This window comes from Vulpes lagopus, chromosome 5, assembly GCF_018345385.1.
Source record: "Vulpes lagopus strain Blue_001 chromosome 5, ASM1834538v1, whole genome shotgun sequence".
NCBI classification, from domain to species: Eukaryota; Metazoa; Chordata; class Mammalia; order Carnivora; family Canidae; genus Vulpes; species Vulpes lagopus.
This window is the reverse complement of record NC_054828.1, coordinates 35,256,562-35,400,740: the sequence shown is the minus strand read 5'-3', so window position 1 is coordinate 35,400,740 and position 144,179 is coordinate 35,256,562. Positions and strand designations below refer to the sequence as shown.

The 144,179-nt window shown below is 36.4% G+C and overlaps 1 pseudogene; it reads left to right on the top strand.

Moving 5' to 3' along the window:
* The first annotated feature begins 125,258 nt into the window (after positions 1 to 125,258).
* Positions 125,259 to 125,791, top strand: LOC121491756 (annotated as a pseudogene).
* Positions 125,792 to 144,179: the final 18,388 nt, after the last annotated feature.

The following is a 144,179-nucleotide window of genomic DNA, read 5'->3' as shown; positions in this document are numbered from 1 at the left end:
TGGGGAATATAAAAATTAGTGAAAGGGAATAAAGGGAAAGGGAGAAAATGAGTGAAAATATCAGTGAGGGTGACAAAACATGAGAGACACCTAACTCTGGGAAATGAACAAGGGGTAGTGGAAAGGGAGGTGGGCGGGGAGTTGGGGTGACTGGGTGATGGGCACTGAGGGGGGCACTTGGCGGGATGAGCACTGGGTGTTTTGCTAAATGTTGGCAAATTGAACTCCAATAAAAATTTTTTAAAGGAAATATTAAGTTATTAAAAAAATTAAATGCCTACTGAATCAATCTTGTATTTAATATACTATTTTTATGTACTCCATACAAGGTGATTGACAGATTAACTCAGTTGTTACTGTTATTTTCGGATAAAAAAACCTGATATTCCTTGTCAAATTTATTTCAAGGAAGAGTCTGAGCATTAAGTTATTGCTATCAATGGCAAAATCAAAGTAAAAAAATATTTTTGAGGTGAAAGACGGATACTTAATCCCAGAAAATGAGTGATTCAACAAAAGCAATTACTTTCTTATGAGGGCCCAGAACCTCAAAAGAAAAGAATGCCTCTTTTCAGAAAATAAAGAATAACCTTGAAATTTGTCAATAAACACCTCATGTTTCCAGTTTGCCTCCAGAAAACTATCATTTCATCTTTTACTTTTTTTGCTTTTTAAATACATAATGGATGTGTTAAATAATTGTTAGTAATGCACCAAATTTCCCTGAGGGCAGATTTCTGTAACGTCTTTTCATTTATTCAATATTATTGCTTGTTATGTTGCTACTTCTGGTCATTGGTGAGTTAGACTTTCTTCATGAAATGCTAACTCGTAGATCTTCTTGTTCTTATTTAAGTTATTCCAAGTCATCATGCTTCTGTGAAGACCTCAATGTTCTAGTCACAAAGATGCTGACCACCTTTCTTTTTTTTTTTATTTTTTTTATTTTTTTTTTATTTTTTTATTTTTTATTTATTTATGATAGGAACACAGTGAGAGAGAGAGAGAGGCAGAGACACAGGCAGAGGGAGAAGCAGGCTCCATGCACCGGGAGCCCGACGTGGGATTCGATCCCGGATCTCCAGGATCGCGCCCTGGGCCAAAGGCAGGCGCCAAACCGCTGCGCCACCCAGGGATCCCTGCTGACCACCTTTCTTGAGTAGAGATTTACAAGATGTTGACTCTTCACTAAACTTTATTTATGTAGTTCCCTAGATTCACTTGGCCCTGTCAATTTTTCTGGCCTTGGCCACTTCCTCTGCTTCTCAAACCTGAGTGGCCCACTGACTACACAGGCTATTCCCATCCTTACAAAACCTGGCCACCTCTGATCTTACCACAGCTTCTAATACCTCTACTTGCCTTCTAGTGACAAGGGCCAGGTTTTAGCAAAGGCTCAAGGCACTCTCCACGGTGAGAGACAAAGCAGTACTCTGGTCCAGTTGATCAAGCTTCAAAATGCTCTGGCTTTCTCAGGAGCCATCTGGAGAAGCAGAATAAGACAACATGGAAATATATGAGTTCAGGAGAGGTAATGGCCTATAACTAAGATTTGACCAAAGACAGTATTAGGAAGGCAGCTGGCAGATAAATTCAGGGACTGAGTTACCAGTTTCATTTCCTTGTGAAACTGTGCCAACACACTTGCTTGTGTTTGCTTTCCTTTCTTTCCTGCCCCATTCTTTTCATCCTCTACTCACCAGGCATATTCTCCTTTCCTGGGATTGTGCTTCCCTCGTAAAACATTCACACGAGAGCTTCGTTTCAGGCCCTGTTTTCTAGAGACCCAGGCAATGCATTTGATACTTATCTGGAAAATGGACCTTTGGGATAGAAATTTACAGTTGGATTGCACACCTGACTGAAGGTAAGGTCCACTGCTGGTGAAAAGTGAATATCTATAATTATTAACAATTTTACCTATTAACGGTCTGAGGTGCTGATGGAAGAAAGAACATTGAGAGATCAAGTGTTTAAAGTACCTGATCAATATGGGAGCAATGATAACTACAGGACTCCGGCAGGTTGGCTGATTTTAACAGCATTGGAAGCCAAACTAAAGCATGTTTTGGAAGGCAGAGGTCGCAAAGACAACTCTAAAAAAGATTCTTATTCCTTGATAAACAAAGCATTTTAAACTAAAAATGAGTTTTAGATGGCATAGTGATGGCAGGGCTGCAAAATGAAGTTGATTGCATAGCCTTTGATTTGGGGAAAAAAATAAAACTGTGAAATATGAGATGGGATAATCAGTTTGTAAACCTGAGAATCATGAGCCATCAGATTCCACCGAAACATTCTGGCTGGTAGAAACATCCAGCTTCTATGTCAAAGGAGAATAGTTTCCTTCTATCTGAATATCACACAATGTTTTCACCTGAGGAAAGATGATTCTTGTTTTATTTATGACTCTGATTATACTTTCTTGTTCCCAGGATAGGAAGAAGCACTATTCTGAGAATAAAGAACATACCAACCAAAGAAATTACAGGATCTGACATATGTGTATGGTCATGCATTGAGGAAATATGTATGGGAATGTATTTTATAAGTGTTATTCAGAGAGATGGAATCTAATGCTGACTAGAGGAAAACTCAGTGACCCTGGAACATTCACACTAATGGTTCAACATTCTGGTTTATCTACGGGAAACTAGTAATAATAGTTTGCTTTGAGGGATCCTTGATGATTGGATATAATAATGACCTAGGGTAAATAAGGTAGAGATTTCAGAATACTTGGCATAGTATTGAAAGAGGTGTTAGAGGCCACAGGGATTTGGCAATGTTAGAATGGATTTAGATTAGAGAGGCAACTGAGACTACCATCTGCCTGTTTCCAGGAAGGGTGCAAAAGATACTGTCTTCATTATGGCAGTAAAGAATGCATTTTGGGGAGCACATTAGTAGCTCTCTCTGCTACTTGGATGGAACTTGGATTCTTGATATCAAATAGCATTTGAAATGGCTTGGGCCACCTGGCAGCATGCAACTATCAGAGACAAAGTAAATGCAGCCGCTGAAATGGATAGCAAAACTAGATTAGCAAAAAGGATGCCGCAGTCCATAGAGATCTAGAGCAATGGCTATCAGCTAACTGGGGTGTGCTTAATTTGTATACTAATAAAATGAAAGAAATCTGGCTAGCAGAACAGCTGACATCAACTGTCAGCTGATGAAAATCATAGCTCCTCACCCTGGTTTCAGGTCTCTCGGATTAATGAGATAACTCATTGATTGAAGGGGAAGCCAAGTGTTCTTGAGGAGGATCCTTAAGAACTGTAAGTATATACAGTAAATATTCCTACAATCCTTTTCCTATCAGACTTGCAGACAATTTCTAGGGTAACTATTTTTTTTTTTTGAGAGCTGACATGATACTGACACCAGGGAACTAAAAAGGCCATTATGATCTTCTGAATAGAGTAGTAATTTATGGAAGCTAAATAATAAATGGAATTTTGACCAAATGTTTTTATAGTTGGTCCAATGGGTGTTTGGGTCCATTACAAGATAATTTTCCTGAGCCTCAAATATTTAATTGTGAACATAGCAGCTGGAAAATACTCCACATTGACTCTCTGGCCTGTAGGGTAAGTGCCATTTGGTTGGAAGGGAAAATAGAAATTTCTGAAACTGTCCTTTTATTTCAGCTGACACAGAAAATTAGAAGAAATGCTTCTATGTAGAGAAGAATTATAGTGATCAGTGTCAATATCAAATACTCGAAAAAGACAAGGTTGCTTTAATTACAGCTGCCTTTAATTCACCTGTTTGATTTCTACCAAAACATGGTTGGTTGTGGTGGATATTGATAAACTATTATAAACTTATCCAGGTGGTAGATCTAATTACAGTTGCTACGAGATGTGGTATCTTCACTCGGATAGCTCAGTTAAAATTCTGGCATTTGGTATGAGGAATTTATTCTTAAGTGGTAAAATCAACAATACCCTTTTACTGTCTTTCCTCAGGATTTAGTTGAATATCCTGCTCTTTCATAACAGACTGCAGATGGTTTTATTATGTTGCTATGCCATAGAAAATCATCAGATTTACTACATTGATGAAGTCATGGTTATTATGCTCGAGGAGAAGAAAATGGCAACTACCCTAGAAACCCTAGTAAGATATGTTCCAGAAGGTAAGAGACACATCCTACAATGATTTGGGGAATTTTACGGAAGTCTTTAGGGGTCCAGTGGTCTAGAGTAGGCTGGTGCATGCCCTATAAAGTAGCAATTTGTTGCATCTCGAATCTGCTACAACTAAGGAAGATGTAATACAGACCTTTAGGACACTAAAGTAAGATCTTTGTAGAAGAAGACTACCCACTGGAATATGTCTCTCTGCATGTTAATGAGCCCTAATGGAGAGTGAACACCAGATCTCAAGACACTAAAAACTATGGAACTTGAACTACTCGTCATAAACTGGAGTTATTAGATCTATAAAATCAGGCAAGCAGCTGTCTCTCTTTTTCATTTTACATAATTTTCAAAATTCAATTAGCCAACATATAGTACATCATTAGTTTCAGATGTAAAGTTTAGTTGTTCATCAATTGCATATAACACCCAGTGCTCATTATATCATGTGCCCTCTGTAATGACCATCCGCCATTACTCCATCCCCCTACCCACCTCCCCTCCAGCAACCCTCAGTTTGCTTCCTAGAGTTAAGAGTCTCTCATGGTTTGTCTCTCTCTCTCTCTCTCTCTCTCTCTGATGACTTCCCATTCAGTTTTCCCTCCCATTCCCTGTGATCCTCTGCACTGTTTCTTATATTCCACATATGAGTGAAACCATATGATAATTGTCTTTCTCTGATTGCGTTATTTCATGCAGCATAATACCCTCTAGTTCCCTCCAGATCAATGTAAATGGTAAGATTTCATCCCTTTTTATGGCTGAGTAATATTCCATTGTGATATATATATTTTCTTTATCCATTCATCTGCTGGTGGACATCTGGGCTCTTTCCACAGTTTGGCTATTGTGGACATTGCTACTATAAGCATTGGGGTATAGGTGTGCCTTCAGATCACTACATTTGTATCTTTGGGGTAAATACCTAGTGGTGCAATTGCTGGATCAGAGAGTAGCTCTATTTTTAACTTTTTGAAGAGCTTGCATACTATTTTCCAGAGTGGCTGTACCAGCTTGCATTCCCACTAACAGTGTAAGAGGGTGCCCCTCCACATCCTCATCAACAAATTATTGTTTCCTGACTTGTTAATTTTAGCCATTATGACTGTGCAAAGGGGTATCTCATTGTAGCTTTGATTTGTATTTCCTTGATGCCAAGTGATGTTGAACATTTTTTCATGTGTCTGATGGCCATTTGTATGTCTTCTTTGGAGAAATGTCTGTTCATGTCTTCTGCCTATTTCTTTTTTTTTCCCCTCCCCCACCCCTCTTCTGCCTATTTCTTGACTGGGTTATTTGTTTTTGGGCTGTTGAATTTGATAAGTTCTTTATAGATCTTGGATACTTAGCCCTTTATCTGATGTTTTATTTGCAAATATCTTCTCCCATTTTGTAAGTTGCCTTTTAGTTTTGTTGACTGTTTTCTTTGCTGCACAAAAGCTTTTTATCTTGATGAAGTCCCAATAGTTCATTTTTGCTTTTGTTCCCCTTACCTTTGGTGATGTGTCTAGTTAAGAAGTTGCTGTGGCCAAGGTTGAAGAGGTTCTACCTATGTTCCCTTCTAGGATTCTGATGGATTCCTCTCTCACATTTAGGTCTTTCATCTACTTTGAGTTTATCTTTGTGCATGGTATAAGAAAATGGTCCAGTTTTATTCTTCTGCATGTGGCTGTCCAATTTTCCCAGCACCATTTGTTGAAGATACTGCCAAGGATCCAACAGTACATTAAAAGGATTATTCACCCTGACCAGGTGGGATTTATACCTGGGTACAAAGGTGGTTCAATATCCACAAGTCAATCAGTATGATATATCACATTAATAAAAGAAAGGACAAGGATCATAGGATCATATGGTCCTCTCAACTGATGCAGAAAAACATTTGACAAAATACAGCATCCTTTCTTGATTAAAACTCTCCATGGTATAGGGATAGAGGAACACACCTAAATATCATAAAAGTCATATATGAAAATCCCATAGCAAATATCATTCTCAATAGGGAAAAACTGAGAGCTTTTACTCAAAGATCAGGAATATCACAGGGATGCTCACTATCACTAATGTGGTTTAACATAGTACTGGAAGTCCTAGCTTCAGCAATCAGACAACAAAAGGAAATAAAAGGAATCCAAATTGGCAAAGAAGAACTCAAACTCTTGGTCTTTGCAGGTAACATGATACTTTATCTGGAAAACCCAAAATATTCTATACTAAAATTGCTGGAATTCATATAGGAATTCAGCAACGTGGCAGGATATAACATTAATACACAGAAATCAGTTGCACTTCTAAACACTGAGACAGAAGAAAGGAAATTAATAAATCAGTTCTATTTACAATTGTACCGAAAACCATAAGATACCTAGGAATAAGCCTAACCAAAGAAGTAAAGGATCTGTACTTGAAAAACTGCAGAGTGGCTGTACCAGTTGTGTGGAACCAAAAATGTCCCCAAAAAGCCAGAGGAATGTTGAAAAAGAAAACCAACATTACAATGCCAGACTTCAAGCTCTATTACAAAGCTGTAATCATTAAGTACTGGTACTGGCACAAAAACAGATACATAGATCAATGGAACAGAATAGAGAATCCAGAATTGAACCGTCAACTCTATAGTCAACTCATCTTCAACAAAGCAGAAAGGTTTCCAATTCCTGAAAAAAAGAACCTCATTTCTACAAATTAATACACCCGATAAAGAGGTCTCTAAACAAAGAACATTTTAACCCTAAGAGGAATTCTGTAGTTATCTCACAAAGTATTTTTTTCATCTTATGATATGATTTTACCAAGAATCCCATAGCAACAGGGCTCATATTTATAAAATCCTTTAGTAGTGAGGCTATCTTATCATACACAGACACACACACACACACACACACACACATACACACACTCACAAACTGGGAAAGGGTAAACTATTTGGTACCAAGGGCTAAACCGAGATGAATGTTCCCCCAGAATAGGACCAATTCCCCATTAAACAGCCAACAGATATGCTATATCAAGAAGGAAAAGACTGACTCTGTCCAAAAGCTTAAATGCAAGAACCTACATATCACAACAGAGGTGATTTTTAAATATAAGGAAAACACACTTCACAGATATTGGGTAATTGTTAGTTTTTATTTAAATGTCAAGGTAGTCTACTTTTATCAGTATCCCATTACTTTTTTTTAATTTTCTTTCCTTCTTTCTTTCTTTCTTTCACTTTTTTTTCTCTTTGGTCCTACTTCCTTGTAGGACACTAAATTTGTCTGTATCACTTAGAGATGGAGGTGTTCTTTCACAATTTCTCTTAATGAGGCTATTAATAAATGCCTTAAGATTTTTATATTCACTTTGCCCACAAAATTTCATCATTTTCTGCATTAAGCAGAGAGACAATTTGGTCACTAAGAAGATTTTACTAATTGGGGGTGTTGAAAATATTCAACCAATGGGCCAATCTGATTGTGATTTAACACCAGCTTAAAAGTTAGATTTTATTTGTGAAGCCATGTTGTCTTTTATCTTAGACTGTTCTCCATTCAGGTCATTTCACTGTCAGCTATTCAATGTTTCTAAAATTGGAAAATTCTTAAGTCTTTCAGCAGCAGAAACATCAGTCTAACTATCCGTGAATGCACATTTAAACTTTTTTTATAACTTTTCTTTTTTATCTCTAGAGATTAAAACACAGGCTCAAAAAAAACCAAAGGCTCAACATATAGCAATTCATTCACAAAATATTTTTTAAGTTCATAACATGAGCCAGGAATTATGTGTGTGTGTGTATAAACATACATATAGTATGTATTATACACGTGTGTGTGTGTAGATAGTACATCAGTTAATAAAGCAATTTTGAATTTTACTCTAAGAGACACAATGAAACCGTTGTAAAGTTTTTTTTTTTTTTAAGATTTTATTTATTTATTCATGAGAGACACACAGAGAGAGGCAGAGACATAGGCAGAGGGAGAAGCAGGTTCCATGCAGGGAGCCTGATACGGGACTTGATCCCAGATCACAACCGGAGCCAAAGGCAAATGCTCAACCACTGAGCCACCCAGGTGCCCCTGTTGTAAAGTTTTGAACCAAGTGATATAATTGCTCTTCCATTTTAATTATCCATAAAATAAGATAAAGTTTATAGAATTCATCAATAGCTTGAGTATAGGCTCTGAGACACGTAAAAGTGTCAAGCAGAATATCAAGGTCTTGTCTTAAGCACAAGGAAGAATAAGTTAACATTTGCTGAGCTTGGTAAGACTCACGGAGTAGCTGATTTAGGGAGAAAATTCAGGAAAATCTTGTGAAATGCACAAAGCTTCAGCTCTCAATATTTCTTTTAATTTCTACAGTCTAGACTGGAAAATATAAAACCTCAAACTCCCCTTTACATCTCTTCCTTAATGATGAGATCATAAAGTGAATATTTTGCAAGCTTCCCCTTCTTATTCTCTGTCCATTTTCAGCTATTTAACCAAGAACTGAGCAAATCTTACTAGCACCCAAATGTAACTTTCTGAACCTTAGCACTTGATCATGTCTCAGAGAAAGGCAGAAAGAGAAAATGATTACTTACTTTTTTTTTTTCTTTTTCGCTTCTTCCACAATATTACTCTACCTCTACTCCATTAAAATCTTCACACATCCCAAATCACTTGAATTAGAGGGCTATTTTTTTCCTATTCCAAATGTATTTATTATAGTGATCTTGATGCCATTCCTATTTAAGAACTTGCCTTAGCCCTGATTTCCTAGAAAATAGCACCTGGAACAGGGATCATATACTAATAGTTTATCAGGAGGTAGAACCCCAAGACAAGAATAAGGGCGAAAGGACACGACCCAGCAAAGAGGACAAGCAAACACATGTTGCATTAAAGATTTGGCCACCGTTTTATCAGAAAACTCGTAATAGTGACAAGGAGAGGCCATATAGAGCCACCCCTTCTTGGGAGAGAAGGGGAAGTACTATTTTAAAGTGACATGTTATAATCATAGTGACAGAAAGTAGAATGGTGGTTTGAAGATGCTGGGGATAGTGGGAATAAGGGCCTATTGTTTAACGGGTATAGAGTTTCTGTCTTACAAGATGAAAAGAATTGTAGAGATAGATGGTGGGGATGGTTGTACAATAATATGAATGCTATTAACATTACCGAACTGCCAACTTAAAAATGGTTAAGATGGCAAGTTTTATGTTATGGGCATTTTACCCCAAAAACAAATAAAAAAAGTATTAGAGGCTTTACTATCTGATTTCCCATTTAGGGAAGAGCCTACACCTGAATATCTGATGAGTTTCTGTAATGTGCATCTCAGGCATCTTTGATAAACTGTGAGATCTAGCTTGTCATTCTGAGATCTCATTTTCCCCACATCCACAGTGTAGCTGTTCTTAATCACATTGAGGTCTACTAAAATCCTGTGTAGAGGACCTATGGGCAGAGTCAGTCTTTTCCTTCTTGATATAACATATCTGTTGGCTGTTTAATGGGGAATTGGTCCTATCCTGGGGGAATATTCATCAAAGTTTAGCCCTTAGTACCAAATAGTTTACCCTTTCCCAGTTTGTGCTTGTGCATGTGTGTGTATGTGTGATAAGATAGCCTCACTACTAAAGGATTTTATAAATATGAGTCCTAGTGCTATGGGATTCTTGGTAAAATCATATCGTAGGATGAAAAAGAATTACTTTGTGAGATAACTACAGAATTCCTCTTAGGGTTAAAATTCTCTTTGTTTAGAGACCTCTTTATTGGGTGTATTGATTTGTAGAAATGAGTTTTTTTTTTCAGGAATTGGAAACATTTCTCAGACCCTGTCCCAACACCCCCATGGCTCCAACAGGGTAGCTCAATCCCTGCAGCATCACTTTCCACCTTTGGTGATTCAAGCCATTCCTGCTAGTCTCTTCTTTCTGCTTCCTCCTTCTAACTCCTCATAACTATCATAACTATTGTTTAAGGATCATGTATATCTCCTCACTCCTGAATCTCCTTGGAAAGAGATCTAATAAGTTTGTTTCTGTTCCTCAGAGAGTGACCCTGTTGAGTAAAACTGTCCCTTCATGCCACATCCTAGTATGCTGACCAGGCTACAAACAGCCACGTATGTACCCATCACCTATTCCTAGTCCAACTACTTGTGGCAAAGGTGTTTTGTCACTTGGGAGAAATGGCCACAAAAGGTGCATTTCAGAGGATCTGAAACTTCTCAGAGAGTCACTCTAACAGGCAGGCATTTGTCCTTGTCTGATGAATACGTATTGCTGAAACCCAGCATGGTCCAGGTTAACTTGGTTTTAAGTAGGTTACAGTGAGCTACTAACACTGAAGACTCATTCTTTATAATTTCAAACACTCAAAAATACTTGTCTTCTAGGACCATATTCAACTATACTTACACAAAAAATTTCCCTCTGCCCCAAAAAAAGTTTGTATGAAAAGTATCTCCATCCCTGCAAACATGTTGAGAGTTATTCAGTCATTAAGAATTTCTAGGGAATTCAAACTGGAATTCCATCCATTTATTCATAAATAATACGTTGGTATTTGATAGAATATTTATGGTGATAATACCCTGAGACAATCAAAACATTGGTCAGGGAAATTATTATGGGTTTGGAGTCTATGTAAAGAGACTACATCACCAGGAAGCTTTAAATAGGCAAACAGCAAATAGTGCAATACATATTGCTCATGACTGAGCAAATACTTCCAGTAAAGCAAAGGGTCAAATGGAGTTGACTTAAAATAGAGCAGGGACAATTTCGGCAGTCACTTACACCAGTGAAGAGAGGGTGGGGAAGCAAGACAGATAAGGAATTCTATTTAAAGAAACACTGATGTCCTCTACCCAATACAGGGAATCATCTGTGAGACCAGAATAAATGTAAAAGGCTGATACCCTTGCAGAGGTCTGGCAGGGCCAGCAGAGCCATTGTTACCTCAATATCAGGCCTCAGTCACTCAGAAAGAAAATCCCTACAGCACATAAGAAGGTCAAGATTGGAGTCACATCCGGGAGAATCTCTGCTCTTCAGTTCTGAAAGTTTATATTCACTGCAGGGGGGAAAGAAACCCCAATTAACTGAAGGTACAAAAGTCTCCAACAGAAAAGTCACTGTACAATAGCTATAGAAAGGCTTTCACCATGAGAAGAGTCAAAACGTTGGTGTGCTCTCTCAATGTATGTCCCTTTAAAAAAATTTTAAATTTCTTTTTAAAGATTTTACTTATTTATTCATCAGAGAGGCAGAGAGAGAGAAGCAGGCTCCCTGTGAGAAGCCTGAAATGGGAATCGATCCCAGGATCCCGGGATCGCAACCTGAGCCACAAAATGAACATGCTCCTGAAATGAACATATATGTGCCCATATTCAAAGAGGAAATCAGCTAAAAAACAATCTTGTGTTCCTATGTTCCCCACCCTCCCTTACCATCTATACAAAATTTCCATTGTTTGCCTTTCAAGCCTACTGATTCCAATTTCTTTATACACCTACCACAATGCCTCATTCTTGACAGAAGAAATAAATGGAAGTTTTGGGGAGACTGAATTTTATTCCTTTACATTCGGAGGCAGACATCTCAGATTCAAGACAATTGAGTGCTACCATAGGCTCACAGGAGGTTATTTTCAGTAGCAATTTTTAAGGGTCCAAAAAGGCAGTTTGATAATTATACATATATCCATAACATGATCAAATATAGCACTGAGCATGTCACTCTCAGGTTAAAAGAATGAACATTCAGAGTCACATGGAAATTCCAGTCCATGTATTTATTATGATGACCCCATATATTATAATTTGGCTCAATACATGACTCATTTTTACACAAGTGAATAGTACAGATTTCCTTGTTGGTATAGAGCAAGAAAATGTAAGAAAACATAGCTAATAGCTATATATAGCTAATATTTTAATTTTTTAAATTCTTACTTGGGATCAGTGGAGTGAACTGCTGTTCATTCTCTAAGTCATTTTATAGTTTTAATCTGTGCTGATGGGCTGCTCCAAGAAAGGTAATTATTTAATTCAATCTGATAGTTTCATATATAAATGTATTACATATATAGATTTAAGGGCTGGTTAGATTATGTCAGCTGTATGTGAGAATATTTGTAATAACTTATCCCAGTGCCCTATTAGTCACCTGAAACATCTTCAGGCTTCCTGCACTATGTTCTCGTAATTAGTCATAGTCCGCTCAATGACAAATATAGTCACATTATTTGTAGACAAATGCTATCTGTGTGATTGACTAAATTAACCCCAAAATTGACTGCACAAAATTCATCATTTAGAAAAAAATGTCAAATCCATTCCAATTCTGACTTTTCTAAAAGGGTGAGTATGAAAGTCTCCTTAACAGCCTGTCTTCTCAAGAGTTCTTTCCAAGAGCCTTGCTGGGACATGTATTAGCAAGTCAGTGTAGATCAATGAGATGTGCCCCAAAACTCTGGCTCGATGTATTGCATGCATTTACATTTTTAGCTATTCTTAATTTATAGATTCAAGTCAATAGCCACCTTCACTATTATCTAAATATTCAAGGCACTTTCATGATGAAAAGACAGATGTTATATTTAGTAACAGAGTTGTTGAGGAAGATTGACCAATATTTGGAAGTTTCTGAGAGAAAACCTTAAAAAAAAAAAAACATAACTTCAATGAGGTTATCTTTCAGTGATTAAGACCTATAGGAAACATACACATATGTACACACAAAGAAAAGTTTTCACCTAACCTTGAGTGCCCCATTTTTTTTAAATTTTTATTTACTTATGATAGTCACAGAGAGATAGAGAGAGAGGCAGATACATAGGCAGAGGGAGAAGCAGGCTCCATGCACCGGGAGCCCGATGTGGGATTCGATCCCGGGTCTCCAGGATCACGCCCTGGGCCAAAGGCAGGCGCCAAACCACTGCGCCACCCAGGGATCCCGAGTGCCCCATTTTTACAATCATAAGGTAATTAACAGATTTAGCCTTGCTTTTCACTTCATACCCTAGAAAAAAATGGTGAAGTCAAAACGATATCATTGGAAGGGATTGACTCTAAATGTTTGCTCACTTACATTGAATGAAAAAAAATATAAATATAATTCAATATACTTATATAAATATGTATATGTTTTTATATCATAATATTTCATTCAACATAAGTGGGGCAGACATTTAGTGGGCTTTTTTTTTTCTTTAAGAGGGGAGAGAGAGAAAGAGAGGGAAGGAGAGAGAAAGAGATGAAGGAAGGGCAAAGGGGGAGGGTGAGAGATAATCTTAAGCAGGCTCCATGCCCAGGGCAGACCCCACCACGGGGCTCTATCTCACAACATTGATATCATGACCTGAGCCGAAAACAAGAGTCAGATGCTTAATCAACTGAGCTACCCCGGTGTCCCTAGAGTTATATGTATACATAGAAAGCACTTAAAAAAATTAATGTGTATACATAGAAAGCACTTTATAAAAATATATGGCTATAGTATATATAATTGTGTGGCTTTTTTTTTTAATAAACTCTACCCTCAGCATGGGGCTTGAACTCACAACCCCAAGATCAAGAATCACATGCTCTATTGAGCCAGCCAGGCACCCCTATAGAGTTTTATATATTTCTAACACATATAATATCTCAAAATTTTTTTTCCAGGTATAACCCTTAAGTATCCATTGACTCGATAAGGCCTAAAAAGATCAGGAGAGTAAGAATTGCTTGATTCTGTATTTGGAAGGCTGGGAGCAAGATTATTTTTTCTTTAGGGTTTTAAGAACTAAGAAATTTACAATAATGAAAAAAAAAAAAAAAACCCATGGTTAATTGTGGAGGAGGCCATGGAGAGGATGTGCTTTGGTTGACCCACCAGCCAGACCTGGTTACAGAGTCCCTTGCTCCCTCCCTTATCCTTGGATTGTATATTCTGCCCACTCTTCCCATAGTTGGAGCCATTTTCAGGGACATAGTATTGAGAGAACAATGTGCTGTTGATATTCCTTGGACTGAATCCAGCTACATGAGGTCTCCATACAAACTTTTAAAGATCTGGTGGGCAAATGTGGAGTTGTACTCATCCTGTGGCTGACAAGTCTTGTAAATGTGTTCCCTTGTTTATTAAAACTGCCCCTTACCAGTTTAAAGTGGCCTGCTTCTTTCTTGGCTCTTCCTGCCTCCGTGTATGGGGTCCAGTATGCAAACCAACATTAGTGGATGCTTGTAATCAAAGTGTCCAACTTAATTATGTATTAGACAAATTGCTAAAATATCCTCTATAAGGACTACTATTTTAAAACCCAGTACCTAGGCAGCAACAGATACATAAAATAATAATAATAATAATAAAATAACAGGGATGCCTGGGTGGCTCAGCGGTTAATTGCCTGCCTTCAGCTCAGGGCGTGATCCTGGAGACCCGGGATAGAGTCCCATGACAGGCTCCCTGCATGGAGCTGCTTCTCCCTCTGCCTATGTCTCTGCCTCTCCCTCTCTGTGTCTCTCATGAATAAATAAATAAAATCTTTAATAAAATAATTTTAAAAACCTTTGTCTTTATTAACTATTTAAAAAAATAAGAACTGTTTCCAAGAAAGAACATGAGGTAATGTGCTAGGCCAACTGACATTCAAATGCAGAGTCTGTCATTTTGTGCAAATGTGGAAATGCTACATAAACTTTTCTGATCCCCAGCTTTCTGTTTTATAAAACAAGGTTACTAACAAATACCTTACATGGTTTTTGTGAGGTGCAAATTAGATCACACATAGCTCTAAATACAGCACTCAGCATCTCACAAGTGTTTAATAATTGTTTTTTTAATGAAATGGTTGAATAGAATTGTGAAAAGTATCAGCATGCAGATATCACTTTGGAAGGTCCTCCAAAAGGAAAATTCTCTTGTTTTAAAAAAACAAGGTCTTCTGTTTTGCTATTTCCATTTTTATAGTTGAATAAACGAATATGTTGTAGTCTCCAGAAAACCATACATATAAGTAAGAGTAGCTCTATAGATAAAGGGTTAGTTTATCATATTGTTTTTTTAAAAGATTTTTAGTACTTATTTATTCATGAGAGACACACACAGAGAGGCAGAGACACAGGCAGAAGGAGAAGCAGTCCCAATATGGGACTCGATCCCAGACCCTGGGATCACACCCTGAGCTGAAGGTAGACGCTCAACCACTGAGCCACCAGGTGTCCCAATTTATCACATCGTTAAGTGGCTAACATCTGCTAAAATCAGAAGGCTACATTTTGAAGGTGCCATGCTGAGAAATTGAGGGAAGATGCGGAAAGAAACGGGTACAAAAGAAAACTTTGGCTCTTAAGTTGAGACTAGTATAGCGTATGAGATGTTTATAGATGCATAAAGCTTATTACTCTAGACCTTCTTTGAACATAATTAATGCCCTATTCCTAAATACAGTATCATTGTTTTTTATCTTGTTTAGAAAGACTAGGATTAGGGGCACTAGGGAGAGCATTTGATGGGATGAACACTGGATGTTATACTATATGTTGGCATATTGAATTTAAATAAAACATTTTTAAAAAACTAGTATTGACTACCTTATATTTTCTATTGTTTCATAATATTTAGTCTATATAGATACAGATATGAATATGGATATACAGAGATATATAATTTGACTCATAACACCTTCTGAAGTAAGCATTGTTACAAGTATTACACCATTATACATGTGAAAAAACTAAGACGTTCAGTGATTTATTCTGGTTTATATTGAAGGTCTAATTAGTTCATGTTTATCATTTAAATATCACCGTTTTAATTTATAACCCAAATAGCCTTGTAATTAATGACCCACTTAAAAAATAATATCATGATTACTATTTCGTTTTCCTATTGCACAAGAGAGTAATATTTTGTGTAATGGGAGTATTAGTATCATTTAGAGGAAAACATATTTAAAATTAGATGCTCAATGCATATGAAATATGAACTTTCTCTTAGCAAGACAGGGTGGTATGATTATTCCTTTAATGCAGTTTAAAATATTTTTTACGTACACTCTCAGCTGCAATATAGCTAGAGGGACAATGAGTAAGAAAAATACACACCTATACAAACACACACACTTAAGCATAAAAGAGTGCTTTGTGAGTCTATTTTAAGACAGCCTCTGAGATTCCAGAATCCTTGTGGGTGTGCAGACTTTGAAAAGGGTCGTGGTTCTGCATTGAGAGGCTGGCACAAGAATATGAAAACAAAGGTTTAAATCCTAAGGAAGTAAACCTGAATATGGAAAATACCCAAATCTCAAAGCATAAAGATGTTTATGAAAGAATTATTATTATAAACCATTTGAAAGCAGCCCAAATGTCTAAATATTGAGCAATAGTAAAATATAGCTATACAAATGATGTTTATGAAGATTTTATGGTAACAGGAACATAGTTTTGATTTAGAGTAAAATAAAACACGGGAGACAAAAGCAAAGATAGAATATGATAGGTATGTTTATGAGAAAAGTATACAATTATCTGCAAAAAAAAAACAGTGTAAAGAAGCAAAATGTTAGTATGAATTTTATGTGGATGATGGGATAGACTAATCTTTCTTCTTCCTACATTTTTTTATTTCTCAAAATTTTTATAATGGAAAAAATAGAATTTATTCTTGTTTAAATTACCATTCTACCTTTTTTACATATGAAAACAATCATGGACTTTATATCAACTAAGAAAATAGAAATAACTAGATATTTCAAAGGTGGGAATTTACATAGGAAGTTGGTTGCAGGTTTTGGGTGTTGGAGGCTGGAATTAACAACTTCTCCTGAGTAAAGTATCACTGTGTTGACCCTGACAGGAACAACAAAAATTCACCCTCCTGCCTGTTAGTATCTCCTTGTTGCCCCCTATTGGCAGGATCTAGGAAGCTCCTGGCAGCTGAGAAATGCAGCTTGCAAAATCAAAGCCGAAGTACCATAAAGCAAGTATAAAAGGATGGCTTTGGGAGAAAAAAAAAAAGAAGAAGAAGAAGAAGAAGACAATAACTTAATAACAACTCAGGATTATTCTGAATAAATAATAATAAGAATGCATAAAATGCACTGAAAATCCTAGAAGAACAGTATTGAGACACAGAAGCCTTTATTAATGACTTTTGTTAATTTGATTACCAAAGCCAAAATGCTTCTTAATGGGATGAATTGAGTACAAATTAGTGATGTTAAACTTTTAACATGTATCATTTGTTTTTATTAAAGTGATTCAGCCATCACCATTCTACCCCAATAGGTATTTTATTAAGAGAACGAATTTAAATGTACATGATAAATGAGCTGTATTGAAAATTCTATTTTTCTTCAGTTCTAACCTCTAGATCTTAATTAACTTCTCCACTACTGTTCCCATAGAAACCAGCAATGCAATCAATAAGATGCAAAGGTAGTAATGTACATGCAGAAGCATTCTACAAGTACAGTAACAACATTTATTTTAAATCATGGAACAAATTAGTATTTGCAATTAGATTTGAGGTAATATATTTCAAAAATTCAAAATGGAAAATGCAATCTAATGGTAAACAAAAATGATAAACTTTCCCTGAGCTCCTCTGTTTTCTCTATTCCAATGTAAAATAAGCATAATGCCCAGAAAATTTAAGGTCTTATTTTTGTGTGGCAATTTTTTATGGTTTCTCGGATTTTTTTTTTTTAATCATGCCATGTCCCACCCCCTCACCCCACACAAACACATAAAAACACAACCACAAAACGTAGTAAACAATGTAAAAGCCAAGCTCCTGTGCATAAAGAAGCTGTCCCATTCCGACCCCTTTTTTTCAGTCTTAGATTCACAGGCTATCACAACATTATGTATTTGAGGCAGACACCAAGACAAATTCTCCTAGGATTGCTCTTGCCCTTAAGTGATTAAACAAACAAAGAAGAAAATGCTAATTGAGTATAATTCTACCAGTTTGGCCATGAATGAGCTGCTGAGTACAATAGTTCATAGAACCATGCCTATGTCCCAGTTAGAATGCCCGGGGAACATTCCACCTTAGCCATTCGGAGTCTAGGTGTGATGACAGTAGCATGCCTCCATCACACTAAGGTCTGCTGCAAGTAGCTTATTAATAATAATTGACAACACAAACAAAAGCAAACAATAATTATACATGTTTCACTTAAAAATTAAAAAAAGTAGAGTGTGTCCAAGGTTATTTCTCTATATCTTAGCTCTCCTTACCTTGATTTTGATGAGCTTTTGTGAACTTAGAGGAGCTATTGGTTCATAAACTTTGATTATGATAACTTTATTTCTCGAGTGCATTGTGGAGAAAAACATTGTCACAACGAATGTGATAATCTACACTTAACTACTTGCTTGCATCTTTCCTGTCTTATTCTACTATGACAAACAGAAAGGGAACTTACAAGTTAAATTAGTTTTTAGGAATGCATCAGTAAAATGCTAAAGCACTTTGACAGCAGATTTGTACCATTGATTTCTTATTTTTCAAATGGATTATGATATTATTTAATCGATTTACTGAACAGGTGACTATTTCAAGATATATTCACATTGTCAATATATACCTATAGTTAGATAATTAAAAATAGATAATAATTGGGATGTCTGATATTTTTGGGGTATATTAAGAACAGATTAAAGTGTTTACACTATTAAAATACAATCTCTTTAAAAAAAAACAAAAACAAAAAACCAATGGGACCTCTTTCCTGTCTCCAAGTACTGGGTCAATATATTAAGGGGATTGAAGATCTACACAGATCTGGCACATTATCTAAGTTAATATATTGTATTATCATTTTACAGATATAGAGGACAGTTTTTATTTCAATATGCATACTAATAAATTTTAAAATATACAGATTTCATAATTTCTCAACCCCAGTTGTCTTCAGTGCTATGCCATTTTTCTTCAGCTGTCTTAAAGCATATCACTTTGAATTTCTTCATCATCAAAGACTACCTCATTGACAATTTTAAGTTTGAAATTCCCTTCTTGAACCATGAATCCTCATTATGCATTCCATACTGTTCATTAATTCTTACTTTCCCTCCTCTGTAGGGGATTAATGCTTCCCTAACCTGTTGAACTCCGGAATTACCATGTGGTATGCATGAACTAATGAAATCCATGTGAAAACCCATGTGTGCCACTCCCAGACAAAAGCTTTAAGAACAAGTGAGAATCCTGTAAGTTTATTTTTCTCTTTTCTACAATTAAAAGTAGAGATGCAGGCTGTGGCTCTTTAGTCATGGGTCCTAGAGTATCCATAGTGATGATGTGATGATGTGGAGCAGATCATTCATCTAACTCATAATGAACATGCAATGTGAACATAATATAATTCTTGTTGTTTGGGGTGCTTGGGTAGCTCATTCGGTTATGCATCTGACTCTTGGTTCCAGCTCAGGTCATGGTCTCATGGGTTGTGGGATTGAGCCCCGCTTTGGACTCTGCACTTAGCATGGTGTCTGCTTGAGATTTTCCCTCTCCCTATGCTCCTCCCCTTTACTTGTCCTGTCTCTTTCTTTCTCTCTCTCATATAAATAAATAGATGTTAGATAGATGATAGATAGATAGATGATAGATAGATAAAAATCTTATAAATAAAATCCTTGTTCTCTTGAGTCTTCAGAAAACTAAGACCCAATTTGTTCACTTTTCTAAGTAGAGTTTCGCTGGAACATGGGCAGATTCATTTGTTTATGTACCAACTGTGGTGCCATTTATGTTACCATGCAGAGTTGAGTGGTTGTGGCAGAAAATGTGGGCCATGAGACCTAACTAGTTACCCTCTGGCCCTGACGGAAAAAGTTTCTGAAGTAGCTTTAAGTCATTGAAATTTCAGAGACATTTGTGACTGTACCTTGACCCAGACCATCCTTTCATTTAGTATACTACTCTCTTGGTATTTGGTCATGGACTAACTAATGCGCAAGAATCCCTACATTATTTGTTTTTAGGATTATATGATGTTGGAGATGACCTTGTAGTAGAGATTGCCCTGACCAGAGGAACAACAAAGTGAGCTAGGCACAGGGTTCTGGAGTAAAGGCAGCTCAATCATAGCACTTTCAAAATCAGCATCATCTCTTTCAGACACCTCAAGCTGTCATAACAAAATACCATAGAAGGGGTGGCTTAAACAACAGACATATATCTCTGGTAGTTCTGGCAACAGGAAGTCCAAGACCAGGGTGCCAGGATGATCAAGAGGGTGTTAGCCCTCTTCCTGAATTGCAAAAAGCCTTTTCCCATGTCCTCAACAAGCTAAGAGAGTTCCAATTTCTTCTTCTCATAAGGACACTAATCTCATCATGGGCGCCTTAGCCTTAGAATTTAAGCCTAATTACTTCCCAAAGGCCTCAACTTCAAATATTTATCCATTGGGGACTTAGGGCTTCAAGATATGATTTTTTGAGGAGTGTTGGGACATTCAGTTCATAACACAGCCCAATGCTGGGGCACCCAGGCAATGGCCAAGATTAAAGAGATAGGATGGGGGCACGTGGGTGGTGCAGTCAGTTAAGCATCAAATTCTTGGTTTGGGCCCCAATTTTGATCTCAGGATTGTGAGATTGAGCCCTGTGTCAGGTTCTGCATTCAGCTCGGACTCTGCTTGGGATTGTCTCTCCTTCTCCTCCTCCCCTTCCTACTCATGCTTGCATTCTCTCTCTCTCTCTCTCTCTCTCTCTCTCTCTCTCTCTCAAAATAAATAAATCTTTAAAATAAATAGACAGGATGATGAGCAGTTGTCATGTATGAGATCCATACAGGCTAATTGGGGCAAGGTTCTGATCCTGAGCGTGAAGACAGCACGTACAGGGCAAAATAGCAGGCTCTCACAATATGTGGGCAGAATTCTGAGCACATTTGAGCATTTCAGAGGCAATCTGTTTAGAAATAAAAGACAGGACTTAAAACAGATAACCATTTCTAAAGATTGAACAGATGGGTTTGGCAATGGAAGATAAGTATTTACAGACAAATGTGGAAAGAAAGAGAAGAAAAGGAATGGAAGGCAAACAGACAAATGTATCTAATTCTATGGACTTTGGCTTCTGATTCGCAAAGAGAAAAACACAAGGGGGCTAGGCTGTCTCTAGGGGGTCTGAGTGGACAATTTTTTAAAGATTTTATTTGTTTATTCATGAGAGACACACAGAAAGGCAGAGACATAGGCAGAGAGAGAAGCAGGCCCCTCGCAGGGAGGCTGATATGGGACTCAATCTCAGGACTCCAGGATCACACCCTGAGCCGAAGGCAGATGCTCAACCACTGAGCCACCCAGGTGTCCCCTGAGTGGACAATTTAATGATCAGCACCTCTGGATGGGGGAGAAGGGACACTGAGGATGGTGATCTATAGCTACTTTTGTTAAGATTGGTGCATATAAGTGGACAGAACCGTGGGTGGGAGAAGCAGCAGATTCAATTGTAATAATTTGGGGGAAGGTAGAGTGAACATATTTTCTTCCTTTTTTTCTTCCTATCTTATACAAAATTCTATCTTTGTCATTATCATCATCTTTAGTCATTTTATATTTTTCCACATTCTTGCAGGCTGTGCATCCCCTTTCTGGTTTAGTTTGTTCCTTAAGCAACCTAAATTCTAGGGTCAGTCATTTCATGTATATTTTGTTTGGTTGGAGCCCAAACTCCCTTTCATCTCCTGCGCACTAATCCTCTTCCCAACCACAAACTGGTTTAGATCCCTAAGCTCTCCTTTTCTGGCTTCTTAGCTTTGTTTGAGAAACTCATTGAACGGTGACGATCAGTTCCAAACCAAATGCATTCTCCCTAAACTTGGCAGGACCCAAATACAACTCAGCAATTCCCTTAGCCTTCCCTAATTGATTCCCAATTATATATAAGTCCTGCATTATAATTCCAACAGCTGTTCCAAACTATCTTCAAGCCCCACTTACAACTCATTCATTCATTCAATAAATAATAGTTTTTGTATTTACTATATGCCAGGCTCTCTGCTAGCTGTTAGGTAACAGCAGTGAATGAGATTGGTGTGGCCCCAGCCTTCATGGGTTTAGCGAGTGAGACAAACAAAAGCCAAACAACTAAGATATACTGTGATTAGAGCAGTGATACAGAGAGTACAGGTATGTAGTAGACTTTTATCATAGTTCATCCTAGCTCTTAAGTTTTGCTTTCTTAAATTAAAACCTAGGAGAGTGCTTTCCTGGCCTCCTAGCAGTCTGGGGAATTATACCTGCAATGAGTCCACCAATCAGATCTGTCAACCTATCATTTCAGAAGGCTGATTTGGAAAACAAATAAACAAGCAAACAAACAAAAAACTGAATTGAATTCAATCTGGCAAGTGTGGGAGAGACACAGTAGCATTCAGTTGCTCATTATAAAGGAAGGCACAGTAGCAGCTCTAGGTATCCAGGGCCGATGGTTTTTGCTGTGTCCAGCAAGAACAAGTCTCCTCAGGAGAAATTCAGGCATTTCTTTTCATGTTGGCATCACCTTCAAGCCTGATTCTCTAGTTCTCTGCTCTGATGATATATTGTCTGCTATTTAATAATCTTTAATAAAATTCTTTTCTGCTTAAAACATCCAAAGTGTTCTTTTGCTTATAGCTAAGAACTCTAATAGCTATGAGAGTGTTTGGGAATATACAGGATGAGCTCATAGCTGGGGTAAGACTAGGCTGTCTAATATTGCCTGGAGAAATCATGGTTCAAGCTGAGACCTAAAGGATAACTAGAATTGATTCAAATGAAGCAAGTGCAAAACAAGTTTCCAGGAAGAGGAAATAGTTGAGAAGTGAGGAAATATAGCATACTAATAGAATTCAGTCTGACCAGAGAATGCAGTGAGGGTAATGAGATAGGGCATGGAGGCAGTGCTGAAAAATGAAGCTACAGAAGTCAGCAAGAACCATAACAATATGACCATAAAAGCTAGGTAAGGAGTTTGACTTTTCTTCTAAGAGTAATGCAGAGCCTATGATATACTGTAGGTGGAGTAGGGAAATAATCAGATATCACTTTAGGAAGATCACTTTGGCTTCTGTAGGGAAACTATTTTGGGGTAGGACAAGAACCAAGGCAGGGAGATTGAAGTGCTTTGGGTCAGAACTGGGGGGGGCCTTAGCAGGGTGGAAGCAGGAGGGAGAGGAAGAAATAGAATGTTTTGAGAAAATGCTTTACAACAAAATTTATAAAGATGACTAAGGTCATCTAATGTGTGTTTCCTTAACTGTCCTTCTTTCCATTTCAAGATTTATTAATTATGTATGTATGTATGTATGTATGTATGTATGTATTGCTAGAGACTATTCTAGATGTCAGGAGAATAATCAGTATGAGCCAGATGAGGTACCTCTTCTCTTGGAGAACAGAGGAGACAAATGATAGATAAATACTGAGAGGGATCCTTGGGTGGCTCAGTGGTTTGGTGCCTGCCTTTGGCCCAGGGCTTGATCCTGGAGCCCTGGGATCAAGTCCCACATCAGGCTCCTGGCATGGAGCCAGCTTCTCCCTCTGCCTGTGTCTCCGCCTCTCTCTCTCTCTCTCTCTCTCTCTCTCTCTCCATCTATCATGAATAAATAAATAAAATCTTTTAAAAAATAAATAAAAAAATAGATACTGAGAAAGATGATTTCGGGGGGGGGGGGGGGGGGTATGTGCCCTATTCATTGAAACAGGGAAATGTGATTAAAAAGTGACCTAAGTAGAGGCTCCATCTCATTGGGAAGTCAGAGAAATCCTCTTTAAGAATATCACATCTACACTGAGACTTAAGAAAAATTGTTGACCATTGGGAAGTCCTGGGAGTGAACATTGCAGATAGAGGTAAAAGCTAGAGAAAATGTAAATTTGGGGAATGAGCTTGTATGTTTGAAGAGCTAAAAGAAACCTTGTGTGGCCCAAGCAAGGCTAGGGTGGAATAGAGAAGGGGATGGAGAGGTGAATATTAGACAATTTCTGGAAGAGCTGGGAAGCCATTAAAGATTTTGGATTTTGTTAAGATTTTATTTATTTGAGGAGGGAGGCACATGGGGAGGAGTAGGGGCAGAGGGAGAAGCAGACCCCCTGCTAAGCAGGGAGCCTGATGTGGGGCTAGATTCCAGCACCCTGGAATCATGACCTGAGTTGAAGGTAGACGCTTAACCGACTGAGCCACCCAGGTGTCTCAAGGCTTTGGAATTTATTCCAAGTACAATGTTGCTATCTATCCCCTCATTAGCTTTTGCTTCAGAATTTTAAAAATGTTATTGCCAAAACCCTACTAGATTTTTTTTGACAAATTATACCTCCCTATTAAATGACAAACACATTCAAGTTATTCATTCAACAAATATTTACTGAATGGCTACCTACTATGTGCTTGACACTGTGTTTTCATATTACAAAAAAGCCTTCTTGTCTCTTATTGTGCAATTCCCTTATATAGGATCCCATCTCACTTTCTTCTTTCCACACTACTGGTAGTAATAATCTTCACCTATCATGGTCTTACTATTCAAGCCTGTATTCTTTGCATTGTTGTCTCACCCATTGCACAAACCACTCCATTAAAGTTTATCAGTTAAAATCTATAGGCCAACCTCTAACTCTTCAACATCACTTGAGTCTGTTGATTATCTTATGTTAAAAAATCTCCTCTCTTAGCTTCTAAGTCTAGGAATACTCTATTCATTTCCTCTCTGGTGGTTTATTAGCATTCTCATTTAGTGTCTTCTTTCCTACAATATGCCCTAGAAATGTGAACATTTCAGAATTTTCAGTCCTTGAGCTTGTTTCTCTTATTTCTTCTGTATGTTTTTTTTTCTCTTGAAAATCCATTCCTTATATAATCTTGGGCTACCATTTCAGAAAGGTATTCACTTTATTTTCATTGGGATATCCACTATCAGATTATTGAATTCAGTCTTTTGAGTAAAATATGCCTTTCTTACCCCTAAATCCTTTAATCCTCTTCATTTTGTTCTTACCTCAACTCTCTTTTTTTTTTTTTTTTTGGAAGTTTACTCTTTTTTGTCTAAACCATGACTCTCTATCTCATCCCCATGTCTTCCATTTTTTTTAAAATGCATGCTGTAGGCAAAATTAAATTTCCTAAGAGATGTTATTCAGTCACTTCCCATGCTAAATATACAATTGTTCCAATGTGGTATTTCAAGTTCTTTGTGATCCCATGACACCTTACTGTTCTAACTTTATCACCACTGATCTTATATAAACTTCTTCTATTCCCCTCAATCTTAATTGCTCATTATCAAGAATTACACTTTACTGCCTCTAATACTATATAATACTTAGTTTTCTTATTTCCTCCTTTATTTTTTCTCCCTGTTGAAAATCTTTTCAAGGCTAGGTTCAAGTATCTCTGCCCTTTTGAACACTGTAAACTATTCTAAACTACAAATGATGCTCATTCTCCTACAACCAAAATCAGGAATTTATTCTCTCCACAAATACTTTCTGAGCTCTATCGCCAGGCACTATTCTTGGTGCTGGAGATGCAGCCATGACTAAGACAAAGATTCTGTTCTCAGGATCTTACACTTAGGGGTATGAGTAAAGGGAGACAGACAATATATTAATATGCAAAGAGATGTAGATATAAAAACAGTTAGTGCAAGTGCTAGAAAGAAAAGTAAAGCGGGTATAAAACATATAGGAAGTGACAAAAGTTGCTTTTCTAGATGAAAAGGTCAGGAAGAACTTCCCTGAGGAGTTCATATCTGGGAGGGGAATGCTGAGTGCATGAGCAAGCCTCTGTGCTGGTTGGTTTTAGGCAACCTCCTGGGGCCTAAGGGATGCCCCTTTAGATACCTGGTAAAACATTATTTCTGCATGTGTCTGTGAGGCTCTCTCTGGAAGAGAATAGCATTTGAATCAGTAGACCGAGTTAAGAAGGTTACACTTATCAGTGTGGGTGGGCATCATGTAATCCTTTGAGGACTGGAATAGATCAGAAGGATGAGAGAAGGTGAACCCATTTTCTCTGCTTGAGTTGAGACAACCATCTTGCATTCAACTACCTGGTGGACCAATCTTTGAGGAAGAGAGCACAGGAACTACAAATGTTGAGAGTACATGGTAGACAGGAAGGAAAAGATGGAGACAGGTGAGACTGGACTGCACTGAGGAGAGAAAGGAGGATTTATGTAGGAGAGGTGACAAGGAGCCAAACCACCTAGGACCTTAGTAAGGAAGTGTTCTGGAGGCCATTGTAGGGTTTTGATCCAAGGAGTGACATGATCTGACTTAGATTCTGAGAGGATCATTCTGACTGTATGGGCTAGATGGCAGAGGCCAAGGGTGAAGTGAAACAAATTGAGTTATTATAATAATCCAGGCAAGAGATAATGGGGCACTGACATCATTGTGGAATCAAAGTCCTCCGTTGCATAAAGCACCTATTTTAATACTTAAAACACTGAAACTTGCTTTGTGGGTATTTGCAAAAATGTCATTCCATCCTGAGCAGGAACTATGCTTGTGCACTTCTGTATTTTCTAGAGAGTCTCACACTGGACTTTATACACAGATGGCTAGGATGAGCTGCATTTATCATCCTCTCTCTGTATTTCACTCTCAGAGGCCTTTATTTAGACTCTATCCAGGTTTCTTTTCTTTTATAGGATGCATAATGTCAGTTCCTTCAAACTTTTCTCCTGGGTCTTAATTTACTATCTTTCAGCTATCTTGGTGTCCCTTCTCTGAAATGTAGCATAGTTGCCTTCCTTTTAAATTATTAAGTAAAAATCTCCAGTAATGATGTAAATAGTCTTAGGTATATACATGTGAAATTCTTTTATAAACAAACTCTCTGGGCTTTCATATACTTGGGGGAGGATTTTACTGAAATGAATATTCTATTAAAAATTAAATTTAAATCATAAAGGAAAAAAATCAGGTAGGGGCACCTGGGTGACTCAGTGGTTGAGCATCTGCCTTCGGTTCAGGTCATGAACCTGAGATCCTGGGATCGAGTCCCACATCAGGCTCCTCCCAGGGAGCCTGCTTCTCTCTCTGCCTATGTCTCTGTATTTCTCTCTGTGTATCTCATTAATAAATAAATAAAATCTTAAAGAAAAATTAAATTTGTGGACCTCCGGAACTGAAGACAAAATGCCTTGTAACCCCAATGATAAAGAATTATCTGCTAAAAAGAATGCTTAACCAAAATGAGTAAATTTATTTTAAAAATATAGACAAGATTAGGAGATTGCTTTGTTCTGGTATGGTGGTTTGAAAGTAAAACGAAGTAGCCATAATAGTGGGCCATGAATACTTTATCTTCGTAGCAATCCAATTCTTTGTGTATTTATTTGCAAAGTAAAAACCACAATGGATTTAAGAGTAGGGTTAAAATTCATTGTAAGGAAATTGTCAAGCAGAGTAGTTATGGATTATCTACTTTCTTCTCTACTTGAGACTTACCTTAGAAATTTCTGGTCTAGAAGGGAGGGTTTTTGAGAAAGCAGCAAATGTAGCCCGTATGAAAAAAAATGTAACTTGACTTCTGACAGGAAGCCAGTGTTAGGCCTGATAATATATTAGCAGCTATGGATGAGGTGAGATATTTTATTTTAATTTCTCTAAGTTTTAATCTCCTTTTTTAAGGGGAAAGAGACAATAATTTATCTGAAATATACGGTTGTAGAGAGGATGAAAGGTGATAGATATAATGTATTTAGATGAATATCTGGAAAACACAGAGTACAACAAATATTAACCCCTGTCTCTGCATAGTTTTTCTTAGCTGTCTTGGTGATTATTCCTCATTACCCAAATTAGATCTATTTTTAGCCCAGAAAGCTGAGCCCAGAGACGACATCATCTGGACTCCCTTGACAACTGGCTTTTTAATGGGTTCACCCGGTGGGGGGTAGGGGGGGGCGGGGGGTTCCAGCAGGAGCTGGAAGCACAGGAGAATAGGTGAGGCATGGTATCCACCCCCACCCCCCCCACCCACCCACCCCCCCCACCCACCCACCCACCCGTTCATGCTGAGCTTCAGGCAGTGGCTGGGTCCCTCCTTACCTATTGCTTTGCTGGTAGTATCTCCTCTACATCTCCAGATCTTTCTGGGCTCTAGTAAAACTACTTTCTCCCTCTGCTGCTAGTGGTGCAACACCCCCGATTGGTCCCCTGAACCCTGTCCACGTGACTGAAAATAATCTCTTTGATAAATTCTTTCCCCTTGAACCATCAGACTACAATTTTGTTTCTTCCTGTGGACCTGGACTGACACACCTTTCAAATCCTTCCTTTCAGCAAAAGCTGATTCCATTAAATTTAGGAAAGATCTAAGACCCCTGGGGTAGGATTTACATTAATTAAGCAAACATTTGCCACTGTCCAGGCAATAGGGATAGTAAATCATAAAGATACAGTCCTTGCTCTCAAAGAGTCTGCAGTCCACCAAAGGTAGGAAGATTGGGGAATGACAAAGGCAATGTTTACAAAGGTAAATATTTAAGTGCATAAAAATATCTAAAAACCAAGATAAAAATATAGAAAATTGTGGGAAAATAAAGTTGAGAACAAACAATCCCACAAAGAGATTAGAGTGGCTTTAAGGATGAAGAGAAATCCATCAGGGGCGTCTGGGTGGCTCAGAGGTTGAGCATCTTTTTTCAGCTCAAGTCGTGATCCCAGGGTCCTGGGATCAAGTCCCATATCAGGCTTCCCACAGGGAATCTGCTTCTCCCTCTGCCTATGTCTCTGCCTGTCTCTGTGTGTCTCTCATGAATAAATAAATAAAATCTTAAAAAAAAAAAAAGAAACCTGTCAGATAGGGATGGTGAGGAATATTTTTCCAACGAAGAAGACAAACAGCATGTGCAAAGACAGAGTTATAAAATTATCTGGTACACTTGCAGGTTATTTTGGAATAATGGATCACTTAGAATAATTAAGATATGAGCAAGATACATGGGGGTGGAACACGGTGACGGTAAGCATTTTTTATGAAATAGGAGACGAGGATGGAGAGCATCAGGGACTAGATCACAGAGGTTTTAGATGAGATTCCAGAAAGTTTAGATTTAATACCCATAGGTAGATTTCTAGCCGCTGACTCCTTTTAAACAATTGAGTTCTTCGATTCAACTTGTAGTATTAGAACAGTGGAGGGAATGTGAATGATGTAGGGAACAAGATTGGAAATTCGGAAACATGGTAGATTTGCTCTAGTCTAGAAAGGTAGGCATGAGTAACTGGAGAGTGCCGTGATGATGGGGAAACGAAAAGCAGACTTGTTCTGGAAACGTTGAGAAGACATATGGATAAGACTTACTGACAATTATATGTGAGAGTGGACAAAGACACAGAGGATGGTGCTGAATTTCTGACTCGTGCCACCAGTTGTTGGCACGACTGGCTATTAGTTTAGATGGTGAGGAGAGTTACTATATTCCATTTGAATATGCTCAGATGCAGTATTTGTGGCAGGGACAGATCTAGCTTTGTGGGAACTGAAGCTAAGACAATTTTGGAAACCTCTTTAAGAAAAAGAAATGCAAAAGGTAAATACTTATTCTATTAATGCGTAAGCATCAGTCTTTGGGAAAACAGCTGTACTATGTGTGATGAGTAATAAGAGTATAACAGATGTGGTAGCTGAGAGTAAGGTTTATATGAATCCAACCCAAATTGAAGTGCAATCATAAAAATGCAACAAACAAATAGTGCCCTGGAATCCTCAAAATGTTACTGTGATAAAATACAAAGAGCATCATATCTAAAACTTACTCTCAAATATTTCAGGAGAGGAGAGAGAGAGGAAAAAAAAAGACAAATAAATGTAATAAAATGTTAACATTTGGGTATTCTTGTGAATGACACCTGGGAACTCATTACATTATTTGTGAAACTTTTCCATAAATCTGGAATTATGTCAAAATGAAGACATTGTTTTTAAAAAGAGTACGGTTTTAGAAGCAGAAATTTTTTATTTGAATCCTAGTTTCACCACTTTATAGCTTTATGCTTTGGTGCAAATTAACTTCTTTCTGTCTTATTTGCTTTAGCTATAAATTAGAAGTAATAAATTATTGTGAGGATTAAATAAAATGAAAAGATATAATATTTGCTAATTGCTTAGCCAGGTTTCTAGACAAAGCTTTCAATAAATCACCACTATTATTGTTAATAAATATTATCATTTAAGACAGATGCAGGGAAATAATGTCTTCAGAGTATAACCAAATTTCAGAATATCTGTTAGAGCAAAGAGATGGAAGTGGTCGAGGTTATGGAAGATGAAATGAGTAGTGTGGGTGCAGTGGAGGTATGGAAGTAGGGCTTGTAGTAGTAGATCAGAGTTTAGGTTTGGGAGGGAGGAAGTCAAAAGTTTGGAAGAAAAGAAAAAATGGGTGGTGGGCAAGGGATTGAGTAGAGCCTGATGTTTCTAGACCTACTTACCTGGACTTTAGATATCTACCATTGTTGTAAAGTTGCATGGGGCCAATATAGGCAGAAGATCACAAATAATTTTTTAGTGGGCTTTGGGAAGATGCTGGTTTGCAAGATTAGGATTAAAAAAATACCCGTTCAAAAGAATCTCTATAAATTCTTCCCCAGGTAGCCAATAGTTGTGTCTGTGTAGTTCTATTTCAGGAAGTGAGAGTGGCAGTGTGTTGAGCAAAACTTAGGTCTAGGGACAGAACATAGAAAGGAATTTTGCTACATTGCTTATCAAGAAGCCCAATTTGATGAAGAGAATTTGCGTTGCTCCATTATTATTTTTTACACGTCCACATTTTCTTTCTCTAAAAATAACTTGCTACATATTTTCTTAATCTGTTCAATCTGCTATGACAAAATGCTATAAATTGGGTAGATGATAAAAAACAAAAATTTATTTCTCATAGTTCTAAAGGCTGAAAAATCCAAGATCACAGTGCCAGAGCTGTCTTCATAGATGGCCATGTTTTCACTGTAATCTCACTTAGGGAATGTAAAGGGAGCTTTTTTGGGGTCTCTTTTATAAGGGCACTAATCTCAATCATAAGGGCTCTACCTCAGGATCTAATCACCTACAAAGGTTGTGCCTTTTTATACCATCACCTTAGAGGGTAGGTTTCAACATAGGAATTTTTGGAGGGGACAAAGACGATTAGATTATAGCAAATATTAAGATTACATATTATGATCTACCTTTATATTTCTGTAAGCTTTCATAGTGTCCTCTAAGCATTCAGTAAAGTTATGGTATCGATTATTGAGAAAAACTTGTCAAATGAATGATTCAACAAGTAAGTGAAGACATAGAAGCAGTTCTATTATGAAGAGATTTTATTTTTAGAGTTATTTCTTAGTGCACTTTACCTATAAGTATATATTTATGAACTTAATTATTTCAAGGTTCGGTTTGTAATCTTTGAATATAGAGTTGAAATAACATGTTCATCTTGATTTTATAAGCATGTAACATAAAGCAAATCTGCAGAAAGCTGCTATAGTTTTTTTTTTTTTTTTAAGCATAGGTTCTATGTTAGAAGTACAGGATGATAACATTATTATTGGGTGTAGGACATAAAAAAAGACATTCATATCCATCTTCATAACACTCATTCTTTACCCTCCTCTGACTGACTTTAAAAATTAATTTGATTATAGAACTGTCCTATGGGGTTAATCAAGAATGATTCTATTAAAAATGGCAAAGGTATAAATAAATGGAATTAAAATGGCTCCTACCTAGAAATTGTGCTTACAGATCTGCAGGATATTGACTTAGTAGTATTACACTACCTTGCTCTGTAAGTGCAGTTTTTTAGAATAATGATATGGAGTGTGTACCTAGTGTTCTAATTAAAACCCATGGTCATTCATCTACCTAATTGCAACAATGCCCTCCAGGATACTTCCACTCGAAATGTACCATTCTTCTTTTGCCTGAGCAAGTGACTTTAAAACCACCTGGCTTCTCGCCAACACCTGAAGTGAAAAATTTACTGACTGTGATATCGCACTAGAAACAGCATTACAGAAAGAAAAATTGAAGAGGACAGGCAAAGAAGTGAGATTTTCTATCAGGTTTCTGGAGGTATAGCTTATAAGGTTTCAGAGTTAGCTGTCATAATATCTAATTTTCTCCACAAATTAATAGAAGTCATCTGTTATTAAGTAAAGACTTTCTAAAATACACTAAAGCCCCTAAGCTCCAAAGCTAACAGAAAGATGAAACTTTAAAGAGGCAGACACAGTTATTGGGTATGGTGTGCTATAGATTTCAACCTTGAAGTCTGGGAAACTGTGTCCAGGGGCAGTCTGGGCCAGTAACCAGGCAGCCCAAAGATGAATTTACCCCATACCAGAAATATCCAATGCTCAAGTGAAATTCCCTGAACAACACCCACTGGACATTAAGTACATAAATGCTGTTTTCTGTTAGCATATATTATGTTGGCAATTTGATTGATTTAGATCACCTGTGGGGGTGTGTTGGCATAAACACAGGCAGAAAGTACTTTCTGACATGAACAGTAGGACATCATCATTATTATCAGAATCCTGAAAAACACTGTTTATTTAGTTATTAACTATGTACCAGGCACTACCTCTGTGATTTACACACACTAACTCATTTGATTCTCAAAACCACCATGTAGCATAGGTGCTATTTTTATCCTATTTTGAACATATAAAACTGAGGTATGGAGAGGCAAAGCAACTTGATCAATGCCATGTATTCAGGAAGTGATGGAGCTGCATGTAAACACAAGATTCTGACTCCGTAGTCTAAATTTTTTTAAAAAAACCTACCAGCCATTTAAGTGTTTGAGTTGGTACATTCAACAATGAGCTTTCCAGTCAACACTTCCCTTTTTATCTCTCAGAGTATGTAGGAGACATTTGGAATAAATACGTGATATATTCCATGTTATTAATGGGTTTCAAATTAAGCGGTGATTGTTGAAGACTGGAACAACCATCCCCATGCTTACACAATTGTAATTCCAGGATGTTTTATGACTTGCACAGCACTTACTTGCTCAAAACTGTGCCTCACATCAATCAGTCCAAAGACTTCCCACCATTTCTGTTATCCCTTCCTCATATCACCCTTTTAATGATCTCTGTCTGAGTCTAATGTGGTTTTTTTCCTTGCTGAGAGAAGTCAATAAAACTCACTTTGGTTGTACCATAACAGGCTTTATTATTTAAGGAGGGAATGCTCTACACTTTGGAGATTCAACAAGGTTCAGGTGAGTCCCCTCACCTTGGTCTGCTTAAGCATTTACATTTCAAAGCTATTTGTACCAGTTCGCCTCAAGGTTCCTGGCATTCAGTGGAGAGTGAGTCACATGTTCAGTATAAGCTCTGATTTTCTTGAACACAAAAACTTTATAGAACACCGAGTTTACTTACTCACCCATTACATCTTTGTTATTTTATACAGATGTGTCTTAGTGGTAGGCAGGCCCTGAACTGGTCACAGTGATCTTTACCTCCTGGTATTTGTGGAGTCTTGTTGCGCTGAAAGTGGGCTGGGCATGGTGACAGGTGGCAAAGTGATAGCCTGTTGCTTCAAAAATGTGGTTGCAATAACATAAATTATCGAGAAAGAGAGGGAAGGGGGGGGTCTGCCTCAATTCTGAGGAAAGCCAGCTGTCACGTTTTGAACTGCGTTATGAGAGGCCCAGGTGGCAAGGATTTGGTATCTGAAGCTAACAGCCAGTGAGGACTTAAAACCTGCTAACAAGGCCTTGGGTGAGCTTACCAACGTATTCTTTCCACTTTGAGTTTCATGATGGCTGTGATGTTAGCAGGACTCTCCACAACAGCCTGTGAGAGAACCTGAATCAGAGATACTTAGCTGAGCAAGAACTGGATTTCTGGCCCATGAAACTGTAAGGTAATGTTTGTTGTTTTAAGCTGCTGGTTTGTGGGGTCAGTATATGATAACTTGTTACTTATTCGTAGATGAATAATACAGGCTGCATACCTGAAGGTGGGGTGCTGCCTCGTAAAAACCTACAATGTAGGAGCGGTTTTGCAAGCCGGTAGTGAGATTTGAGGGGAGTATTAGTGAAGGCTTAAATTGCCTTGAATACGCTTATAGCAGAAAAATGGTTTGAAGTTACAGCCTGTGAGGCCTCAGAAGAAAGAGGAAAATATGCTTTTGGAAACTACAGGAAAGGGGAGAAGTAGTCCTTGCTACATTGTAGTGTGGAGCTTGACACCTCCAGTCCTTGTAGTAGCATGGGAGGTAGAAGGTGTGCCTTGTGAACTGAGTAATCTAGTTTACGAGACTTGTAAGTAAAATGTTGAATGTACTACCTGGATTCCTTTTGCTGCTTATAGTAGTAAAATTGGAGCGGAGGGAGACAATTGAGGGAAAGAATGTTAAAGGGAGACAGGCCATGATGTTTTTGGAAATTCTCAGCCTCTTCCAGATGGCAGGTGGTACTAAAAATACAAAATGTATTCTGAGCAAAAATTAAATTCCAGGTACCCCTAGGAAAATATGACTTAGAGATAAAATTCAGGGTGTGATTCTAAAATCATCTGTTAAGAGCTCAGTCAGAAGAAAGGCGATGCCCTGGAGTACTATTAAGTCATGTAAAAGGCCCTATGGAGAGTTGTAGTATGTGCCTCACAGGTTCTTTCAATAAAAAACAAAAATCCCCAAACCAGCTTCTATCTTGAAAAGATTTATGATTGTGACTTTGGTTGAATGGCGTGAACCCCAGTGAAATGCATAGGAGGCTCATAAAGTTGTTGAATGAATTACAGCTACAGAAACACCACCAGTTTTGACTGAGGAATAGACCCAGGACAAATAAAAAAAGCAATTGGGTCTTCAGATTTTACTATAATACTATCCACAGGGTTGGAGACACAACAGGGCTAGGGAAAAATGATCAGGGCTATTAAGGGCACTTACTTTCTTTAAAGATTTTCCTTTTTTTTTATTTTTAAATTTTTTAATTTATTTATGATAGTCATAGAGAGAGAGGCAGAGACACAGGCAGAGGGAGAAGCAGGCTCCATGCACCGGGAGCCTGATGTGGGATTCGATCCTGGGTCTCCAGGATTGCGCCCTGGGCCAAAGGCAGGCGCCAAACCGCTGCGCCACCCAGGGATCCCTCTTTAAAGATTTTCAACTGCATAATAGAATTATTAACCTACACGCAGGGAATTCGCCTTCCTCATTGAAGAGCTAACTGGCATACTCTCGTTAGGGTAAATGACACCTACACCCCAGTAGAGTACTATTGTGCTGTGGAAAACAAACCTTGTTTCCCTCACCCTAATCCAGCTTGAGTCTGCAGTGTACTTATCAAAGACTTCAGGAATTCAAGACCCCTGGGCCCTTTTGGGACAATGTCTCATTGGGGTATGTGCTCAGGAACTTGCAAAATGGAAGTTTTAGACTATTCTGGAGGGTTAGAAGAAGTACTGATTCTTTTTATGCACACATCTAGGTGATGGTTTCAACAATGGGGATTAATTATATCATTGGAAAGGACGATGAGACATTGATCATGAATCTAAGTTTTAAATGATACTTTCTCAGCTTGCAAACCTCAGAAGACAAGTCTTTTTTTTTTTACTTTCAAAAATCTGATTTTATTTTCTGAATCCAAAAGAAGTGTATTCACGTTAAATGTAGAATGTTTACTGTCCATTGATCTCTCAAAATGCTTTCCAGATATTAACAACAGTGCTTAGAACTGTAAAAAGTCAACATCCAATACCACGTTTTAAAGAAAAAAGTTTAAATGTAGGACTTATCTCTAAGAAACCCTTCTCAAAGGTCAAGGCATTGGCAATTCCAATTTAAAAATAATTTTAATCATTATTGGAAATTCAAGTGACAATGGTTTCCAAGAGCTAAACATCAGATCTTTTTTAAAACAGAAAAAAATTTTAATTTCTGAGGGACTCCCGACCTGACAACTTCAATTAAACGTAGTATTTCCACTACCCCCCAGATTACTAAATGCATTATTTTGCCTTGGAGTAGGAAAATTAGAAAATGGAAATTTTAAAATTATACTATTTATATATATAAATACACCATTTTAACTGTCAGAAGACAAGTCTAAATGATTTGGCTTAACTGCTAAAATCTAGTTGTTTCAGACTTTGTGTTAACCAGTCAAGGTGATGTCTGCCAACAATAATTTCTGCTGCATGTGGATAAATATGGTAGGTAGAACACACCTCTAAGTCGAAGGAATTGGCCATTTGATTCTCCAAGGTAGATCCTAGTAGATTCTGGACATACTTTGTTGTCCTGAGTTCAGCAGTTTGCACATATGGGTTCGAAGCTTTCTGCAAAATCCAAATCTTATTTCTTTTCTACTATGTGTACATCTACAGTCGTAAATGCTGCTTTGCAGCTACTGACCTATTAGACCATCTGACAAGTCCTCAGAATGATCAGACCTTGACTTGGTGCTAAAGTTTTTAAACATGATATCAGAGATAATGACAGTTGTGTAAATCCGGAATGAGACTGTGTTGCCAATCTTTTGGCCTGGCCAGAAGATGGCCAAACGGTAGTATGACTGAGAATGGGAAAAACTTGTCCCCATTATCAGTTATGCAGTTAAGAACCGCAAGCGTCCTCTGACTTGCAGAACACTTTACTCAGAATTTCACATGGTTGCATAAATACTTGTGTTGACTGCTTCAATTGTATCCTAAGAATTGCTGTTCAATCCATAAGATCTACAAACTGTGCATTCACTTCCTATGATGAAATGGCAATTCAGAATTAATTAATTTCTTATATTCTTGGTGAAGTAGGCAAATAAAACCCCATTTGCTTAATCATAACAGATGTCAGGACTGGGACTCCTACCCTTGCCACTAGAAATAGCTAGTTAATTTACTTTGTCATTTTCTAAATTATGCTTTTTAAAGGTTTTATGTACCTTTGAATGTCATTAGCTAATTTTGTAATTTTTCTTGGCATTTTATTTTTTTTCTTGGCATTTTAATAAAAAGTTTTAAAGGAATGGTAACATCAAAAATTGTGAATAAAATTATATTTAAAAATGGAAAACTTGAAGGTTACGTTTTTAAGTAATTCTGTCACTGGTGCTAAACAATTATTTGTACTAACTTCCCTCCAAGAAGTCTGAATATCTTAATGGCCTGTAAGACGTATGTTTATAATAGGTTGACTGATCAAATAGTTCAAGGAACCCCCCATACTTAAAGAATGCCACTATGCCACGTATTAATTAGGATTTAACCATTTAAAATGTCTTGAGTGCCTGATGTCCAGCACTATTCTAGAACTAGTGAGTGGTATGAGAGAAATAGAAAGAGCTTCTCCTTCAAAAAGTTTACCCTTTTTCTGAATACAAAACAAAGACCTGGTAAACTATGACCAGTTGTGGATTTTTATAGGGTCAGAGGATATTCTAGGTGGAAGAGCTATTTAAACATGTGATGATGACTCACCAAAACTGAACCATAACAATGCAAGTAGAGTTAATTTTTTCATTACCCTTTTCATAGGTGGTTTAAATTAGAACTGATTTGAAGGCATTTTTTTTTTTAATTACCTGATAGTGACTCTGCTTTTATGGAAGTTTAACTTGATGGTTTTTGAAGCCTTGATCTTCATTTTATAAACTTTATTTTCCCTGAATAGCCTCTTCCTTTATGCGTCTGGCATTACTATCGGATCAGAAATCCTTGCCAACAGGAATTTTTGAAGACTTGCTTCCTCAGGTCTCCACTTCAGATTCATTTTTTCGTCTGTCGCTAATACTAATCTTCTGCTTAACCTCCTGCTAGGGGGCTGTATTGTAACAACTTGTTTTGGGGGGTGGAGAAAAGTGTCTTGTTTAGCTGTAGATGTAGAGTTTAAGAATCACATAAACACTTGGGCAAGGCAATAAAGAGTTGGAAGAAAAATAGTAACTGTGAGAAAGTTAAATATATCGTCAAAGTAGGTCATTTTGTATTCTACTTAAAGTTCAAATAGGCCAGAGAACATTTTTATGCTGAATTAATCCTGTCCTATCAATTGCATACCAAACCCCCAGGGAAGCCTGATTATGTAGCTTGAGGGCATATGCTAAGAGGTCAATTGACTCCTTTCTCAGGTTATGATCATCATTAATGATAATGGACATTCTGTTCTGAGACTGAGGTAAGGGCAAACTTTTTTATTGTCCATTGGTGCTATTGAAAATAATAGAGACATATATATGGGAGAATTTAGGAGCATCTCAGGGAATGTGGCTGGAGAAGGTCAATTCAGCAGGACAACAGAAAAACCACCCCACTGGTCAAAGGTGTTCGGCTAGAATGTAAGAGGAAAGATGTGTTGGATAGATGTGCCACCTTGATACAACTAATTTGTGTGTTTTCAATATATTCTCTATCCATGGAAGTAAATTTTCTTTATGCACCTCTTCATCCTTCCAAACTAGAAATATGAAGGGAATAAAGGTCTTGCGAAGCCTTCTATTGCAGGGAAAATTAAGGGACTAGCTGGAGAACACAAACCTTTTGTCTTGCATTTGCATATTAAGTTCATTTCTGCCTGAGCTGATGTCTTAGGGGCCCAGAAGACACAGGACTGAGTGGGGTCAGATGCTAATTGAAAGAATATTTGTGGAATCACTAAGCTGAGGAGAAAAAACTAAAGCTATAGCTGGACAAAGAATTGAAATCTGAAGCATTGGGAAACTGAGCCGCATTTCAAATGGAAGAGAAGACCAAAATGGAGAGATTCCCAGGATTAATAACAGAAGAGATTGAGAAAATAAAGAGTGAAGAATGGAACAATTAAGACCAGGAAGTTGGGGCTCCAGGCATCTAGCAGGACCTTTCTACGGAGTTTATGCGACCTAGAATTTCGATGGTGTATGATTGGAGAAACCAACCCCAAATACCAAGTGGTTGAGACAGGTTAGAAGTGCATTTTTCTTTCATATAAAAGTCTGGCTTTGCATTCCCAAAGCTTATGTGGTATACTAGGGTGTTGAGGCATAGGATTCCTTTATCTGTTGATCTACCTGGTGTATGGTTGTCATCTGTGTTCCTGGCAGATGAACACATGAGGAAGACAAAGAGCACACACAAGGTTTCTTGAAGAGTCTATGAAAATGAAATGAGTCTGTCCTATACATCTTCTTTTTTTTTTTTTTTTTTTTAAAGCGTGAGCTGAAGACAGATGCTCAACCGCTGAGCCGCCCAGGCGTCCCTGTCCTATACATCTCTTAAATTGTCTTTCATATTTATCATTTTCCTCTTCATGCTATACTCTGGATAATTTCTTAATATATTCTAGCTCATTAATTCTACCTTTAGTAATGTCTAATCTACTTATAAAAACTATCCATTTTTTTTCTTTTTCAACAATTTCTTTTAGAAGCTTCATTTTTAAATTTTCAGTATACTTGTTCGTTCTTTTAAGTTCCGCTGCATGCTCATTATTTTGTTGCCTTGTGTCTTAAAGGGTTCATACTTAACCCGTCTAGACGCTCTATTTGATATTTCCAGTATGCAGTGCTTGGAGGTCAGATACACTTTTTTCTCCCTGCTGTTTTTCTGTTTTTTTGTTTTTTTACTCAGACTGACTTTCTCATGTGCTTGTTAGTCTATAAATATGAGTTTATTGTCTTAATTGAGTCTGACATTCCCATATTAGGAAATGTTGCTCTTAGAATTAATGTCAAACTATAAAGTGTATAACAATGACTCAAATCTTCTTTTTTTTAAGAGGGGACATTAAGAGTTATTCCTGTTGGACCAGTGATACCACAAAATAAGTACGCTATACAATGCATAGTGCTTTGCTGTAGGAAGGTCCCTAGTGCACCCAGTTAGTCATAATACCAAAAGAAAAAAAAATCTGATTTACTTCTTAAAAATCGTGTGAATTTGTAACAGGACACTATCTACTTGTTGCTATTACAATCAAACGAGTTGGAAAAGCATTAATAATAATGAAGAGCTATACAAATATAAGGTGGTATTATTTCTCGTGATTAACTGTCATTCTCTGAAATAGATAAATCATGCTGTGCTGTCATAAGACAAAAAGGTGCTGGGTCTTTTGTCTCCTGATTATAATCTTTGAATGGAAACCTTTCCTTGGACCTTTGTTTCCTGTATCAACTTAATACCGTGACGCCATAATTTTTTTCTATTTTTCTCCATTTCCGAGAACTAGAGAAGGTGCTAGTTCTTAACTAGTAGTAGGATGCAAAGTACCTAGACAGCCTGGATTGTGTTTCTGATGAAATGTGATCATAGCACTGAGTTGGGATACTTTATATTTAGTAGGACCTCTAGTCCCCAAATTTCTACATGTGCCTGCTTTAAACAATTTGTTAACTGATAACACTTTCCCACTAGCCTGGGGCAAAGCAATGTCATTTTCACTTACAGAATGTGTTAAGTTAAGGCTTATGTGATTCAAATGGGTAGTTCACCAAAGCTTCAAAGCAATATTCCATATATAAGAGCTTGTTTTAGCAGCTAACCAACGGACCTTAAATGCATACCAGGTGTGCTACCCTCTGCTCTCCAATATACCCAGTCATTAAAATATTGCTGAGAGCACATTTCTTTCCACTAGTTTTCTTAGGGGCTCCATCCAGGTGCATGAAATAGTTAGGAGGACCACACATGCATTTGCATTAAAATTAGATTCTTATTTGCATATCATTTACATACACCTACACAGACTGTGCCATCTATTCTTAGGCAGCTTTTAGCAAAACATTATTTATTGCTATCATTAGGGCTGACACTTCTTGATTTTTTTTTTTTTTCTCCTTTGCTTTCATCCTCACCCAGTCTTTAACCTCAGAGTTTGACATCAAAGAAATACACAAAGATGATAATGATAGAGAGTGCAGAAGCTTTCTGTTAGATTATGGTATGAAGAACACAAAAAAATATTTAAAGAAACTTTCACATGCAGATCCAAATTATACATTTTTTGAGGGGGGGCAGTGAGAGGTAGAATGAGATTCTTTTTTGAAGGAGAAAGGGATGAAAGAGTGTTAGTATATGAACCATAGGAATTTAAAATACTTGGAGTGCATCATTTAATGAATATTTATTGAATACTATAATGTTTAAAGGCTTTACTAGGTATTGGGCATTCAGCAGTAAATAAAACCTATTAAGACAAAGCTTGTCTCATTGAGTTTACTACATTCTAGTTGTTGCGAAGTGGATTGGGAGAGGCAAATAGGCCAATAACTGGGTAATTCAATATTTAAAATAGTGACCAATTCCAGAGATTTTTTAAAAAAGGAAGAGGAGGAGGATAGGGAATGCAGGATGTTGCCTTAGGGAGGCTACAATTTCACATAGGGTGGTCAGAGCAGATAGGTTTGAGAAGTTTTCAGTAAAGACCTAAAGAATATAAGACACGCTTACACCAAGCCATTCTGACATCTAAGGGAACATAGTGTCCTTGGAAATTAACTGAAAAACATTAAAATGCAAATTCCTGGGCTTTTCACTCAGATCTGATCTAGGTCTCAGGACTCTGGTTATGTAAGTTGTATTAAGTATCCTAAGATTTCAAAGCAAGAGTCTCTCGTGCGACAAGATTAAAAAGGTATAGGTAGATATTTCCCATATACTGCCCGTCCCTACACACCTACAGCTTCCCCCATTGTCAACATCTTCCGCTGAAGTGATAGGTTTGTCACAATTAACCTACACTGACCCACCATTATCACCCAAAGTCCATAGTCTACAGTCCTAGTTCGCAGTTCACTCTTGCTGTTGTAATTTCCAAGTGTTTGGACAAATTTATTCTTCTAGGTTTAAGATAAAATTGGCATATATTTGTATAAGTTTATGCTATATGATGTGATAATTTGATATATCCCTATATTGTGAAATAATTATCACAATAAGGTTAGTTGACACATCATAATCTCACATAATTTTTGAGGGTGTGGTGAGAACATTTAAGATAACTCTTTAGCAACTTTCAAGTATACAATAGAGTTGGTAGCTATAGTTACCATGCTGAATCTTAGATCCCTAAAACTTCTTCATCTTAAAATGGAAGTTGGTCCTCTTTGACCAACAATCTCCCCATTTCCTCTACCCCCTTGTAACCTCCTGTTGTGTCAGTGTTGACCTTTTGATTGTGAGGTTACTAGCCAGGAATGCTTCCCGCACTTGCCTTGGGCCATGTTACCTGTGGAGAGCTCCCATATAGCTTTCCCAGACTGAAACTAATGCTATGACTAAACTGGCCCTTGGGGTTGTTGGGATTGCAGGATTCCCCTTAGCAACAACCATCAGGCATCTTTGGAAAGACCTGATTTATTAGTTACAGATTCAGGAGGTTACACAGCACGCTCAAGGGCCACAGCAAGGCTTTGGATAGACAGGGAGGAAGTCCATATCTGAGGCTCTGTCTTTCTTAGGGTCTGAGAGTCGGGGGTCTAAGGTTTTGTGGGTTAACTTTATTGGTGAATTTAAAACATGAAAGTAGGATATAGGGTAGAGGAAGGAAAAGTGGGGTCATTCAAGAAATATGTTACTTGGGTTACCCGGGGCTTCTAGGAGGGGAGCTTTGCGGCACCTGCCTTCTCAAAATGGCTCTTCTTGGTCTTGGACTGCACCAGGGTTTCACGGTTTCCTACCTTCCCAGAGCTCCCATAAAAGCCTGTTTCTTCATGCATGAATGACAAATTACTGTTGTTAAGCACAGGATTTAAATGAGGGGCATCTTATCTGGCCATCTTTCTGACCTAGACAAATTTATTGGACACATATCCACCACTATAGTATTTTTTACTGCCATAAAAATTCTCTGAGCTCTGTCTATTCGTCTATCTTTACACCCTAAACCCTGGAAACTACTCATTTTTTATTGTCTCCGTGGTTCTACCTTTTCTAGAATGATTACATTCTATGTAAAATCATAAAAGAGGTAATCTTTTCAGAGTGTTTTTTTTTTCCGCTCAGTAATAAGCATTTAAGTTTCCTCCATGTTCGTTTTTTTTTTTTTCACAGCTTGATAACTCATTTGTTTTTAGTGTAAAGAACACCTTTATAGGATGTGCCAGAGCTAAGTTACCCATTAACCTACTCAAGGACATCTTGGTGGCTTCCGAGTTTTGGCAATTATGAATAAAGCTGCTATAAACACCTGTGTATAGGTTTTTGTGTAGACCTAAGTTTTCAACTCTTTTGGGTAAATACCAAGGAGCATAACTGCTGGATCTTCTTGTAAGAGTGTGTTTACTTTCAGAAAAAACAGCCTTATTTTCTTCTAGAGTGGTTATACCGTTTGGCATTCTCACCAGTAATGAGTGAGAGTTCCTGTTTGTCCACATCCTCACCAACATTTGGGGTTGTCAGCATTCTGGACTTTGACCTAATAGATGTGTACTGGTATCCTATTGCTTTAATTTACATTTTTCTGATAAATGATGTGGAGCATCTTTTCATGTTTATTTGCCAGATGCATATTGTATGTTGAGGTGGTTGTGTAGGTCTTTGACCCATTTTTAAATTGGGTTGTTTTCTTACTGTTGTGTTTAAAGTTTTTTTTTTTTTTTTTTAAATTAACAGTTCTTTGTGATTTGTCTTTTGACCTATTTTATTCTACTTTGTGGGTTGTCTTTTGGTACTCTTCACATTGTCTTTCACAGAGTAAATTTTTAACTTGGAGTCCAGCTAATTAGGTATTTCTCTTATGGACTATGACTTTGATGTTGTATTGAAAATGTTACTGCCATTCCTAAGGTCCTCTAGGTTTTCTCCATATCTTCTAGGAATTTTATACTCTTGCATTTTGCACTTAGGTCTTGATTCATATTGAGTTGATTTTCATAACATCTGCAGGATCTATGTTGAGGTTCATTGTTTTGCATGTAAATGTACACTTTTTCCAATACTATTTAATGAAACCACCATCTTCGTTCCACTGTTACTTTTGCTCCTTTGTCAATGATTGGTTGACTGTATTTATGTAGGTGTATTTCTGAGCTCCTTATTTTACATCATTCATCTATTTTTTTTGGGGGGGGGTCAATGTCCTGTTTTGTTTACTATATTTGTATATAGTATCTGAAGTCAGGGAGCATCAGTCTTCTACTTTTTGTTCTTATTCAATATTCAATTGGCTATCTTGTGGTTTGTTTATTTATGCCTCTCCATAAAAACGTGAGAATCAATTTGTCATATCCACAGAATAATTTTCTGGGGTTTTCATTGGGATTGCACCGAATCTATAATTAAGTTGGAAGCAACAAATACTTGACAGTATGGAGTCTTAATATCCATGAACATAGAATATCCATTAATTTCTTCTTTGATACATTTTATATGAATCTTATTAATTTTATTTAAATTCAATTAACATAATATAGGTTTCAGAGGTAGAGGTCACATACATAATTCATTAAACTTATACCTACGTATTTTATTTTGGAGAGAATAATGTGAGTGGTAAGGATTTTAATTTCAAATTCTGTTTGTTGCTGGTTTACAGGAAAGTGACTTTTGTATATTAGCTCTACATAATGAAACCTCACTATAATTATTACATTTTTGATTCTTTCAGATTTTTTACATAGGCAATCATTTAATCTGTAATTACAATTTTAATCCTTCTCCACATATTTAACTTGTATTTCTTTTTCTTATCTTACTGTATTAGCTAGCACTTAGAGTACAGTATTGAAAAGCAGTAGTGAAAGGAAACATCCTTGCCTTGTTCCTGATCACAGTAATTACTCTTTAGTTTCTCACCACTTAGTATGATATTAGCCATAGGGTATTTTTTTTGCTTTGTTTTTTTTATTTTTGTTTTGTTTTTTGTTTTTTTTGAAGATGTTCTTTATCAAGTTGAGGAAGTTTGTTGAGAGTTTTTTTTATCACGAGTAGGTGTTTCGTTTTGTCAAACTCTTTCTGCATCTATTTATAATGCATGATTTTTCTTTAGTCTGTTAATGTGATGGAGGACATTGATTTTTTTTTTTTTCTCTTTGATGTTTCACCAGCCTTGCAGATTTGGGGTAACTCCCATGAGGTAGTAATGTAGAACTGTTTTTATACATTGTTGAGTTCAGTTGGTAATAGTCTTTTGAAGATTTTTGTATCTATATTCATGAGTGATAATGGTCTGTTTTTCTTTTCTTGGAATGTCCTTGACTGGCTTTGGAATTAGGGTAACACTGGCTTTGTAGAACAAGTTAGGAAGGATTCTTTCTGCTTCTATCTTCTGAAAGAAAATTTGTAAAAAAAAAATATTTTTTTCCTAAAAAGTTGGTTAGAATTACAAGTGAACTCATCTGAACATGGAATTTCCTATTTTGGAAGGTTATTAGTGATTGATTTTATTTCTTCAATAGATAAAGGCCATTCAGATTTTCCACTTCTTTTTGTGTGAGTTTTAATAGATTTTTGTCTTTAAGGAATTGTCACATACCATCTAGGTTACCAAATTTTGTGGGCAGAGTCCATAGTATTCCTTTATTATCCTTTTAATGTTCATGGTATTGGTAGTGATAATCCCTTTTTGATTTTTAATAGTAGCTTTTCTTTTTCCTTAATTAGCTTGGCTAGAGGTTTACCAATTTTATTATTTTTAAAGAACCATCTTTTGGTATTAATGGAAATTCTCTATTGATTTGCTTATGAATGTATTGATTTCTGCTGATTTTTATTTCTTCTGCTTACCCTGGATTTTATTTGCTCTTTTTCTAGTTTTCTAAGGTGAAAGCTTAGATGATTTTTTTAAAGATCTTTTTCTTTTTCTTTTTTTTTTTTTTTTTACATCTTCATTTCTAATAAATGGATTCAGGGGCATAAATTTCTTAATATGCCTTTGCATAAATTTTATGGTTTTTATTTTGTACAAAATGTAAAATTTCTCAATTTCTTCTTTAATCCATGTGTTATTTAGAAATGTATTGTTTAATCTCCATATAATTTGGAATTTTCTAGGTATCTTCCTGTTACAGGTTTATAGTCTAACTCCATTGTGATTTGAGAGCAGTCATGAAATTTCTTAAATTTGTTATAGTTTGTAAAATATGGTCTATCTTGGCAAATGTTAGACATGTGAGATTGAGAAGAATGTATATTGTTTAATGAAGTAGTCTGTAGGTGACGATTGAATGCACTGTTGGATTCACCGATGTTCATACTGCTTTTCTGCCTTGTGGATCTGTTTATATTTGATAGAAAGACATTAAGATCTCCAACCATAGTAGTGGATTCATCTATTTGTCCTTGTTCTATGGGTTTTTGTCTCAAATAGTTTGATGTTGTATAAGGTGTACATTTTCTTAGAGAGTTGATCCCTTTATGTAATATCCTTATTTATTCTTGATGACATTTTCTTAGACTGCTCTATCTGAAATTAATAAAGTTACTTGTATTTTCTTGAAATTGATTTTTGACATTGTATATTTTTTCTCCATCCTCTAATTATAATCTAAGTGTGTACTTATATTTAAAGTGAGTGTCTTACAGCATGTAGTTGGATCTTGTTTTTTGATTCATTTTGACAGTCTAATTTAGTTGATATATACAAACTATTGTTTAAATTGTCGATATAATTGAATTAGTATCCACCATACTTGTTACTATTATCTATTTGTTCCCTTTATTCTCTGTTCCTGTTTTTGTCTTCCACACTTATTTTGCCTTTTTTGGTTTTATTTTTAATTTATTAAAAATTTATTGTAATATAATTAATGTATAGTATTAGTTGCAGGTATACATTATAATTGAACAGTTCTCTACATTTCTCAGTGTTTACTGAGATAAGTATACTGTTAACCCCCTTAATCTATTTGTCTCATCCCACCTCCCACCTGGCGTCTCATAATCAACACTGTATTCTTTGTATTTGGGTCTTTTTATATCTTTTTTTGTTTGTTTATTGAAATCCACAAATGGGTGAAATAATATTCTTGTCTGATTGACTTCACTTAGCTTTATACTCTCTAGGTCTATCCGTGTTGTTGCAAATGGCAAGATTTCATTCCTTTATGGCTGAGTAGTAGTCTTTGTGTGTGTGTGTGTGTGTGTGTGTGTGTGTGTGTGTGTGTGTGTGTGCGCGCGCGTGCGCACACATATCTTTTTTTTTTTTTTAAGATTTTATTTATTCATGAGGGACAGAGAGAGGTAAAGAGATAGGTAGAGGAAGGAGGAGGCTCCCTGCAGGGAGCCTGATGAGGGACTAATCCTTGACCCCCAGGGTCATGCCCAGAGCCAAAGGCAGATACTCAGCCACTGAACCATCCAGGTGTCCCACATTGTATCTTCATCCATTCATCTATGGATGGACACTGAGGTTTCTTCCATATATTGAGTATTGTAAATAATGCCATAAAAATAGGGGTGCATATCTCTTTATGAATTTGTTTTTGTTTTCTTTGGATAAATATCCAATAGTGGAATTACTGGATTATATGATATTTCTTAATTTTTGAGGAAACTCCATACTGTTTTCCATAGTGGTTGTGCCATTTGCATTTGCAACAACATGTGCAAATGTTCCTTTTTCTCCATGTCCTCACCAACACCTGTTTTTTCTGCTTTTTACTTTAGTCATTCTGGTACTTGTGAGGTGATATCTCATTGTGGTGTTAATTTGCCTTTCCCTGATTAGTGAAGATGAGCATCTTTTCAGGTGTCTGTTGGCCATCTATATGCCTTTTTTTGAAAAATGTGTATTCATGTCCTTTGTCCTTATTTGTGTTTTCTTGGTGTTGAATTGTATGTTTTTTGTATCTTGGATATTAATTCCTTATCAGAGGGATGCCTGGGTAGCGCAGTGGTTGAGTATCCGCCTTCAGCTCATAGCATGATCCCGGAGTCTGGGATGGAGTCCCACATCAGGCTCCCTGTGAGGAGCTGCTTGTACCTCTCTCTGTATGTCTCTCATGAATAAATAAGGATTTTTTAAATGATTTTATTTATCAGAAATATCATTCCCAAATGTCTTTTTCTATTCAGCAGATGGTGGTTTTATGTTGTCAGTGGTTTACTTCACTGTTGAAAAACTTTTTATTCTAGGATAGTCCCAGTAGTTTTGTTTTGTTTTTGTTATCCTTGCCTGAGAAGACAAGTTTAGAAAAATGCTTCTGCAGCTAATGTCAGAGAAATTACTGTCTATGTTCTCTTCCTAAGATTTTTATGATTTCAGATCTCACATTTAGGTCTTTAATTCATTTGAGTTTATTTTTGTGTGTGGTATAAGAAAGTGATCCATTTTCATGCTTTTGCATGTAGTCATCCAGTCTCTTCATCTTTGCCCCACTATTTTTGTCTCCCTTGTTGAAGATTAATTGCCTGCATCTGTGTGTTTCTGGGGCTTCTATTCCATTGATTTGTTTGTGCCAGTACCATACTGTTATGAATATTATAGCTTTGTGGTATATCTTGAAATCTAGGATTGTGATAAGGCTGGCTTTTTTTTTTTTTCCTTTCAAGATTGGTTTGGTTATTTGGATCTTTTGTGGTTCCATACAAATTTTAGAATTATTTTAATTCTGTGAAAAAGTGCTTCTGGTATTTTTGTAGGGATTGTATTAAATCTATTGATAGCTTTGGGTAGTATGGGCATAATAACTCTTAGCATGGATTATGATTCTGTTTGTTGGTGTTGTCTTCATTTATTTCATCAGTGTTTTTATTTTCAAAGCACAGGTCTTTCACCTCCTTGGTTAAGTTTATTCCTAGATATTTTCATTTATTTTTGGTACATTCGTAAATGGTACTGTTTTCTTAAGTTCTCCCTTGTTAGTGGATAGAAATGCAACAGATCTGTGTATTTTTATCCTGCAACTTTATCGAAATCATTTATCAGTTCTAGCTTTTTGGTGCCTTTAGAGTTTTCTATTTGTAGTCATGTCATCTGCAAAAAGATTTACTTCCTTTTAATTTTATGAGGCTGGTTTAGTGGTGATGAACTCCTTTAACTTTTATCTGTCTGGGAAACACTCTCTTCTTTTCTAAATGGTGATCTTGCTGGGTAGAATATAATTGGTTGGAGGTCTTATTCTTCCAACACTGCAGACCACAAGGTGGTTAATAATCTATTCAAAGTTTTTTTTTTCTTAAGATTTTATTTATTTACTCATGAGGAACATAGAGAGGAGAGACACAGGCAAAGGGAGAAGCCGGCTCCATGCAGGGAGCCTGATGTGGGACTGGAGCCTGGGACTCTGGGATCATGCCCTGAGCCAAAGGCAGATGCCCAACCTCTCAGCCACCCAGGTGTCCCTCTATTCAAAGTTTCAACTGAAAAATCAGTTGATTGTTACTCAAAATGCAATGCCTTGAGGTTATTTTCTTCTTTCTAATTGATTTTAAAATCTCTTTATCAATACTTTTTGCCATTTAATTTTCCTGTGTCTTGGTGGACCTCTGTAGAGTTTTTTTTAATTGGGAGCTTTCTATTTTTAGCTATATACCTAGTTTCTTCCCCAGATTAGGGCAGGTTTCAATGATAATTTCTTCAAATGTATGGTCTTCCCCCTTCTCACACTCCTTGTCTCCTCATTCTGGGATCCCTATAATATAAATGTTACTATGCTTAGTATCATGGACTTCCTTTAACCTATTCCCATTTCTTATTTATTTTTAACAAGCTTTTCAGCTTGTTTGCTTTCTATTACTGTCTTTAAGCTCATGATCTAGTCTATCTCCTCTTTTTCAATTAGAGTTCTACATCTGAATTTTTAAAATGTTTCTTTGTTGAATATCTCACTGAGATTTTATACTTTATTCTCAAATCCTGTGAGTATCTTTATAACTGTTACTTTGGATTTATGTGGCATATTGCTTATTTCCATTTCATTCAGCTCTTTTGCTTTAGTTTTGTCCTTTCATTTGGGACATAATCCTCTGTTTCCTCATTTTGCCCAACTCTGTATCTGGAAAGCCAGCTATATCTTCTTAAAAGTAGTGACCTTTATGAATTAGAGTTCCTGTGGTGTCTTGTAGCACAATATCCTCTGTTGACTAGAACCAGGTACTTCAGGGGGTCTCCCGTATAGGTTATGTATGCCCTGCTATGTTGGCTGAGCCCCATTTACTTTTAGTCCAGTTGGTTGCAGTGGCCTGCTTTGTGAGCACACTAGGCACAGTTTGATTTCTGTGCTGTTAGGGAGCCATTTCTGGGGCCCAGTGTGCTTGTAACTGGGTGGTGTCAGCAGTCAGACCAGATGGCTCTCTTCAGCCCATCTGCTGGGGCTGCAGGGAACTCTCCCTGGGTTGTCCATTGAAAGGTTTTCAATGGTGAGCAGGGCCTGCAGTGAAACCACATGCCTGCCCTCAGTCCATCTTCTTGGACTGCAATTGCAGTGGTATGTGTGTGTGTTTATCTTCCCTTCTCCTCAGGGCAGGAGTTACTTTGGATTGGTGCTGTTCCCTGTCAGATATACTTGCAAAGTGTGTCTCAGCTGGAGCTATTTTGGAGGGATACTGGCCCAAGCTTGGATATAATGGTTCTAAAGGCGATTGGAGGGACAGAGAACTCATTGTTAGCAAGGTAGGTGGAGAGTGTTCTTGCCAGCTCTTTTCTTAGAAACATCTCCTTAAGATCACTGCCCTTGCAGGCAAGTTTTGAGATTAGTAAATAAATGTCCTTCCCATTTACATCCGGGGATTTTCGAACTGCTGCTTCTGTGTTCTATCACCTGGGGTTGGTGGTTATGTTGGCTCCTGAAGGTCAGGGACTCTGTTTCCTATCACTCATTGGCTCTCCCAGAGTTAAGCCTGCTGACTTTTTTTTTTTTTTTTAAGATTTTATTTATTCATGAGACACAGAGAGAGGCAGAGACATGGGTAGAAGGAGAAGCAGGCTCCATGCAGGGAGCCCAAGGTGAGTCTCAATCCCAGGACTCCAGGATCACACGCTGGGCTGGAGGGGGCGCTAAAGCTCTGAGCCACCAGGGCTGCCCCATAGCCTGCTGATTCTTAAAGTATCTGGAATTAAGCCTTGCTGTTTTTCAAAGCCAAATGCTGTGGGGACTTGTCTTCCCAGTGAAGGTCGCCCATGCCAGCTGTGCCTGGTATGGGGTATGCTCCTCTCCTTCTCCATGCATGTGTCCCTCCTGTTTGTGTTTTGTCTGCCTAGGAGTTTGATCCCTGACCACCTCTCACCCTTTCTACCCTTTTCAATGTGGCTTACTCCCTATAATTAACTGTGGAAAGTCTGTTGTGCCAGTTTTCAGCTTGTTTTCTCTGCCTTCTGTGATTTTTTTAATTGAGCATTTTATATGATCCTATTTTCTCTCCTTAGCATATCAGTTACACTTCCTCTTTTTTTTAACTTTAGTGGTTGTCCTAGAATTTGCCATTATACTTTGGAGTTAACCTAATAAGTCCACTGTGAAATAATACTATTTTGTCCCACTATTTTTTTCCACATTCTTGGGGTGGGGGGGAACCACAATTCTTCCCATCCACCTCACATATCATTGCTTTCGTTTCATTTATACATAGGCAGATATAACTAGCATGTGTATACATATACTTCATACACACGATTACATAATCAAATATATTAGTATTTCAAACCCACTTAGATTCAGTTAAGAAAACTAATTATATTTGCTCTCACTCATACTCCAGTGTTCTGCCTTTCTTCATATTAGTCCAATTTTCTGAACTATAGGATTTTCCTACTCTCCAAAGAACTTTCTTGAACATGACTTGCAAGGCAGGTCTTCTGGAAATTCCTTTAACTTCTGTCTGAGAAAGCGCATTTCTCCTTCGGTTTAAAGGACAATTTCATAAGATTCACAATTTTATGGTGGTGTCTCTCCCCTCTCTTTACATTTTAATGTTTTACTCCACTTCCTTCTTATGAGAAGGCAGATTTAACTCCTTTGTTATTCTTTATGTAAGACTTTTTACATCTGGCTTTTCTCAATTTTCTTTCGTATTTGAATTGATAAAGTTTAAATATGACATGGCTAGGTGTAATATCCTGTTGAAGTTCTATGAGATTACCAGATTAATGGTTTTGTGTCTGACAAAATTTGAGGGGAAATTCTCTTTCAGCATTGCCTTTCAGATGTTTTTGCTTTTCCTTTTTCTGATAATTGCCATTGTGCATATGTCACACCTTTTATAGTTGTGGAAATTCTGTACTAGTTCTTTTTTTAGATCTTTTACTCTTGGCTTTCCCAGTTTGGGAAGTTTGTATTTTCAATCTCAGAGATTCTTACCCTAGCCATGGTCAGTCTACTAATGTGTCCCTCAAAGGTGTTCTTTATTTCTGTTTAATGACTTTGATTGCTATTCTTTATTTTTATTTCTTAGAATTTCCATCTCTCTTACATTATTCTTGTATGTTATCTACTTGTTTCATTGAAATACTAATAATCATTTAAAAATATTTCTGATTGGGTAATTGCAAAATTCCTGCTGTTCAAAGGCAGAGGAGGGACAGTAAAGTATCCCTGGAACTGAGAAGGCACTTAGAGACCATAAAATGAAGTAAGGGACTCCACACAGTTAACAAAGTTTTAGTCACAGTAACTGACTGGGGTTGGGAGTGGGGGTGGGGAGATTGGGCTCATGATGATTCAGGGGCTGCATGGGTATTCTCCACAAAGTCTGGAGAGATTTTATAGAGTGAGGGGATGTGCAGAGGTCATTGAGGTGAGGTCAAAAGGTTTAACCTTTAACAGATCTTTGGGTGCCATCTGTCCACCAGAGAAAGGGAGGGGAAGAAATTATGTTGGGTCTACGAGTTTTCTAAATACCTTTAGGGAAGATCAGAACCTGCCTCCCTGAATTCTGGTCAGAGCTTGCATTAATGTCCTAGGTACCTGGAACACAGGTACACATAGCCTAGAAGGAAGTCCTTATGTAGACATGAACAAGACAGAGGGCCAAAGATGAAGTCAGTGTTGTCAGCCCTCCCTCACTTGCCATTACGGGACTCTAAGGGTCATACATTTCCAGTCTCTTCAACCTGAGTTTTCTTCATTTTAGTATGCCTTTTAGTTGTTTGTTGAAAGATAGTTCCTTTTACCCAGTCCATCTTGCCTGACCTAAATAGGCTTTTAGACATGTAGTGGTAAAATGTGGGAAAAGAAGAATGTTTTACAGTTCTATGATTAGGTCTCAGTTTTTTTTTTTTTTTTTTTTTTTTTGTAAGCCTATGCTGCTGAGCTCTAAACTTCATCAGTGCTTGCTTCTTTCCCCCTTACGTAGAACCAAATGGCTAAAGGGCGCTGGAGTGGAGTATTTCCCTTACCCCACTTAGCTGAGGTTCTGAACAAATGGCAGAAGATTAGGTTCTGGCAAACAATTTTCTCCTGAAGGCAAGCCTCATAAAGAGTATCACATTCTGGTGTATTTCAAAGAAGTTATCTTTCTTTCTGCTGGAAGTGGGAGGGCATTTTTCTCCAATATGCACTGTGAGGGCCTGATAGAGGTACTGGAAGTAACTTACAAAAGTGTGGGCCCTTCATACCCATCACTAGGTGCCCCTAGGGTTTTTAATGATGAAATTTGTCCACAGGAAGCTTCTGGAAATTCCTTAATTACAGTTTAGGTTTTCCTACCCCAGCACTGGTTCCTGGAGGTGTCTGTTCCTTCGTTTCTGCTCCAGTAAATTGTTATTCTCTGTAGCTACCAGAGAATCACACTTTTTAAATTTTTGTGTCAATGGTTTGCACTAGGATCTCACTTCTCTGACAGACCTAGGAAGAAGGGTTAATCCCTAAGGTTTTCTAGATTTTTATTTGTTGTTGGCTTAGAAGTGGCCATTCTAACCTATGTGCATGCCAGACTGGAAACTGTAGACTGTATTTGTATTGAAAAGTTTCTTTAATACCTCTAGATGATATTTGTTAACTAAGGCAAAATAGCATTCAGGGAACTCTTGTAACACTGGAGTTGAGTCCTCTCAAGAGTAGAATGTTCTATAAATGTTAAAAACTTTTGAGAGGGTAGACGCATGGACTTATTCCTGATGGGCCTTGGGCTTAGGTGGTTTGGGAGAATTTCAGGACTATTTAACCATAGTAGCCTTTGTAATTGTGAAAATCCTGCATTGGACAGATGAAGGGAAGTATATACTAGAGCAAAAATTGTAGAAAAATAAATCTAGCAAGATTGTCAAATTCTAGCTGAGGATGCCATGCATTTTTTAGTAGTATCCAAATGAATTTTATAATAACATATTCCATCATTAAATAGGACTCAAAATAGAGATTGTAAATAAGGAACCAAATCTTCTCCATAGGATGATTCTGGACTTAGGGATTTTTTTTTAATAATAAATTTATTTTTTATTGGTGTTCAATTTACCAACATACAGAATAACACCCAGTGCTCATCCCATCAACTGCCCCCACTCAGTGCCCATCACCCATTCACCCTGCCCTCCTCCCCTTCCACCACCCCTAGTTCATTCCCCAGAGTTAGGAGTCCTTATGTTCTGTCTCCCTTTCTGATATTTCCTATCCATTTCTTCTCCCTTCCCTTCTATTCCCTTTCACTATTTATATTCCCCAAATGAATGAGAACATACAATGTTTGTCCTTCTCCGATTGACTTATTTCACTCAGCATAATACCCTCCAGTTCCATCCACGTTGAAGCAAATGGTGGGTATTTGTCATTTCTAATGGCTGAGTAATATTCCATTGTTTGTTTGTTTGTTTTATTTATGATAGTCACACAGAGAGAGAGAGAGAGGGAGGCAGAGACACAGGCAGAGGGAGAAGCAGGCTCCATGTACCGGGAGCCTGATGTGGGATTCAATCCCAGGTCTCCAGGACCGTGCCCTGGGCCAAAGGCAGGCACTAAACCACTGTGCCACCCAGGGATTCCTCCACTGTATACATAAACCACATCTTTATCCATTCATCTTTCGATGGACACCCAGGCTCCTTCCACAGTTTGACTATTGTGGACATTGCTGCTATAAACATCGGGGTGCAGGTGTCCCGGCGTTTCATTGCATCTGCATCTTTGGGGTAAATCCCCAGCAGTGCAATTGCTGGGTCATAGGGTAGCTCTATCTTTAACTCTTTGAGGAACCTCCACACAGTTTTCCAGAGTGGCTGCACCAGTTCACATTCCCACCAACAGTGCAGGAGGGTTCCCTTTTCTCCGCATCCTCTCCAACATTTGTGGTTTCCTGCCTTGTTAATGTTCCCCATTCTCACTTGGTGTGAGGTGGTATCTCATTGTGGTTTTGATTTGTATTTCCCTGATGGCAAGTGATGCAGAGCATTTTCTCATGTGCATGTTGGCCATGTCCATGTCTTCCTCTGTGAGATTTCTCTTCATGTCTTTTGCCCATTTCATGATTGGATTGTTTGTTTCTTTGGTGTTGAGTTGAATAAGCTCTTTATAGATCTTGGAAACTAGCCCTTTATCTGATACGTCATTTTGCAAATATCTTCTCCCATTCTGTAGGTTGTCCTTTAGTTTTGTTGACTGTATCCTTTGCTGTGCAAAAGCTTCTTATCTTGATGAAGTCCCAATAGTTCATTTTTGCTTCTGTTTCTTTTGCCTTTGTGGATGTATCTTGCAAGAAGTTACTGTGGCTGAGTTCAGAAAGGGTATTGCCTGTGTTCTCCTCTAGGATTTTGAAGGAATCTTGTCTCACATTTAGATCTTTCATCCATTTTGAGTTTATCTTTGTGTATGGTGCAAGAGAGTGGTCTAGTTTCATTCTTCTGCATGTGGATGTCCAATTTTCCCAGCACCATTTATTGAAGAGACTCTCTTTCTTCCAATGGATAGTCTTTCCTCCTTTATCGAATATTAGTTGACCATAAAGCTCAGGGTCCACTTCTGGGTTCTCTATTCTGTTCCATCGATCTATGTGTCTGTTTTTGTGCCAGTGCCACACTGTCTTGATGACCACAGCTTTGTAGTCCAACCTGAAATCTGGCATTGTGATGCCCCCAGCTATGGTTTTCTTTTTTTAAAATTCCTCTGGGCATTCGGGGTCTTTTCTGATTCCACACAAATCTTAAGATGATTTCTCCTAACTCTCTGAAGAAAATCCATGGTATTTTGATAGGGATTGCATTAAAGTGTAAATTGCCCTGGGTAACACTGACATTTTCACAATATTAATTCTGCCAATCCATGAGCATGGAATATTTTTCCATCTCTTTGTGTCTTCCCCAATTTCTTTCAGAAGTGTTCTATAGTTTTTAGGGTATAGATCCTTCACCTCTTTGGTTAGGTTTATTCCTAGGTATCTTATGCTTTTGGGTGCAATTGTAAATGGGATTGACTCCTTAATTTCTCTTTCTTCAGTCTCATTGTTAGTGTATAGAAATGCTACTGACTTCTGGGCATGGATTTTTTTTTTTTTTTTTTTTGTATCCTGCCATGCTGCCAAATTGCTGTATGAGTTCTAGCAATCTTGGGGTGGAGGCTTTTGGGTTTTCTATGTAGAGTATCATGTCATCGGCGAAGAGGGAGAGTTTGACTTCTTCTTTGCCAATTTGAATGCCTTTAATGTCTTTTTGTTGTCTGATTGCTGAGGCTAGGACTTCTAGTACTATGTTGAATAGCAGTGGTGAGAGTGGACATCCCTGTCTTGTTCCTGATCTTAGGGGAAAGGCTCCCAGTGCTTCCCCATTGAGAATGATATTTGCTGTGGGCTTTTCGTAAATGGCTTTTAAGATGTCTAGGAAAGTTCCCTCTATCCCAACACTCTGAAGGGTTTTGATCAGGAATAGATGCTATATTTTGTCAAATGCTTTATCTGCATCTATTGAGAGGATCATATGGTTCTTGGTTTTTCTCTTGCTGATATGATGAATCACATTGATGGTTTTTACGAGTGTTGAACCAGCCTTGTGTCCTGGGAATAAATCCTACTTGGTCATAGTGAATAATTTTCTTAATGTACTGTTGGATCCCATTGGCTAGTATCTTGTTGAGAATTTTTGCATCCATGTTCATCAGGGATATTGGTCTGTAATTCTCCTTTTGGGTGGAGTCTTTGTCTGGTTTTGGAATTAAGGTGATGCTGGCCTCATAGAACGAATTTGGAAGTACTCCATCTCTTTCCATCTTTCCAAACAGCTTTAGTAGAATAGGTATGGTTTCTTCTTTAAAAGTTTGATAGAATTCCCCTGGGAAACCATCTGGCCCTGGCCTTTTGTATCTTGGGAGGTTTTTGATGACTGCTTCAATTTCCTCCCTGGTTATTGGCCTGTTCAGGTTTTCTATTTCTTCCTGATCCAGTTTTGATAATTCTTGGTTTTCTAGGAATGTGTCCATTTCTTCTAGATTTCCTAATTTATTGGCGTATAGCTGTTCATAATGTTTTTAAAGTTGTTTGTATTTCCTTGGTGTTGGTAGTGATCTCTCCCTTCTCATTCATGATTTTATTAATTTGAGTCTTCTCTCCTTTTTAATAAGGCTGGCTAATGGTTTATCTATCTTATTAATTCTTTCAAAGAACCAACTCCTGGTTTTGTTAATCTGTTCCACAGTTCTTCTTCTGGTCTCGATTTCATTGAGTTCTGCTCGAATCTTTATTAACTCTCTTCCTTTGCTGGGTGTAGGATCTATTTGCTGTTTTTTTTTCTCTAGCTCCTTCAGGTGTAAGGTTAGCTTTTGTATTTGAGTTCTTTCCAGTTTTTGGATGGATGCTTGTATTGCGATATATTTCCCCCTCAGGACTGCTTTTGCTGTATCCCAAAGATTTTGAACAGTTGTATCTTCATTCTCACTAGTTTCCATGAATCTTTTTAATTCTTCCTTAATTTCCTGGTTGACCCTTTCATCTTTTAGCAGGATGGTCCTTAACCTCCATGTGTTTGAAATCCTTCCAAACTTCTTGTTGTGGTTTAGTTCTAATATCAAGGCATTATGGTCTGAGAATATGCAGGGGACGATCCCAATCTTTTGGTATCGGTTCAGACCTGATTTGTGACCCAGTATGTGGTCTATTCTGGAGAAAGTTCCATGTGCACTTGAGAAGAATGTGTATTCAGTTGAGTTTGGATGTAAAGTTCTGTAGATATCTGTGAAATCCATCTGGTCCAGTGTATCATTTAAAGCTCTTGTTTCTTTGGAGATGTTGTGTTTAGAAGACCTATCGAGTGTAGAAAGTGCTAGATTGAAGTCACCAAGTACAAGTGTATTATTATCTAAGTATGTCTTAATTTTGGTTATTTGATATATTTGGCAGCTCCCACATTCGGGGCATATGTATTGATGATTAAGTCCTCTTGTTGGATAGATCCTTTAAGTATGATAGTGTCCCTCTTCATCTCTCACTACAGTCTTCGGGGTAAATTTTAGTTTATCTGATGTAAGGATGGCTACCCCTGCTTTCTTTTGAGGACCATTTGAATGGTAAATGGTTCTCCAACATTTTATTTTCAGGCTGTAGGTGTCCTTCTTCTGTCTAAAATGAGTCTCTTGTAGACAGCAAATAGATGGGTCCTGCTTTTTTATCCAGTCTGACACCCTGTGCCTTTTGATGGGGTCATTAAGCCCATTCATGTTCAGAGTTACTATTGAAAGATATGAGTTTAGTGTCATCATGATATCTATTCAGTCCCTGTTTTTGTGGATTGTTCCACTGAACTTCTTCTTAAAGGGGAATGTTAAGAGTCCCCCTTAAAATTTCTTGCAGAGCTGGTTTGGAGGTCACAAATTCTTTCAGTTCCTGCCTGTCTTGGAAGCTCTTTATCTCTCCTTCCGTTCTGAATGAGAGCCTTGCTGGATAAAGTATTCTTGGTTGCATGTTCTTCTCATTTAGGACCCTGAATATATCCTGCCAGCCCTTTCTGGCCTGCCAGGTCTCTGTGGAGAGGTCTGCTGTTACCCTAATATTCCTCCCCATAAAAGTCAGGGATTTCTTGTCTCTTGCTGCTTTAAGGATCTTCTCTTTGTCTTTGGAATTTGCAAGCTTAACTATTAGATGTCGAGGTTTTTATTTTTTATTTTTTATTTTTTTTATTTTAGGGGGGGATCTCTCTATTTCCTGGATCTGAATGCCTGTTTCCCTTCCCAGATTAGGAAAGTTTTCAGCTAGGATTTGTTCAAATACATATCCTGGCCCTCTGTCCCTTTCGGCACCCTTGGGAACCCCAATTAAATGTAGGTTTTTCTTCCTCAGACTGTCGTTTATTTCCCTTAATCTATCCTCATGGTCTTCTAATTGTTCCTTTTTTCCTCAGTTTCCCTCTTTGCCATCAACTTGTCTTCTATATCACTCACTCATTCTTCCACCTCATTAACCCTCATCGTTAGGACTTCTAGTTTGGATTGCATCTCATTCAATTGATTTTTAATTTCTTTTTTAAAATTTTTATTTATTTATGATAGTCACACACACACACACACACACACACACACACACACACACACACAGAGAGAGAGAGAGAGGCAGAGACATAGGCAGAGGGAGAAGCAGGCTCCATGCACCGGGAGCCCGACATGGGATTCGATCCCGGGTCTCCAGGATCGCGCCCTGGGCCAAAGGCAGGCGCCAAACCGCTGCGCCACCCAGGGATCCCGATTTTTAATTTCTGCCTGATTAGCTCTAAATTCTGCAGTCATGAAGTCTCTTGAATCCTTTATGCTTTTTTCTAGGTCCACCAGTAGCTTTATAATAGTGCTTCTGAATTGGCTTTCTGACATTGAATTGTAATCCAAATTTTGTAACACTGTGGGGGTGAGGACTGTTTCTGATTCTTTGTTTTGAGGTGAGGTTTTCCTTCTAGTCATTTTGCTCAGTGCAGAGTGGCCAAAAACAAGTTGTAATGGGAAAAGGAGAAAAAGAGAGGAGAGAAAGAAGGAAAGAAAAAAGAAAAAAAAGGAAGAATAAAAGAAAAAAAAAAGAAAAAGGGAAATGGGGGTGGGGAAGCAAACAGAAATCTAAAAGCAAAACAAAACAAAAAAGAAACAAAAACATGGGGGAGTATCCTCTGATTCTGTATACTGTAAGTCCCTTGACTTCCCCTGGAACTTTCCAGTGCTACTTGGTCAATAATTTGTTTTTCCCCTGTCCCTCTAGCTGGTCTTCTGGGAGAGGGGCCTGTTTTGCTGATTTTCAGGTGTTAGCACTTGGGGGAGCTGCTCAGCCCCCTGCCTGGTGCAGGGCTTGGTGAGTGATGTTTATCCTGTTTATCTGATGAGGCCACTGTGAGGCTCAGTGGGGGTTGTTTACCCTGTGAGGCCCCAGGAGGAACAGCAACAGGGGCAGCGGCCAGCTCTGGAGCCCTGGAGTCAGCTCCCGCAGTAGCTCCAGAGCTCTCCTTCTGCAGGGCCTGGAGGCTCCAGGGCAGGGCCGCTGATCTGCTCAGCTCCAGGCAGGAGCTTCCTTGCTGTCCTGGGCCCTCCTAGCCTCTGCCTGCCCCGGGGGGGAGATCGGATCCTGGGCTGTGTCCCCGGCGGCACCCGCCCTGTGCTCAGGGGCCTGCGCTGTTGGATTTGTGTTCCCGGCAGCACTCTGTTAGTGTCCCAGGGAGCCCGAGGGCATCCCCGCCCTCCTGGGTCCTGCTCCAACTCCCTGCGAGCCCCTTTCTGCCCGGGAAGATTGGTGCCGCTCCTGCTTCTCCGAGAGGGGGCTCTCCTGTCCTGGGGACACTCGCCCCGGCCTTAGCCCGGCTCCTCTCGGGGCCCCTCCCCCTCAGATGCCTTTTGTTTCTTTATCTCCACCCCCCCCCCCCCCCCGCATCTTCCTACCTTGACAGAAGCATGAACTCTTCTCATTGTAGCATTCCAGCTGTTCTCTCTTTAAATCACAGGCCGAATTCATAGATTTTCAGGATGATTTAAAGGTTATCTAGGTAATTTGGTGGGGACAGGTGATTTGGGGACCCTAGTCTTCCACCATCTTCTCTCCCCCTGGACTAGGGATTAGAAGCAGTATAGCACACTGGTGAGTCTTAGTTCAATTTTATAGCCCAATTTACCGTAAGGTCAGAGCTCATGATAGTATTCATGATTTCACTTGCAAAGTATTGGATCCCCAAATTTCCTCTTTAATGTCATATTGAATGATCTAATGATTATTCATGGGGTCACCTTGGGAGGCAGACAGGTGATTTCTTTAGGCAACAGTGTCTCAGGTACATCCTACATTTGGATTACACGGAGGTTAGGTTATTTGAGATGCCTCATCTAATGTGCATTTCTTCCCTCCCTCAACTTTTCCATCCTTCTAGATCTAGTTCTCATCCTAAGTTTTTCCTGAAGATTTCACACAAAACTTTTGTAAATATTGATTCTTCTTTCTGAGCTCTTATTAACTTACTACATTGCAGATGCACTGTCTCTAATAGTCTTAAAAAATTAATCTGTTAATTGAACAAAATTCTAATCTTCATAGGAATAAAATTGAGACCAAATACAGGTAATCAGAAATCATAATCAGAAATCAGCTCTAAATCCAAAGGACTTATGGTCTCTTTGGAAAAAGACAAAATCACCATAAATTTAGATTTAAAGATTTAAAACTTTTCAGGCAAACGGAAAGGACAGTATGATTATATGACTAACTGCCAAATGAATGGTCTCAACAGATAGTGTCAAGACAGACTTGGATGATAGAGCAGAAAGCTGTTGAGATTTAGTAACTAGAAACACCTGTACAAGACTGGTAGAGTCTGAGCTTGATCTTGAAAGAAGGGATAGGATAGGGAGAATGTGGGGAGGCTATACTAGTTAGGAAGTGTATGTTCCATAAGTTCAAAGTTCAATGGGCTCTGAGTATTCACCAAGACTGTAGAGTGCTGGATTTCTTCTCTTCTAAAGGCAATAGCAAGATGTTCCATAATGCAGCTTTAGAAATCCTAGGTATTAACAATTACTTGGTCTCCTCTCCTCCAATCCTGTCTTATATGTGACTCCTTGTTACGCACACAGTGTTCAATGCAGAAATAACTCTAAAAATGATTATATGAACCATTATTGCATTTCTAAGTAAATTGTTTACACTTTTAAAGTTACTCTTAAAATGTGATACAAATGAATTTATTGATTCTGAGGAAACTTATTTTCTAAATAGCATTCTTCTGTTAATGACCGAGAGTTTTTTTAAAAAATCTCCATTGAATGTAAGGAATATACCTCTATCAAATAAGGCATCATGACTCCATATGTGTTTGAAAGTTAAAAAAAAAAAAAAAGTCTTTTCTTAACTACCTTCTCACTTCTCTGTTACAGTTCTTGAAATAACATAATTAAAATATTTTTCCTTTTGGGTACTGAAATACTGTACCCTAGAAACTTTAGTTTCTTTTTCTGTCATTTTCAGTTATCTTGTCTACTAAAGTACTGGAAACTCCTTAAAGGCATAGTAATTGTTTTTGTTTTTGTTTTTTTATGAATTAATAGCTGATTCATCTCTCTCTCTCTCTCTCTCTCTCTCTCTCTCTCTCTCTCTCTTCTGTCCTATAGGTAAATGGCAGGAGCAAGATGATTTTTCTCCCACAGAATCTTCTTTCAGCTACCTCAACCTTTAATGTACTTTACTGCCTTCTCCTCTCATCACTTTCTTTAGGCTAAGTAATAAAAAAAAAAAAAAATTGGTGATAATTAGAAAAAGAAAACCCTGGGACAGTTCCATTATGACGTTCCCTGCTGATCTGCTCTTAAATAATATCGCTGACTTGCCCCTGAAGAGACCAAGACATCTATGGGCTTAATTTATCCTAGAACAGCTGGGGTGGGCCTAAGAAAAGAAGTAGGCCTTCACCATGTGGTTGATGTGCTAGCTTTTCCTGAAGTTCCTATGATGAGAAAGCCAAGTATGGTGAAATTCGGGTTGAGCAGAGAACCTGGCCTAAACTGTTGTGCTGAGTTTAGGTAGAACAAAGGTCTTTTTCTTTACATGCTCCATAAAGCTGGCAGTGGCATCTCTTAAAGTTCTTGTGACTTCCTTTCTGTGGGGGAAGATGAGCCAGAAATTTCCCTGCTGTTAGGAGAGAGGACTATTGCTCCTCTAACCTTCTTATTTATCAGTGAATCTCTTGCCCTTCTATGTTTCTACAGTCCTTCCATTTACACAGACACACACAACACACCTGTTCAAAACCTTCTTCCATTCAAGCTGGAGGCCATACAAAAGTATAGATCACTGTAAAAACCTACATCCCAGAATTCAAAAGACTTTATTACAATTTCAGATTTACCACTAACTGTAAATCTTGGCAGAAGTACCAACCTTTTCATTTATGAGTTAGAGTTAAAAAAAAAAAATACTTGCCCTACTTTCTGGGATTATTTTAAGGGTAAATTGAAGAATATGTATATTTGAGTATTTAGAAATGTAAAAAAGCACATAATCAAGATGTAAATTATTACAGACACACTAAAATAACTTAAAAGTAATGGGTTACATAATATTTTCAAGTCTTTAATCTTCCTATTTTGCATCATGGAAAAGGTCACTGCTTGAAGTACTGAATAAGCACACACCACAATGGAGGAGATAAATGATGGCTATTTGCAGAACTATAATAGGGAATGTGAAGTTTCTCTAGCACTTATAAAGCCTGTTTGTTACTCTACCTTTTAGTTTCATCCATTTAACCAAAAAGCATTAAACTATTCAATGTGCACTTTTTTGAAGGCCAAATGATAGAGAGCAAAGTAACATCTTCTACCTGTCTTTGAAGGGTTCACATGTTGACAAGTTGACACCTGTACAGAAAACCATAGCTCTCAGGGAAGCATGCAGTGTTTCCCAAACCATGTGCAACAGCATGGTATGCTACAAAATAGATGTTGTAGCAAAGGCAAAATTTTACCTCTACCCTCTTAAGAGTTTTTGGCTGGGACTGAGTATTAAATTGACAAAGGAGAAGTTAACAGGGGAAATGCACGCTTATTTAGTCTAAGTTGTACATGCATAGGAATCCTTAAAACAAATGAAGACCCAATGAAACAGCAGAATCCAAATACTATTAGAGGTTGAACAGAGGGGCAATTGTGGAAAAATAACTAAAATAAATGGCCAGGATAAAGAAAGTGGAGACTTATTTTAACAAGGTTATTTGTACAGAATTTTCTCAGCTTCAACTTCCTGTTCTTGATTGTAAGAGTGTTAATTTCTTCGCCTTTTAGAAAGGACATTTATATGAAGGTTTTAGCTCTTCCTGTTCTCAGGGAGGAAAAGGGGATGATCAGAGGGCCCCTTTTTTTTTTAAAGATTTATTAGAGGAAGAGCATGGGGGGGTGGCTGGAGAAGCAGACTCCCCACTGAGCATGGAGGTGGGGCTCAATCTCAGAACCCCCAGGATCTTGACCTGGGCTGAAGGCAGCCACTTAACTGACTGAGCCATCCAGGCATCCCAGAGAATGCTTCTTGTACCTGATGTTTTGTTAATTGCTTTCAGTTCAAAATAGTCCTTGTGCCAAAGTTGCATATTTAGGGTTGACATATTCTGCTATTCTTCAGTGCTGTCAATACTGTCTGTTAAAATCAATATTTTGTTAGCTGTTTTAAAAATGAATATAGGCAAAGAGTTTCTATTCCAAGTTTGTGGCTGGAACCACATTAATTCTCATATCTTCATTTTCAGAGAAAGAAACCTGATATTTAGAAAAAAGTGATTTGCTAAAGGTGTAATGATTGGTAAGCAGAGCATTCTGTGTCAGGATCCATGCTCTAGGAACGCACCCTTAGCACAGTCCCTTACTACCCCTGGGTCCTTAAGCGAGTTACCTCCACTCTCTGATCCTCATCCTCTTAACTGTGAGGTGGGAATAATTACATCATCTCACAAGGAATTAAATAGATTCTCCGTGGCTTTTCTTCATCATGGAGGCTACAGGATGAAAGTTATTGCGAAGCTTGCAAAGACTTTGTACATACATTAAAATAACAATGAAACGATTTGGAGGGAAGTTTTAGAATACTATATATTCCCCAAATACACTTCTGCCCCTTTGTCTTTCATGTGGAATTTAAACATAATGAAAGAACTTTGATTTCAAAATAACTGATCTCAGAGACCAGCCTTTTAAAGAATACAGGCTATTCTTCTAGGTAGTTTGCATATAATTATTAGCACCCACGTGACCATATCCTACTAGTAATTGTTTCCCTCTTGGGCATAAAGCTTAGTCTCAAGTGAAAAGACTTTATCAAAGCTGTCAGCAGTATTTCAAGAAAGATAGAATGGCAGAGTCTTTGCTGGAATGGCGATAACTGGCCACAAATCCATATTCTGAGAGAGCACATTCTGTCTGCCTACAACTACCTCTGAATGCCACTGAGAGGGTGGCACCCAGCCAGAGCAAGACCACTGACAGCCTTTGATCTTTCTTAGCATTATGTTTATATTCCAAATGGTGCTTTTCTTCAGTTAGGGAGGCTGGGCTTCATTTCTTACCCCAGCACACGTGTAAAAATCACACTAAGGAAAGTAACTTGTTACTCCTTAAAATCTAGAAAGGAGGTCATTTAAGGCCAGATATTGTTATGACCAAAGTAGCTTGCAGGCCCTTTCTTAACCAGAAGAGTAACCCAGGAAAGGTCCCCTATGTAAGACAGATGCAGATTGCAATGTTGTTGCCTAATAGTGTCTTTGACCTTGGGCTTCCCTACCCTTAATTTTTTCACACCTTTTTAAATTCTGATTGCAGATGATAGAATAGGAAGCAGAGAACAACATGAACCAGGCAAGATTTAAAAGCAGCTGCTTTCATTGGAATATTCCTTTCTGATTCTCAACTTCACCTGCTCCACAAGCATGCCGTATGGACCCAATACAGAAGTTCAGGTTAGTGAAATACAGTTGTATGATGAAACCGGTCTTATTGCTCATCCCTGCCATCTCTCAAAACTTTAATGTTCTTAACCCTTTTTATCCTTTGATCAAATCCCTGTCATTTTAAGAGACTCAAAATTACAATTTAAAAAATTTGTTGAGGTGTAATGGACCTAACATGTTAATTTCAGATGTACAACGCAATGATTAGATATTTGAATACATTGCATAATGATCACTGTAAGTCCAATTAACATCTGTGAAATTGCACTATTAAAAATCTTTTAAGAATAGCTCATAAAATAAAAAGGATTACTCTGCAGCAAATAAACACATAAATTTTTGCCTAAATAAAATGTTCTATGTCAGAAAATGGCATTTTTTTGCATGCCCCCCCCCCCCCCCCCGGGAAATAAAGAAGTTCTGCCTTTATCCTTAACATCAAATATTCCTCATGATTAACTATTCAATATTATGTCTATTCCAGTCTGCTCTAAAGCTGCATGGTAAGCAGCTTCTACATAAAGTGGGTCAGTCATATTCATCTCCAATTAGGGTTGTTATATCCATTTCTTTTAATTTCATATAATAGAGTAGCAGAGGAAATGGCTTCTTGACCACTGAAAAGCATAGAGGACATTTTGCCACTCATACTCAACATTTTCTCTGGGTGTTAGAGATAGTTAATCATCTGGCTTAAAAGGATCATAGGGAGGTTATTTGTGAAACTTGTTGAACATCTTGATTACATATTATTTGTTTTTAGTTTTAGGGCAGTATTTTGTCAGAGTACTGAAGTGCAGTTTTATATAACTTTGGGTATTAAACCAGTTAAAAATTTGAAACCTATTCTGCTAGTCCACAGATGGCATTGATGTTTTGGATGCATAATGATACCAGAGACAATCTCGCTGGTGGGAATGATGTAAATATGAAAATGAAATGGAATGTATAGGTGTCTTTGCTGTCTGACTTATCGGTCAAAAATCAACATTTATCACTTGCCAGCTGTGTCTTCTATATTATGGGAATTCTGTATCACGCAGCCACATGATTTTTGTGTTGGGCATTGAACATTGTCTCCATGTATGTACAGTATGTACAACGAAACCTTACTGGCTTAGATATTCATACATAAACTTTGAATTGAGATCTAAACTAAATGACCTAGATTATAAAGATAATATTGGCACTACATATATGGCAGAAAGAGGGATGTCCTGCCTTTATGGAAAAACTAAAATTTACTTCTAGCTAATTAACTAGCAAACACAAAGTTTCCAGTCGAGGACATTTTGTACAATCTTCCTTTACAATGCGCCAGCAACAACCAACCATTCTTAAAGTGAAACTTGAAGTCAGCAGACAATCTTCTCTTAATCTGAGTTGAGAAACTGTGTGTTATAGGAGTTCTTAAACTAGGCATAGAATAGGGTCTAGAATCATTTATATAAATCAAAAAGCTAATATGCACAAGGTTAATTGGTGGACTCATCAGTTACTGCTGTGTAAATAAAGTTCATCTAACCTCAATTAGGTTGACTTCATAAGTAGCCTTTAATATGGTCGCTTTAAACTCAACTGATAATGGCCCCCCACACACACACAAAATAATTTTACATTGCAACCGGGTATACACATGTGCACACTGTTGAAAGAAATAATCAGAAAACATTTAACACAAATGTGATATGTTTTCTATCCTGTTAACAGATTTCATTTTATAAAGCAATACTAGTTTTAACAAAATATATTTTATGAACAATGGACAGGTATTAAATTGATAAAATTTTATTGCTTTGAGGTAAAAAATGTAAGTATGTTTGAGTACATAGGAAGTGCCATATTTTTATTACTACCTGTGTATATGCTTTACAATGATTTTATTAAGTACATCATACTTCTTAGGCATATGTGTAATGTTTTTTACAAGTGTTTGTAAATACTAATTTTTTTTTTCTAGAAGTCACTTGAGACCTGTAGAATTCTTGTTTTGAATTCACTGAGTACTTTTTTGAATGTTTCTCATTAACTCTTAGATTATTTTCATGGTATACTACTTTCACTTTCTTTGTAGTCATTTTCTTAGAATTTAGCACATTGCTTGGTCTTAAAAGGTAGATTGAATAAAGGAATGCATGGATGGATGGATGAATTGTGAGTTCTGCTTTGCCATGTTTTGCTGGGTAAATATACCTCTGAAAAATGGGACTGGCTGAATGGAGATCAGCCTTGGAGGTGGGAGGGAAAGTGTGACCAAAACCTGGAGACAGGAAGGAGCATTTGTCATCTATACTCACAATGAGGTGGGTCCCAAAAGATACAGAGTAAGAGAGTTAGTGGAGGAGTAGAACAAAAATAATTTGGGAGGGAGGACAATAAGGTAATGGTAAGGATGATAAACAGAGCAAGGGAAGGGAGAGAAAATTAAACCTAGATGTGTTGACTACTGCCAAATTGCTTGATTCTGATATAGCGATATTTAATGCTACTTAGAAGCATTTGATAGCCACGTGATGAAGCTTTTTCCATCTTTTATAATGAGTTAAGACATTATCATCAGGGCTAGCACAGTAATATCTGCTGATATGGAAAGAATTAGGAGATATGGGCTTCATATATTTAGGATTTGTATTTAAAACGACTTCTTTAAATATCCTAACCAAAAATAGGTCAACCCTAAATAAAGTCAGCACCTTATTTTTTCCTAGCTCTTAATCAAAATTTACAATTTGCTCATTTCATCATTTGTTCCCCCCCCTCCTCCTTTCAATGGTAAGCTCGATGAGGTCAAAAACTTTTTTTTGTATCCATTCTAAATCCTCAGGAATAAATAGAATGCTTTACACATAGTTGTGTAATGGTGAGGGCATAGATGAATGAATGGAAAGGACACACAGCAGAGCTAGAGGGCTCTGCATATATAAGTTTGCCTGTAAGCTTTTTGTTTTGAGTTGGGAAGCAGATATTGCAACACTGGGCAAACACAGCAGAAATTTTCATAAGTGATTAAAGCAAGCCAAAATACCAATTGTCTATTATAGCATTCACTGGGTGGCTTAAGGGGCTGCCAGCAAATCCATTAGAAACTCTGTTTATAGAACATTAGAACTCTGAAATAAAGAAAAGGAAAAAAATTGGTTCAGGATGAATTGTTTCTTATAAAATAGCCAGAAAATTAATTTTTCCAATTAACAATTGTACAGTAACCTTAAAGTATTTTAAAACTCAACAGGTACTATACATGCCCACGCTTTTTTATTCCATATTTCTCCTTCCACTAGAGAGCTTTGCATTATATTATATAAAAATCCTTACTCCATGAGCATTACTTGATGAAGTAAACTTGTTGTCATTTAATATGGTAATTAATAAAAAATTGCAAGTGAGAAGTAAAAATTCTTTGGGGTTAAGTGTATTAGATTTGAATCCCAGTCATGTGATTTCATAGCAATATTTATCTTCTGAATTTTAATCTCCTCTTTGGATAAATGGAAGTAATAAAGTGGTTTGGTAGCATCCTTATAAAAAATGACCAAATAACATATAAAATCATGGGCATAAGCTATGAAACCAGTCAATGGATACAGGTATAAAAATCTTTAATTTTAATTTAGCTTGTTTTCAATGACTAAAGTAAGAAAATATGGGGAAGAGAGATAGGGAATTAGCTTTTTCTGAGCACTTGGAGTAGTAAGCATTTTGTTGGGATTATTAATCCGTCACATATTGTTTTTGCCTCCTTCTGTTTTTCTTTTTCTCTGGAAAATCTCAGACTATTTTCTCATTCTGTTTCTTCCATCTCAACCTCCATTTGTTAATATTTCTCTTAAACATTTTAAAATGTCTTCCTCTTTTTTGCTCTATTCTGTTTGTCTTTTTTCAAATCTAGCTCTGGTTTACAAACTAGCTCTTCATCTGTTGTGTTAATCTGTTGCGTTACTGATATTCTCCAATGCATTTTAATCTTCATTTGCTCTCTCGTGTTTTTACAGGTTACCTTTAATTTTCAAATTTGCCCCGTTTCAACCCCTCTTTCAGGGCAAATCACTTAAAAACCACTTATTTTATAACCTTTTAAAAGTAGTTGTTCTCTTACTCAAATTTGTTAGTGTATTAATTTTCCTTTTTTTAGGTTTGTGTTTTTGGTCAGCTGCTTCTGTTTATTCTTTGTAATGCTCTGTTGCATTTTGTTTTCCTCCAGGCTCCTCCCTGAATACATCTTAGTTGGCTTGTAGTGTGGGAATGGCCCCCTGTGTGCATTTGTATTTATTTTTGCCATGTGTTTGAGAGATGTTATACTAATTTCTTGCCTTTGCATCTCTGGCACCAAGAGTTACAAATTAGATGTTTTAAATTATTGCAAGATACGACCACTTTCTTCTCTTGGAAAAATTTTTTGTCTAGACTCCAGAAAGCCACAAATACCTTGTATCCTTCTCCCGAGGGATGGATTTTTGTATACTGAGAGTGTAGCCTTAAAAGAATAAACAAGACCCAAAACTCCCCTCTCATCCTTACATTAACACTGTAAATGCTGGCCATAACCTTGTTCCATTATAATAAACAACTCCTCCCCGCTGACGCTCATGTATTTAAATGAGATATAGAGGCCTTCTACTGATTGAACTAACATTTTTTGATTACCTGTTCTCTGTAGGGCATTGTAGATTCTCCTGTTACTTTCTTCTCTTCTAAAGCATTCTGACCATCCCCTCACTCTGAGCCCAGGTAAAATGATAACATGAGGGGTTTTAGATGCCTATAATTTCTAATATTTTTGATATTAATTAAAACTTAGTAATGCTTTTATCTCAAATCTTGTAACAAATTGTGCTAATGTCAAGAACTGTATCATAAATGAATTGAAATGACTGAGTTTGTAATCATTCTTAAAGACTTTTATTACCTAATATGTGTTGATAATTTTGGAGTAAAAAGCTACCCCTCGAAGGAATTGAACAGTATTTGAGTCTCCAAATTGGCTTTTTATTCACTTTTAAGTTTGGCTCATTTTTTTTTTTTCAGCTCTCACTTTAGTATTTGAATTAGGGATTATAGAATCTTAACCCCAAATTATTAATTAAAATTAAGGGGATAGTGTTTGATACTGTCATGCAAAATGACTATTTTTAACAGAACCTCATATGGAAGTACATTTTCTCAGAATGGCAATTTTGATACACATGCTTCTAAAAAGGTAAAAGCAATTGCCCAGAGAATACAAGCGTTTGGGGATATATGGTATCTTAACAAACTAGAAATCTTAGATTTTTAGCAATGTTAATGTTAATTTCTGAAGAAGGAAAAATTGGGATTCTTCGTAGGATTGGCTCATAGTCATAAATTGCAAAGATAGATACTTAGTTCCTATAAAGCAAAGGCTTCTATCATGATTAAAGCCACCAAGAAACTCATACACATGACTGTATTTCCCTCAATCTTACCCAGTGCTGGGGAATTTAGCACAGCATATATATATATATATTTATGCTAATGACCATAATCAAAATAGTAACTCTACCTTAATAATTAACCACAAGGAAAGTGCATTTCATAAACTTAAAAGGCAGAAATTAACAGGAGTTGGAACTTAACTATTAAGGATTGAGTCTAGCAAAAAAAGGAAGTCTGGTCTACAGATGGTGAATGAGGAAAATAAAAGCCAAGAATTCTTTTTATATTCAGGCCCAAATTCATATAAAAAAATTTCCAAAGCTTTGCTATCAAAATGAATGTCTTTCCATTTAAATAATGAAAGTAATAGGTGATTGCAATGCTGTTATAAATAATTACTAATATTAACATGCTGTCAGAGCTGATATGAATATAATTGGTATAGTTGCTGTGGAGAGTACTTACTTGGCAGTACTTGGTGAAACTAAGTATGTATATTCCCTGGAATCCTGCAATTCCACTCTTGGGTATTAGTGCTTCAGAAAAACCTCACAGAGGTGCATAAGGAAACCTACATTTATCACCAAAGTTGAAGCCAACCTGGAAGTCATTCCAGGGAATAGGGGAGGTAAAATGTGATAGATACCTAAGATGGAATTTTTCTTACTGAAGTAGGAAAAATATTTACTAGATCTATTTATACCAAAATGGAAAGGTCCCCAAAAGATACTGTTACGTGCAAGAGAGTAAGAAACAGGATGAGATAGATATACCATAAGTAAATACAAAAGGTAAACCAAACATAAATCAATGCTGTATTTTTTTGTACACATATGCAAATGAGTACATGGAATTTAGAGAGAAACTGAAAGATAAACTGTTGTGATAGAAACAGGGTTGGGAGTTGGAAAAAAGAAAATAATGTAAACAAATGAATAAAATGGCTAGTGAGGGGCTCTAGATAATATAAAAATTAACCAGGGGCCTGAAGTAATAGCTGGTAATGAATTGAGACAAATAAGATGATTTATGCAACATATTAATAAATACCAGGTTAAGATCTAGAAAGCAGGAGAAGACCTTATATATGCAGTTCATCAAAAATGTGGGATTCTGTTCTTGATCCCAGGAACATCAATAAATGTGAAGTAAGTTAATTCTAATATCTGTACTTAATTTTTCTAGGTTTTAAATTTTATGCAAAGCACAAACTATTTCTACCATCATGGAAGTAGTGAGGGGGAAACCTATCGGACCCACTCTTTTTAAGGGATAGCAAGAGACCAAATCCATTGAAAAGACCAATATATTTTCCTCCAAAACCAAAAGGAATAACGGGGGAAAAAATTTCCTAAACGTTGAGAAGGATTACTTTTTACCATGGAAATAACCTAATGAAAATCCGTGTATTTAGTGGTTCGTCCTCAGTGAAAGCTTATAGCTATGCTGCTCTGTGGGTAAGCATCCTATTTCTGGAGAACATCAAGATCAAAATGACTGGAAGTGCTTTAAGTGGGAGTGGACCTCCAAAATGAACTTAAAGGTGTAGTTGTTCAAAGTCTTTTAATAATCCATTTCCTGGTTCTTAATTCTTTAGTTCTTGAGGACTTTAAAAAAAAATTATATATATATATATATAAAATTTATTTTTCCCCTGGTACCAGATGTTTTTAATTAGGATCTTAATTTAAATCTCCAGCCTTTGAAACAGCAGCCAGAAAAGCACTAGAGTAGGCTTTGAGATAAAGTTTCAAAGTCAAAAAATATCAATCATTGTCCTCATCAAAGAAGAAGTAAAAATAAAGAAAAAAGGCAAAGGTAGAGCATGAGTTAAAAACGTCTAAGATGCTTTAGAGATGTCAAGTGATTTTCACTTTAATTTTGAGGCCAAATTAAAGGACTTTCTTTAGAAATGGTCCCTATCTTAGAAAACCAAGGAAAAATAGATTCCTTCACCATGCTTCCTCTATTACTACTTTGGCCAAACTGGAATTAGAAACTGAGGTATTATGTTTTTCTTCAATTTGGAATTTGGAAAGCATTCAATGTTCTCTATGGTCACTTCATTTAGAACACTTATTGTTAGGATGTATATTAATTTTAAAATTTAATGAGCTGAGGTCATATTGGTCACAGGAAAATAGTTATGTCAAAGAGACATTAAAGGAGAAAACTCTTTGAAATCATCCCTCCCTATGCAGCTTTACTCCTGGCAAGACAACCACTCTGTCCTAGACAACTCTACCCAGTCTTGATCAAAGTGCCTAAAACCACCGACCCAGTGAGTTAGTATATAATTAAATTGGTTGTCTTCCTCCAAGAAAAAATCCAACCTAAGGCCGTCCTGCCCTTCAGTCCTCTTACCATGCTGAACTTAACAACATAAGATGCAAGTTCATCCTGCATTAGCTGGACTTAGAACTCCATATTGCTTTGTCCAGTCCCTGCTCTGACATGACCACGCATCCAAGTGTGACACTGAAAATTGTTGAAAACCAGGCTCTGTCCTCGATATCATCCATCTTTTGTGTTCAGGTTCAATTGATGTTCGTAAAATTTAGCTCTCCTTTGAAGGCACTGCTTGTCTTGGAGTTTTCTCAAAGAGTGGTTCTATTTTCTCTCACCCATGTGCCAGTGGTCCTAGAGGCTGAGTGTATATCCTCTTTGCTCTTCACTGCTCCTATCCGGTCACTTTTCCTCCCCCTTCTCTCATGTGCCAGTTCCCCTGAGATGCATACAGTCAACCCCTATACTGTCCTTCCTTGCTGCAGGCATCTATCCTTTGGGGAAGTGCTCCTATTCCCTTCATTCAAGATTTCAGTACCTGCTTAACTTCCTCCAGCACCACCCTTTTTAAATCAATCATTCCAGTATCCACATAATGATCCCCCACCACCACCACCACCTCCTGGGTTTTGTTGCCTCCAATTACCTTGTTTCCTACCCCGTATCAGCTGCCCATTTCTATGATCAGACCAAAGATTGTCATTAATAACTACCTTCTTTTTATAATCTCAATTTCAAACATGATACAGTCAGACCACCGCTTCTACAACTCATCCCTTCATTCTGTTGGTCCAATGGGACCACCGATGCATTGGCACTAACACAATAACTCCTCCTGTGACTGATTTCCTCATGTTTTTCCTTGACTGTGTCTTTCAGTAGACCCCTCAGTCCTCACTCTCAGCTTTGCTTCCCTTTTCTCCCTTCAGTCCTGCCAACTCAAAAAGGCCTCAATGCTGATGACTGAACTTCTCACCTATTTACTACCTATAATATGGCTGGAGAAAAACAAATACCCATTTTGGTGAATTCATTTTAAATCCATGATGACAACCTTAAGTGGGTCCTCAGGGTTCTTTGAAAATCTGTTTCCCAGGTCCATTCACCCTCTTTGAGACAACTATTTCTTACCGTCTTTCCCTCCAGACTCTTCAGTCTGTCTCCATTCTGAGCTGATGTCCTTGCTTCCTATTTCATTAATGAAAGACCATTAATGAGGGGATGTCCACACAGGTCTAGCACGAAATCTCTCTACCTCCATCTGAGCCCGGAAGGCTTACCTTGCTCCAGTTAGAATGGCTTCCTTTCCCTGCTCCTATAGTGAAGGTCCAGCTCTCCATTTTGTGAAGTGAATGACCTTTTCTCTGACCCATTCAAGAACATTCCTCTTACAATTATTCCTCTTCTCCCTGAAGAAAGGATTTTTTTTTCCTGCCATATGTGATCATTCTCCTCAGTATACAAACATGTCTCAATGTCTCTAATTGAAAAAACATTATTTTGTTTCCATGTCTTTATACAGCTGCCATCCCATTTTTTTTTTTTCTGCTCCACTTTGGAGAAAATGTCCTTGAAAGATTTGTACCCATCTCTATTTCTATTGAAGTCAAGTCTAATCAAGCGTTTCCAAGCACTTACTAAATTTTTTCCCGATATTATCACCAATGAACTTGACATTGCCAATTCTATTGAGCTATTCTTTCATTATTTATTTTTAATTTATTCTTTAATTTCAGTAGAGTTAACATACAGTGTTACTAGTCTCAGGTGTACAAAAAAGTGATTCCACGACTCTATATCTTTCAGTGCTCACATCAGTGTACTCTTAGGGTTTTCTGTATGTAGAGTGTCATGTCATCTGCAAATGGTGGAAGTCTTAATTTCTCCTTACTGACGTGGATTCCTTTTATGTACTTATTTTTTGTCTGATTGCTGTGGCTAGAACTTCGAGTAGTATGTCAAATAAAAGTAGTGGGAGTGGACATCCTTGTCTTTATCTTGACCTTAGAGGAAAAGTTCTCGGGTTTTCCCCCATTAAAGATAACGTTAGCTGTGGGTTTTTCTTAGATGGCCTTATTGTGTTGAGGTATGTACCCTATCAACCTAACTCATTAAAAGTTTTTATCATGAATTGATGTTGTACTCTGTCACACGATATTCTGTATGTATTGAAATAGTCCTATATCCTTTCTCCTACTCATACCAATCCTCTTATTCTTTCTCTCACTAATGTAATACATCACACGGATTTGTGAATATTGAGCCACCTTGTATCCCACTTGATTGTGGTAAGTGATATTTTTAAATGTATTGTTGGATTTGGCTTACTGTTACTTTCTTGAGGATTTTAAAGATCCATAGATAAGTTCTTCAGAGATGTTGGCTTGTAGTTCTTTTGTAGTGTCATTATCTGGTTTTGCTGTCAGGGTAATGCTGGATTCATGGAATGAATTTAGAAACTTTCCTTTCTCCTGTATTTTTTGGAGTAATTTGAGAATAGGTATTAACTTTTCTTTAAATGCTTCATGGGGGATCCCTGGGTGGCACAGCGGTTTGGCGCCTGCCTTTGGCCCAGGGCACGATCCTGGAGTCCCGGGATCGAATCCCACATCGGGCTCCCAGTGCATGGAGCCTGCTTCTCCCTCTGCCTGTGTCTCTGCCTCTCTCTCTCTCTCTGTGTGACTATCATAAATAAATAAAAATTAAAAAAAAAAAGTAAATGCTTCATGGAATTTTCCTATGAAGCTCTCTGGTATTCAGCTTTTTTTGGTTGGGAGTTGATTACTGATAAAATTTCATTGCTGGTCGTTGGTCTGTTCAAATTTTCTATTTTTTCCTGATTCATTTTTGGTGTAACTTTGGTATATGTTTCTAGGAATTTATCCAATTGTAGGTTGTCCAATCTGTTGACATAAAATTTTCCATAATCTTTTAGAATCTTTCCTATTTCTGTGGCATCAGTTATTTTTCCTCTTTAATTTCTGACTTTGAGTCCCCGCTCCCCTACTTTTCCTTTGATGTGTTTGGCTAAAGGTTTATCAATTTAGTTGATTTATTTAAAGACCCAGGTTCCCTTGATCTGTTTGATTTTTATTTTAACTGTTTTAGTTTTTTTGTTTAAGATTTATTTATTTTTTGAGAGAGAGTTGGAGGAGGGGGCAGAGGAAGAAAGAATCCTGAAGCAGACTCTTTGCTGAGCATGGAGCCTGACATGGGGCTCAATCCCAGAACCCTGAGATAATGAGTTGAGCCAAAATCAAGAGTCAGATACTTAACCAACTGAACCACCCACGTGCCCCTGTTTTAGTTTCTATTTCATTTATTTCTGCTCTTAATGTTCATTATTTCTTCTGCTGGTTTTGGGTTGTGTTTGTTCTTTTTCTATCTCCTTTAGGTGTAATTTTAAGTTGAGATTTTTCTTCTTGAGATAGGTTTGTATTGCTATAAACTTCCATCTTAGAATAGCGTTTGCTGCATCCCAAAGATTTTGGACCATTGTGTTTTCATTTTCATTTGTTTCCTGTGTTTTTCAATCTCTTATGTCATTTCTTAGTTGGCCCACTCATTTTTGGGTAGCATGTAATTTAACCTAAATATATTTATGCTTTTTCCAGATTTTCTCCTGTAGTTGATTTCTAGTTTCACAAGATGTGGTTGGAAAAGATGCGTGGTAGGACTTTGACCTTTCTTAATTTGTTGAGACTTGTCTTGTGGCCCAATAAATGATTTATTCTGGAGAATTTTTCATGTGTACTTGAAAAGAATGTCTATTCTGTTTTAGGATGAAATGCTCTTGTGCTTCCTACTTTTCTTACTCAGTCTTGTATTTCCTTTCGACTCAGAGTCCTGTAGGGCTGGTTTAATAATCATGATTTCCTTTAAGTTGTATTAGGGAAACTCTTTAATTTTCTTTCTGTTCTGAATGATCCCCTTGCTGAATAGATTATTCTTGGCTGCAGGTTTTTACCTTTCAACACTTTGAATATATTATGCCATTGTCTTTACTGGAAAGTTTCTGCCGAAACAGCTGCTGATAGCCTTCTGGTGTTTCCCTTGTATGTAACTGTTTTCTCTTGCTGCTTTAAAAAAAATTTGTCTTTATTATTACTTTTTGTAATTTTAATTTGTGTCTTGGGGTGATTTTGAGGGCTCTGTGCATTCTGGATAGATTTGTTTCCTTTCTAGATTTGGGATGTTTTCAGCTATTACTTCTCCAAATATATTTTGTGCCTCCTTTTCTCACTTTTCTTTTGAGATCTCTTTAATGTGAATGTTACTATGCTTGATGGTGTTGCTGAGTTTAAGAAGTCTATTCTCATTATGCAATACTTGTTTATCTCTCACCTGTTCAGCTTGATTGCTTTGCTTTCTCTGTCTTCCAGCTCACTGATCTGCTATTCAGTTTCCTCTAGTCAATTTATCTAGTATATTTTTAATTTCTTCATCTCTGGTTCTTTTTTGTGTTCTTTTTGTTGAGATTCTTACTGAGACCTGCCACTCTTAAGTCCAGTGAGTATCCTTATGACATTTCTTTAATTTTTTTATTCTTTATCTCCATTTTGTTTATCTCTTTTGTTGTGATTTTTGTCCTGTTGTTTAATTTGGGACATAGTCTTCTGTCTCCTCATTTTGTCTCTTTGTGTCTGTTCTTACCTGTTAGGAAAGTCACCTATGTCTCCTGCTCTTGAAAGTAATGGCCTTACGAAGAATTCCTATAGTGCCTGTCAACGTAAGGTTCCTTATTCAGAGGCTGGCACTTTAGGGATATCTCCTTTGTATACTGAGTACACTCTACTTTTATGAGTCAACTGCATTTGCTTTCAGTCCAGGCATCTGCAATGTTTTCTTCAATGTTTTCTTCAATGTTTTCTTTGTCTGTTGTGGGCAGGGTATGTTCCCTGTGTTAGTGGGCCTGTCTGGAGCTGCCTTCAACCTGAATTCAGACCAGGCATTTTCCAGAGATGCAGTAATGCCAAACTGCTGGGCACTTTGCTTGTTTTGTCTTGGGGGAAGCTTAGTTGGTGGGTGGGGTAACAGTCCTATCTGATGGATAGGACTCACTGCTGGGTTGCCCTGGGACTGGTACGTGGGGTTCTCTTCCCTTCTCCCTAGGGCAGGAATCATTTAAGAGTGTTTTGGCCTCTGTTGGGGTGTCTTGTACATTGTCAGGCTTGTTGGCACCATTTTATTTTTTTTAACTTTTTGTATATTTTTAATTGGAATTTGATTTGCCAATATACAGCATAACACACAGTGCTCATCCCATCAAGTGCCCCCCTCAGTGCCTGTCACCCAGTCACCCCATCTCCCCACCCACCTCCCCCTCCACTACCTCATTTGTTTCCCAGTTAGGAGTCTCTCATTTTCTGATACCCTCTCTGATACTTCCCACTCATTTTCTCTCCTTTTCCCTTTAATCCCTTTCACTATTTATTATTATTTTTATTTTTTATTGGAGTTCAATTTGCCAACATTTAGCATAACACCCAGTGCTCATCCCGCCAAGTGCCCCCCTCAGTGCCCACCACCCAGTCACCCCAACCCCCCACCCACCTCCCCTTCCACTACCCCTTGTTCATTTCCCAGAGTTAGGTGTCTCTCATGTTTTGTCACCCTCACTGATTCCCTTTCACTATTTGAAACAGACTCCCTGCTGAGTAGATAGTCTGACCTGGGGCTCAATTCCAGGACAACAAGATCATGACCTGAGCCGAAGGCATCTGCTTAATCAACTAAGTCATGGGGAGGGGTCAGGGGAATGCTCTGTTCTTTCTAAGCTGTACTTAGTGGGGCTTTTTTTGTGTGTTTTTCTCTTTAAGAGTGAGGACTCAGTTTCTTCTCCCTCCTGCCTCTCCCAGATCAAGGCCATGGATTCTTAAAGTTCTAAGTGTTAAGCCTGATTTTTAAGAACTCACAAATTTAGGCCCCTCTTGGTTTCAAAGGGAGATGTTTAGGAAATTTGTCTTGCCACTGCCAGGTCCCTGGTGACTGATGGGGGTCTACTTCTGTTCTCTCTCCATGCCTGCAGTATTCCTCCCATAGACAATCCTGTGTGTTGCTTTGGTTCCTGACTGTGTCTCCTTCCTCCATCCCCTCTTTATTGTGATCTCTTCTCTACATTTAGCTGTGGAAAGTCTATCCTGTCAGTCTTGGGGTTGTTTGGTTGTTTTCTTTATTATGTACTCTGATGTGGGATTAACTAGGTGTAATGATTGGATGAAGGGAGCCTGGGATCCTCCCACTCTGCCATCTTCCCTGGATTTATTCTTTTTTTAAAAAAATTATTTATTTATGATAGTCACATACACACACAGAGAGAGAGAGAGAGAGAGAGAGAGAGAGAGAGAGAGAGAGGCAGAGACAGAGACATAGGCAGAGGGAGAAGCAGGCTCCATGCACCGGGAGCCCGACGTGGGATTCGATCCCGGGTCTCCAGGATCGCCCCTGGGCCAAAGGCAGGTGCTAAACCGCTGCGCCACCCAGGGATCCCCTTATTAATTTATTCTTAATTCTTACTTGATCTCATAGCAAAGGGCATGGTTGATCACTCCTTCCAGAATACTTCATTTAGCCTTCAGGACAATAATATTTTTTTTCTCCTCCTGTGCCCCTATCATAACTTCACAGTATCCCAGATACCCATGGACCAATTTTCAAATTTTTACCCTTTCTCTTTTCATTGTGTTGATCAAGTCCAGTTTTTAAAACCATCTTTAGCCCTGATCTTGCCCATGAAATTCAGACTTCTTCAATCTCTATACTTTGATTTATAAGTGAAGTCTGAAATTCATCCCCCAAAAGACTGAAATCTTGTTTATGATTCTGCTTTTCTCAGAATTGTCTCCATTTGAGTAAAAAGAAGTTCCATTTACTCGGCGGGTCAAGATCAAAGTGTAAGAATCATCTATAACTCCTTTCCTTTTCTTAAAATTCCTTTCTCTCTCACAGTTCCAATGCAATTCAGTGGCAAAATGAGTCTGTTTCTTCTTTGAAATATAACTAGGATCTAATTACTCTTCATACTGCCATTGATATTGAGATACTATCTCAGCTGAACTCTTGTGATAACATTCTAGCTGGTCGATCTCCTTTAACTTTTATCCCCCACAAACTAATCTTGCCAAAGAAGCCAGAACAGTTCTTTAGAAAGGCAATTCTAGTCAAGTAACTCCTCAGCTCCAAATTGTCCAAAACCTTCCAAGCTCTCTCAGAATAAAATACAAATCCTGAACCTGGAGGCCGTGTAAAGGATTCATTTATCCAGACTCCAATTTATTCTCTTATTCCCAACATTCATCCCTGAGCTCATTGTACCAGCCATACTAACTTCCTTTCCATACCTCACACAATAAGCCATTTTCCTGTCTCCTACCTTTGCATTTTGGGGAAAATGCTTCTCTGACTCTGAGCTCTCCCTCATCTATGTGACTTGCTACCTCATTTTATTTTGGTCCCTATTATGAAACTGCTCCTTCAGTGAAGACATTACTGAGTCTTTATCTAAAAGAATACCACTGACTCTTCCATCCATCCATTTATTCCGCATTTACTTTCCTTTATAGCATTCCACTCCTCTGACTTTTATTTTTATCATGTCTGTTCTAATTAAAATCATTATATGGGCATGGCCTGTTTTATTCACTGTTATTCTTTATTATCTAGAAAAGGACCCAGCATTATAAAAAGAGCTCAGTAAATAGTGCATGGATGAGTGAATAAATCAATGAATATCCTTTGGCAGTACACAAATAAAAACAATGTTTTTTTTTCCAATTTAGCATTTTTCAATTTAGCTTATTGTGGTGGCAATACATAACAAATTATATTTAAGTCAGAATCTTTTTTTTTTTTTTTAGTATTTTTTAAATGAAGATAAACATGGTCTTGGACTTATGGATATGCAAAAGGAGACATTGAGAGGCTGAAAAGAGGAGGAAAAAGGAACCCTGTAATCAATAGAAAAAATATCAGAAAAGACTATTTGAAGGGGGCACCACTAATACACATTTGAAAGAAGCCGTGGATATGTTGTATGAAACCTTTAGGGTATCTAAAGAAGAAGTAATTTTTCAGGGGAGTAAATGTAAAGGATATCTGTTGTTTGGGATTTTTAACTTGTACAATTCATGGCTGAAGTTACAGTGAATATGGAAGGGATGATTTCCTTATGAAATCTGAACTCTTTGCAATTCTAAGTGTACTATTCTACCAACCAAGGCTTCCACCTCCATCAAACCCTTTCCTTGTGACTATTTTCCCAAAGTCTTGACACAAAGAATGATGTTGGTAAAAACTTCTCCATTCCCATTCATGACTCAGTTTCAAGCTCCTCCACTTACATACTGCCGTCTTCAATCCATGGATATTATGTTCTTTTTCACCTCCTCCCCATTTCTTTTTATGCTTCCTTACCTGTGTCCTCTCTGTATTATAGCTTCCTTTCATATACCATCTCCCTTCTTGTCCCTCTTTTTCAGTTCTTTGCTTTTGGAAAAGGAAATATACTAGGTAAAGGCAATTCCTCATCCACTCACTATCTACGTTTGAATTTTAATTTAATGAAAAATAAACATCAACTCCAACTAATTTTATTTCATGTTTATGACCACCAACTTCAAGTGAGCCTTTGGAAATGTCTTTGCTGGTCATCTTGATTGCTTCCCCCCTGTATTTTATTTCTAGCCTTTATTTCCTTTAGGTTTCATTAGCTATTCCTTTTCTATATTTATATAATGTCTTTGATCATTGATTTTTAGCACTTATTCATTTTTAATGTATTCTTTTAAAGCTATAAGCTCTACTCATAAATGAGTTTAACTGTAACTCATAGGTTTCCTTATGTCCTATTATGTTTTGACCAGTTAGTCAAAATGTTCTAACTAACTTTCATTGTGATTTCTTTTTTGACCTAACAATTTTTAAAAGAATATCATATTTCAAACATTGAAGGTTGTGTTATTAGTTTTGAGGTCAATTCTGTGATGTTCAGAGAATATACTGAGATTTAAATCCTTTAAAATTTGCCGAAACTTTAAGGCCAGCCATGTAAAATAAAAAAAAAAAAATTCCATTTGAAATGACTGTAAACTATGTACTTATTTGATGTCAGGTTACATGTGTCAGTTACATTAAATTTATTAATTGGGTTGTTCAAATATTCTGTAATAGTTCTATCAGTTACTAAAAGATGTTTGTTAAAATCTGTCTATGGTTTGTGTATTTTTTTTCTGTTCTAATTAATATATTGTGAAGCTATGAGACTGGAGGCCTACAAACTTAGAATCATTATACCTTCAGTCAACTGAAACTTGTATCATTATGAAGTAGTCTTCTTTTTCTGGTAGTTTTGCCTTAAGTTCTATTGATCTGATATTAATATGACAATATAGCTACAACAGCTTTATTTCTGTTATTGACAGATGGTTTTCAACCTTTTTGCTTTCAGTCATTTTGTATCCTTAGAGTTAAGATCTGTCTCTTGGAGCAGATATTGTCTATGTTCCCTCCATTCCCTTGGACCACTTACATATCCATTCCTGTGCATACCAGCTTATCAACATCCAACACTTAAATCAATTTTGAGGACTGCCCTCAGGCTGCAGCACCCACTTTGCCCATAGGCAAAAGTATCCAGAAATACCTGGGAATTAACATTCCCCAGAGGCACCCCTTAACTTATGACTGACAGGTATGGAAGGATGAGTACCTCAGCTTGCTTGAACTTTGGCAGGGTTGTGCACTTTGCAGTACTTTCTAGGATTTCCTCACTGTTTTAAGCACCAATCATGCCCTCTGGCAGCTGACTTGACAGCGTCCTCTTGATATACTGCCTTGATATACTGCCTTGCCTTCCCTATATCACATCTTCTTCTCCTCCTATCCTTGTTAATAAGCTACTTACACTTGATTCCTTGGCACAATGTCTGCTTCTAAAGTAATTCAAACAAAGAGGGCTTTTGAAACAAGTTTTCAAATCTAGTTTGGGTTTGTATATTCGACTATTACTATTTTACACTTAATAAAATTACTGACTTAAGGATTTAAATCTATCAATGACTATTTGTTTTGTATTTATGCTACCAGTTCTAGGCACTTTAATTTTTAAGGATTTTCAAGTGTTGTGCCTCTTGTTGGCTAATAAGCCATACATTGTTCTGCCATTCTTAGTAGTTTTTAGTTATTACAATATGCATTTTGACTTACTAATGTCTGCTATAAATGAGTACTGTTATTTCCTATAGCCATTCTTTTATTAAGGACTTGAGATGATTTGATGCTCATAGGAAATCATTGATTTAGATAAGCCTATATTACATTGGTAAGTCAACATTCTAAGCTGGATATATTTAATCAAGAGACCATACTTTTAAGGCAAACATAATATGTGGTATAAAAGATGCTCAAAAGTATTGATTTATTCCTTCCAATTAAAAATATAAAATTGCAAATGAAATCTTGTGCCATTGTTCTTACCTGAAGTTTGCAAATAGTTTACCAAACTTATCCTCTCTAATTTTAAAGAACAAAAAGAAAAAAAATTAGTAGCACTTTGGAAAATCACAGCCTACTGTTAGCATTAGAAGTGGGGTTTACGGAGTCTTGCCTGATTGATTAGGACACCATGTACTGAAAGGAGGATGTACTTTCAGGTGGACTCTAAATGATAAACCTTGAGATTACACTTCAGTGATTGTCTTTGTCATAAGATCAATAAATGCCAAGATTTCCACATTCCAAAGTCCAGAAATGGCACAGTGATATGGCCCACAATGTTAGGTAACACATTTGTGGGGTAGGGAAAGGTAGTAAGGAGGAGATAGTGTTATAGTTTGAAGACCCACAAAACTTAAGTGCTAGGGATTTGATGTTTCTGCTTTGCTTCTAATGCAAAGGGATTAGAGAAAATACATGCAAACACAGTTGTCTTTATCACTGGCTTCATTTTTAGTAGCAATAATGGTAAAGAGAAGATTAACATTATATGTGCATTTACATATATATGCAGGAGTATGGAACTAAAGAATACAGATGAGGTTGAAAAAGAAATTAGCTTACTCAGTGCCTTTATGGAAATGAATATTGAAATCCAATTATGTAGAATCCTTTCTATAATACTACCCTGTATCAAAGAGTTCTGAATCAAATGGTTTTATTTTGGACCCTTCATACCCGATAACCCCACTGCCCTTTGTCTGTGGAGTTACAGACTGACTTAGTCATTCCCTGCCCTTAGTTCTTTGATGCCAGCTATGAGTGAGGAAAGATGGATATTAGTTCCCTGCTGTATATGATACTGAATGTGTAAGTGCTTTATGAGAAAACTCTGTCAGAACATCACAATGTATTTCGGTGTCTGGGGTTTGGTCTCCTTAAGCAACTTTAGAGTAATGAGATCAGTCAGAGAAAGCCAAATAGTTCCTGATAGTGGGCTGGAACAGAGATAGGATGTAAATAGAACGGTGGCTCATTAATATTACAGTAAAACTGGGGTAACTGCAGCCTTTGGTAGTAAAGATGGAGAGAAAGGGAACTCTTGGCAAAAATGCGAAGTCAGCAATGCCTGTTACCACCACCCTTATAAGCCTTCTCTTCATAACTCAAAAGTAACTAATACCACTCAAATAGTCAGCTTTTACTTAGTTTTCCCTTTATAAGAGTAACTAATATACCCACTAGTTATCATGCTGTGTCAGAGATATCCATCAGGCTTTTAGAAATTGATACACTAGTAAAACATAGAGCTAACTCTCTTTGCTCATTTTCTGCACTTAGCAAAAGTGTTTATATGTACTTAGAATTGCATGTGACTTTTTTACAAAAGAAAGGGCATTGATTAAGCTGATGCAAGTTAAATCCTATGAGATAATGAATTGTAAATACATTTTCTCATTGGCACTAACTCAGACCTTTCTTTGTCACTAAGATGTAAATTCCTGAGGATGGCATACAATGTTATTTACATTGCACAGACTCCTAGCAAATCCAAAGATTTGGGTTAGAAGAAGAAAGTTCTTATCAATTACGTTTCAGAAGCCAGTGAGAAGGGTGAATTTGGGCAATGAGAAGGACTTGAAGTCCTAACATTTGGCTACTGTATCTACAGTTATATAAGATTCGTTTTAATGATTTGGAGAAAAAACCAAACGTGGAGTGATCCAGGAGAATCTGATTTTTTTTTCTTTTTACTTAGATCATAGGAGATACTAAAGTTTTTATACTCAAGCTAAGAACAAATTTTACCATATTTATAGAAGAATTTCAAGCAAATGAACCTTTGAAAGTATGACATCTTGTCCTTCATTGTTAAAATCTTCAATGAGGGGGAAAAAGACTAAAAGCAGGATATTATATTCCTTTTCCCGTTTTTGTGTATTTTAACCTGTTTTCTCTGCATCATTATTATGGGTGCACAAAGGTTCAAAATGTAAACAAAGGGTGGTGTTCATGAGTCCTATAATTTAGCACTGTATTTTGCTTTAAAATCCAGAATGCTGAAAATGCATGTGAAATTTCTGTGTAAAATAGTTGCACCTTCTTCCAAATGCTAATTTACTATAATTTTGGCAGCCAGTTTTTGAAAGTAGACTCTTACCTGTTTTGAAATGAACCTATGCTAATTGTTTTAGTTAAAATGTGCTGGTCTGAGGCAGGTTTGTAACATAGTTTTGATCCTCAGCATCACATTATTGCTTATTTTCTTCCTTTCACCTATTAGAATCACAAGATTTCCCATACATAATATTCACTTAAGACTGAAAACAAGATCGATCAATAGATTGATGGGCCAATAAATACACTCTATTGGTAGATAATACATTTTCCTTATTTTTTTGGAAGTTAAGAATGTTCCATGAGGTCAGGAGTAGGATTTTAATGAAAAAATGTACATTATGAAATACTAGTAATGTAAAATTCTTATGTGAGGTACTTGGGAAGATACCCTTTCATAATTAGCTGAAAGAAAAAGACTACGCAGCAAGTGCACCCAACAACTTGTGCAAGATGTATACTTCCCATGAGGATTAGATAACTGGATTTAAAAAAAAAAAAAAACAGTGAAATGGACTTTTGGGGGTACAGATCTATTAATTTTAACACGTATGTAGAATTATGTCATTACACACCAATCAAGAGATATATCAGTTCAATCAGCCAAGAAACACCCTCATGTTATTCCATTTGGAGCCACACCCCTCCCTTAACATCTGGCAGTGAGCTGTTCTATATCACTACAATTTCATCTTTTGAGAATATCATATAAATTATGAAGTACACAAACATTTGAGACTATCTACTTTCAGTGTATTGCCTTTGAGATTTAGCCAAATCTTTGCATGTATCCATAGTGCATTCTTTTTAAATTGTTGACTAATATTCCACAGTGTGGATGTACCATGGTCCATTTATTCATTCACCCATTGAAGGACATTTGGGTGGTTTCTAGCTTGGGGAATTAAGAAATAGAGTTGCTTACAAACATTTGCATACAGGTATTAGTGTAAACATATACTGCCATTCTAGGTTAATATCTAGGATAGACATTAATCACTTACCATAATCATATAGTAAGTGTACATTTAGCTTTGTAAGAGACTATCAAATTGTTCTCTGGAGTAGATGGACCATTTTGCATTTGTACTAACAATGTATTGGAGTTCTGCATTTGCTCTGCATCCTTGCTAGCCCTTAGTATTGTCAAGAGTTTTTAGTTTTATATGTTAAGTGGGTGGTGTTCTTATTTCTCCAATAATTATGTTGAACATAATTTGTCTGCTTATTTGCAATAAGTATACCCTCACTGATAAAATACATGTTCACATATTTTGCATATTTAAATGAGTTTTATTTACATATAGATAAAAGTCCTTTGTCCAAAATGTGAAATTTAAATATTACCTTCTAGTCTGTAGCTGGACTTGTATTCTGTATATAGAAACTATTATAGATGAATAGTTTTACATTTTGATGAGGCCTAATTATCCCTCTCTCTGCCATTATGGATTTGTGTTTTTGGTATAATTTCTAAGAATTATTTGACTAAGGCCATAAAGATTTTTTTTTCTGGAAGTTTAATGTTTTACATGTAGATCTAACACATTCGGAGTTAATCTTTACAAAGTATGAAATTTAAGTCAAATTTTATTTGTGTCTTTGGCACACGGGTGTCCATTTTTTCCAACATCATTTGTTAAAAAGATCACCATTTCTCTGTTGAATTGCTTTTGTACCTTACATAAAATATCGATTCACCATTAAACACACATTTCTAAATATCACATGGGTTAAAGAAGAAATCTCAGAAATTTAAAAGTATTTTTAACTAATGAAAAATACAATGTACCCAAACATATGGGATGCAGTGAAAGCGGTGCTTAATGTGAAATTTATTGAAAGCATATATTACAAAAGAGAATAGATCTGTAATCATTGATCAAGGTTTCCACCACAGAAAACTAGAAAAGGAAGAGCAAATAAGCTCCAAAGAAGAAAATAAATAATACAGATGAGAGTAGAAATTCATGAATTTGAAAATAAGAAATCAATGGAGAGAAACAAAACCAAAACTCATTATTAGAAAAGATAAAATTTATCTTTAGATGGGATAAATAAGAGAAAGCAAGAGAATAGAAATCAATATGAGAAATAAGAGATATAACCATAGACCCAATAGACATGAAATAGATAAAACTGGAATACTATAAACAACTGTATGCTCACAAGTTTGATAATCTAGGTGAAACTGATCATTTCTTGAAAGATGTCATTTCCCAAAACTCAAATAAGAAAAAATAAACTATTGGCATAATCCTGTATTGATGAAAGAAGTTTAATAAAAAGTTTTCCAAAATAAAAAGTACCAGGCCCACAGGCTTTATTGTTGAATTTCACTAAACATTTAAGGGAAGAACTATTTCAATTTGCTAAAATCTCTTTCAGAAGATAGAAGCAGATGGAATATTTCCTAACTCATTCTATGAGGCCAATATGTACCCTAATTCCAAAATCCTAACTCACATGTTATAATATTTCACATAGACTATAAATTTATTAAAGTGGCCACTAAAGGGTGAGAGACTTAGGAAATAAGAGCATTTTCCTTTTTGTACACATCGAAATACATTTTTTGATACACTGGTATGAGAGAACTGTCTATCAATAAACTGATAGGCAGTTCCACAGACACTTCTATTTCCTGTTTCTCCTCAGCCTTCTATAGCTTTAAACCTAGCAAACTCAGGTGGGTGCTTTAAAAGTTAATAAGTGTTTTTTTTTTTTTTTTAAGTGTGAACTTGGGTCCCAAGATAAAATTTTAACCTCCTTATTAACATATGAAAACAGAAAATACTTTCTCTACAGGGTAGTTAAAATAGGCCAAATCGATAATGTCTGTTTATTAACCATTTATGCATTACTAATAAAATTACAAGGATGAAATCACAAAGACATTTTAAGTAAAGAAAACTAAACTAATAGCTCTAATGAAGATAGATGAAAAAATCCTTACCAAAGTAACATATAAAATGAATTGTACACCATGACCAAATGAGGTTTATTCCAGAGAAGACTGGTTAAACATTAAAAAATAATAATAATGTACTCTATCACAACAGGCTGGAGAATTCAGTGGTCATGACCATATATAAATATATTGAACATATATATATATTAAAAAATCCTCCAATTCATGATAAAAATCTCCATAAACCAGGACTACAGAAGAACTTCCCCAACTTGACAAAGCATATCTACAAAAAACCCTACAGATTACATGATACTTAGTAGGAACTATAAACATTCTCACTGTGATCAAGAATTAAAGGAAAGGACATCCCTTCTCCTTTTTTAACATCATTTTGGAAATTCTAGGTACTGCAAAAAGACAAGAAAGGAAATAGAAAGTATTCATATAGGAAACGAAGAATTAAACTATCCTTGTTCGCAGGCTACATAATCATCTATATAGAAAATCTGTAAAAATGACAAAAATCCCCTGGAATTAATAAAAGTGATGTTGCATAATACAAAGTGAATACACAAAAGTAAACTGTTTTCCTACATGTCATAAATGAACAAATGGAATTTGAAATTAAAAAAACAATACTATTCATATTATCCCCAAAATGAAATACTTAAGGTATAAATCTAATCAAATGTATACAAAATCTAAATGAGTAAAACTACAATTTAATTTTTAGAGTTATTGTAAATGGTACTGTTTTTGTAGTTTTAGTTTACTAAGTATTCATTGCCAGTATATAGTATGCAATTTTTTATTTCTTTGCACAGTGCAACTATTCTAAGCTTATTCTGGAATAGTTTTATAAAATTCTTGATTTCTATGTTGAAAACCATGGCATCTGTAAATAGGAACAGCTTTAAAAAAAATTAAATTTGCCAACAGATAGTATAACACCCAGTGCTCGTCCCATCAAGTGCCCTTCTTAGTGCCTGACACCCAGTTACCCCATCCCTCCACCCCCTCCCCTTCTGCAACCCTTTGTTTGTTTCCCAGAGTTAGGAGTCCTCTTTCATGGTAGGTCTCCCTCTCTAATTTTTCCCACTCAGTTCAATAGGGACAGCTTTATTTCTTCCTTTTCCATCTACCTGTCTTTCCTTTTCTTACACAATTGCACTATAAGGACTTATAGACAATTTTGAGGGGATCCCTGGGTGGCTCAGCAGTTTAGCACCTGCCTTTGGCCAAGGGTGCAATCCTGGAGTCCCAGGATCAAGTTCCGCGTCGGGCTCCCAGCACGGGGCCTGCTTCTCCCTCCTCCTGTGTCTCTGCATCTCTCTCTCTCTCTGTCTATTATGAAAAAATAAATAAAATCTTTAGGAAAAAAAAAAGAACTTATAGACAATGTTGAATAAATTTGTATGAACTTCCATGCCCTGATCCTGATGTTAAGAGGAAGACCTTTAGTCTCTCACTCTTAAATATGAATATGGCTCTGTTTTTGTAGATAAGATTTAGGAAGTTCCTCTGTATTCCTAATTTGCTAAGAGACTTAATCATGAATGGATATTTATGAATCAATTGACATAATTATGTGGCTTATCTCCTTTGGACTGTTAATATGGTAGATTACATGGATTGATTTCCTAGTATTGAACCAGCTTCACTAAACCCCAATTGGTTATGGTTCCTTACTTCTGTAAGATCTGCTGATCTTTTTTGCAGGGTTATATTTGAAAAGTTAGATGAAGAGTATTTTACATTGTGAGATAATGTTGTTGTGGGATTTTTTTTTGTACTGTTATTGTCTAGTTATAGAGTCATAGTACTGAAGGTATCATATGGGTTCCTTTTTTCTGTTTTATAAAAGATTGTGTAAATGGGATTCTTCAAATTCTTAGAATTGACCAGTAAGATCTTCTGAGCCTGGAGATTTCTTTTTTAAAATTTTCACTATGCATTTTGTTTCTTTAAAAATTTTATAGGACTACTTGTATTATGTATTTCATATTGTGTGTTTTAAAATTTGTGGCTATTGATAAATTGGGCTTGAGTTGTTAAATTTATTGCATAGAGTTGGTAGTATTTCCTAATAATCATTTGATATCTGTAGGATCTGTAGTGATATCCTACCCTTCACTTTTTTTTTTCTACCCTTCACTTCTGATGCTAGTAATTTGTGTCTTCTCTTTGTCAGTATCACTATAGATTTATCAGTTTTATTGCTCTTTTCTTACAACCAGCTTTTAATGGGTTCACTGATTATGTATTTTTTCTTTTTATGTTCTAATATTTTATGTATATTTTGCTGTTCTTTTAAAAAAGGAATCTTAGATTATTTGAAATTTTTAAAATATAAGTATTTAATATACATTGCTCGCTTAGTATTGCTTTAGCTAAATCCTACAAATTTGATAAATTGCATTTTTAGTTTTGTTAAGTTAAAAATGTTATCACATTCCTTGAAGCAGCTACTTTGCTCCATGGATTATTTACAGGTGTATTTAATTATTTTTTGGATATTTCCCTTCTATCTTTGTACTTTCATTTCCAGTCTAATCCCATTATGGTCAAAGAACATGTTTTGTGTGATTTGAATTACTGTATATTTACTAAGATTGTTTTTTGACCAAAAGGATTATCTATCTTGGTGGATTTTCTATACTCACTTGAATGTGTATCCAGCCTTAATTCAGAATTACATCCCATTATTTATAGTATTGTTCATTTCTTTATATTTACTCACTTGAATGTGTATCCAGCCTTAATTCAGAATTACATCCCATTATTTATAGTATTGTTCATTTCTTTATATTTACTATTTTTTCCTTATTTCTATTGATTACTGAGAGAAGTTAAATATTCAACAATCATTGTTTACTGATTATTGGAATGAAGTGTTCAACAATAATGTAGCAATTATTTTTGAGGATTTATCATTCTTCCTCAGCGCTCTCGTTTTTTGCTGCACAGATTTTGTAACTGTTATTTGCATGCACATTTAAAATAGTTTTGTCTTTTTTGAAATTTGACTCTTTTATCATTATATACTGTCCATTTTTATCCCTGGTAATTTTCTTTTTTTTTTTTTTTTTTTTTAATTAACTTTTATTGGTGTTCAATTTACCAACATACAGAAAAACACCCAGTGCTCATCCCGTCAAGTGTCCACCTCAGTGCCCGTCACCCATTCCCCTCCAACACCCGCCCTCCTCCCCTTCCACCACCCCTAGTTCGTTTCCCCGAGTTAGGAGTCTTTATGTTCTGTCTCCCTTCCTGATATTTCCCAACATTTCTTTTCCCTTCCTTTATATTCCCTTTCACTATTATTCATATTCCCCAAATGAATGAGAACATACACTGTTTGTCCTTCTCCGATTGACTTATTTCACTCAGCATAATACCCTCCAGTTCCATCCACGTTGAAGCAAATGGTGGGTATTTGTCGTTTCTAATGGCTGAGTAATATTCCATTGTATACATAAACCACATCTTCTTTATCCATTCATCTTTCGATGGACACCGAGGCTCCTTCCACAGTTTGGCTATTGTGGCCATTGCTGATAGAAACATCGGGGTGCAGGTGTCCCGACGTTTCATTGCATCTGAATCTTTGGGGTAAATCCCCAACAGTGCAATTGCTGGGTCGTAGGGCAGGTCTATTTTTAACTCTTTGAGGAACCTCCACACAGTTTTCCAGAGTGGCTGCACCAGTTCACATTCCCACCAACAGTGTAAGAGGGTTCCCTTTTCTCCGCATCCTCCCCAACATTTGTTGTTTCCTGCCTTGTTAATTTTCCCCATTCTCACTGGTGTGAGGTGGTATCTCATTGTGGTTTTGATTTGTATTTCCCTGATGGCAAGTGATGCAGAGCATTTTCTCATGTGCTTGTTGGCCATGTCCATGTCTTCCTCTGTGAGATTTCTCTTCATGTCTTTTGCCCATTTCATGATTGGATTGTTTGTTTCTTTGGTGTTGAGTTTAATAAGTTCTTTATAGATTTTGGAAACTAGCCCTTTATCTGATATGTCATTTGCAAATATCTTCTCCCATTCTGTAGGTTGTCTTTTAGTTTTGTTGACTGTATCCTTTGCTGTGCAAAAGCTTCTTATCTTGATGAAGTCCCAATAGTTCATTTTTGCTTTTGTTTCTTTTGCCTTCGTGGATGTATCTTGCAAGAAGTTACTGTGGCCGAGTTCAAAAAGGGTGTTGCCTGTGTTCTCCTCTAGGATTTTGATGGACTCTTGTCTCACATTTAGATCTCTCATCCATTTTATCTTTGTGTATGGTGAAAGAGAGTGGTCCAGTTTCATTCTTCTGCATGTGGATGTCCAATTTTCCATCCCTGGTAATTTTCTGTGCTCTGAAGTCTATTATATCTACCTTTCATATGGTCACCAGAGCTTTCTTTTGACTTGCTTTGAATTTTTTTTTTTTAACTTTGAACCTACCTATATCATTGTAGTTAACTGAAATTTGCATGCAGTATATATTGTAGGCATTTAAAAATCAGTTATCTATATAACAATCTCTATATTTAAGTGATGTTTTAAATTTACATTTAATGTAACTGTTAACAGGTTTAGATTTGTCTTCAAATTTTATGTTAATCTGTTTTTAATTCCTTATTTCTCCTCTCTCTACCTCCTTTTAGTTGTTCAGATACATTTTATATTTTAATGTGTATATGTTATTTCTCCTCATATATTTTGGTGGTTTTTCTGGCAGTTAAAAATTAGTAAAATGTCTTATCCTGTTTGATAAATATTTTGTCATTTCATGTGAAACATAAAAAAAATTGCCACTAAGTACTTTTACCATCTTTCTCTTACAGGTACCATTTATATATTACAAATTACATTTAAAAATTATGCTAGTTGCTTTTAACCATCCAATACATAAAACTTAACACAATAATATTCTATGATATTTATCAAGTACTAATTGCTTCTGTGTTCCTCTTTCATTCCTGATTTTTCCAATTTCATTCTCTTACCATTTTACTTCTGTTTGGAAAACTACCTTAGGCATTCTTTTAGATTGAGTGTACTGAGTTTAGGTTTCTTTCATCTCAGAATATCTTTATTTGACTTTCATCTTTTGAAACATTTTTGTTGGGTCTTGATCTTGTCTTCAAAATAGTCCATTTATGTTTGGCTCCATAGTTTCTTATGAGAAACTCAAAACCATTTGAATCATTGTTTCCCTTTAGGTAACATGTCATTTTTCTTTCATTTGTCCTCAAGACCTTTTCATTGTCTATAATTATTAGCAGTTGTTTCTGTTTGGGCATGGAGTAATTTGAGGTGTTCCAGGTTAGGCTTACCCAACTGAAATTGCTGTTTGTGTCTTTGACTAGATTGTGAAGTTTTCACTTATTTCTTAAAAATTTTCTTTTGCACTGCAGTTTTTCTTTTCTCTCTTACACTACAATGACATGAATATTAGGCTTTTTGTAAGTCTTTCACAGGCTCATCCTTTCAATCTCTTCTTAGTTCTGAATGAATCATTTGTATTGACCTATCTTCAGGATCACTGATGCTTTCCTTTATCATCTATATTTTAATACTGAGCTTGACCATGGAAAAGTTAGTGATTTTTTTTTTCAGCTTTTAAATTTCTATGTGCTTCTTGTGAATATCTCCTTTTTTGCAGAGATTTTGTTTGTTTCAAGAGCATTCATTCTGAAATATTGAAGCATACTGATTGATTGATCATAGTTACTTTAAAGTCTTTTTCAGATAATTCCCACATCTGTGTCTTCTTTGCATTATCCATTGCTTCTTTGTTTGCCAAGTAATTTTAGATTGTCTCTTGAACATTTTGAATAATTGGTTATGAGACTGTGGGTCTTGTTTAAATGCTACGGGAAATGATAATTTAATTTTATATTTATTTAGCAGGCACTGGATCTAGTTAGGCCACAATGTGGATTATACTTCAAGGTCAATTCCACTTTTAAAGTTTTTACGAAGTTGGGTGTATTTGTTCCATAGGTGGACCACTCATTGTCTAATATGTGACCTTGATGGTGATCTATTCCATTGTTCAGTTTTCAAAGACAGAACGATGATTTCAAGATCAGATCCATCCATGTAGAGCTTAGAGGTAAGGCTCAAAATTCATAAAGAACTATAGAATCACTTTCATGACCTCTTCTTATCTCCTCAGTACTTTTGGTTCTTTGAGCCTCTATTCTGTGCTTTACCCAGAAACCTGGAATTTTATTTCTCTAGTCTACCACACATTTATCATGATTGTGGCTGCCTCTGGGACTATAAATTAGAAGGATATATAGAGAAAAAAGTAATGAAGCTTTGTCCCATGTTCTTGAGACCACAGTTTTTCTTATTATAAAGGGAGATGATGCTTGTTAGAATTTGAGCTTCCTGCAGGCTCCTATTTCTGCCACTGATGGTGCCACCATTGCTAGGGGATTGCTTTGGGGTTGGGGTGTAAGAGAATGAAGGAAAAGAAAAGAAATTGGAGGTCTTTGACCTATGTTCTTTGATTATTAGGATACCATTTACCTCTTCTTTTGAGCCAGAACTAGATACCTCCTGGAGTATAGAGATTGTGACTACTAAAGGAAAAAAAAAGCTAAACCAATTATTTGAGGGTATACATTAAATTCTCGTTTGCCGTCCACTTTACCAACTATTATTTCACATTCCTTAAATAGCTGCCGCATGCACTCTGTCCAGTTTTCATAATTGTATTTAGAGGGATAGAGAAAATAGTGCATACTTATTCTCTTACTCTGAAACAAACTTACATATGAACATTTAAAAAAAATTAAGTGTTTCAGTGCTGTATCTTATTTCTATATATTTTATAAATATATTTTTTAAAGCTGATAGCAAAAAAAGGCATGAAGGATTACATTTTCGTATTGATTAGTTTTTCTCTGCTGCTCTGTGCTCTTTCATGCTGTAAAATCAGCAAAAACAAATTGATTATTTGAGGGGCAATCATGGCAATACTTAGCTTCTCTTTAGATTTAGCTCATCACTCTGACAATAAAAGCCCAGTGCTATCTACCGATGTTTTGTGTTTGAAATTATTCTTATTAAAATGGGTTAGAGATGGTCACAGAAGCTTCAAGATGAATGCCAGTTGAAAAAAAGCATCTATCTTTTTAGAGCTTATGTTGAATTTAATGTTACAACCTTCATCCACTTTTTGTATGACAATTAGCTCCACGCATAACACAGAATATGACATATAACAGATACCTAAAATATTTGCTCAAGTTGCTGAAAAAAAATAAATCAATGTATTCAATTCTTCAAGCACACACACATGGAATGCCTTTTGTACATAAGATACTAAGATGAGTGGAGATTTTAAAAAATAACCAAGACATGTCTCTGACATCCAGGAACTTTGACAGTGGGAAAGACAGACATGTAAACAAGTTATTCTAGGGCAGACATGTAAACAAGTTATTCTAGGGCAGACTGAAACAAACAAAAAGATACACAGGGAACTTAATCAGGAGGAAAATATCTGAATAGAGGTAAAAATGTTTCTGTTGAATCAAAATAAAATTCCATATAAAGTCTGTCTGATTAAAATCAGTGTAATTTTATGGGAAGAACACTAAATTGGTGTCTGAAAACCTAGATTTCTTTTTCTAGTTCTGCTATACTTTATCTTTCTGATCTTAGTCTGTATACGGCCTTGAGTTTCTTCTTCACACTTGAAAAACAAGAGACTTAGCTGATTGGTAGGGTCACTTATAGCACAAATTTATTTCATGTAAAAAATTCTCTATTAGGAATTAGTTAAAACGATATTTGGCCATATTTACTTCAGATTCTTTTAGATGAAATAAACGTGAAATATAAAGTTAGGTCCTTTACAGCCTCCCTCACCAGTTAGTTAGTATTTTTTTTTTTAAGACTTTATTTATTCATGAGACACAGGCAGAGACATAGGCAGAGGGAGAAGAGACTCCCTGCGGGGGGAGCCTGATGCAGGACCAGGATCCCAGGATCATGCCCTGAGCCAAAGGCAGACACTCAACTGCTGAGCCAGCCAGGTGTCCTGTAATTACTATTTTGAAGTTGTTTCTGTTTTTATGGTCCAGTTTTATGTTTTGACTACATATTCTTGGGTCTATGTTATTGTGCCATATATTAAAGTTTACATACATATTTTTTCATATTCAGTAGCATGTTTTTTGAGAAATAGAACTTAATCTTTTCACTTAAATGTATGTATTGGAGCTTTATACCTGTTGAATATAATCAAATTCATTCATTGGATAGTAATACATTTTAAGAATATACATGTCCATCACTTAAGTGTTTATTTCCCATTTCTTTATTCAAAATCATGCATATATTATTTGTATTGTTGGAGCCATATGAGGGATTCTCTAACATCTAGAGCTGAAATTGCTGAATCCTACTGTAAGCATATTTTGGCATTAGACACAGATAAACCGCTTTCCAAAGTGATTGTACTGTCAATGTTTGAGAATTTTGATTTCTCCATCTATTCTTTGATTCTTATGGCATGGCTTTAAAATGTTCCTCAATATAAAATAATAGTTTATATGCTAGAGGTTTTGGGTAAACATCCTTCATAATGCTAGGTAAGTCCCCTATAATTCTAATGTGCTAAAAATTACTTTATGTGAGGGTTTTGCTAGTTTATATAGTGCATAATAATGTTTTTGTCATAAATGTAGTGAGTTTTTTTTAATCTATATTAGACTGCAAGGTCAGTAAGAACAGGATGCCCAGATTTGCTGAGTATATTCTTTGTGCCCATATCCCCACCTAATAAATAGTAGCCCCTTTCACTTGTGGAGCTGTCTTAGTTTGAATGATAGACACTGTAGAAAGATAAAAACATGAGACCTATCTTGAACTAGGCAAAACAATATTTATCTTACTAAATGCTTTTCTGCAGACATAATCACAAATTACTCTTTCATTAATGTGCTTAACCAGTGAATTGTCATTAAATACTCTTAAACACTTCTTATGTTCCTGACATGATCCTTACTTGCATTTACCCATTTATATCAGACTTTGTTAGATTCGCACTATAATATTGCATTTAAAATTTTCACACTGAAATTGATCATTCAAATTTTTTTTTTGTTATCCATGTCCAATATGTAAATTTTGGTGGTCTCATTAAAAAAATGGAAGTTCTGTTTCTCCGTTTTCAGAAATGTTTTGAAGTTAAGGTATTTCTATTCTTTTCTAAATTGAAGATAGGTTATAAACTGCCAAAATTTTTTGATGAATATAATAACCAGCATCCTAAACCGATTGCAGATATCTTACTTCTCTGAGCCTCAATTTACTCATTGATGATAGTAACCACATTAACTTTACATGATTTCTCTGGGAACTAAATAATATAATATATGAATAGCACACATTAAATTTAAATGTTATTTTAAAATGTAGAATGGAAACAAATTGTTGAGGATTTTGACTGAGTGTGACTAGAGGGAATGACATGAAGGCATAGGAGTCTGGACATAACCAGCAAGTGGAAATAATCCAGAACAAAGATGGTCAATAGGAATTGTGTTGTTGAACCAGTGTTCACTCAGCGTCTCAAATTTGAAGCTTTTTATAAATGGGAACGGGTGTGGATTTTTTGTTTACATGCAGGCATGAGTTTGCGTGCCCAAAGTCAATCTACATATAATTCCAATTGATTTTGGAGAAAGCACTGTTTATTTTAGTCCTAGCCTCTCTCTACCATTCTTGCTAGAGGCAAAACAAACAAACAAAACCCAAAAGCCAAAACAACCCCCTTAAGGATGTTGGATTTGATGGGAAGCCAAATGGCTTTAATTTGTTAATATTTTGAAGCAACAACTATAGTTTTGATTTAAACAAAATGCCCCCAAGACACATAACAACTGGGTTAAAGAAATTTTACATCGTCATCCAGGGTACATCTGGGCCATCTTATCCTCTTTCCAATTGATGCGTGCTGAGAAAATACAAACTGAAATATTTTCCTGAAGGAAAAGTTACCATGGTGCCTAAGTCACATGCTATATTCAAAAGATTGTTGCAAATTTAGAGATGGCTATTGTCACTAGTCCTGGATTCCAAATCAAGAGAATTTATAATCCTCTGCTATGGTCATGGTGACAACTTTACTTTCTCTGCTTTTACACATATGTGGAAGTGAGCACATCAGATCACTGCTTTCCTTCATAAAATTATTATGAAGATCAAATACAGTTTCTTCGTTGTAAAATTAAGGAAAGTGAACCTAGTGTACTAGTTAAAATATTACAGGTAGTAACAGATAATTTGACACTCAAATTTTCAGTAGCTTACTTCAAGATAAGTTCTGTTTGAACTTGCCAAATAGTTGGTTTCATTCAAATTAAGACACTTTTGCGAGTGAAAGGAAACCCAATTCAATGGAAAAATGGGCACAAAAACCATCCTGAGCAAACTTGAACACCCTATTTCCGCTGACCTAGCAGTCTAATAGAAATGTTGCTCATCAGGTGACTTTTATTTCCGAATAGTGAATCAGAATAAGTTCTTTCTAGATTTTGGCTTTGTTATCTTCCCCATGTGGATGACGGAACCATTCAAGGGGCATTAGTATGCTGGTATGCCATCTCTCCAAATAAGGAGGGAAAAAAACCTCAACTCTAATGTGCAGTAGTTGCTGATGCCGCTGGTATAAATACTCTCACCATGGTAAATCCCAAGCTGCCAATAGTGTAACAACTGGCACAGAACATTCTGGAATATTTAATAATTGCTTTTGTGGGCTGATGGAATCCACTTCCACAGTGTCACTGGCAAAATGTCTTCTCCATTCCAAACAGCCGTAATGGATAGAAAGCATAAAACATTGTGTATGGGAGATTCGTTTTATGGGTCAAGGCTTGAAATAGAGCTTATCATGTTCACTTGTTTGTGAATGGATTTCCATCAGCGAAATACAGGGAGTACAAGGGAGCCTGTGACCTATTCCATGGACCCAGGAAGAAGCAGGGTTGGGTCACACACATAGCAAAACTGCTTCTGCCACAGTTAGATAATATCCCAGATGTTAAATCCTATAGAAATGGGACTGTGAACCTAGAGTTTTCTATATCCTAAAAATGTGAACACTTAACCTGTTATGTACCTGTGGTGGATAGGGTGATCATCTGTAACTGCAAACTGAGGGTGTGGACTAAATATGTTGTGTGAAACTCTTAGGAATAGTTATCTTTAATTACGGCTCAATGAAATAACTCTGTACATGTATTGCTCATAAAACTATATTCGTTTTTATTAAATAGTCAAACACTGTTTTTATTTTTTTTTAAGATTTTATTTACTTATTCATGAGAGAGACAGAGAGAGGCAGAGACACAAGCAGAGGGAGAAGCAGGCTCCATGGAGGGAGCCCGACGTGGGACTCGATCCCGGGACTCCAGGATCATGCCCTGGACTGAAGGCCGCGCTAAACCACTGAGCCACCCAGGCTGCCCTGAAACACTGTCTTTAATGTAGGAATGAAGATACATTCAAATTGTACTTTTTAGTTCTGGAACTTATTCAAGTGTTGTGTCTCCTACTTAACATCAATTAAGTAAGTCCTTACCATGAAGTGGCATGTGTGCAATTAAAAATTGCTTTTTTTTTTTTTTTCCAATTGGTAGCTCTACCAAAATGGCAATAGGAAAGATGTGGAGTAAAATATAGCTATCTCTCATTCTGATAAAATTTCCACGTGTTAGCTTTAAAAACGAACTTGTTAATTTTGTAGCTAGATCTCCATTGATTTTGTTAACAGATACATGACAGTGCGCATAATAAATTTCATAAAAATCATATTTTGTTCAATTTGAATTTCAACCAATATTGACCTTACAATTACTTGAAAATACTTTCAAGTGAGGGGACATTGAAGTGATGGAAGAATATTCAGTATCTAATCTAACCATAATGGTATCATTACATTTTTCTCTTGAACTCCCTTTCAGGGCATATTTTTCACTTTTACAATGAAATTCATTTTTCATTTTTTTTTCTGGTTAACTAGGAAGGCAGTGTTAAGACACTAAAATGTTAAAATACAAAGAAATATTTTTGGGTTATAAGTCTGTCTGAAATTAGTCCCTTGCACAGTTTCTACAGTATTTATCACATGAATCTATATCCGCTGAACCACTTGCTTCCTTAATGTTCAGGATATATGTAGTATAAACACCAGATTCCAGTAATAGAGAATAGTGGGTAATAAACACTAATCTAAAACCGAAATGTCTGAACTTGGAAGCCTGGCTGGCAATTAATAAGTGTGTTATTGAAAACAAATCACATTACACTTCCTGTTACTCAGTTTCTTTTCTGTGAAATGGGGCCATAAAATTTGAGTCTTTGCCTCAAAGCTTTGCTAGGAGAATTAAATAAGTCTATATATTTTGAAAAGTCTTCGGAATAATAGCAACTGGTGAGTGCTTTACAAACATTGTATTATAATTGCATTTATTAGGGATTTTTTTGCATTTATTAGTTTTGGTAGTAAGATCATAGTCATTTTTATAGCTTTTCTTCAAGTATATATTTTCTAAATTACCCATTTGCTCAGTTAAAAGGAAAGCAAGGGCAAAAACAAATGGCTTGCTGATTGTTTTTCTAATACTCTTTCATCCTAGGAGTCAACATGATTTTACTAATTTTATTCCCAAAAGAGGTGAAGGGTACATTTAACTCGAACAATTATTGTGATATAGTATAATAATCATTTAAAGTTCCAATTTCAAAATAATAAAAAACCAACAACTGCAAAATTAATTCCTGATTTGAATACTAAGAAAAAAGTAATTTTTTCTTAGTATTCCGTACCTTCAGCAAAGACATATAAATTATTCTTTATATTCTTTTATATTTCCTGTGTTTGAAATTTGTCTTAGGAATTTTACTTTAACAAGAAAGCAATTTTTAGTTATGATTAAAGCAGATAATTATATTGTTTGGGCTTAACTTTTTTGGAAGGTAAAGAGAGCATTAACTTTTTAATCTGTCACTAAAATCTCTCATGTTCTTGCTGTTGAATTCCCTCGGGTCTTTACTAAAAAAAACTAACAATGCTGAAATTTTTAAAAAAGAAGTAGATCTAAAGTAATCTGTTTTCTATATATATATATGAAAACCAAACATTGATGGGACATGAAGTTTTTTGGTACTTCTATTCCTCTCAGATGTGAATTCCATTGTCCAGAAGCACATCACAGACTTGCTCAGAAGCCTAGATTTCTGGCCTCATGCTGGGAGCTATATGTATATAATTTTTCCCAGTAAGAAAATGTCATTTAAGATCATAGTCAAAGCTTTGATAGCTTTATTATCCATATTGGATTGAATGTTAGAGTACCTCTGGTTAATATTGTCACTCACCACTTTTACATGTCATGTCTTAGAAAACTAGAAGTTATAATCTAGTGTCTGCCACTCATTAGCTTGATAAGCTCTAAATGCTCCAACAAACTAAGATATTATTATAATAGATGGGTTTATTCCTTTTGCTCTGTAACAATCCATAGCTTATGAAATTTAACAACTAACTCCCCAGGATTCTTTATGAAATCAGGTTAAAAAAAACAAAAACCCCTATGGACTAGAATGTGTGTGGTGAAATGAGGAACCAAGAAATCAAGTCTATGAAAGTGGCTCTACATATGGAGCAGATGTGGTGCCATAACATATTAGAATCAAAGACAGAAGGGCAGTGTCCTTGTTTATAGCAGTGTCTTAAAGAACAGACAATGTGTACGACACTTTGGAAACTGCAGACCAGCATGCAGATGAAAGGCGATAGTGTTATTGTCGCATGACATAGTATTAGAGAGGGTGATAAGGCTGAGAGAAAGTGAGCAGTTTGCTATTAAGAGACCAGTTAGTGTTTTGGTCAAGAATACTGACACCGGAGATAGCTTGAGTTTGAATCCTGGAACCACAATTAACTAGCCATGTAATTTGTTTTTTTTTTTTTGTGTTTTTTGTTTTTTTTGTTTTTTTATTTATGATAGTCACACAGAGAGAGAGAGAGAGAGAGGGGCAGAGACATAGGCAGAGGGAGAAGCAGGCTCCATGCACCGGGAGCCTGATGTGGGATTCGATCCCGGGTCTCCAGGATCGCGCCCTGGGCCAAAGGCAGGCGCCAAACCACTGCACCACCCAGGGATCCCTAGCCATGTAATTTGAACAAGTTACTTCACATTCTGTGATTCAGACTCCCCATTTCTATAAATAGTATCTATTTCACAAGAGCTATAAGGATTAAATGATTTCATGTACATAAACTTCCCAAAATTATTAAAATAAGAACTTAGAATCTTAATACTTTTCCTACTGCTGCATAATTACTAATTTTAGTAATAGAGGGACAGAGGGAGAGAGAATCTTAAGCAGACTCCATGCTCAGTATGACCCCAATGTGAGACTCACCTCTCAGGACCCCGAGATCATGATCTGAGCTGAAATCGAGAGTTGGTCGCTTAACTGGCTACGCCACCCAGGTGTCCCAACATCAAATCTTAAAAATACTCTCTTTAGTGTCTGTATAAACCACAGTTAAATCTGTGGCCCAACTTTGAACACTTGACATAATACTTCCTTCAGAGCTAAATTTATGTTGCTGATTAGCCATTACTATATTTTTGTGATTTTTATGTTGCAAGTTTTTCCACTGCTATAATTAATGTAATAATGAACCCACTTTGTATTTTTTTCTTTCTCATTGGATCCTCTCTTCAAATAATGACAAAGCCCAATAATGAAATTGGTGAGCCAGGAGCTTCTCTGTGTAAAGCAGAAATAGAATCCCAAAACTCCACCATACCTGCCTCCTTTATCCTTTCTCTGGCATCTAAGATAGAGACAAAGATTTCTGAGAACGTGGTTTTTAAAACCACTAACTTAACCCCTTTATGGTCCATTCAAACCTTCAGTGTGTTCTAAATTTGCTCCTGGTTCCACAAGGCCATCAGAGACCTCGATACTTTGACCATTATTTGGTTCCCTGCTAGAATTGTTTCACTGAGCAACACCTTAGAATATGACTGCAGTGTTTGCTGTCAGCATGCTGCTGAAGAACATTTCAAGGTCATTAAGGAGAATCACTTTGAGGCTCCATAGGAGCAATTTTTCTCAAACCTTTATTCCAGTGGGGGAAAAAAGGGGCTGCTGTATTTTTTCCCTTTGGTCTTTTATATTAAAGACACTGAATCTTGTATTTGATTTCTCTCTTTGCTTTGATCTGTGGTTAGAGTTGAATTTGTGACCCAACCCTACCAATTATATATAATATTTCTTCGCATAGGAAATTGATGGTGACTTTGTTTCACTTTTTATTGTTTTTTAACTTTGCCTTGATTTCTTGATTTCATCTCTCTAACCCTCTCTGGGTTCTGCAAGTTGTTTTGTAAACTGTAAACCACATATGTGATTATTTATTGGGTTAAATTTCCAGTAGTGGAATTACCATGTGAATATATATATAAATGTTCTGGCAACCTTTGATAACTTACTGTAGCCTTTGATTTGATTTGATGCTAGAAAGAGCCTTTACTTTGCCTCAAAGCTACTTTTCTTATGAATTGTTCATGAATTAAATTCATAATAACCTAAATATTCAAGATGAATAATGTGTCCATGTGATTGTTAAAATTAAATAAGAAGATATCGTACAGTTTGTCTAATAGCTCTTAGTAAATACTGATGCATTACAAAGTATTAGCCAGGATTAGAGTATTTTCTAGCCAACTACATTGCTGGTGTCTTGATTTTCCACTTACTAACAGAAATTGAAGCTTAATTTGTAGTAAATGTCTCCATAATAGAAAACTTACTTTTCTTTACTAATTGTGTCACTAAGCTCTTAGAGCCTTTGGGCAAATAATAGTGCACATTTTAGCCAATTAGATTTCTTCACACCAATCTTTCGGGGCTTCTGCTGTAATTGTCCTTGCAAAATGGTCAAGACCTATAGTTGAAAAAAATTAATGTCTATTATCCAAAAGACAACAGATTCTTAAACACATAAACTTTGTAGGGCTTGTTTGCTGCCCATAATGAATGAAATTACCACACTGTTTATTTTCAACCAAAATTAGTTTTTACTTGTAAAAGTTCAGAATTACTGCCAGTATTTTTATTTATTGAGTTGACTCCATCATTCTTCTCCGGGAATAATGTGATATTTACCGTGGAGTACAGGTTGTTTACTGCAAGGATTACTTTGATACTCATAGTTCTAAATGGTAAATTAGCCCAGGTAGAGGCTGTTGACATGTGCTGCTGAACTGACTGTCCACAAACTGCAAGAGCAGGTTTAATTTTTTTCAGTAACAGCTTGAGCAATAAAGATGTGTCAACGTCTGAAAATATGCACTCCACTGTATGTGAAATACATTCTACCCCTGTTTCCTTTTGTAAGAAAGAGAAAAGAAAGGCAAAGCATCCACTTGTTATTCATCCCTGCTTTAGAAAATGAATAGAAAATGAATGTGTCTGTGATTCACTATACTTTTGTTTTTAATTGCCTGTTTGACAGGAAACCTATTTCCATAATGCCGCGTCTATATTTCATGTTTTATTTGATGTTCTAACTCCAGATAATTTTAATCCTCCAGATAGGATTTAGCTGTTTTTTTGTTTATATAGTTTATTCTGTGTCACAGTTTTGTTTACTTCTTAATAAAAATCACCACTCAAGAGGGTGGTTAGGATCCTTAGAGCCTTCTGAAAGGCACACATCCTTCTCACATTGTTCTTAAAGTCCAATTGAAGATTAAGAATATGGTCAAAGCATTAAAAAAAAAAATAGTTGTGTACTCCTTATGCTCTGTGCCACCTCCCACCTGAAAACCCCAATCCAACAAATTTACCAGAGGCCATTCATTTTCTTTTTATCTCCTGGCACGATTCATTTTGCTGTCATGAAATGATAAAAAAAATAACCTAGCTATATTAAATATAGAAATAATAGATTAATATGTAAGACAAAAATAACCTGCAGGTTAAAAAAAAAAAAAGTAAGTTATAGATTTAATTACTTGGAGGCTAATTTTGTATATCCAAGGCTTTGAACTGTCTTCCTCAGAATCCTACATTTAGGCAGAGGTGCATTAGGAGCCAGTGTGGTGGAGACAGGAGTCCTAGATGGCTTGTGTAGTGAACCCCTACAGCGCTTCAACTGAACAAGTTCTGCATTTAATATTCGTATATATTGTGTTAATAGATAAAATTAGTTTTGGAGAAAAAGACAAAAAACCCCTGATACCCAAGTGCATTAATTTTACAGATGAGAAAACTGACATCCAGAAAAGACAAAGTATACACCTCGGTAATCATAAGCTAGTGTTACCTGTATTTGTAGCCGTATATGTTTACCTCCACTTTAGAACTTTTGTCTAACCTGGCTCAATTACTCTGAACTAGTACTGCTTCACTATTGCTATGGAGCCATGTTACATAAGAGATCATGATAGTTGCATGACTTTCCTCTGAAAAGTTAGATTTTCTGTCAACAGCATGTATCTTTGAGGTAAAATTCACATATCCTATGCATATCTTAAGTGTAGAGTTAAATGGGTTTTGTATACACGGAGGTAACCAATAGCTACAGAATGATACAGAATATTTCTATCATGTTTTCCTCCTCCTTCCCCTCAATTCTGCTTGGAAGCAGCTATCTCTGGTTTCTATTACTACAGACTAGTTTTATCCATCCTAGAACTTCATCTAAATGCAGTATACACCTCCTTATTTGAGTCTAGATTCTTTTATTTAATTTTTTTAATAAATTTATTTTTTATTGGTGTTCAATTTTCCAACATACAGAATAACACCCAGTGCTCATCCCGTCAAGTGTCCCCCTCAGTGCCCGTCACCCATTCACCCCCACCCCCCGCCCTCCTCCCCTTCCACCACCCCTAGTTCGTTTCCCAGAGTTAGGAGTCTTTATGTTCTGTCTCCCTTTCTGAGATTTCCCACACATTTCTTCTCCCTTCCCTTATATTCCCTTTCACTATTATTTATATTCCCCAAATGAATGAGAACATATAATGTTTGTCCTTCTCCGATTGACTTACTTCACTCAGCATAATACCCTCCAGTTCCATCCACGTCGAAGCAAATGGTGGGTATTTGTCGTTTCTAATGGCTGAGGAATATTCCATTGTATACATAGACCACATCTTCTTTATTCATTCATCTCTCGATGGACACCGAGGCTAATGTTCAACATAATGTTTTTGAGATTCATCCATATGATTACATAGGTTAGTAATTGTTTTTTATTGTGTATAGTTTTTCATTATTTGAATATGCTATGGTGTGTTCATCCTTTGATGAACATTGAGCTTTTTACCTTTTTTTTTTGTATGCCTAGAGGTCTGAAGAATATTGTTGTACAGTCTTTTTATGAAAATGTGTTTATTTACCTTGGGGAAAATACTTACAAATGGAAGTTTTAATAAATAAGCTTAATAAAGGTGTATGTTTAACTTCATAAGACTGTCAAATAGTTCTCTAAACTGGGTGTTTCATTGTATACTTTCACCAGCAACGTATTAGAGTGCCAGATGCTTCATATCATCCCAACATTATCTTTTAAATTTGAGCCATTTTGGTGGTTATGAGACAGTATCTTATTAAAGTCTCAATTTGCATTTCCCTTGTGACTGATGAAGTTGAGCATTTTTCAAGTGCTTACTGGTCCATCTTTTCTCTTTTGAAAAATTCAAGTCTCGTGGCCATTTTTAAATTGTTTTCTATTGTGTTATTGACTCATGTGTTCATTATACATTCCGAATAGAAGTCTTTTACAAAATACATACTTTAAAAATATTTTTTGAAGCCTGTGATTTGAGTTTATTTTTATTAATGACAACTTTTGGTGAGATTCTTATTTGGATAAGACTCACCCTTTCCTTATTATTTTTCTTTTTTGATTAATTGTTTTGTGACCAGTACATTTTCCATAATTCAGAATGAGAAGTTATTCTCATAAGAAACTCCTTCTAGAAGCTTTATATTTTTAGCTTTTATATGTAGGTTTATGAATCATCTCAAATTATTGCCATGGTTTAAGGTTGAGGTTGAAGCTCATTTTCTTCCTCCAAATTCTTATCACTATTTGTTGAACTGACTTCTTTCTCCACTGAGATGCATTAATATCTTTATTGACAATCAGTGGACCACATATGTGTTAATTTATTTTTGTATTTCCTATTTTGTCCAATTGTTCTATACATCTACTTGTCATGCCATTACCACAGAGTCTTGATTAATGTAGCCTTACAGTACGCGTTGAAACTAGGTTTGTAAGTCTTCCAACTTTGTCTAACTTTTAGGTTGATTTCCTCACACATTTCAGATTTAGCCTATCAATTTCTATAAGCCGACACCTGGGATTTTTATTAGACTGCATTGAATTTATAAATCAATTTTAAGTATAAGTTTATATAAATAAAAGACCTGAGTTATAAATAAATCTCAAATGGTAACAGTAACTCTGAAATTAATGACTATTGTATACTTCTCTAGGTATTCAGGTCTTTACAAATGCTCTCTAAGTGACATTTTGTTTCAGTGTAGGGATCTTGAATTTCATATGGGCAATTAATTTCTAAGTGTTTTAGGTTTTGGTATAAATGTAAATAGTATTATTTTATTTTCCAATTGGTTGCTGCCAGTATTAGAACTGCAATCTATTTTTGTGTTTGACCTTATATCCTGTGATCATGCTAAATTCCTCCATTCTAGTTTTAAAATAGATACCTTAGGATTTTTACATAAACTGTATGTTGCTTCTAAATAAAGACAATTTGCTTCTTAATTACCCATAAACCTTTTGCTTTTTCTCCTTGCTTTTACACTGTTGCGGAAACATCCAGTATAATGTTGGCTAGGAGTTGTAGAAACACATCTTTGCCTTTTTCCTGATACAAGGAGAAAAACATTCAATATTTTACCACTAATGAAGGTGTTGTTTGTGGGGCTTTCATAGATACCCTGCTTTTCAGTCTGAGGAGGTTTCATTTCAATCTTGCTGAGAATTCTTTTTTAAATTAAGCAGAGGCCTAAATTTCTTCAAATGCTTTTTCTGTATCACGATTTTTCTTTTATTCTGTTACTGTGGTAAATTACATTGATGGAATTTCAAATACTAAAACAGCCTTGCATACCTGAAATAGACTCTACTAGGTCCTTACATGTTATCTTCTAAAAAATATATAGTAGTATTTGGTTTGATTTGTGGATGTTTTAAGAGATTTGTGTCTGCATTCCAGAGAAAAGTTTGGTCTGTAATTGTCCTATAATCTTTGTCCAGTTTTTGTATCAAGGATATGCTGGCTTCATCGTGTAGTATTCTGTCCTCTTATACTTTCTGAGTTTGTAGAAAATTTGCATTATTTTTTAAGTAGTTGATAGTATTACCAACAAAGATAAATTTACATTTTAATCTGCAAGTAACTTGGTAACTAATAAGTTTCTTATGTTCATTTAATGATTATCTCCCTGTGACCTCTAATAGATATTACCAGGATATTCCAGTTGGCAAATTATAATGTATTTAATCATAAGTCATGTATTACAACTGTCTTCAGCTATTGTTTGTTACTGCTTTTTAATGTTCTACGTCATTTTCTAAACCTTCCATGTACAAATTTCCTTATGGTAAGGCTTGTCCTCTACGCCTGGTGATCATCACAATTCCTAGCACATTACCGTGGTGCTTGAGCACTCGGTGAATTCTTACTCATTTGATCTTCTGTCAAAACTCTAAGGGAAAATGTCCTTTATTTGTCTTTAATTAATTCTTTCAAGTATCAAGGGAGCACCCTTAGTTCCATTATTATTAAATTTGCTGATTATCAAATCTCTGATCTTCATTAAAATTGATTTTATTCTATCCATTACTCATTCCACAATAAAGTATCATGAACTTTTATAAGCACATTCCTTAACTTTTTTAAATGTATAATCCTGGAGTTAATTTTTTTGGTTGTTTATTAATTTTTTCATCCATTTACTTCTAAAACAAACAACTATGTCTATAAATAAGCCCTTTTGTTCCTTATAGGATTACTCACAGAAAATTATACTTGAGATAATTTTCAGCAAGAGGGTAGAATGTAAATATTAAAAGTGGACCTTGAGAAAAAAAATGATAGAATGAAATATAAAATTGTGAATTCAATTATATATAAAGAAAAGTACATAAAAAGTGAAATTCCATTGCCTTACTAGGAATGATTGAGAAATGGTTGTGTGGTCCATTTCTGGCTGATGAGATATAGAAGATGTGGGCAGAAGTTCAGTGAAGTCATGTTAACCATTAAAATTTAGCTTTTGGGGAGCATGTCTCTCTATCCTTATCAATATAAAGAAAAAAAACATGTCTATCTTCCTTGTCCTTGTAGCTACTCTAAGACCATTAGGGGAAATACTCATGCATTGAAATCATGACTGTGATTAGCAGATAGAAGTAATTACTCAAGCCTGAACACCTGATAATATTAGTGAATTTCTCAATCAACCAGATGTAGTATTTTTTGTATAATTGGATTCCCTAATACTGATATTTGTCATCCCAGCAGAAAGTGTATTGTTTTTTTTTTTTAAAAGAAAGTGTATTTGAAAATAAAGTCAGATGGAAAATTCATTTTTAAAATTCCCATTTTGTCAGTTTCTCAGATAAAAGATGGCCCGTTTCACCTGTTTTCAGCCCCACATATCCCAGTACTCTTCCCCAGAGCTGGGCTAAATAAATAAGAATTTGGTTTCATGCCTGAGACACTCAGACACTTAAAAAGGTGGCATAACCTCTCACCTGGACTGCAGGTCTGGCTCTAGTTCACAGTGCTCTTTTTTCCTCACTGTATCCAGGTTCCCTACCAGAGGAGCCACCAGTTCTCTTGGGTGGCACTCCATTTCTTCTCTCCAGCTGACTAAACTGTTTTTCTGTACCAGTTAATTTTTCCAACTACTAATAGAATAAAGGCAGTTTTCTAAACTTCCTGTAAAAAAAAAAAAAAAAAACATGTCTAGAACACTTGCCCCATTTCTAGACTTTATCATTTGGGTTAATTATATTACTGTTTAAGCCTCATCTTTCTTGTATCTAGAAATATCTCCAATTTTAAAATGTAATAGTTGAGAGCATGTGATGGAAAAGTAGAGTATATCCATATGCCTGTATATCTTTGAGATTTAGAGGAAATCAATTTTTTAAAAAATTTTATTACTTGAGAGAGAGAGAAAGAGAGCACAAGTGGGAATGGGGGGGCAAAAGGAGGCTCCTGCTGAGCAGGGAGCCTGATGCGGGGCTCATTCCCAGGACCCCAGGACCTGATCTAAAGGCATACATTTAACTGAGCCACCCAGGCACCCCTGGGGGAAATGACTTTTTGAAGTAGCAACATTTATGAACAATAGAACGGACACCATTGGAAAAAATACACAGGACATTGCAGAGATAGGTTTCAGAAAAATTATGAAAGATCTTTACAGACTTTACAAACTGTGGTTTGAGTATTGTATTTAGGGAGGAAGCAAGACTGAAAAAGATCAAGGAGAAAGCTGGCTCAGAGGAAGTGGGTAGATAATATCAGACTGATTTTAATATGGATATGAGTTGCAGATTAATTATTTTAAGTGCAAACTTGAGAATTCTGTTTCCATGGTTTGTAAAATTTCCTATGTGGCCAACCACCCCCCCCCCCAAAAAAATAAGACTAAGTGGATGTGGTATTATATCAATAATTTCTATTTCCTTAAATAGAACATACAAGTTGAACATATTTAAGTCCTCAATAATTATTACTTGGTTCTTGTTTTTATCTTTATTTTCATTTTATATTTATTTTCATTCTGAGTGTCATATGGCTCTGAATATTGTAGAATTTTGATGAGCAGTATTTTGAAGAGAATTCTGTTTCCATGGTTTGTAAAATTTCCTATGTGGCCAACCACCCCCCCCCCAAAAAAAAAATAAGACTAAGTGGATGTGGTATTATATCAATAATTTCTATTTCCTTAAATAGAACATACAAGTTGAACATATTTAAGTCCTCAATAATTATTACTTGGTTCTTGTTTTTATCTTTATTTTCATTCTGAGTGTCATATGGCTCTGAATATTGTAGAATTTTGATGAGCAGTAAAACCATATCTTAGCAAATTTGACAACAAGAAGAGCCTTTTTATTAACCTACTGTAATAAATATTTGGGAGGTAAACAGAACAATATATGTACTATGTAATTAGCCTATTTAATCAATCTTGATCACGTTCATAATTTTCAAGAATAAAAACATCTGTTACCAAGGCTTGTTAGGAATTTGGAAAAAAAAATCTGGAATGTATTCTACTTTATGTCCACTGCAGCTAATCCACAGAAGCTAATATATTTTCAGTTTGGCAAAACTAAAATTCCTAAGTGTGATAACCATAACCACACTCACTCTGTTCTTCTCTGTAATGGCGTTTTGCTTAGTCTCATTTTTCTTAGTGTTTATTTCAATGATAATGTTTGGAAAAAACTAAATGGCTATTCCTATTGCTGCTTTTCCTTGAAGGCTATAGAATTCCTTATTTTTTCAAAAGAAGAAAATCCTGAAGGAAGGATTCTTGAAGTAACCAAATCTGGGCATATTATCAGTATATATCATAGACTCATTGTTTGTTTTCCAGGAATGACATGACACGAGATCATCTTGTCAGAATTCTGCAAGCCCAGAAATGTCCATTTCTGCTACTTTTGAGTGTTTCTCCTCACTTGGTATAGACTAGTCTGTGGAGGCGTGGAAAGCTCTCTGTTTCTGCTACCAATTTCACCTGTCACCTCTGTATGTGTGTGTGTATTGGAATAGAATTACTGAAAGACAGAAATAGTACATTTGAGGCCACCTTATCCAAATCTTCCCAATATTTATCTCTGTAGGCAAAAAAAAATAACTTATAGGGTTTTATGTATTTGATTTTTAAAGTAAATGTTACTTGATTAATTTTTTAAATATTGAATTTATACAAAATGATTTTTTAACTTCAAAAATGAATGGGAGGTGTAGACAATAAACAATCCACCACCAAATCTAAAATGGGGTCAAAGCTGACAGCTTAATATATAACAAAGCAGAGTTTATGCTTTCTGGGTCAGGAAAACAAAAAAACAGAGTGCAAAGAGAATTCATCTACAATTTAAAAATACTTCACTGCAAATGTGCCTTCAAATCTGTGCCAATTGCTCTTGGATCATGAGTCATTCTGTAGTTATTTTTCTAACGGAAGGAATAGAGCTTGCTTGTTGAAAAGGAATATCAGCCAATTCAATTAAATAAGGGAGATGTAGAGCAGGACAAATGGTTAAATATTTCAATTTCTGATGGGGATTTTTGTGTCATTATTTTGTACCTTTATTTATTTCACTGTTTTAGGCCCCACAACTACAGAGGACTTCGGAAAGATTGAGTAGTGAATGGATTACTGGGCTGGAATAAGGTTATCTGGACTCATGTCTTTCCTGCTATCCCAGTGATCTTAACATCTGTGACTTCCAAGAGCATAGTGTCCAAATGAAAATAATAACGTGGAGACGCAAGAGGAGTTTGTAGACATTCTTTGAGATCTATGATAGAAGATGGAATAACAAGTCAGAATTACAGCTCTGTGATGTAAAGTTTGTAGAATGTTATTAAAGCAGAGAGAAGTCATGAACCTTAAATAATATTTACTCATGATTTATGGCATAATTACAAGAGTCCTGCTATTGTTGAAACTGAAGGCCACTAGGTAGAGATGAGCCTCTACTCTTCAAGATCATTCCCCACCTGGAATCTGAACCAAAGCAGACTAGAAAGATTTTAATACCTATGAGATAAATAATACGCATATAGAATTCAATAAAAGACTCTGCACACTAGGCTCTGTGGAGGGCATAGAGCTAATGGAGATGGATACAAAACCTCAAGATCAAGGATACCTATTTTGGTAAAATGATGTACCTTAGTTGGGGAGGGTGTATTCAGTATACATGTAACAAAAGCGAAGAAGAAGCATTAGAGTTCACCTATGATAATGAAATTAAACTCTAATACAACACTCTAATTGTCCCAATTGAACTTATAAGCCTTTTTATTTCACTATCTTACTTGGTTTGCATAACAGATGTTACAGGTATTTTATGCATCTTTACAGGGGATCCCTGGGTGGCGCAGCGGTTTGGTGCCTGCCTTTGGCCCCGGGCGCGATCCTGGAGACCCGGGATCGAATCCCACATCGGGCTCCTGGTGCATGGAGCCTGCTTCTCCCTCTGCCTAAAAACTTGGGAGATAGGACAAAATAAAAGTACTAAAATAAAAGTGATATGATTATATCATTAGAGCAAGAACTATATTGAGACCTCTAAATCTGAAACATCAAAAAACCATTTTTTATGGAAATACAATTAATATACCATGTTAAGTTAGTTTCAGGTGTACAATATAATTCAATTATTGTGTACATTACTGCCCCATTATGATAACCTCCTTCACCCGTTTGGCCCATCTTCTCATTCATCTCTTTTGGTAATCACGATTTCTCTGTATTTAAGTTTGTTTTTCTCTCTTTTTTTCTTCGTTTACTTTGTTTTTTTAAATTCTACATAAGAGTGAAATCATATAGTATTGTCTTATTTCACTTAGCATCATACTCTGTAGAGCCATCCATATTTTTGCAAATGGGAAAATTATATTTTTATGGCTAATATTCCATGGTGTGTGTGTGTATATATATATATATATATTTCACATCTTATTCATCTATGGATTGATGGAGATGGGTTGCTTTCATATCCTGGTTATTGTAAATAATGCTTCAATAAACATAGGGCTGCATATATCTTTCAAATAGGTGTTTTTGTTTTATTTGTATAAATACCCAGCAGTAGAATTACTAGATCATTTGATATTCCTATTTTAAATTTTTTGAGGAACCTCCATACTGTTTTCCACAGTGACTGTATCACTGCACATTTCCACTAACAGTGCCTAAGTGTTCCCTTTTATCCACATCCTTGCCAACATTTGCTACTACTTGTGTTGTTTTTTGGTTTTGTTTTTGGTGCATGTCAGATGGTATCTCATTGTGGTTTTGATTTGTATTTCCCTAGTGATTAGCATCTTTTCAGATAATTGAGTATCTTTTCATGTGTCTGCTGGCTGTGTGTCTTTGCAAAAATGTGTGTTTGTGCCCTTTGCCTATATTGTAATTGGATTTGGGGGGGTGTTGTAAAAGGTTTTATTTTTAATATATTTTGGATATTAATCCCTTTCCAGACACTTCATCTACAAATACTTTTACTCGTCAATATTTTGTCTAAAAACTTCATCTTTGTAATGATTTTCAAAATTTCTCTTAAACCTTTTATGGTATTTTGAAAAATATTAGCTATCATGGTAATCATTTATCCCATGGTGAAAAGTTTCATTTCACTGTTCCATTATTAAAATAAAAATTTTCGTAAGAAATAGCATTCTAGTTATCCTAAATACATATATCTTTATTTCCATGGACAGTTCCCCCAAAAGCTGATCATTTAATAATTTTTTAATGAGTGGTGGGATTCTGGGATCCTCCTGGGCAAACTAAAGTATTACTCAAATTTTTATTATTTGTATAAAACCTTTAAATAAAACAAATTTTTTTTTAAAAAGATAGCATAGTCAGTGAAGGTCATCCTGATGAAATATCATTCAAGAAAGTATCTGAAAGAAGTGAGAAAGCAAGAGTAAAAGATACCAAGGGCTGAATATACTGGACATATTCGAGGGACTTCAAGAAAGCTGGTGTGTTATAGTAGATTTGACAAGGTAGCAGTAGAAATTGAGAGATTATGTGGTGTCTTATAAATCCTTGTAAAGCCATTGGCTTTTATTCTCAGTGAGATGGGAATCAACTGGAGATTTTTAACAATTTAAATGCAATTTAATCAGCATATAGTGTATTATTAGTCAACTGGAGTTTTTTATTTTTATGTAGGAATTGCATATTCTAGTTTACATTTTAAATGATGCCTATTTTTCTTTGTAGAAGATATAATAAAGGGCAACAAGATTGCTAGGAATGAGGCAAGACAAGGGGCAACTATGATAACTCAGATGAGAAATATTGTAGCTTGAACCACAGTGGGTACAGGTGGAAAAGATAAATGGTTAGATTCTGAACATTTTCTAAAGGGAGATCTAATGTGAAGTGCCAATGAATTGGATCTTAAATGTGAGAGAAAATGGATAATAACAGCCAAGAACTTTGGCTGGAGTAACAGGAAGAATGCTACTGCCCTTTACTAAAATAGGGAAGCCTGGAGAAGGAACAAGTTTGAGGGTTGAACATAATAAATCTGGTTTTAAAACTTGCAAGTTGGACATTTTTCTTAGATATCTAACTGGGGAAGTTGAATAGCTAATTAGATCTGGAAGGATATAATTCATGGAAGAATTCTGGATTAAGGCTGTACATTTTGAAAAATCATCAGCCTGGGAATGCTATTTAGAGCCTTGGGATTGAATGAAACAATGAAGGAAGTGTCAGTCAAGCGGAGGTTCATGGAGCAGTCCAGGTGTGGCCCAAGGAGTACAGCATTGGTGAAACAGACTAAAATGGAGCTCCTAAGGCAGGTGTTGGGAGAACCTAGAGAGTGGTTTCCTGGATTTCCCATGACAAAAGAATTCTAGGAGGGAAGGAGTAAGCCACTCTATCCAATGATGACGCAAAGAGTTCCAGGGAGATGAAGATTGAAAATTGGACTTTGTATATTGGACCTAGATGATGGGTGACTTTAATAGGAGCTACAGAAAAAGTGGGAGAAAAATCCTGATTGGAAAGGGCATAGAAGAAAATCAAAAGAGAAGAATTCAATTCTCAAATATAAATACAGTTAATTAGGCATTTGATTAATTCCCTCCTTTTTCTCACTTCAATTTTGAATTCTTCCCAGATGATTTATGTTTTCTACTTGTCTTTAATTTTACCTGTTTGCTTAGAATTTTATTCAAACTTAATGTCCCACATTTCTATTGAGAATTTTATCTATTCTTTCAATGGGTTTTTTATACAAAACTGTGTCAGTATCACTGTTGTTTGTTCTTGCCTTTTTTTTTTTTTTTTAACCACCCTATTCTCATTTAATTCTTTTGATATCTTTTATGAGATGTTTTGTCTTCCCTCTCTGGTGTAAATTCTTTTTTTTTTTTTTTTGTTTCTGTGTTTTGATTGCCGCTTTTCCTGTGAAAGGCTGTCCACTGCTATTGACTCATATTTAAGTGTAAGGCCCCATAGAGTTTATTACAAGTTACCTGCCTGTGAATGTCATCAACCGAGGACTTTGCTGGAGGATGATCTGGTTGCACAATTCAGCTTAATATGCTTTGTGTGTCTTCATGGCTTTTCTTTAGGGCTAGTTAAATTTCTCACACACAAAAATATCTTTTATGTTCCTTCTTGAAGTTTTAAAAATACTGTTTTCAGGATTCTGGAGGAACCGAATTTGGAAAGAGAGATGAGGATTTCATTTAATATGTAAATTTACTTTAACTTGCCTATTTTCATAGTGTACAGCAAACCACAATTGTGCATGATGTCCTTCTGTCTAAGAATCCTTTATTATTTAAAAGTAACTCCTAAAAATTATTAAAGTTAAATTCACATAACATAAAATTAACCATTTTAGAGTTGACAGTTCATTGGCATTTAGTGTCTACAATGTTGTATGATTGCCACCTCTATGTAGTTGCGAAACATTTGCATCAGTGCAAAAAGGAAATTCCAAACCCATGAAGCAGTTACTCCGCATTTCCCTTTCTCTCTAGCCTGTGACAACCACCAGTCTGCTTTCTGTCTCTATGGATTTAATTATTACAGATATTTTCTAGAAATAGAATCATGCAGTAAGTGACCTTTTATGTCTGGCTTATTTCACTTTGCATAATGTTTTGTATCATTAGCAGCATTTCATCCTTTTCTGTGGCTGAATCTTAAAAAAAAATATATATATATATACATATATATATATATTTACGTATATATGTATTGCTGACCTATGTATCAACTGAAAGGTATTTCGGTTGCTTTCACCTTTTACTTGTGAATAGCGCTTCATTGAAAATTTAGGTACATATATTTGTTTTCAAATAGTTTAGGTATATACCTAAAAATATATTTAGGAATATATGTTGAGGAGTGGAAGAGCGGTCATATAGCAACCCTGTTTAACCTTATGAGCAAACTTTTTCCAAGGTGGCTTAACTATTTTACATTCCCACTAACAATGTATGAGGTTTCTAATTTTCAACATCCTTGCCAACACTCAATTTATTTTTCTTCTCCTCCTCCCCTCCTCATTCCTCCCTTCTCCACTCCTGTTCTTCCCCAACTTTCCTAGTAGGTGCGAAGTTGTACCTGTATCTCTTGCACTTTTAATTTACATTTCTGTAACGATATATTCAGCATTTTTATTTGCTCATTGACCATTTATATGCCGTCTTTGGAGAAATATTGAAGTCTTTGGTCCATTTTTTTAATTAGGTGGTTTGTATTTTGTTGCTGAAATTATTTTTTAAAAATATTTCATCCACATTGAGAGAGAGGAAAAGAAGCAGGGGAGAAGGGGCAGAGGGAGAGGGAGGAGACTCCCTGTGGAGCAGGGAGCCCTATGCCACTGGGCTGGATCCCACGACCCTGAGATTGCAACCGCAGCCTACAGCAGGTGCTTAACCAACTGACACACCCAGATGCCTCTTCTGAATTTAAAAGTGCATTATATATACCGGCTACTAATACCTAATCAGATACATGATTTGCAGATATTTTCACCCAATTTTGTAGGTTATCTTTTCCCTTCGTAAAGTCCTTTGCACAAAAGTGTTTAATTTCAACAAATTCAATTTATGTATTTCTTTTTTTGCTTATGCTTTTGGGATCAACCCAAGAACCTGTTGCCAAATCCAGGGTCAGGAATATTTAGCCCTATGGCTTCTCTTAAGAGTTTTATGGCTTTAGGGCAGCCCCCGGGTGGCTCAGTGGTTTAGTGTTGCCTTCAGCCCAGGGTGTGATCCTGGAGACCCAGGATTAAGTCCCATGTCGGGATCCCTGCATGGAGCCTGCTTCTCCCTCTGCCTGTGTCTCTGCCTCTCTCTCTCTCTCTCTCTCTCTCTCTCTCGAATACATAAATCTTTAAAAAAGTTTTATGGCTTTAGGTCTTATTTTTTGGGGGAGATTGTCTATTTTGCATTTATTTTTGTGTATGATGTTGAGGCATGCATCCAATTAATACTTTTTTGAGAGCATATTCCTCTGGTCTTATGCTCAGTTTCGGGTCATGTTATTACTGTGCTATGTGAACTCTTAGGAGAGATTTGGGGATCAATCTTAGACCAGTCCACTTGTTTTCAGGCCCACCTTTGTTTCTACTTGAAGTACTTGAAGTGAATTTTCTCTGAACACTTGGGGACCTTTAGCACAATTTGTGCTGCCTCTTAATTTTCCTTATTGCTTCCCCGGGTCTTAGCTATTTGCATTTACTAAGTCAATTGCTGTCTTTCTGCTGTACCATTTCTAAGAAGATTTTGCTATCATTTTTTTTCTATTGCTTTTTTAGAGGAGTTTGCCTTCTTTTACTGTTCTTACCATGTACTTCTTAGGGAAGAGATAATGAGTTACCGAATCTGCTATCTTTTGCTTTAACACTCCCTATTTGTGACTCTTAGTATAAAGTGCCTTTTCCACCTTTGGTAGACAGAATTTCTCTTAGATATGTGAAGAAAAATGGGAGAAAATAAATTTCATTCTTGTGTTAAAGTTTCAAAGGTATACAAAGAAAAGGTCACTATACAGATAGTTGCACTTAAATAGTGGCATCAGATCTTGCATCAAATAAAAATTGATAAAAATTATTTTCACTTTTCGAAAGAAAAATATACGCACATGTCTATATATACATATATGTATACAATTTCCTTATATATGTGAAATGTACACAGAAGAAACACTTAAATATGTAAATATGAAATAAGGTCCTATTCTTAGGTGATCTTTTTCTTCTGTTTTTCTGCATTCTTCCAAATGTTCTATAATAAATATATATATGACTGTGTTTATATGTGTATATTCTAAATCAAGGCCTCAACATTCGAGCTTGCCAAATAAAAAAAATACATTACTGACTGTTAACAGGTTCGTAATAATTTCTGCTATGGTGAAACACAGAAACTGGCAATAATTCAACTAAAATTTATTGAGTATATATTATGTATAAGCCACTATGCTATGAACTCTGGCAGAGAGAAATAAGACATGATTCTTGCCCTCAAGAAACTAGTTCACCACTGAATTTAATATATACAATAATCAAGGTAATAAAAGAGAGGTTCTATGCACTATGGCACCGTTTTTGAAAATTGCCAGTGCATGAGAATCACCTGGGGAAATTATTAAAGATGCCAATTTCTTATCCCTTCCTTAGCAGACTAGGAATTTACATTTTAGTAAGCACCTCAAGGTGCTTCTAGTAGATGCTCCTTCATAGAACACTGAAATAAGTGATAATGAAGTGAGCACTGATTTGAGAGATGCATATATTTGATATGGCTCTTTGTTTCTGTGTTATTAGGAATGTGTTTGGGTAACTTGTTTAACCCCTCATCTTCAAATTCAATGTATGAAAATTGAGGTAATAATACTTACCTATGTTATAGGGATATTATAAATAATGTAGATAATATTATAAGTTACCTGGCCCAGTCTAAAGCATATAAGTAGGTATTCTCAGGTATATAGTATGGCAATTTTTATCAATTCTAAATAAGTTCTAGTGTTGGAGAGGGAAGAAAGGCTTAATCTAATGAAGCAGGGGTTGAAATATTGAATTAAATGAAGCAGGGGAAACAGAAAAGGTTCATGCCATAAAAGGAATTTGGCTTAGGTTTTAAATGTTGAGCAAAAGGTAAACTAAAAAAATTTTGATGAACTAAAATTTAATAATGAAGAAATACATTCTAGTCATCAAACATATACCTTGATGAGAAAACTCGGTGTGATTGGGAAGCTGTGAGCTGTGAACGTGACTGAAAAAGAGAAAGCTTTGATTGTCATGGAAGACAAATGTGAAGACATACCTAGTGGGCAGATCATAAAGCATCTTGAAAATCTACCTAATGAGCTTTAAAGTACTATTAAATAGTTGTAAATTTAATGTAATTTGGGCAAGGGAGTAATTAGGGCAGATTGGGTTTTAACATGATGATTTGCTGCTCATGTGGAAGGTATGTTCTAGGAACAAAGAGACTAGAGGAAGGGAGACCAGTTCACGGGTTATGGCAGTAATTCAAATAAGCAGGAGTGTGTGAACTCAGGTAGTGAAAAAGAAATGGGGAAAAAAAATCAGGTAGACACAGATGAGGGGTATATCTGAGTAGGATAACTAGAACTCATACAGACGAGATAGGGAAATTGAAGAATAAGCAGTTTAAGTTGGTGAGTAGATTTTGAGATTGGGTGAATGGAACAATTGTGATATTATTTTAAAAACAAGACAGACAGAGTCTGAGGGAAAAAAAGACTTTAGTTTGGAACATGTTAAGTGCAGGTACTAGCAGAACAATCTGGTGACAATATGCAACAGGAATTTAGCAGCTTAGAAGTGAGGTTATAGCTGAATAATTGGAGAAAAAGAATCAAAGGTTATTCTCAAAATGGCATGAATCTGAAAATAGAGGAGTGGGTGTGGGGCACCCAGGTTACAAATAATACACAAGGACAAGGAAGATGGCCTTAAATTTGTTTCAGTCAGTTAAGCGTCTGACTCCTGGTTATGGCTCAGGAAGTGTACTCAATAGCCATGAGGTTGAGCCCTACCCAGGCTCCACAATCAGCATGAAGTCTGCTTGAGGTGTTCTCTATTTCTCCCTCTCTTGCTTGTGCACATTCTCTCTTTCTCTAAAATAAATAAATAAACAAATGAAGATAGAGAAGTGGATATGTTTTTTTTTTTCCTCTAAGCATCATGGTAATAAAGCCAAAGATTTCACAGTGCTGTGTGCAAGGCATTGTTCTAAGCATTTGTTATACTTTTAAAGTATAGCATTTATGTTCCTTGAAAGGAAGATACTATTATTGTCACCCTTTTATAAAGTGTGTCCCAGAGGTAATCAGTAATTGTCAGAGGTTACACTTCTATGTATGTGTTAGACTCAAGATTTGAACCCATGCAGAGTGGTTCCAAATGATATGTTCTTGACCTTGATACTATGCTGTTCTCAATAGAAAGAATACTGTAGGAAAACATACATCCAAGGATAGAACATTCTAGAGTACTCATTTAAAGTCTGAACAGGAAACTCACATACCCCAGCATCAGACTAAGGTAGAGGGAAGGGAGGACAACCAGGTGGTCAAGATATAAGAGGAGGGAGGAGAAGGGAAACAGAACGAGTGGTCAGTAGACAAATACACAAGGACAAAGATGACCTTAAATTTGTTTTTCTTACAAGAGAAGGGAAGGATCTATGGTGATTTAAAAAAATCTTTCGATCAGTAGAATAGGATGTTGAGTGGGGTCTTACCTTTCATTTTCCCCCTATTTTTTAACCTAGCTATATTAAGGGTTACTTGTAGCATTTAATAAAAAGCATGTCAGGTATAGAAGGGTGGCAAAACTAAATCCATGAGAAAACCAATCCTCTGGCTGGATGTTGCAATCTCTTTGGCTCTTTTGCCACCTGGTCCCTCCCCAATACCTCTCATTATTCTCTCTTTTTGTCTTTGGAAGGGTTGTTGTGTTTTTGTTTTCAATTTTTTTTTTTCGTTATGCATTCCACCAAGACATATCTTTAATGACTCCTTCACCTGGTTCATAAGTAATAGGTTTATCTTAATCCAAACTTAACAAAAATAGGAAAACTATTTCTAAAACATTTTTTTTAATCTTTATTTATTTATGATAGTCACAGAGAGAGAGAGAGAGGCAGAGACACAGGCAGAGGGAGAAGCAGGCTCCATGCACCGGGAGCCCGATGTGGGATTCGATCCCGGGTCTCCAGGATCGCGCCCTGGGCCAAAGGCAGGCGCCAAACCGCTGCGCCACCCAGGGATCCCGGAAAACTATTTCTAAACCTCATGAGGCTAACCTTCAAAAACAGTCCATATTCTATATATGTAGACTTCAGTCTTTAGTACTGGATGTCTTTTTAAGCAGTTTTTGGCATTTATACTGATTCTACATGTCCATCGTGAGATGTGTGCTATGAATGTGATCTGTTGCCTGAAGTATTTTCACTGTAACATAATTACCCAGTCTACCTTACTCCTACGAGCTCAAATCAGCTCTTGGCCCTGGAGAAAACTTGGAATCCAAGTGTGGAGTACACAAGAAACTTATGGTTTAGATTGTTCGTCAGAGGAATCCAACATCAGTCTTGCCAAGGATCCTGTATTAACCTCAGCACTTCAGTTTTCGGGTAGGATTGGTGTACTTGCAGGTTCCCTGTGCAAAGCAGGACTTGGCTAAGAGCTTCTGTCTTCCTGTAGATCTGAATGAACTAATTTGCATACCATTTCCACAGTTGACAGTAGACCAAAGCTATTCTCATGGTAGTTTAAAGATCCTTATTTATTTTCCCTGGGTTGCATTCATCTCCAGCTTTCACATCTTCTCATCCTGTTTTGGTTCTACTCTGCCTCCACCCAAATTTGAAATTCAGCCTTTACTAGACTTGATTTAAAAAATCTATCTACATGTGTACTTCATTGAAATATTTTTTGCTGAAGACTTCTAGAAGCAGTGGTAGAAAGTGTTTTTGAATTCTGTAATTTGTTCTCCTTCCTCATCTACTTTCTCCTATCAACTTTCTCTCTCTCTCTCTCTCTCTCTCTCTCTCTCTCTCTCATCTCTGGTAGAATTGTATTTATTCCTTTCTGTAAAATCTTGGCCATTATTAATGCCTTTAGTGTTGAGCTTTTTGTCCTAAGGATAGTTGTTGCTGCTGGCCTTTCAAGTAAATATAGTATTCTCCCTAAGAGGCACTTTTATGAATAAAATTTTCTCTATCTCATCACATTCATAAGACCTGTTTTTAAGTTTTTAGAATATGCACCCATGATTCTGTGGTGCTCTTTCAGTTGCCCTCCAAGTGAGTTCCCCTTGATTTGTCTACCTTGCCTGAATAGCAAGGTGCTTTGGATCTTAGCTGGGTTAGTCTATTGATGAATGGTGACTCCATTTTGCTTGGGTGATTTGGGAACTCCTTGTCCTCAAACACTCAAATGATCACTAATCTCTGAGTACCCTCTCTGAAACAGTTTACTCTTTCCTTGATTCCGTGTTCTGACACCTGGCACTTGCATCACCTTGTGGACCTGCTGGGATATCCAGACTTCACCTTTCCATTTTTGCTCATCCTACTGTTGCCTGAGTCTAAATTCTAACACCAAGGGAATGTTGAATAAATATTTATAATGCATGATGAAAGTGCACCACTCTTTCTGCTTCAAAAACCCATTGACAGGTCATGCAAAGTGATTTTCCCTAGGTTATTCTACTGCTATGCTAAGATGGCATCCCAGTGTATGTTTTAATGTCATAGTCCAGAACACAAATTACAACTAGGCTCTGATGACATGAAATAAACCTTAGGAACAAAATCCAAAGAAAATAAGAACTGGTTTTAACCTAGATACTGATTTTTTTTTGATGATTCAAAAACAAAAGAAAAACAAAGTTTCTTGTCCTCTTGTCTTAAATACAGCAATGAAGAAAGTTGTGAGTACCTAGTTCTATGAACATAATTGTTTTCTTTTTTAAAGATTTTTTTTGTGTTTATCCCTGAGAGATACAGGCAGAGGAAAAAGCAGGCACCCTGCAGGGACCCTGATGCAGGACTCGATCCCAGGACCCCAGGGTCACAACGTGAGTCAAAGGCAGACACTCAACCACTGAGTCACCCAGGCATCCCAAACGTAATTATTTTAAACTAGTTTAATGCCTCTTCTCAAGAGTGACATGCTGTAAATAATTCCATTTATTTACTCTGGGGAAATTTATGGAAATGTGCATCAGGAAACATGTACAAGAATGTTCATAGCAAGGCAAGACAGAAGAACAGCAGTGCCCATAAAGGAGACTCTGTTAAGGGATGGCAAAAGATTGGCAGTGCATCAAGAGGCTCTTGGCCAGTAGCCTGGGTTCTCCAATCCTGGCCCTTACAGCTGCAGTCTGGTGCCGTGTGTCTTCAGGGTGCCTGTTGGGCACACTGTACCTGCAGTGACCACCACTGCCCTCAGAGATGGCGGCTCTACTACAGCTGTTGGAAATAGAGTTATGTATTCAGGCCATGAGCTTTGTGCTTTGGATGAAGCCCAGTGATGGGCAGAGAAGAAAGCTGACTTGTATGAAGAAGATGATGAACAGTGTATTACTAGTGCACAATTTGGAAGATGTTATGGGAGCAGAGATTTCTACAGTTCAAACCTGGAGCTTGCATTATTGAGAAGCTGATAAAAAGAATGACCAAACCTCCCTGCACCAGAAGCCAGACAGGAACCTTGTTGTGTTGGCCATGAGAGAGGCTTGCAGACCATCATATTTGGATCTCCCACAGGTAGAATGGCAGCCCAAGGAGACCCTCTGAGGAACAGCTGAGCGAACAGTGGTCACACTCCCAGAAAATGACATGGAAGCCATGCTCCTGGAAATTGTACCGTGTGGCCACTTAAAGTTCAAGTTCTCTCAGGCAATGGGGACAGAGTAGCTTCAAAGTATTCTTCAAAGCATTGCTATTAACTTTTACCAGGTGGGAAAGAGGGAATATCTTTCTGAGTCTGTAAGGAAGAGCTGGATGAGTATTTAAAAATGAAATACCGGCCCAGTTGGGAGATTTCTCGTAGACTTCTGATGGACTCTGTTGCCTATGGATAATACTCAGGTCTGCAACTGGGGCCTCAGGGATGTTGTGTGGTTGCCCCATCTTTGCAGGGAACAGCACGTAGCAAACTAAATTCAGAAAAATAAATTATCATTGAATTAAAAAAAGACTGTTTATATCATTAGAAGTAATGAAGGAGAACTGATAATACCTCAAATGTTCCTGTGCTGAAGAATCAATAAATAAATAGTATATTTATACAATGGAATAGTAATTATACAGTGAAAAGTCACTGAATGACAGACACATACATCTATCTACATGGGTGAAAGTATAAGTCAAGAAATGAGTTTTAGAAGACTATATAAATGTGATACTGTTTTTATACTACTCTAAAATAAGGAAAATAATGTTTAGGCAGTTATTTTTTCCTAGTGACTTAACCAGGAAGAATGAGAGTTCCTAATTATGAGGAAGAAGAGCTGGAAGTAAAGTCAACCTTTTCACTTATAAGACTTTGTCACAGTGAAATGTCAAAAATTGGCACATTAAATTAAAATATACATGTAACACTGGGTATTCACCTACACTGATAGAGAAGTAAATTGATACAGGGTTTAGGAAAACATAAAAGAGTTTGTAGGAATGATTTTTATTTTTATTTTATTTTTTATTTTTTTATTTATGTATGATAGTCACACAGAGAGAGAGAGAGAGGCAGAGACACAGGCACCAGGAGCCCAATGTGGGATTTGATCCCGGGTCTCCAGGATCGCGCCCTGGGCCAAAGGCAGGCGCTAAACCGCTGCGCCACCCAGGGATCCCTGTAGGAATGATTTTTAAAAACATTTTATGACCAGTAATTCTAATTTTTATTTATTTTTTTGTTTCTTTTTAATTCTAATTTTTAAAAGTAAAAGTAATCCTAAGGTTCTTTATTACTTATTATTGATGTGAAAGGTAAGAGAGAGTATGGTTGTCTGACAATCATTGGAAAAAATTACGATCGTGTGTCCAGTTGTTAAAATATTATGTATTTTTTAAATTGCTGAAAAATATTCAGTGTGAAAACATGTTGCCAATATAAATAGAAATTGATACTATCAATATGAAATTGAACTATAATCTTCACATGACGTCAACTAATAAACATATATGAACATACACCTGACACCAGTTTTCCTCAGGCATTGACATTATTGCTGAGTTTCATCTAATTTATATTTTCAAGATTTTCCAATGTATCTAAAGTGAGCAGTTTTTTAAAAAATCTTAAATAATAAAGCAATAAACTTCTAAAAATGATGTATTGCAGGCCTTGGAAAAATTTTTCTTTCAACTTGTTCAGCTAAGCCTTCAGTGTGGCAGAAAGAGCACAGGCCAAGCATCAGGAGATCTAATTTTGCCACTAACTAACAAGCTTTGTTAGAAAATCTCTTTGAGCCGATTTCTTTGTCTTTAAAGTGTCCAGCCTATCTCACAGGGTTTTCGTGAGGATCAAATGGCATAATGTATTTGTAATCTCTTTAAAAGTACAAAGTGCTATACTAATGCCAGTGAGACAATGCACTCTCTTCCCAAAAAGTGATGGGAAACTCTTAGGTAACTTTTCTCCCTATACTTATCAGAAGATCACAGATAGTGATTCACCTGCCTTGTCTTGAACAAAATGAACTTTAGTCTTTCAAATGGGCAACATGGATAAAGAATCTGGAGACCCAAATACAAAAAAAAAATTGTTGAATTCTCCAGAGTCAAAATAAGTGCTGTCACTTAGTATTTCAGGATGGAAATAAGGTGGAATGTTTTGTAGAAATATCCCCTTAGAACCCTGTAGCCCATCTTACACTTTCTTTGTTTGTTTGCTAATATTCATTTTGGGAAGTGTGTACCTCATGTTTCTCATATGGTCTGCTAGGTTCAGAGAAGTCACTATTTAATAAATAGAAATTTTAATATTCTTAGTGGCTAAATTATTGGTATGAGAGTCTCTAATCCCTCAACATATTTCATTCCTCTAAAGAGAGTTCTGTTCCTAGATGATTTTCTCTTCCACATTTTATTCTTAATGAAAAATGTAATTGTAGAAAAACTTTCTTACATTTTCTAATACATAAATCAGAAAAGTGGAACTTAATTTTTTTCTCATGACATTCTTCATGTCTCTGTTCCCAGCTGGTGAACTTCTATAAGATCATTGTCCGAGGTTGCTCTCTGGTGCCAACCTGTAAGCTTGGCTCTTAGATTTCTCATACACTTCTTAGCTGCTGGTTGGAAGTTAGGATGACATATATAAATTTTTGTGTAAATAATTTATTTGCTAGACAGATATGTTCTAATGTGTGTGCTATGTCCCACATGAAAAATAAATGTTTCGACTTTGTTAAAATGTATCTGAATGCAAAATGAGCATGAAATAGATTCACATCCACCCCCACGATCAAATAAAAAAATGTTCAAGAAACAAAAATTGTGCTGTGTTTTTGAAACTGAAATATTACATGGAACACTATTTTCTCACAATTTGGATGACCTAGCAAAAATCACTGAAACCCGGGGGTTAAGTATTTTTTGCTTGATTTCAGTATTGGTTATTATGGGCTTGAATGACTTACAAAAGTGAACATTTTCACATTTCTTACAAACTGAATTATATGACCACTCAGGAATTTTTTGGCCTCTATGTTTTTCTTTTGACATATTGATGTTGGTGTTAAAGGTAACAGTCTAAAAAGGGAAGTCTTAATGTGTCTTTAGGGCATATTTTCATTAAGAGAAGAAAAAATGAAACAAATATCCAAGTGGCTATAATATTGGGATAAAGGGACTAGAGAAAATTGAGTAACCTTTCATGCAGGGCTTTCTGGTGCCTGGTTCTCAATGAATGTCAAACTGCAATAGTTTGAAGAAAAGTTATCAACTACTAGAAACTGATGGAACAAAAGAGAAACCATGTTGGAGGAAAATCAAATGTATAGAAAAGCTGGCCAAGAAGCGTGCATAAAGAGAATAAAGAGATGTGAAGAGTAGTAATGAAAATGTGATGATGTTCCAAAGATGCTTAGGTGAGAAAAGTGTGAAAACAAATCCGGTAGACTGTTTATTATTCATAGTCTGTTTGGGTTGTTTATTTGTTTAGAGGATAGATTTTGAAGTGTAAGAAGGAAGGATTTGATCAGAACCACTTACATTTTTTTACTTTTTATTTTTTTAAAGATTTTATTTATTTGACCACACAAGCAGGGGGAGCTGGAGAGGGAGAAGCAGACTCCCTGCTAAGCAGAGAACCTGGGTTTGATCCCAGGACCCTGGGACTATGACCTGAGCTGAAGGCAGAAGCTTAACCAGCTGAGCCACCCAGGTGCCCCTCATTTTTTGATTTTGTAATATATAAATTTTTTCATGTATATTTGCAAGCCCGCATATGTGCAGAAATGGAGTTTTTTTCATTTAGAGAACAAGCAAAATACAAACATTGGCCTTGCACATCTGAACTGGTAGCATCTGGAGCATACAAAATGGATGTTCCACTAAGTGCTTCTTCTACAGGGCTCCACTGATTTGAATGAACTAGCCAATTGGAGTTTGTCTCCTCTTCTCTCTGGTACATTGATTTCAGCCTGGACATATTGATCCCAGACTTTCTAGGTGGTTCACAAACAGCTCAGGTTAAATTAACTTGAGGACAGTGTTTGAAAATGCAGAATTACTCTCACTTTTTCATGCCTGTTATTAAGCATTGTTTCCAGAAGATCAATCTTTTAATTACATTGAGCCTCCCTACTGGTGTCTCTCAGTAACAAGAAGTATATTGTGCACTGACTGGAAAAATAAAGAGAGGGAAAAAATACTTTATAGTACGTTGGCTTCCCAAAAGTGACACCTCTTAGGTATTGAATATGGTCTGGTTTTCATCAGTATATCTGAGGTGATTGTCCTATCATTCATCAGTAGGTCAAAACTTTACCATCGTGAGTTCACACTTGATGAAAGAACTTATAATAGCAATATGCTAATATTCATTGTGTGCTATGTCATTGGAAGAGACTTAAACATGTTAAATATTATATGCCGTGGAGTTGGCTCTATTACTCTTCCCTATTTTAGAAGTGAGGAAAGTAAGGTTCAGTGACACTCCTTAGTTTTCCTATGGCCTTAAAACAATTAAGTGGCAGACCTGTGTTAAATTTATAAGAGAAGAAGAGAATTAAGTATGTATCTTCTCACTGTGAATGTCTTTGTTTCAGAGTATATGTAAAATGTTGCAAATTCTTTGCAAATCTGCTGTTATAAGATATGGAGTCCCTAATTCCCCTCCTCTGTGACCTGGATGACTTGACCAGTATGAGGGAGTAGAAGTAATGTTTTTGCACTTCCGAGGGGCTTTTTGTTTTTTAACTTCCAAGGCGTTGTTAAAAAGCCTGGCAGCTTCTTCTCAGACTTGGCCCAGTCATTCTGGGGGAAACCAGCTGCCCTATCCCAGGCTACTCTGGGATAGCCACTCTGTGAAGAAGCCTAGGCTAGCCATATGGAGAGGCCACAAGGGTAAGAAAAAAAAATGCCTGGCTAGATCCAGCTGCTCTAGTCATCTTACCCCAAATATCAGACAAGTAGATGAAGAAGCAGTGTTGGACCTATGAGTCCCAGTAGTTGCAATGTGGAAAAGAACCTAGGAACCTAGCCAAAGGCAGAAGCACAGCTTCAGAGACTGTATCTCACGAGAGCTATCCCAAACATATCCAGCCATTTGAGCGATTCTCTAAAGGCCCCAGCAGCACCAGGAGAGTGCGTGGTGGACCAGTTGCTCCACCAAATGCTAGAATGTAATGGTGTTCTGTTATGTCTCGAGTTTCGTTTATCTGCTCCATAGATGAGGTGTTTTATTATGGGCTTTAAAGGTTTAGCTCTTGAGCTATAATAGTAGCCACAGATTTCCAGTGAGGCATTATCCTGAGACACTCAGGGCCATGTCCTCAAGCAGATTTGAAAATCAATTACAGGCTTTCAGTCCCCTGTGAAGCTAAATAAGGGGCACTGATTCTTGGGGAATTTTAACTTCTCATCAGATTCTTCTTTTATGATTCAGGCTTTTCAAAATGTAGGGGCCTTAAAAATTTTTAAGAATCAAGTGAGATGATAAACTTAGGTGTATGTTGAGAGGAGACCTATGAGTGCATGAATATGAAGTTCTGATGATGGAAGGTGCATATTATTACACTATCATATCTACCAGGATCTTTTCATGCTTAAAGTATTAATAGTGTGGTTTGAGGTGCATTTTTCTCTGCATAAGCATGACTCTACTTCCTTTGAATCTTACTGTTATTTTTCAGGACTCAGGTTATTCATATACTGTGGTGATGAGGGGTACACGTTGATCCAAGAAAATCTGGGAGGTAGCCCTACCCTCATGAAAAGTGTGAACAGCTACAGTAGGCAGGCTTGATTTCCTACTTCGAAGCATCTGTCATCAACCTATAGACTTATGAGATCACTCACCAGGGAATATTCAGTCATAAGAGCTACAGAGTATATTTATGTCTTGTCCATTAAATTCCTAACCTTTCAAATGTCTGAGAGCTACATTTTCCCCAGATTCGAGAAAGGGCTAAAGAGTCGCTCCATGCTATATATACAAAAGGAAAGAAGAAAGATGTGCTGCCTTTTCACCTGTGTTATCTCTTTATGCTGATTCTAGTTCCGCTCAGATATGATCTGGGATGAAATAGCAAGTTATAAAAAGTATTACTGTCACTGGGAACAGAAGAATAGACAAAGCAAAAAATTTTAAGGACATTCCCTTGCAGACTTGGACTTATGTGGAGCTGAATTTTAGCTTTTCTTTCTGAGGATTTGGGGCAGCAGTGTTTGGTGTGCTTCTGTTACCTGATTATTCCCCTCCCAAATGTCTGCTGCTCATTTATCAGAAATCTACCTGGCTTTAGCTGAAGAAAGAGCAGTACTTGTAGGATTTTGAGACTGAATCTACATCAGGCTTCTGAAAAATTGCTGATGAGTACCACGCGCCAATGTACCTAAAACATTATAGTTAGCTAACTTCTCAAAGTTGCATGATATACTGGAATGAATTGACATGGGATCAAAGGATTCACAGATGTATCAAGTTCTGGGAGGGGGAAATACCGTAACCAGGCAGAGTTTAATGGGAAAAGAAATGCTTTCTTGCCAAACATTAGCTTCATATCAAGATACTTTCGGTCAAAAGTTTAAACCTATATTTACAATTAGTTTAAACCTAATTGCCCTATCATGAAACACAATACAGCTAAATGAACAGTTTACTCTCCCTTGCCCACAAGTTAGGAATAAAGTTCAAGAATACTAAGGCTAAACAGGAATTTTCTGACCACCTGAGTCTTCAAATATAGTCTGTTGTTTTCTCAAAATGTGTCCATGAGCACAAGCTGGTCCCCAGTACAAGTCACTCATAATGTTTATTGGCTTCTGCTCAGGTCATGATCCTCAGGATTGTGGGATGGAGACCCCCATTGGGCTCCATGCTCAGCATGGACTCTCCTTTAGATTCTCTCCCTCTCACTCTGCTTCTCTCTCCCCACCCTTCTTTCTCTCTCTCAAGTAAATAAAAAGTCTTAAAACAAAAATTCATATATGTTATGGAACATTTCAACTGTTCCTTTAAAAAATAAATAAAACCCTTTCTTGACTTTTATTTAAATGTGCATTCAAGAGCTCAAAATTAAACATATGCAATATAGCCACAATTACTGGCATAGGCGGATATCAGTATTTTGAAGGTTTTTTTTTTTTAATGGGTGATAAATATTAACAGGTAGAATTGGTCATTGGAGCCTGATTTGAAAATGACTGGATTATCTCAAAGAAGTTCTATAATTATTTTTTAAAAATTTTTACTCATTTATTTACGAGAGACAGAGAGGCAGAGTCACAGGCAGAGGGAGAAGCAGGCTCCATGCAGGAGCCCGATGTGGGACTTGATCCCGGCACTCCAGGATCACACCCTGAGCCAAAGGCAGATGCTCAACTGCTGAGCCACCCAGGCATCCCAAAGTTCTATAATTAAATTTTCTGGTTAAAAGCTGATCTAATTCTCTTGTCCTGAGAGTAGTGACCAAAATTTCTAACATATCCTATAGCACCTTGCAAGATCTGAGACATGTCCATATCGCTGGATTCCATTTGTATCACTACTCTTCTCTCTCTCTGCACCTGTACCCCCAGCCTTCCTTTATTCCTTAAACAGTCTATTCAGTACCCTATTCACTATCACAACCAGTCTTATATTGTTTTAGCCACAGTAAAATTACACTTGTATTAAATTTCACTATTTCCATATAATATTGTCCTGATTCTTTGCTGCTCTCCTTTTCTGCCACCTTCCACCTTGCTATTCATATTAAAATACAGGAACAAGATAAACAGTGTATTACAGAAATATAAATCCCAATAATATTCCAGATTAAGGGAAATCAACATGTGGCAAACTCAGTGTTTAGCACAGCCCATAAAAAGATGTTAATACTGTCTTCCATGGTTACCTTCACCATTCTGTGGGGGATCTATCGAAGAACTACAGACTGAACCCAGAAATTGTAGTGATATATTTTCTCTACACTTGAGACTACATAATGAGTTATTTCAAGTTGCAGAAAGTATTTTTGCATGGCAAGGCAACACAGTAGTACAAATGATACAGGGTATAGATAAAATTCCCAGTATTTAGTCTGTCAATCAGTTAGCTGGTCATAAAGTAGAGGCAGATCACTATGTGATATACATACTAATTTCAATCTGGCAACATCTGCTATTCTGGAAGATAATTTTAAGTCCTACAGCAATGAATATTTATAATTTGAATGGTTTGGTTAGGAATCTATGAGAAACCAATGGAATTTCATTGATAGGAGTGTTACAAAATTTAATTAAAGAATAAATTTAAATGAGCTATTTTAAGGCAAGCAAATAATGGAGTTAGTGGTAATGGATATGGCAAAAAGTATAAGAATGAGGTGTGTATAATTAAAATATTAATCTTCTCATTTTTGTCTTAATCTTAGGTACATGGGATTAAACCTTTGGGGGTTATTACTAGTCCTTGCTCAACCAGCTTAAATTTCTGCTATCACTTAAAGGCTGCAATATTTCTTCTAGCCTTCTTGGTAACTAGATATCTAACATTATTTAACTTGGGACATCATGTAAATCCTTGAATCTAGATTAAAATTTTTATCTTTGAATGCCATTGGATTTGTCCCCTTCCTCTGAAGAAGAAATCAGGCAGGAAGTGAGTGGATTGGTTAATCTGCAGTTAAGAGCAGAAGGGTCTCTTACATAAAATTTGTGTACATGGATCAAAAGGGTATGTGTGTATTGAGGAAGGTAGTGGATGATAACAATAGCGAATATTTAGTGAGATTCTGGTCCAGCGGGTGGTGAGGTGAGGAAGTAGGGAAGAAGATGGATGGGGACTAGGTAGGCAGTGGCTGGAGGTATACACTAGAAGCTAAAAATATTTTGGAGAATCAGGCTAGTCAGGAATAAGAGCCAGTTAAAGGTAATTATCTGGACTTCTGTTGGAGACCAAGGTCCTGTACTCGAGGCACCCTTTGTTGCAAAGCACCCTGGTAGAGGGGCTATATTTACTTAAAATGAGTAAGCTAGATGAAAAAACTTGGATTCTAAGTGATGACAGTTGCATGGACTCTGCCCACATGAAGTTCATGCCCAAAACCCTATCTATCCTGATGGTTGGATCCTCAAGTTTCCCAGTCCTCCATCTGGACTTAGTATTCACATGTTCAATCTCTGTGTCCTCAAGTCATATATTGGGTCTATTATGCTTTCATAAACTCATATTTGCTACTCATTCCTTCAACTCATTATGTATTTTCCTTCTATCGGTGGCCATTATTTTTAAGAAAACACCAAACTTACTATATAGCTGTAGTATTTGTGTAGTATTGACTAAGAATTAGATGCATAGATCAATGCAGCAGTCTAGATAACCTAGAATTACATCCATACAAATAAACACAACTGGTTTTTGATAAAAATTCATGTGGAATTCAACGGAGGAAAGCTAACCTCTTAATGAAATGGTGCTGGAGCTATTAGACGTCAATACAACCACTACTATTACCATTTAATAAAACAAACCCTGACCTCAGTCTCACACAGTATATAAAAAGTAATCAAAGTGGATCATGGGTCATAAAAATTTATCAAAATCTACCTTTTATAAAACAGATAACCAGTAACAGGAAAACTCAAGTGGAAATCTCTGTTCAAGGATTATGCAGAAATTTCTTAGAGTTCAAACCATAAATACATTCCATAAAATAAAAAAAGGTAAATTAAGATTTCATCGGAATTTAAAAGTTTTGTCCTATGAAAGACTCCATTGGAAGAGTGAAAAGACAAGCTACAGAAAAGGAAAATATAGTTACAGCATATCCAACAAAGGACTAGTATCTAGAATATGTAATGAAATCTTAAAATTCGACAGTAAAGGATCAAAGGGCAGAGCAAATGAGATAATTCACTGAAAAGGAGATGCGAACGACAAAGTGCTTGAATAGATGTTCAACATTAGCCATTAGGGAAGTAAAAATTAAAACCACAATGAGATATCACTATCAAAATCACTAAAATAAAAAATAACACTATGTATTGGGAAGAATGCAAAGAAAATACCACTCTACATTGATGGTGAGATTGTAAAATGGCCTAGCTTTCTGGAAAAGAATTTTTTCAGAAACTACACAATCTACTATATGACATAGTAATTACAGTCCTTGGGCATTTATTCCAGGGACATAAAAAGTTAGGTTTACACAAGAACCTATACATAAATTTTTATGGCACGTTTACTCACAATAGCCAATACCTGGAAACAACCAAGATGGCCTTCAATAGTGAATGGTTAAACCAATTGTGGCACCTCCATATAACGGAATGCTGCTTGACAATAAAAAGGAACATAGTATTTTTATACCCAACAATGTGGATGAATCCTCAGAGAATTACACTGAGTAAAAAAATAATCCCAAAAGATTATAGAATGTATAATTCAATTTATATGATCTTCCTGGGAAAACAAAATTAGAGAAATGGAGAACAGATTAGGGATATGGGAGGGAAAAGGGAATTAGATATGGTCCTAAGACCACAAAATGAGGGACATCGGGGTACTGTATCAATGCCAATATCAATGCCAACCACAATGTGGTTGTGACATTGTACTGTGGAAGTTACCATTTGGAGATGTTACCATTGGGAGAAATTGAGTACATGGTACATAGGATCTCTTTGAATTACTTCTTACAATTACATCTGAATCTTTAATGTCGAAATTTTAAAAATGAAAAAGCCTCTAAATGCAGTGTGGAGGAGTAGTATGCAACTGTATGTATGATGAGGTAGTGAACTAATGGAGGAAAAGGATGGCTGTTAAAGCTAAGTCAGTGACTGTGGTATTTGTGAGGACTATAATAGTTTGAAATGTGGAGATGGTAGAGTCAGTAGGACTTCTAGAGGAAAGTATTAGGTATTATGGATTCATATAGGTGTTATATCCTTAAAGGTATTATGGATAAAGTCCAAATTTGGGGTTTGAGTAATTGGATAAATAGTGCTGATATGGTCACTGAAATAGCTGATTTAAGAATAAGAAAGGTAGGAGAAGAAGCAAAGCCAAAATAAGTATGTATGTATATGTCTATATAATGTGTACAAATAATATATAGAGCATATATAATATCTATAATAACAGAGTTTGGAGAATATAGTGCTCTCTACAGTGTCAGAAAGGAGGATGGTGCATCACATTTATCGCAAACCATCTGTAACTGGTGCTGTTGTGAATACTCAGATTTGTTTTCATTACAAACTATTATCTGAACGGTAGGTGTTTGCAATAGTTGTGAAAACTTCATGTGTCTTGTTATTTTAAAGACCTAATTCTATTTGACTTGTGCTAATGAGAGTGGTGAATTATAATGTACAGAAAAAAAAATCAGACTTTGATGTGCGTAGTCATCCTCATTTTACCTTTTTTGTTAATATGCATTTTCCATATTCCACTTTCCTTAGACACACGTGGTGTTGATTGGTGAAACGTTGCATTTCTGACATACCACAGACAATCACACCCTACACATACCACCCCATGACAGTCCATCTTATAAGCATGTGTTGGGGAAAAGTAGTTCCATCTTGCATCACCACATTTTGGCTACCTGCCCTTGAACCCATGCAACAGAATATATAGGGCCTAAATATTCCAGTTGATTTCATCAGTGTGCAATGAGAGGAGGAATGAGCATCTGGAAATTGCAGCTCTCTCTGAAAGGCATAATTTTCCATTAATTTCAGATGAGAGCTTACTGGCTCTCAACTAAAATGCACTGCTGAGTTCTTCCAACCTAAAGGAAAAAAAAAGGGTGAGATTTTAAATTTGGGGAGTTGGTAGAGATTATTTCAATAACGGCATATTCTTGGATCAAAGTCATATGTATTCTGACATAATTGTTTTTAAAAATATGAAATCACATTATTTGTAATGGAGAGAGCTGAGCATCAATGCTCGTATTTCATATTGTATTTTCTCCCTCTGCTGGCCAAGTGCTACATCAACATTGAAATAAACAAAGAAAGACGTTTTCTTCTGCATTGTATAATTAGGCCCTAAAACTGGAAACATCTATTGAAAGGAAGTGTCATAAAATGTCTTGTACATTTTTCTCCCCTTCAGTGCCCTCAAGCATTCTCTGCACTCTCCCCTAAAAACAAAACAAAAACCTTCTGCCTTCAGGAAAGATTTATATTAGTAATGTCTACCTTGGTGTAATTTTAAGCCAATAGGCCCCCTGGAAGAGTCGATTCAATTTCATGAACATTTATTGGGTCTATATGTGTCAGATGCCCTACTAGTTGCTGGGCACATAAAAATGAATAAAGTACTGTCCTCTATGCCTCAGGAACTCACAGTCTAGCAGGGAAGGGAGATTCATAAACGCTTAAAGTTCAACATAAATGCTGCAAGGAGAATTGTCTAAAGCACCAGGAAATTACAGATGAAGAAGGAATTTGTAGCCTGAAGAGTCAGGGAAAACTACAGGAAAAACAAATAAACAAAAATTACACAATTGCGATCTGAAGCTTTCAGGATTTTGCCTGATGTACTATGGTTGGTTTCGGCAGTGAGTGTGTGTGTGTGTGTGTGTGTGTGTGTGTGTAATGAAACAAGATAGGCAAGAGTATGAGGGGATAAAACTTCGTTTATTGGTAAGAATGACTAGGTGGGTCTAATGTTGGAACACGGGCTACAAAGTTAGGTTTGGGCAGCTTTTTAAGATAGATACTCTAAGGGATCAAGACCTTGCCTTACAAGAAATGAGACCACAATTATTTTTTCAGCAGACACTTAACATGATCTTACTGTATTTGCATTTTGGGCTAGATTTTGTTCAATATGATGGAATTGTAGCCTTGCTAAGAAGGAAAGGTAGAGTTTTTATGACAGATGTTTCTTGAGACACTATTTACCATAGCAGGTAGGAGGCTGGGACTAGCAGCATTCAAGGCTGAGATTCAAGTCTTGGCTGCTTTTCTTTCCATTTATTTACTTTTAGTTTTTGATCATTTAAGGAGCGGAATTCATGTCAATTTGACAGAAGTGCAGGAGATGGAAGGCATAATATTGCACCACAATTTCATAAATGACTAATGTACAAGTAAATATTTTTAAAAATATGAGAGTATGTTATTTCTAATTTTCTGAAGGACACTTTTAGATTGGTTGATGCATAAGTACCATCATTTGCTTTGGACTGCACGATCTCAATTTGCTTCCAATGTTGTACCTTTTATTCTGTGTTGTATTTAAAAATCTGTAACATTCTGATAGATATGAAGGCAAAACATCTGAGCTACTGCTAAATTAATGGTCCATCTCTGAACATGGACTTACTGTCCCTGAGGGTCTCAGGAGGTTTTTTGCTTTTATTCTTTCTCTGCAGCACCAAGACCATATCACATTTCCAAAAAGTGAAGATATTATTTTACTGGCTATTCTTCCTTTCTTCCTTTTCTTTCTCTTTCATGACTAGTTTGCAATGTGTGCTTAAATTAACAGTATTTGGAGAACCAAACCACCTATGAAGAAACCTAAACACTTATTCAGGAAACGCTTGCTACATAAGTTGATGCATTGAAGGGAAAGGTTTGCTTCTTTCCCAAGAACCAGTTTCAGATTCAAGAAAGTCAAGTACTTTCTTTCATTTCCTTGATCTTCTGAGGAAGTGAAGGATTTATGTTAGATGATCACTGAAGTCCCCTCCAATCCTAAAATTCTGTATTTTTGATATCCAGAGTATCCATATCTGGCTCTAAGAGATTGTCCTACATTGTGTCCCCAGGCCCTGAACTGGAAAGAGGCACTGTCTCCATCCGATAATGTCACGGCAGGTGAACCCATCCAAATAGCCCAGAGTCCAGGTAGCAGTATCAACAGATGCCAGCAAAACCTAAGTCCAAATATTAAAAGTTTAAGAGCCACCTGCTAAAGAAAACATGTTTTATACTACAAAGAAAAAACTCCGTAATGACAAGAGTTTTAAAAATTAACAATGTTAGGCTTATTTTAATGCCAGAAATTTGTCATTAAAATATTTTAAAAAGTGGATGAACTTAATTACTTTTGGACATGTTAGGTGTTTTGTTTTGAGTTGGCAACGTTTGGATGAGTAAAGAATTTAAAATAAGTAACTCATAAATTAGCACACCTTTACTTAGATGTATTTATCTTGGCTTAATTTTAACAAAATGACTAATTTTGTTATAATCAGGACTTTCATATACTTTCTGTTCTGGGAATACTAGTAATATAAGGTTAAAAATACCATACGTTCAATGTGTATAAAGTTTAAATATGCTTACACAATAATATAAAGTGAAAGATTGAAAAAGTAAAATTGTGTTTCATGTTTTAAAGTTTTTTCTTCTATGATACACAAATTTTCTATTAAAATGCATTATACACATTATAGTTGATTAATAAAAGTTGTATCAATAAGGATGAAATCTTATTTAACTTTTGAAATAGTAAACTTACTAACTTTAAGTACAAATAACAAGATTTACAATTCTTGTGTTCAAAGTCCATGTGAAGACAATGGAAAATGTCAGTATTAGTCTTAGGCTTGTTATTTCTAACCCCCATATATATAAATTTAAGAATAATATGATTTATTTAATATTACAAAAATGATTCTCAGCCCCTCTTGTAGTTATTAGGAATACCACACTGAATATTCAGAGCTATCAATTGGAATATCCAAAAAAGAAGCAAGAAAATAAACACTTGGCACTGCCGAAAAATATTTTGTTAAGAATCTATTACATTTGTATGATCTCAGAAGATGTGTTTAATAGTTTAATTAATTTGATTTTTTTAACCTAAGCACTTTTATATTCTGATATAGGCAGTGGCACAACCCATAAACTTTTATGGCGTTTGGATGCAGTTGCCTTTTTCCCCCCTGAATAGTGTTAATTATAAGAATTAATGTTTGGGATTGGGCTCTGCTAGGCTTGAATGCTCAATTCCAAGTGACAGATGCCCCTATGTGTCTTTAATGTATTTTTGCAGTCATGTATTTATAATATGGGGGCCCTGCAAAGTGTGGTACCCGTCCATGTCAGCACCTCTAGCCAGATCTACCAGGGAGATCCCCGGCATGGTACAGGGGAGTCTTGTATAAATGTGTTTATATTCTACTTCATTGTCAGTCACACTTTGCTTAATCCTCTAGAAGCTACATGTATTTTTGAAGTCATGAGGCTTTGAAATTACTTCTTCAATTGTTTTTTCTGACGGGGACCTCCTCTCTCTCCCCTACCCCTCTCCCCGACCCTCTCCCTTAGAGACAACTCTAAGTCTTCCTTAGAGACAACTAAGGACAACTTATGAGTCTCCCTTAGAGACAACTAAGGACAACTTATGTCCTTAGTTGGGTGGGAAAACCAAGTTGAGGCAAAGAGGGAGATTGTTGTGCAAAGTATATAGGGTGAGAGGTACTTAATGTGGAGTAGCTTTATTTGTATTTTTTAAACTATTAAAATGTAACTTTCAAAATGAATGCTTGTATAGATTAAAATAACTTAGATAAATTTGTTATTTGCAAGTGGGCCATTTTACAAAAGTGAGTCTTGAGATTGAAGGCAGTCAGGGAAGATAGATGCAAAAGTGCTTCATGGAAATTAAATACTGGATAGCCATTTAAAAAAATTATTAAAAGGCTAGAGAAAGTAACAATGAGAAGAAGTAATAGAGAAATTAATATCCTTGATTGGGCTAGTCAGTCAGAGAAGAAAACCCTCCAAAATTCAGTGGGGAACTATATTTTGGGTAAAATGGAATACTAGTGAACATGCTCACCATGCTTATTAGCCAGAGGAAACAAGCCATTCTGCTTCTTATGATATTTGCCCTCTTTAGGAGTTAGTTTCTGCTATGTTTTGTAGTTGAAGTTTGAGTCAGTGACTGACAGCACTGAGGTTATTCCAAAGCAAAAAACAAAAGAGGTTAGAACTGGAAGGACCTAAAAGAAGACAAACATCTAGTTTCTTCAGTTTATACATTAGGCATTTCTACTCCGATCGATTTGAATTAATTACATTTCAGTTTATTTAATAGAAATGTATTATTTATATGAATTTTGTTCTAATTGGTAATTCTAAGTGAGTCAGGAACCTACTTATTTTAATTGTGCTTCTAGGTTAATGGTTTCATTTTTATAAGCAAATACCTGAACTGCACATTTGTGTTATCTTGAAATCTAATGCATCTGTTGAAGGTTGTTCTGTTTTAGTCTTTGTTTTAAAGTAATTGGTACTTGCTCTCTCACAGCAGCATTAAATTTCAGGGTGTAGAAAATACTCCGCACCTGAAATGTGAAAAGCTAGATAGGAATTACTCTCAACTCTTAAAAATAGCAAGTGGCAGCAAGTATGTTTATGAGGAAATTGAGAAGGGAGATTTTGTAAAGCTCCAGAGCTGATTGAGATTTTAGCACAGATGACTGATATCCCGAATATTAGAAGATGAACAAGATAAACAATATCCTGAGATATTATTTATCCTGAGATATAATATCTTAGGATATCACATTCAGGGCAATTAATTCCTTTTTACCCGCCTCACTCACCTACCTGACACATTAACTTATTCATTCTTTAAAACATTTCTAGGACTTAGGACAATACCTAGAATGTAGCAAACCCTTAAAATAAATGGGAGGCAGTAATATTCAAATGAATGAAGAAATTTTATAACACAAATGTCTCCTCTACTGTATTTACTTCTGATTTCAAAAGAAGAGCAATTCTTCTGGTGTAATATTTTTGTTGAAAAGCTATATATTTATGTCTACCAGTATTTATTAGTTTTTTTAAGTTGAGCTATAATTTTGATATCTAATGTTTTGTCTATTAACTGTTGACAAGTATATCTAATTCTATGAGCTAAAATTGAAGTATAAACTTCACTGTAACTAGCTATTAGGACATTAGTACAGACTTATTCTGAACTATACCACAAAAAAAAATCTCAAAAAGTAATATAAGAATGCCAAACAAGGCATGCTCTCTGGTACAAGGAAATCAGAATAAATGTGAGAAAACACTAGGGCTAATGTCTACATTGTCTTTAGATTCTTTGCAAGTATTTTGAAGAGGACATACATGGATTTGTCCCCACAACCGACTCAGCCATGTTTCTAATGAAATAAAAAGTTCTTGACCTGATAAAAAAGAAAGAAGCTGGAGCAGTCAGATCTAAGCATTAGATGCAGATCACTCAGGTGGTATCAGTCAGGGTCCAGTCAGGTAATGGTAACAATAGCAATAATTTTGGAAGAATTTAAGATAGTTTTTATGTTAAATTTTCTAATGAGGCACAAAATTATTAACTAGGAGACAAAAAAAAAACCCTCTAAGTTATCATGAAATAGCTATCACCACTAAGGAACAAAGGGAAGAGCTTGGAATAATATAAAACAAATTTTTAAAGGAAAGTCTCTGTGAAACTAATACCTCTTGGCATTCACCTGCTGTCATGGAAGAAGCATTGTTGCTGAGATCCCTTGTTGCTGGAACAAATGACAAGAACAAGTGGGAAGGGAGTAAACTGGAAGGACCTCGTCCTTTCCCATTCCTCCAGCCTTGCTGACTTTCTCGCGTCCCCTATTGGCTGAGCCTAACAGGGAGCCAAGTGTCAAAGCAAAAATGTGTTTGCTGAGTCCTTGTCTGGCACCTGGAAGTCATGTTAAAAGTGTGGGTTTGGAACTGAAAAGTAATAATAGCCTAAAAAAGTAGCATGAATACCTTAATGACCAACTGCTAAGAAGACAGGTGAGGTGTAGAGGGAGTACATGTTAACATATCTCAGAGCCTTTGAGCATGGCTAGTAGTACCTCTCTTTCTGTCCACTAGTTGCCCTCACTAATCCATAGCTAGTAGCATGTCCCTGCTCTCTGCAGCCTGGCCTGGGTCTGAGAATCAGATCTAGCTTCACTACGCTGTACTGATAACCTGCTCTCTGACACATGTGGGCCTAACACAAACTAAGCATTTGTTACGATTCTTGGACAAAAAAAAAAAAAAAAAAAATCTTGGCTATACAGTGATGCCAGAGAAGTGATTTTAAGAGCCAAGTGAATCCTGAGATATTGATTTTGGGTTCAACAATTCCTCAATTAACCACACGAAAAAAGAAAAGCTAACAAAGTAATCATGATCAAACTTGTTGCTGTCCTGCAGAAATATTAATACAAGCAATACTTGTCATCTCTTACAGGTGGGAAACCGGGTGGAGACATACACTTAAGTCCCCAAAGAAAGAGTTAAAACCCTACACTAATAAAACTCATTAATAGATGAATAACTCTCAAACTGGAAAGAAAGGAAGTTTTTAAACCCCATGTTCATTGAATCATTTTGTAAAAAAAAAAAAAAAAATCACTTCTTTTCCACCTTTGTGTATTTCTTATTATTTGAGGGTTAGAAGTCACCCAGCTAAGAATCAAATCAATACCTGTTTTACAAGACAACTTAACCTTGGGTACTCCTAATGCTTCTACAAGCTTCCTTTAAGCTAGTTAAAACTGCCAGGTAGTCAAAATTAATCTGAGCTCACTATCACTGAAACGTGAAGAAAGCATAACAAACCTAAATTAATGAGACAAACGATATCCTACTGGTGCTAAGAAACCTACACTTATAGTCATTTAACGATTTTTCGTCTCTGATAACAACTTACCTTTCCAGTTTCATTTCATACCA